This window comes from Perissodus microlepis, chromosome 1 (genome assembly GCF_051167445.1).
Source record: "Perissodus microlepis isolate ML-2025 ecotype Zambia chromosome 1, ASM5116744v1, whole genome shotgun sequence".
NCBI classification, from domain to species: Eukaryota; Metazoa; Chordata; class Actinopteri; order Cichliformes; family Cichlidae; genus Perissodus; species Perissodus microlepis.
In genome coordinates this window covers 22,634,535-22,763,341 of record NC_140461.1, presented here as the reverse complement: position 1 = coordinate 22,763,341, position 128,807 = coordinate 22,634,535, and the positions used below count along the sequence as shown (strand labels likewise).

Here is a 128,807-nt window from a genome sequence, read left to right as displayed (position 1 = left end):
ATGTTGACCATTTTACCACTGACTTGCTTTTTAAATCAGCCTCAAGTGGTCATTTGAAGAACTGCAGTTTTTGGCAATAAGCATTACCTTCATTATTAAGCCCCATATGTTGTCTCTTGGACTGGGTTTATACAAACATGATCAAATCTGCCTATAAACACATAGAAAGTTTCCTTACCTTTCTTTTTTTTAATGGAGTTTTTTTTTTTAAATGTGAGTTTCTGTGGTTCATGTCCAGGGTAAAAAATAAATCAACAAATAAACAGTTGCCAAGTAACCACTCTAGACGATTATTGGTGTCAACAAAGAAACAATTTAGTAACATCTTTGTGAGGTTTAGAGGTGCTGGTAGGCGGAGAGTTTTGTTTTTGTATCCAGTTTTTAGACCAAGCCATTTCCTGGTTTAAGCTAATTTGAGGTGTTTTCATCACCTAACACGTTTCCAAAAAAGCCGAGGCTCAAGAGTTCCCATAAGTGAAATGTAAATGCCATTCAAATGGAAACACATAAAACTTTAAATGAAAAAGTTCTGAAAAAGTTAAAAAACGCTTTCAGGTTTGTCCACATATTATGGATCGTGACTGAAAAGGCCATTAACTGCACAACAGCAAGTCCTTGCAGTGAGTCTACTGCCACAACAAATCCATATCCTCTCCCCGGGTGTCCTTGTTTCCTCTCTCCAAATCTAAACCTTGCTTTCAAAGGGCTTTAATGAGCCTTTCAAAAATTTCAGAGAAAAAAGTATGTCAAGGAGCCACAACGACCACAACTGCATAATGAGTAGTTTATTTGTAATGTTTTTTTAAAATCTTTTGTTTGTTTTTGTGTTGTTTTTTAATGACAGCAGTGTTTTTGTCACCTGTTAATTTATAATGGGGTTTGTTTGTAATTAGAAATCATGTTGCAGCCTCCTCATAGGAAACGGTTAAGGTTACTTTTAAAATCCATTAATTTAGTTTATTTTGATAACAGTCTGCCTCAAGTATCAGAAATGCACTTTATCAGTTGCTATGTGAGCCATTTCCATTGTGCCAGGTGTCGGACACAAATATTATTTTGGACAGATTTTTATTTTTAGCTTTGTATTTTGTCTGCATATTAAAGAATGATCTGTGTATTTATTAAATCAGTACTGACTAAATGAATGGGACTCCAGCCACAGAGATGTAGAATAAAAACATTATGATATATAGCGGACCCTCATGCTGTGTCGGCGTATCTTTTCAGGGTATAACATACAACGTATAACATGAAATAATGTGTTTCTTGTGTACTTATTTTAATTCTGTATTGTACGAATTAATTATATTTATAAATAATGAGAATTTTGAAGCATAAAATGTCATTAATTTATTTCTTGACAGAATAGCTTAATTTTAGCTATTCTGTCACAACTGACATCCCTTTGAATGCAGGGAGGAGGTTATTCTTGCCATTGCTGCTGTAAGCAGTTTACAGATTATTCTGTGAATCCATAAACAGCAATCCAACAGTTCAACTGACATAAGAGTGAAAACATTTTTTGTAACTTACCATGAAGGGATTGTTTGAGATTTGGAAAGTACATTTATTAGCTCACTGGTCACCTTTACCACAGCAATGAAATTTAAAAGAAATTGGTATGCCACACACAAGTACCTTGGTTTTTAATGTCAAATATGCTGACATATGGTACATGGAAGTTTGTTTTTGGGCAATATTAAGAAACATTTGATTGATGCTAATGTGTTTTAAATGGACAATCGCATTGTAATTGCTGATAGGCAAGTTAGATTTTAGGAAGTCTGAAAAGTCCTAAAATACACTACATAATAAATCAGCCTCCAAAATCAGGGAACAGGAGGAATCTGTGGAGCTTGTGATTGCATATTTGGATGAAAGATTTGAAACTGCAAAAAAGACAAAAAGATAAGCCAATCATGTAGCTGGGAAAATATTAGAAAACGACGATGTAAAATAAAATAAGAATTTACCTGCCAGCAAATATAAAGCTCACAATTAATATGTTTTATTTATTTAACCCTTTCACACATATTGGTCACTACAGTGAGCAGCTATTCAAAGACTGTTTTCTTGTATTTGTGTCAGTGTTGATGGTATACTTGCACATAGACCACTACATTGGACACTGATGTGTCACTCCATACCCTGCCACCCTCTGGTCGTTTAATGTTACTATAGATGTATGCCGTGTTTCATTGTAATTATTGTTATTTAACCCTGTCATGGATGAATTATGACAACCTCAATCAGGATTTTTTCTTACGTATTTTTATTCATCTTTTCATGCCTAAAGATGAATAAAAACACTTAAAAAAAAAGTCCTGATTGAGGTTGTCATAATTCATGCATGACAGGGTTAAACCATAAAAAATGAAATCAAAGACACTTTATTTTTATTTATTTACACCAAACACCATTAAACACCATAGACATGCAATTTTATATATTATAAAACATTTACAGTCGCACAAATTTTAAAAACTTGCACAAAATTTGTACATAATTTTTAGGATGAGCTTTATTGGGGCTGGAAGGATTGTGTTACCTTTGGACAGACCAGTTTAGCAGTTTGCCCCGCCGTCCAGTGTTTGTGTTAAACCAAATTGCGGGATTTTTACCTTTCTCAGTTCTCAGTAAGAAGATTAATAATGTACTTACCAAACTGTCAAACTATCCATCCATCCATCCATCCATCCATCCATCCGTCCATCCCTCTCACCCTAAGAGAGCTGGGATAGGCTCCAGCACCCCCCGCAACCCTGAAAAGGATAAGCGGAATGGATGGATGGATGCAAACTGTCAAACTACTCATTTAAATCAACTGACTGTATATATATATATATAGATCTCACAGAATGGATGAATGAATGAAAAACATTTTCCAGGAAAAACTATCATTATCTTCTAGTTTAAAAATCTGTCAGAGCCACAGCAAGGTTTAAAATCAAAAGCATTTCAATCATCTTGGGCTCAGTGTAAAGGTCAAATTGTCTACTACTACTGCACTACTGAGACTATAGACTTGTATGAGTACAGGGAGTGCAGAATTATTAGGCAAGTTGTATTTTTGAGGAATAATTTTATTATTGAACAACAACCATGTTCTCAATGAACCCACAAAACTCATTAATATCAAAGCTGAATGTTTTTGGAAGTAGTTTTTAGTTTGTTTTTAGTTTTAGCTATTTTAGGGGGATATCTGTGTGTGCAGGTGACTATTACTGTGCATAATTATTAGGCAACTTAACAAAAAACAAATATATACCCATTTCAATTATTTATTTTTACCAGTGAAACCAATATAACATCTCCACATTCACAAATATACATTTCTGACATTCAAAAACAAAACAAAAACAAATCAGCGACCAATATAGCCACCTTTCTTTGCAAGGACACTCAAAAGCCTGCCATCCATGGATTCTGTCAGTGTTTTGATCTGTTCACCATCAACATTGCGTGCAGCAGCAACCACAGCCTCCCAGACACTGTTCAGAGAGGTGTACTGTTTTCCCTCCTTGTAAATCTCACATTTGATGATGGACCACAGGTTCTCAATGGGGTTCAGATCAGGTGAACAAGGAGGCCATGTCATTAGTTTTTCTTCTTTTATACCCTTTCTTGCCAGCCACGCTGTGGAGTACTTGGACGCGTGTGATGGAGCATTGTCCTGCATGAAAATCATGTTTTTCTTGAAGGATGCAGACTTCTTCCTGTACCACTGCCTGAAGAAGGTGTCTTCCAGAAACTGGCAGTAGGACTGGGAGTTGAGCTTGACTCCATCCTCAACCCGAAAAGGCCCCACAAGCTCATCTTTGATGATACCAGCCCAAACCAGTACTCCACCTCCACCTTGCTGGCGTCTGAGTCGGACTGGAGCTCTCTGCCCTTTACCAACTCCAGTGATGTTGCAGCTCTGAAATATGGCCAAACTGGTGGCAAGTGGCATCTTGGCAGCTGCACGCTTGACTTTTCTCAGTTCATGGGCAGTTATTTTGCGCCTTGGTTTTTCCACACGCTTCTTGCGACCCTGTTGACTATTTTGAATGAAACGCTTGATTGTTCGATGATCACGCTTCAGAAGCTTTGCAATTTTGAGACTGCTGCATCCCTCTGCAAGATATCTCACTATTTTTGACTTTTCTGAGCCTGTCAAGTCCTTCTTTTGACCCATTTTGCCAAAGGAAAGGACGTTGCCTAATAATTATGCACACCTGATATAGGGTGTTGATGTCATTAGACCACACCCCTTCTCATTACAGAGATGCACATCACCTAATATGCTTAATTGGTAGTAGGCTTTCGAGCCTATACAGCTTGGAGTAAGACAACATGCATGCAGAGGATGGTGTGGACAAAATACTCATTTGCCTAATAATTCTGCACTCCCTGTAGTGCATAATTCCTCAGTGGTGACTGCGTCAGATTTGGTAACAATAAATGTGTTTGTGAACACATCATTTGTGATTTTAATAGGTTTCAGTGTGACAGTAATGCACTCAGCTTACTGTGGTGATATTCACAACCTCCACAATTACTCTCAAGTATTGAAGGGCTGTCACATTATGTATTGTGAAGAAGAAGGAGTGGCAGTGACACTATGGGACACCTGGATACTTAGCATGGAGGACTCTTTGACTGTGTACAGGAGAGAAAGCAGAATCAGGTAGACTGAGTTCGCATCTTTACATCTAGAGAAGAGAATCCTAAAACCGAGTGACCTAAATTGTATTTTGAGTGTTTGTGCATTTGGGTAGATGGAGACAGAGTTTATATTTTACATTTAAACGGTTAAAGCGCAATCTTGTAATGTGGGAAGACATTTGGATGGAGACGGAAGTGTAGAGCAGTAGACTTCTATCAGTAGTGACATGATAGAAGTCTACTCCACCACCAGTCCCACCACAAGATAAATGAGCTGACATTTGGTTGCTCATGTAATTGAGTTCAACGATGAACAACACAAAGCTGTCCAACAGATATCGGGAGAATGGGTAGAAACAATAAAGAGAGAGAACAAATCATGTACTCTGGAATGGCATCTAGCAGCCAGTAGCCTCATATGTCATTTATAATCAGTACAATAAATTAATCTGATCTGTATTTCTGCTGTGGACTCATTAATCAGTACATTGTAGCCTCACAACAGTCCTGTGAATCATGTTCATTGTGCAGAGCACTGACTCACTGCATCATTCATGCATGCTTTCATACTTGCTGCAGGTGGATTAATGGTGGGTTTGTTATTGTTGTTGTTTTTTATATTTTGTGAGTCACACTTTTGCAAAGCACGAGGCATGTTTAAAGCTGCATCTGGCATTTTGAGACATATTTGAACTATTGTAGCTTGTCAAGTCAATCTTACAGACATAAATCAGTGCCGTGGAGTATTTGCCTTCATGATTTTTTTTTTTTTTTTTGCATACTTCAGCTCCCTTTTTAAATGATGATTTCATTTACTGAGATGAAAAAGCTATCCAAAGTAATTGCTCTCCCAACCTTGGCAGCAATGAGCCTTTCACATCGCTGTGGAGGAATTTTGGCCCATTCTTCTGTGCAGCATTGTTTTAATTCAGTCACATTGGAGGATTTTTTCACTTTTAACTCATTCCCAGACAGAGTTTCTGGTAGAGAGCAGGATTCATGATTCCATCAGTCCACATCCTGAAGCGGCAAAGCAGCTGCAGACCATCACACTACCACCACCATGATTGACACATGATTGTTTGCGTGATGTTATTTTTATGAAATGCTGTTTTTAATTGCATGTCTGATTTAATGGGACTCAAACCTTCTAAATTGTTTACATTGCTTCCCAAAAGTCATAAATTTTCGGTGGGCCGGCCGGTTCCCCACAGTTCCAAGTTTTCACCTTTTGTGGACACAAGCTTTGTGTAGTCCAAAAGCCAGTCTGTAACCCTGTCCAGGTTGATAGATGTCAGTGACTTCATTTGCCACCTGTTTCTTCAGATTGTGATATGATGTGTTGCTCTGTGAGAACTGAAACCAGATGTGTGAAGCAGAAGTGTGCAGGAGGAAAAAGTCACGTTTCATGTTTTTTGTTTTTCTTTCTATTCACCTGTCGTTCAGAATCTTTGTAAGACAAGTAATCACACGATAGAACTGCAGTGTGAATTTATCTGGATCTGAATTTAGTACATTACTGTTAATTATAAGTTAACAAGGAGCGGGAGGTTGAGGGACGGTTATTTTTCAAACAGGGCTCGGTAGGTTTGGATAATTAAAATTTGTTTAATGATGTGAAATGTGTAAGTGTGACAAATATACAAAAAAAAACATAAGAACTCGAGAAGAGGGGTAAATACTTTTTTTTACAGTACCATAAGTTTATATCATTTTAATTTTCAACAGCAATGAAAAGACTTCCTACCTGAATATGTTTTCTATTTCTTTTCTTCATATAGTAAAATTGTCCCTGACAAAAGATTTTATCCTTTTTCCACTGTCTTTGCTGGACCTTCACAGTCCTGAGTGTTTGTGTGTTCATGCAAATAAAAAGGAAACTAGATCTTTCAAAACATCATGCTAGTAGGCTTAAAAGTCCACATGATGTCTTTAACACACTGTACACAGTAATTATGCTTCTTAAAAAACAAATAAAAGTACATTGGTCTTATTTCTACTTGATTACTTACAAAAGACTATGGAAGCCCTTCAAGACTCACTAGCTTGATAATCACCACTCATGGATATGCACACTTAATGATTACACGGGAACAGGAGGAATAGGTTTAAAGGTGTTTTGTGTTATAACAAGGATACGTCAAGGAGAAAAACAAATTCAGTTCCTTATTAAAAAAAAAAGCTATAGAGTGACAGTAAAGGCTAATTTGCAAGTAAAAGAAAAAAACATGAGGGAAATATTTGTTATTCAGAATCATTTAAATGTGTTCAAATGTCTGACGATAGTGTACTTGAGACATAATCCCCACCTTTGTTTTGATGGACTGAAGAAGAACTGAGAAACGAACTGCTTAAACACAGAAGAGACTTTAATCAACGGCTTGAAACAACAAAGTAGAAATTAAAGAAAATGTCCGTTTCCCCCGTGACTCTAAGGCAGCACTGGGGCAACCTTCTTTTTTGTTTTAGACAAGCGCTGTATCTCTATAGCTACACTACAACGAAACCACACAAAGATGTGCACAATAATACCGCCAGCGAGACATATTGTAAATGGTAGGTCAGCGATCTCTAGAGCCACAGCAAGGTTATATATTTTTGTTTGTCCCGTTTCTTTTATTTATTTATTTTTGCCCCCTCTCTCGTTTCAGTGTCCTAATGAATTTTTAATTGTCTCTCTAAGCTCTTAAGGCAAGAGATGTGTGTCAGAACCAATAAAGCACAGAGACCACCTGTGGCTGGTGTCTGTTTTTGGCTCAACAGAGGAAAGGGCAAAGGCAGAGATGGCTGAGAGGGGTGACAGGGAAAGGGGGTCGTGGGAGCGGTGCTTAATCCAGCAGGGGCAACAGCAAGCCACTGTCCACTCTGGGTTCACATGAATTAAACTAATCTGTAAGATGATACAAAACAACTGCGACTGCCCTCATCTCTGTATCCCTCTATGCTTTGCAGCAGTTAAAGTCATGTGAGAAAGTTTCCTGCAGCAAGGTGTCCAATGCACCACTGTCTGTCAGCGTGTCCCTGACCTGGTCTGTTAATATTCTGAAGACCTGACTGTACACTTATCGTGGGGACTGCTATAGTGACGTTTGGGAGTTCAACTATTCACTCAGCTGCAGAGAGATAATTGGTCCTTATCCCGATCTGATTGCCTGCCATCTCTCATATGTAATTTACATGCTCTGGAAAGTGAACAGCTTCCCTGTTTACTGGTTTATTGGCGATGTTTGTGAAGTGCTGCATACAGCTTGAAGGGAGAATTGGAGAAGTGTAAGGTTGGCATTATTAAAGTAATCATTCATGCAGGGTCAAAAAGAGCAAAATATCCTTTAAGAGCCCAAACAAAACCCCAGCGTCATCACCACCCATCCATGCTGCTCAGTCACACATCATGCTGATATGTCAGCTTGATTATTCATCCATAATCACGGTGTGGCCCCGGTGAGCTGACCTGCCAGCGGACGTATGCACAGACCTTTAGTCTTCCTGGACTCCCTGCTTATGTTGTCAGCTATAAATACACAAACCTGCACAGTTCATCCAGTCTCCTCAGTGAACTCACTAGTGCACTTAACTTGAGTGTTCCTGTCACTGCAGCCTGTCCTCGTGCAGAGAGGGTGCCCTGTAATATTTAACACAGAGGTTTTACCCTGTTTGAAGAAGGTGCGATGAAAAGACAACATCTGCTGCTCATGATGTGATCAGTTTTCAAGTGAAAAGTACACTATGAACTTCAAAAGTTTCATGCCTTTTAAATATTAATCATTGTTTGCATATGCTTAAAAATAGAAATTTTATTAGTTACACTGCAGTAAAACACTGCCGTTAGTTTCTCTACCTCTCACTTTGATTGATTCCAGTGCACCTAGTGTGCATATTTACTGAATGGCAGTTATCTCTGATGCCTTTCAGCCAACTTGTTTTATGCTGTCCTGGGCTAATGAGAACTGAAGTCCCATATGGCTATACAGCATGGCTGAGAGAGAGTGGCTGTTTACTTACTGTTTTGTAAGTGGGAGTTATGTAAAACAACTGTAGGACAAGATTAAAAATAGAAGCAGAAAAGTCACACAATCTAGGAAAAATTGGAACAGGGTCATTTGCTCTTTTGCCTCAATACTTTCAATATTCTGTGTGTATTGAACCAGTCATTAATAGGAAATGTAAACAAATTAACTCTATTTAGATTGCAGCAATATATGTACTGTATTGCAGCAGGATTATCTTAATTCACCTTTTGCAGCTATAACCATATCAAGGTTTAGGAGTGTGTTTCTGGGAATTTCTGACCATTCTTCCAGAAGCACATTCATGAGGTCAGTAATTTATGTTGAACGAGAAGGTCTGGCTCACAATTTCTGCTCTAATTCCTCCCAAAGGTGTTCTGTTTGGTTGAGTTGGGGACTCTGTGCAGTCAAGTTCATCCATGTCGTTGTGCACTGGTACGCTGTTGTGTGGGAACAGGAAGGAGCCGTCCACAAAATGTTCCCACAAAGTTGAAAGCATGAGATTTTCCAAAATGTTTTGGTATGCTGAAGCATTAAGAGTTTCAATGTAACTAAGAGGCCGAGCCCAGCTCCTGGAAAACACCCCAACACCATAATCTCCCCTCCACCAAACTTTACATCTGGCACAAGACAGTCAGACAAGTTCTCCTGGCATCTACCAAGCCCTGGGAGCTTGAGGGTGCTGCACAGTATCTTAGCTGTTCCTACGACTGCGCTCTTCTGGACAGAGATCTCCGATGTTGTTCATGGGATCTGCTGAAGCCACTCACCTAGCTTGGGAATCACCGCACCTAGTGCTCCGATTACCACAGGGACCACTGTTACCGGATTGCGGGGCAAGCTGTGTGTAAATTATTACAGGACCCAGGATGCAGACATTACTGAAGTGAGGGAGCTTTATTAAAGGAGGGTGAATATACAAAAAGGTGAGGGTGGCATAAACAGAACTGAGTAAAACCTAAACTAGGAAAAACTAAGCATGGAAAACAAACCAGAAGCCTAGAGACACACATGGAGATGCAGGGAGACGGCGACACAGACGAACCAGCAATGCACACGAGAAAACACAGGGCTTAAATACACACAGGGCAATCAGGGAATCGGAAACAGGAGGGAGGCACGGCTGGGAATAATTGGGCATAACTAGGGATGGGTATCGAAAACCGGTTCTTGTTGAGAACCGGTTCCCACTGTTTCAATTCCTTGGAATTGTTTGCCATTTTTGCAAACGATTCCCTTATCGATTCCAGTCGCCCCGAATGACGTCACCACATTGCAGAGCGTCGCTTACCTGGCAGGAAACATGGCGGCTCAAACGCTCAAAAGTTTGGTTATACTTTACGAGAACGGATGACAACAGGGCAACTTGCAATACTTGAAAAGTAGATATTTCATTTAAGGGAGGAAACACTACGAATATGCAAAAGCATTTGCTCACAAAACACGCGATGACCTGAAATGAATGTCGTAATTTTAATTCCGCTCCGGACTCGTGAATCTCAACCCAGCAGCAGCGGTAACATTTGCACGTCCTCTCCCGTTAATGCGGCAGGTAAATAATCAACTAACAGTGCATATTATGTTAGCGCGATCTGCCTTATCACAAAACCTGCCATTACTGTGCATTTAGGTGACCATGATGAGAGAGACAGAGTCTGGCTGGCTCAGATGCTGGCAGTTCTCGCTGCAGTTTACCGGTAGCGTCTCCTTTCAGGCCAGGATAGACGAATGTCACCGAGCAGTGACTAAGTTTGTGGTCAAAGGCTTGAACCCATTTGCCACAGCAGATGCCCCCGATTTTCGGTAAGTGAATGTGTTTAATTGTAGGCAGGGACATTACTGGATATTCTTGTGTAATTGCTACAGAATAATTTATGTTATACTTTGTTATTGCTACAGAAGAATATTTATTTTATTATTTTACATTTACAATTTTTTTTCCTGGGGATCCTGTGACACCCCATTGAAGAGCCGTAGGCTGTGGATCTCTTAAGATCTCACTGTTGGGTTTGTAAGGCCATGTTACTCCTAAATTTCTATCTTGTTCAAAGAGAAGATATAAAACAAAGTTCTAAGCTAATCGACCTTAGTGTTCTCCTTTTTTAAAAAAAGAATCGATAAGAGAATCGATAAAGAATCGAATCGTTAAACAGAATCGAAACTGGAATCGGAATCGTGAAAATCTTATCAATACCCATCCCTAGGCATAACGAGAGAAGGGGAGTGAAACTAGAAACACTGACGAGAGACACAGACCTACAAAATAAAACAGGAACTCACACATGCAAAGACAGACTAAGAAATGCGGACTTAGCACAGGAATACACAGGCAGAAAAGACTAAACACTAAACTGAGGAAGAACAGAACCAAAACCCAAAGAAATAGAAAACCAGAACCAAAATACATCACAATAATAGAAAACATAAAACGCTGGGTCAAAAGACCCAGGATCAGGACAATATACAGGGTGGGCCATTTATATGGATACACCGTAATAACATGGGAATGGTTGGTGATATTAAAGTCCTGTTTGTGGCACAGATATATATATATATATATATATATATATATATATATATATATATATATATATATATATATATATATATATATATATATATATATATATCAAACTACGGAATGGAGCAGCTGTCAGCCACCTCCTGTACATGGATGACATCAAGCTGTATGCCAAGAGGGAACAAGACATTGACTCACTAATCCACACCACCAGGATATACAGCAATGATATCGGAATGTCATTCGGACTGGAGAAGTGTAGTCGGATGGTAACAAAGAGAGGGAAGGTAGTCAGAACTGAGGGGATCGAACTACCAGAAGGCAACATTGCAGACATAGAGCACAGCTACAAGTACCTGGGGATCCCACAGGCAAATGGGAACCATGAAGAGGTTGCTAGAAAAGCTGCAACCACCAAGTACCTGCAGAGGGTCAGGCAAGTCCTGAGGAGTCAGCTGAACAGTAAGAACAAGATCCGGGCTATCAACACCTGCGCCCTGCCCGTGATCAGGTACCCTGCTGGGATAATAAGCTGGCCAAAGGAGGAGATAGAAGCCACTGACATCAAGCCAAGGAAACTCCTGACCATGCATGGAGGGTTTCATGTGCTCAGTGAATACCTCAGGCAGCAGACACCCAAGAATGAGGTGGAAGAGGAGGCACCATCATGGGAGGACAGGCCCCTACACGGTCTGTACCACCGGCAGATAGCAGAGGTGGCTGATATCCAGAAATCCTACCAGTGGGTGGACAAAGCCAGACTGAAAGACAGCACAGGAACAAGCTCTGAGCACAAGATCCATTGAGGCTGGGGTCTATCACACCAGGCAAGACCCCAGGTGCAGGCTGTGTAAAGATGCCCCTGAGACAATCCAGCACATAACAGCATGGTGCAAGATGCTAGCAGGCAGGGCATACATGGAACGCCATAACCAAGTGGCCGGCATAGTATACAGAAACATCTGTACTAAATATGGCCTGGAAGTCCCAAGGTCAAAATGGGAGACGCCCCAAAGGGTGGTTGAGAATGACCGAGCTAAGATCCTGTGGGACTTCCAGATACAGACGGACAAAATGGTGGTGGCTAACCATCCGGAAATAGTGGTGGTAGACAAACAGAAGAAGATGGCCATAGTGATCGATGTAGCGGTTCCCAGTGACAGCATCATCAGAAAGAAGGAACACGAGAAGCTTGAGAAAGACCAAAGGCTCAGAGAAGAGCTCAAAAAAATGTAGAGGGTGAAGGTAACAGTGGTCCCAGTGGTAATCGGAGCACTAGGTGCAGTGACTCCCAAACTAGGCGTGTGGCTCCAGCAGATCCCAGGAACAACATCTGAGATCTCTGTCCAGAAGAGCGCAGTCCTGGGAACAGCTAAGATACTGTGCAGCACCCTCAAGCTCCCAGGCCTCTGGTAAAGGACCCAAGCTTAAAGGACAGACCGCCCGCAGGGGCGAGTGGGGATTTTGGATTTTATATATATATATATATATATATATATATATATATATATATATATATATATATATATATATATATATATACACACAGTTGTTTCCTTATATTGCAAGTGTGCATCAGTCCTGAATTCTTCAAAGGTCTTAGAATTGTTCTCATCGGCTTTGGCATGATAACACTTTCAAGTCAAACTGCTGCTGATTGCAAGCTATTGTAAGGCATTTTCCAGGCTATAATATTTATATATACTAAACCTGTGTCAAAATAACTTTGGTAGTACAAGGCAAAGAGCACCCATATAACATACATTTCATGCAAATTAGATCATCTAACAGGGCTGTATCTCCCTCCTGCCTCTCTAGGGGTTCTTTTTTTTTTTTTTGTATTTGTATGTATAGACACCCTCCCATCAGCTGTAATCGGTTTGGGCAGGGTGGTGTGTGATTTATAGCTCTCTCTGCCTCCACCACACCTGTGACTTCCTGTAGCCAGAGGCTTCACCAGCTTTCATAACAGCCATCTGCAGAAGGACACTTGTCTTTATTCTTCAGTCACGCTGCAGTGCGAACGTGGAGCATTCAAGTTCAAAATGAACAAAGGTCTTAAAGTGCTCACGCCACCATCTTCCTTTTCCACCCTTCTTTTAATACAACATGTGTTTTGTATCCAATTACACTAAATTGGAGTTCTTATCTCCATCACCTTGCAGATGTTCCTCAGCAGTGTCTGATTGTTCATTTATTTGGTATTTATATGCATTTTCTCCTGTGGCACGCCATAAAAACAAAAAAAGTAAAAATCCTGGAAACACCCTTTCTACAAAGCTCTTGTTTGCATGAAATGCAATGAAGTATGAAAGATGAGGAGAGTGTGGTAATGCTGGTGCCCACTGTGGACATCAAAAAAGATGTCTCCTATACTGAGAACTGCGTAATGAATAAATACTGCGGATAACATAGGTCAGAGACTTTTCCTGAATCAAACACCATCCTACAACATACTAATACTCATTTTTAATATTTATATGAAGATTAAAGGCACTCATTTCAATTCAGTCGGTGGATGTGGATAAAATCAGCAATGATTTTAACTCTACTTTTTCTCTAAAACATAAATGACTGGTACTACAAGTGCTAATTTGATCTCTGTTCATTTGAAAGGTATATATTATAGAAAATACTCTTGTGACTGGGTTGACTACCAATGCAACAACACGCGCATGATTTAACAAGGTAATAAACTAACCAAAAGATAATAAACAACTAATATCTATAAAATGTGTAAACTTTCAGTGAATCTTTCTGCAAATGTAACTTTGATAAGTCATGCTCAGCTTAAAAATATCTCAATACAAATATCCAGCTGAGATTACATCGCCAGCAGGATTTGAGAAGAACATGTTCCTTATTTGTTTGACCTGACCTGACATGCTCTCACCTGTCATTCGTCCTGCTTGTTATGGAAAACAAACACCTCAGACAGCACGGCTGCAGGCTGGTTTACATCCACCTTACTGATAGCTTCACGTTTCTTTGTTTTTTGATATATATATTTTTGAGAGATAGATAGATAGATAGATAGATAGATAGATAGATAGATAGATAGATAGATAGATAGATAGATAGATAGATAGATAGATAGATAGATTAATTTATTTTAATATTAGTAGGTGCATGCTAGCCTCAAACCTTGCTAGCTGCAACAAGTTTGCATCTGTTAGGTTAGCAGGTTTACTTTGTTATTAGAAAGTGCTCCCGAAGATTTGGGGAACATGTTGTAACAAATAATGGCATTTTTTCCTACATGCCGTTAAACAACTAAATGAAAATCACAGTCAAGTGTAATGAGTTATTCTTGATGCTAGAAGTGCTCTCTTGCTCTTGCTTTCAGTTCTGTGTATCATTGAGATGTTGCACACCTTCACATTCCCACATGATGTTTACATACAGATTACACACACACTGAACTGTATATGGTCAATGAGAACACAAACGTTATGGTACCATGTAGTTACATAAGAAGCGCCTTCGGGTGCAAATCCTATTTGGACTTAAAATGCATACATCAACATGTAGACTCGCAGATGTGGCTTGGCTAAATCAGGATGCCTGAAAATCATCTGTGAAAAAGCTGTTTTCAAGCAATCTCAGTGGATTTCAGAGTGATTTAAGCCTGAGGTTAGGCGTGGGCCTCTGCAGGGCTTTGATGCTTTTGCTCTGAAGTGATTCCAGTGTTCATATTTCCTCTGTGTTAGCAGTCATGGCCCTTAAAAGAAGGCTGTTTCGATCTCCAGCGTTTGGCAGTCCAAGGCAGGGCTTCTCTTGAGACTTCTTCACAGTTCGTTCTTATGTTGACTCTTAGAAGCTTCAGACTGATGCTTCAGAGTGACACGCTTCACAGTTAAACATGATGTTATGTGGATCCTCGCCTTCCACCAACAATCTTTCTGTGCCTTGTTAAAGGAAATGTCATTTCATGTATTCCAGGCTACTATGCGGCTTTCTGGATGACGATGCTTACCTTTTGAATCATATAGGAATATGGGTTTAAAAAAAAAAAAAAAGAAAGAAAGAAAGAAACAAAAACGTGTTGCAATGGTTCACATAATTCCACTCTATTGGATTCCCAACAAATGTATTATATAAAATCTAAATACAGAGAGAGAGAGAAATGCTTTGGATAAAGATACTCAAATCAACCCACAACAGCATAAACAGGAAGGCGGCAAGAGCAACAGCTTCCAGCATTTATTCATATATTTAATTTATTTGGTTTGGGTAACTTTACCGTCTTTATTGTGTGTATTTATGGACAGTTGTGATATTTTAATGTTTTTCTATAACACACCTGTTCGAAATAAAAATGTTTAAATATAATAATTAATTAATCATTTAACCATATAAAGCTGTAATAATGCCAAACCGTTAAAGACCATTTGTCTTCATGTACATAGAAATGTCAGTTATAACATTTCTTTGAGTTCTTTTGAGGTTAAATTTTAAATTGTGTTCACATTGACATCGACATCATCTTTGTAACATTTGTGGATGGCCAGTGACCCAGAAGACACTGAATGCTTCAGTCCTTATATTTCCCCTCTCTGAGTCCCTCTAATTTAAACAGCGTTTCTTCTGCTTTGCCACATAACAATGAAATGCCTCACCTCCCCATTTACAGAATGTTATCTTTATGATTGCATCATCCTAAATGTAAAAATACATAAATGAATATTAATATTAATAATAATAAAATGTGTTCTGGTGACTTGGCCTGGCATTCACTGGACATAACATCACACTGCAACACCCCACAGTGGATCTTTGTACTATACACATTTAAAGCAGACCGGCTAAAGGAGCGGACGTGACCACACCAAGTGTCACGTCTGTCAGCTAAGAACAGGAAAATGAGGCTACAGTTCACACAGAATAGCAGTATGAGAATTTGGTGTAAACATCCCAAAAGTATGGATGCATCCACCCATATTAAGCAGTTCAGGCCAGTAGCGGTGTAATGATGTGGAGGATATTTTCTTGGCAAACTTTGAAACCCTGAATTTCACATTCTTCAAATGCCACAGCCCACCTGAGTATTGTTGTTGACCATGTTTATTCCTTTATGTGTATTCAACATCAGATGGCCACTTCCAGAAGGATAAAACACCATGTCACAAAGCTCAAATCACTTCAAACTGGTTTCTTTAACATGAATATGAGTTCACTTCACTCAAATGACCTCCAAAGTCACCAGATCTCACTCCAATAAAGCAAATTTGGGATGTTATGCCATGGCAGACTTGTATCACTGATATGCCGCTAACAGATCTGCAGCAACTGTGTGATCCAGTCACACCAGTGTGGAACAAAATCTCCGAGGGAGCTTGTTGAATCTATGTAACGAAGCATTACAGCAGATCTGAGCAACTCTGAGCACACAGAAGTTAATGACAATCAGCCCGATGTGTAGAAGTTGAATGTTTACTACACTTGAGATATTTACCAAAACTTCACAATGATGCTGGAGAAATAGTGATAAAAGCCGGCACCATCGTCTTTGGGGACCATTCAAATCTGTACAAATGTTTCAGGCAACTCGTTTAACAGTTCATAAAACATTTTTTGTAATGAATTTTTTTCTCGTGTGACATTTAGCCATTTTACACACAGCTAGCTGCTTTTGGGTTTGATCAAATCATGTAAAACAGCCAATTTGTGAAAACTACTTTGTGCTCTGGAGCATTTTTCATAATTATCTGACATTTAGGCACTTCATTTAAAAACAATGATTTGCTTTCTACACCAGTGAAAAAAAGCTGCAACCCTGAAATTTTACTAAATGGTAAACCTTGGAACTCTTCTTCCACGCTTCCTACCGCATTAGCAGAGCTTTAAACGTTTTTGCAGACAGATTTTAAGACGGAATGAGTGCTTTGTGCTAATTGACAGTTTTTTCATTCAGCAATTTTCTTTTTTCCCTCGCTGTCCTATTACAAGGACATGCCCTCCACGGAGAATAGTACGATCCATGCAGCATCGAGTAGAAGAAAAACTCTTCCGCTCTACATCCACATATTGGCCTTGTGAACAACACTATCTACAAAAGACAATATTTGGTTAATCCTTGCTGAAGATGATGTACCTGGTCTTTCCTATTAGTGTTCAGATTTTAAAAAACGCAGCACAAACACCATCTCAGGGACAGATAAGTGCTGCCTCCTGGCTACAATCAAAGTTATAAGAGTACATGTAAGTGGCCATCAGTTTTAGTTTTGCTTGTCTGGAGGCTAGGATTCGCCTCTCCTGCCCCTCTAACACCACATATGGGATAAAACCCAGTCTGGACCTAGAGTAGCCTCAGGAAAGGAAGGAGGCGGCGCTTGGCAGCTCACAGCTGATCCTCACAGATACTCTGGCTTCACTGGTTGTACCTAATGACCGCCGTCTATTCTGGGATTAACAGGCAGTACTGTGACGGGATAGAAAGGCGTCTCAAAGTGTCAATAAGTGAGAAAATCCAATAATAACTATAAAAGCAGCAGCCGACACCAATGGGAGGCCATGATGCAACACCGCTAATAGAACAGAGAGGAGTGGGAGTCCAGCTGAGAGGAGCATGACTTAAGGGCTTCATGCGTTGCTGTCAAGAACACAGAAAACTCAGAGTCCTTTCATGTCTGAAACTACTTCAATCATAAGAAATACTTCATGTATGGATCTATAATAGAACATATATGCACAGTTCGTCCTAGAGTGAACCCTTTATGTTGTTGCTGCATCTTCATTTTTTCTACTCCACATTAATTATTCCATTATTAAGACCTTTATATCTCCACATTTATATAAAACATGCCAAAACAATTTATTAAGTCAGTTCCAATCCCCATCATATGTACACACACACACACACACACACACACACACACACACACACACACACACACACACACACACACACACACACACACACACACACACACACACACTTTACAGCTATTGAGATCTTAAATTGACATAAAAATGAAATAAATAAGCACAGCAAGCACAGAATGTACTTTTGGGGAAAATCGTGTTTCTTTTATTTCCATTTCAACATCTTCTTTAGCACCAAGTGATCTGACCAAATGCAAAATGTAGTGGTGTATTTAATCTACTTGACGGCTAAAGGCAGGCTGTTAAAGGAAACTGAAAGATGTTTATCCTTTGAGGAGCATCACAGCACTGAAAACAGATTCTAAGATGAGGTAAAACTTCATTTTTGTTAGCATGAGAAGTCAACACATTCAGCTTATTGGATCCTCTGGATAGTGATAAACATGGGCTTTCAGTAGTGGTTACCTTTCAGAACACAAGTTGGGTTTTGATCTTTGAAGTGAAAAGGGTACGTTTTACACACTGAATCAGAAATAAGTCTAGAATCTTTCTAATGCGTCACCTGCAAACGTTTCAAAGCACTCTCATATTCAGAATACACCAGAACAAAACAAGCGCTCTGAAAATTTATCAGCCCAGCAATTCCTGAATACTGGCCTTTGTGGCTCATTTGTTACTGAATATTTTAGTTTTGCCCTTAGAAGTAAAATCACGACATTCTCTGAGCAGTGAAATGAATAACAAAACTATCCGTTTTACTTGGTGCATGTTGTCAGGTTCAGGGCATTCTTCTTTGTAACTTGAAGCTCCACCATGAAACAGTTCAAGTCCTTCAAGGATGCTCCTGTGATGTTTCACAGCAAAATAAATGACTTGATGGTATCTGAGCCTTTAAAGTCTTTGATTTTATTTTCACACAATACCATTACAAATATGTTTCAATGTCATATACTCTGCATCACAAACAATGATTTTCTTCACACTGAAGAAAAGTTTGCATCATTAAAAATCAGTTGGGGGGCTTGAAAGGTTTAGGTCTGCATGTGAGAAACACCAACTGCTGTTACACCGTAACAAAGTCTGAATGTCTGAAATCAAGGTACAGATCTCAGGTTCTTAATATTTACGACAACATAAAACACTGATCATTACTCACTTACTGGTTTTTACTGTGATTTCAGACCATAATGTGTACTCCACCCTGGAAATCAAGATGGACGGATAATAAATACTCCGGATTCACCCCAGTTCAGGAGCTACGGCTGGCTACGTTAGCAATCCCCCATCTCCCGATGTGGGCTCTGCTTAGGAGTCGACTCATCTGCTTTGCCTGTGATCAGCTCCAACTGCCTCGGACACACTGCTGAAACCCTGATCTCTGTGGAAGCAGACACAGCAGCGTAGGTTATAAGTATTTGTCCTGAGAAGCAAAAGGACCGGAATAAACTGATGGAAGCCTGTGCTCCAAATTTGTATCCTGTAATAACATAAGATTTTAGGCACAGCTGTTTCATGCCTTGCTGAGGTGTGCCAACAAAGGTACTGATTAAACTGAGGAGTGATACAGTCTGGTTAAAGGGTTGCTGTATGCATGTACAAAAGTTCTTCTGAAAATGCAATGAAAGGGAAGTTTTTGGGGGCTGGTGATTGCTGCTGTCTCAGACTTTAAACAATCATATATAAATAAGGATCCTCCGACCTAGCAGCTAAATATCAGTATATCACATCAGCCTGGCTGACCGATAGTAGAGTAGTTAGTGGGCAAAAAAAGATGTCATCTGCTGGCTGCTGTATGTCTGTTATCATGTTAACACACATTTACACTGGCTTTAAAAAAAAAGGGGGGGATGAAGAGGTTTTAAAACACACAGGGAGGAGTGAACGATAAAGTATCGCCAAACTCTTATTTCAACATGGATATTGGCTAAAGAGTTTAAACCTTCAGCAAAACTTATAGTATGAATACAATCTTCATTGGTGTTAATACAGAACACACAAGTTTGTGTTTCTTCATACTACAACCGTTCCTGGAGCTTTAACATCTTCAGATTTTTTATTTTTCCTTCTATGTTCACCTTCAAACTAAGTGAAGTTGTACTTGAAGCCTCTATTCTGTTTCTACAAGCTTGCATATCAGCCCAGAAAGTCACAATTCTTGTGTCCCTACACTAAAATTAAAATTTATAAACAGTAGGAACAACATCCAATAGCTCTAAGAAAAATGTGTCCTAAAGAAGAACAACTCTTAAAATAAACTATTAAAAGCACCAGAAAAATTCTTAAACCTTTTACTTGAGAACTCGGCCTTAATGGTTATTTTCATACTCACTTAAGAAGCTGTTCCAGTTCTCGCTTTATCTTTATCACTACAGGTGGACCCTGATAGGTCAAAGCAGTGTAGAGCTGAACCAATGATGCACCAGCACGGATCTTATCCATCGCATCCTGCCCACTAGCAACACCGCCAATCCCAATAATTGGTATTTTACCTACAATAATAACAACATACAGGAAATTGACTTTATATGCACAGTCGATACTGAGGGAGATGGAGATGGACATAACTCCGTACCTTTGGTGAGGTTGTACATCTCTCTGACAGTTGTAGTAGAGAGGTCTCTGAGAGGTTCTCCACTCAGCCCTCCAACCTCAGACTTATTTGGGTCCTGAAGTGTCTCTGGCCTTGACACAGTGGTGTTAGACACCATTAAACCATCCACTCCCAGCTGGAAACACAGAGCATAAGCGGAGATAGAAAGTAGGTGTCACAGGTGGCGGCACCTACAGCAGCAGAACTGATGTATGTATGCGAGTGACCTCTGATGTGAAATACTCGGTGACAAAGAAAGAGACAAAGTGTGATTCGCTTTCTGTTCCGTCCTCAATGTCACATTTACTAAAGTGCAACTCCTCACCGCTCCAATGAGCACAAAAACCTACTGAAGTAGTGACAAGGTTACCAGAGCACAGAGGAGGAAGGGAGCCATGTGAAGCTTTACGCAGGGTTAAGGCTGTTTTTTTTTTTTAGTTTTTAGATAAAGCATGTTTTACTTTAGACATAACAATGATTCCCACCTCAGTGACGACATCAGCAATGTCTTGTTTGTCTTGGGCGGTCAGGTCAGGAGCAATCTTCACCAGGACGGGAGGTTTACGCTGTTCCTGCAGGGCGTCACGTTCCTTCTGCACCTGAGCAGATAGTGCAAGTGTCAGGTGATGAGGTAGAGAGACTGGAGACTAGTTAGAAAGATGGTTTACTGTGGCATAAGATGTAAAGCCTTGGAAATAGGAAGGGCTAAAAATACCTCTGGTTCAAGAACTGATGCACAGAAAAGAGACTTTGGAGCTACAGATTTTATTACATTCAATACCTAACATATACCCATCAAATCCACTTGAATGCCTTTCTGATTGTTTTCAGTCAACCTAACGGGGAGTTTATAAAAATGCCTTTTTTAAAATTCCATTATTAGCCATCACTACCCAATCTGAACCAGTGAAGCCAATGAGTACTCAAATTTGGTGCTGATGGGGCATGAAGCTTTTATCACAGATGTTGCAGTTCTGTGACATTCATTAACCCTGTCCTTGACTTATTTTCCCCTTTTGCTGCAAGGGAAAACAACATTTGCTTCTCACTGGAGGGGTGGGGGGGGGAGGGTGGTGGTGGGTGTGGGGGGGGGGGGGAATACTACAGCTGGGGAAGCTGTAGAAGTTAAAGCAAAACCAACACGGGAGAAATACTATCAATTATACAAATATCAGCTAAACAAATCACTGTTGAAACCATTTTTCAGTACACAAAGGCAAAATTAGCACATGGCTACAGGTCAGATTCAAAGCATTGTGTTCAAGTTACAAAAAACTACAAACTGTTACGTTAAAAGAGCAGCACATATGACCTAGTGGCATCTAGCAGTGAGGTTGTGGATTATAACTTCAGCCTTGAATAGCATCCTCATCGTCACTTTTCAAGAGTGTAGTCTACAGGTTAGTAAAGATAGACAGGTTAGGTTGAAGAATAGAGGTGATCATACCAAATTATCAACTTCAGGCTTGTTAGAACTGCTTCTTAGAAATGTTATTGTCTTATAAACTGTATTACATGGCATGCTTCCATTAATCACTGCACCAATATGCCAGTGAGGATTTGTTTGTGCTTCTCAGTGTTTGCAATTAAATTATCATTTCTGTAGTCCTACTGTGTGCAGAAGCTGGCGAAGCTCAGCCTTGCCCTGTAGATCCCGGAGACCTGGTGTATTAGGGCTGCTAACGTTGACCACCAGGTAGTCGGCCAGCGGGCCCAGCACTTTCACGCCCTCCAGATAATCTGCCCCCGCATCCTGTGACAGCTTGTTCTTCCCCAGGTTGATGCCGAGGGGAAGGCCAGCTATAAACAAATATGCACACACACACAAACAGGAAAGTTCAGAAAACACAGACACAGGTTGCATCATCAGGCACATGACTCAACTGGGGCACACGCTGCTGACGTGCTAAATGAGATTTAAGTAAGTATGCAGGCGTGATTAAAGTACAAGATGAGGAAAGGTCAAGATCATTAAAAATATATTTAACCTTATACATAATTTAATGCTGACATCCCACATCACAAGCCACCAAAAAAACAAAAGTATGTAAGATCTAAATGAAAGTGAACTATGTAATCTCTGGTGCCACATTTACAGTACTTCAGAGAATACAAAGAGAATCTGCTAACCTTTCCTTCGACCTTGCTGTGTTTCTTCTCTGGCCTTCAGCCTCGTGTGTACTTCTGCCAAACCACAGCTGTTGAATCCATATCTACACACAGAGGGGGTAAAAAAAAAACCACTGGCTTAAACTCTATGCACGTACCAACAGACAAACTGAAGCTTAAAATCATGTCTGTCCACACACACACACCCTGTTTAGTAAAGAATGTAACTAACTGACCAAATGTCACATACAGTCAAAAAACTATAGGTTTGTTATGGCACGTAATTTTGTACAAGACATGATAATGTGACAGTCAAGCTGACCTTTGACATTTCGACATCATATTAAACATCTTTGTGAAATCATGAGTGCATGAAATCTCTACCTATGTAAGAAAAACCTATAATCATCTCAGAAACATGTAATTTAATGCAAAAAAATCCAGTGATGAATTACTAATGCTTGTTTGTTGTATATGCTCAGACCTGCAAACATCCAGTGCAAGTATCAGTATAACTAATATCTGGCTTACTTTTTGACATCATTCTACCTTTCTAGTATTTTCTACAAGCAAACATCCTCTGCTTCCGGATTAGGCTGGCAAATGCACTAAAGGATATGAGCAGCAGATGTGGCAAAAGTACAGACTTTCTTCACTTAATTCATTCAGTGAATTAATGTAAGTATCCTCATCGTAAATGCAATTTAATCTCTGCTATGTAACCTAAATGTGAGCATGAGCACCACTGTGGCCCAGTCCAACACAGACCTTTAATTCACCAAATTACTGCAAAACACATCAAATACAGATCCAATATGTGATTAAAATTACACATAAGCTGTAAGTTGTCTGAAAAATAAATACTCAAGTACAGTACAGGTACCTGAAAATTCTACTTAAGTATTTGCACTTTGTTACTTCCCACCTGTGATGTCAGTGTGATGTGCATTTACATAAGAGTTCGACAGGTTATTTACAAGCCAGTGATATTATTTATATTGGTGCTGAGTGTCCTATACTTGCTGCTGTATCGTCCTGAATGACAGGTGTCACTACACAGACAAAACCTCAGCATCAGCACTAATGTAAGTCAAAAAAGCAGAGAAAAGATTTTCTCTTTCCTAGCTGTTGCATCATTGCCCTCTGAATAATTTGGGAAACTCACTGACATGACGGTAAAAAGCAACATGAGCATACACTCGTGTCTTCGACATGGCTGTGGTGAGGTAAACGACTGGTAAACGACAATGATGACGACAACACCTGTTGTCGTCATCATTGTCGTAGGCGCACGCCAAAAGTGACGTCACACACCAACACTGATGCTGCGGTTTTGGACGACTGACGACACCTACCATTCAGGAGAATACTGCCCACAACCTCAGTGGCAGTGTTGTCTGTGTTTAAACAGTTGCAAATGATCTCTCATATCGCTCATGAACGACATGTTGTCATTTTGAACAACAAAGGACATTTCTGTCACAAGATAAAAGCTGCGATCAGTGTTCGGCAAAGAGATTTAATATATTCTTTATTTTTCTGGCAGAAAAGTCTCACTGAGATTTAAAATCTCTTTTTCAAGAGCAATCCAGCCAAAAGGGCATCAGGAATGACAACAAATAGAACTTAACGAACTTAACAGTTCTACAAAGATATTCATCCATCCGTTTTCTTCCACCTATCCAAATCCGCATTGTTGGGGGACTGGTGCCAATCCAAATTCCCATAGAGCAAAAGGCGGAGTGTACCCTGGACAGACTGGTAGTCTGTCAGAAGCCTAACACAAAGAGACAGACTACCATTTGCACTTAGGGGCGATTTAGAATAACCATCGTGCCACCTTGCTGGCCTTAACAATATTTTAAGGCCGCTTGCCCCTCCCTTTCTTCCCTCCCCATCCTCAGCTGCCTCCCTATTCCCGCTCTACCACACCCACCCACACACGCAGGGCTTGGGGTGCAGCTATGTCACCAGGGTGCAGGTGAGGCACTCCCCCTCTGTCCCCTTCTGGCCGCCTGTGCCTCAATTTTATTCTGCAACCTAGACATCCACATTACTCACACTCTCACATAACACATACATATAGGGCCTTGGGGGTGGGCACGTTTTACAGCATCCAGAGGATGGTCGTTGTACTCCAACCCACCTCTGGCGGTGGTGCCCTACCCTCAATTTTAAATGCATATAGACACTAAGGGTTTTCGGGAGGAGCCGTGCTGCTCTCTGAGAGGAAGCTAGTACCATGCTCTCCTGTGTTTTAAATGCACTTTAGAACAGCACACAGCAACACTACATATGAGCGGGCGGAGGGAGGTTTGGGGTCTTCACTCACCCCGGTTCTGTTAGCCGTCAGGGCGGATGGGCTGGGAGGAGGTGCTGGCCGTCAGATTGGGGTCTGGGATGCGGGGCCTCCCTGCTGCTGCAGATAAGGAGGTGGTCCGCTTGCCTCCACCCCAGAGAGAAGGGTTACATCTCCTGGGTTTAGGTGCAGCTTGCTTGGACCTGGGATATAGAGTATGTTTGGGGAGTGCGACTGTCTGTGCAGTGTCTATTTGTGTCTGTCTACACCTTGGGTGAGTGCCGAGTATTTGGTTGTGTATATGGGGTGGGAATGCACGTTTGTGTCTGCGTGTGCCTGTTCGTCTGTGTCTATATGTCAGGTTGGGTCTTAGACTCAACCTCTCTGGGAACATCTCAGGCCCTCCAAAGAACAGAGGCCTATCTCCCCTCACCACACTCCCTGCCGGTGGCTGATGCCCTCAGACGTTGGTGTGTTGGTGGTTCTTGTCGACTGGGGCTGGGCGCTCATGTATGCACCGGCTCACTCCTGGTGGCTGATTGGCGGGGCCTGGCGCCTGTGGCCCGGCTGGGCCCCTTCCGGGGGGTGGGATGCCCTCAGGCCTCTGGGCCTGAAGCTCGGTCCTCTCTGGCACAGCTGGCTGCTGGCAGAGCCTGCGGGCACGCCACTGCAGCCCCCTCTGACCTCTGCTCTGTAGCTGCTGGGTGACCTCTCGTTTGACCCAGGAGGGTGGCACAGTTCCCCCCCTTTTGGTGGTCCTCCTCGGGTCCTTGTACTCTGGGGCCTCTGGATGTCTGGGGCCTGGATCTCCTCCATACCTGCTTCATGCCCTGGGGGACGGGGCTATGGCTCCCCACACTCCCTAGCAGATCGTTACATGGAGAAACCTTTGGAATACAAGCATGCTGATCCACACAGGTGTACACACGGGTGTTCACAGACGCGGACTACACCTTTCTTGGCTGCTGCCTCAAAGCACATTGTGCGCTGTCTATCTTGCGTTCTGCACAATATCGTTTAATATTTAGTATCTACTGTTATCTACTGCTAGCTAGTTTATTGTGATGGTGCTGTTTTTATTATGTTGCTCTTTTTTTCTTTGCTTTTTCTTCTGTTTTTTTTTTCTCCATACAGGTGATCCAGGTGTTTTGTTTGTTTTTCTTTCTTTCTTCCCCCCTTTCTCACCGTCTCTTCACCCCTCTGTTTTTCTTTCTCTCCCTCTCTTTCTTTCATTCTTTCTCCCTGTCCTATCCCCCAGTCATGTCTGTCCCGTTTGTAGCAACCGAAAATAAAATAAATACATAATTATAATAAAGGTCAATCAAATGGACCAATATGGCAAGGCCATGATGATCCACTTGGTAAAATAAATCCGCTTGGCATCTTTCTTGGCCTTAAGACAACAATTCTGATGGCTAAAGATCCAAACGGGACACAAAAAAAAAACAAAAAAACCCCAAAAAACAATATTTTAAGGAGTGAAGTGATTATAGAGTACATACAACAATGCAGAGCCATGAGAAAATGTGAAAATTGTAAAACTCCTTCATAAATCCTGTCGATTACAGACTATTTACTAGTAAAGATAAGGTTATTAGACATAAAACACACACAGAACCATGAGCAATCACTTTTTACTTTCAGCTAAGTATGTCAACCTAAAGACATAAAACAGGCCTTTTAAAGCACCAACTGTGGTGCAGCACTTCCAACCTCACCTGTTGATTATTGCATTATCTGCAGTGAGGCGAAACACGCGTGGCTTCGGGTTCCCCTCCTGAGGTTTCGGAGTAACTGTCCCCACCTCAACAAAGCCAAAGCCCAGTTTGTACAAGCCATCAACGGCTTCTCCGTGCTTGTCGAAGCCGGCCGCAATCCCAATCGGGTTTTTGAACTTTAACCCAAGGACGTTGACTTCCTGCAGACAAACAGAACAAACCCTTAGAGAAGTCCAGAAGCGCATGCAACCCACTGAGGAGACAGCACTGTGACATGCTTACCAATGACGCAGGGTCCTGGTAACGGTTCAGAGGTACCAGACCCAAACCTATCATCTTCACTGCCAGCACATGGGCTGTCTCAGGCCCCACAATCCTCTGCAGCAGAGGCATCAGCTGGTTGGCATAGAAACGCTCATCTCCAGTCACAGTGAGGTAGGAAGCAAACAGGAGGCTACCTGAGCTGATGACCTTCACGGCTTCTTTTAACTTTTTCTGTTGAACAGAGGGTGATAAACATCATGTGACCAGACTGCTAAGAGTTCAATACGACTACTCACTCTGTTTACAATGACACAGTCTGGGGTTGAATAAAGAGACACAATACAAATAAAAGTATGTGTGGTATCAAACACATACCTCACTCATGTGTGTTTTAATACGAAAATGCATTTCAAATGGACAAAAAATAAAGTATTATTAGTAAAAAAAAAAAAATTAGTTTTACTTTTTGGTCTATGAGGCCAGGTTTGGTCCCTGTCAGTAGTAGATGCAAGATACGCATTAAAAAACTTAAACAGCAGACTTTGTTTAGCTTTCTTAAAGTACATGCAAATAAACCCAATAACAACTCATTCATTGCATGCCTGTGTTTAAGCAGTAAAACGAGAAGAGACGACCTGGAGTGTTTTACAGTAATATTACTTTCAGGCAGAGAAAACGAGCTAGCAAACAGGAGCACAAGTATCGCTGCGACGCTTTGAAACCCTGCCAGACAAACTCTGTTGTCCACGGTCTCTGACGTTACCTTCAATCCCGCCATAGACGCAGTTTTGCCTTCGCAATAAAGGGCATTGAATGTATTTCCTAACATGTTACACAAACCCACGCGGTATTAGCTTCCGGCACATCATCTCGCGATATTTCAATCGTGAGCGGGCGGACAGTGACATTCTCAGATACCACGGGTGATTAAAGTTGACATGCATTACATGCGTATGTGTGTATTAGATTTAATAAAGTTTTTTTTTTTGTAATTATTTTTTTAATAACTACTATTTTTTATTCAGTCTAGTGTCAGTTGGTTTCCAGAGTGGATTTTCTCATTTCAGTTTAGTTTTTATTGTTGTGAAAACGTTTAGTATTATTTTTTTAATCTTATTTAATTTGTATGCTTTATTATTGTATGGAGAGCATATGTTGGGGACAAGATTTAGGAAATGCAGTACAATAAAAACACAGAACTTCTTGAAAGTAGTTCAAGTCTGTTGTACACAAAGTCTTAATAAACATGTTCATCAAAGCCTCATTAGGTGTACTGTAATAAAATTGTTACCAGACTAACAAGAAATAAAACTCAGGATATTTCCTCATTTTAATTTAATTTAATTTAATTTTAGTTTTCCAAATTCACCAAACTCTTTCGATTTTATATATTTTTTTCAAAAGTCAAATTTTTATTTTTATTTAATTAAGTAATTTTTTAGTTTAGTATTAGTTAACTATAATGCCTTAGATAGGGAATAGGCAGGGAATTTAAGAAGAGAGACCTGATTAAGTATTAACCTCTTAACGCCTAGTGTATCATATTTGATACATACAGTTTTTGTCAGACTTCTACACCATCAGTGTGATTTTTTTTTCCACTGAAAAAAAAAACACTAAATAAATTGCACAAAGTCCTCAGGAACTTCTACAGACGTACACTGTTCAGGAAAGCATGTGGTAAAAAACTGCACAGTACATCACTTTACAGTAGCAGGGTTGTTAAGACAATACACACCCACAACACAGCCTGTTCACACATTTGCCCTCAGGTAAACTGTACAGAAGGCTGAAATGAATGATTAAAAGACTCTCAAATAGCTTCTATCCACAGGCCATCAGACTCCTGAATATGTCAGCACAACCCTCTCCCACCCCATCACTACTGTTCACTGCTACTGTAATTATTATATTCTGCTGTTGCACTAACTGGGACAGATATATTTCCAGACTTGCTCAAGGCATTTCTTTAAACTCATTAAATTTTTTTTGCATATTTATTACTTATGCTTTCCTTTGTAAATTTCTTGTATCTTTATTGTTATTTTATTAGAATGCTATAATTGTTTTGTGTGAAGGGAGACTGACAAAATAAGAATTTCACTGTACATTGTAAACCATTGTGTTTATCTCCACTGTGCATATGACAATGAAACTTCATAACTTCTGATAACAACAGGGTAATACTGAACAACAGTAGACTACAGGGATCATAACAATGGACAGCTAAAGCAAAAAGAAGACAAAGAAAGAAAAGAAAATGCAAACGACTAATAAGAAGATGCTTCTCACAAAAAGTCAACACGAAGACAGGCAAGCGTTGATTCAAGAATTATTTTTGGGGGAAAATGTCATTGTAATGGAATAAAGTGTTTTTACTGTTAACTGCAAATCAAACAATGGAATTGTCCTTGCTCTTAGAAGGTCAGCCTGACTGGCCTTTAATGACACCGAGTGATTCCTTCAGTTTGCATCTTGTTTGAGTGTCTCGGGTGATTTTCCTAATGTATTAAGAACATATGCAGGGTTTCTCTGGAGAAAGCTCTCTAATTTTCATGTGATGGATTGAAGTGACCTTGCTCAGTATCTGTTCCAGCCACAGTTCGAGCAGCACTAAGCGCCCGTGCTCTCCACAGAACAATAACAATGGATATGGTACTCCGGACAGCTGTCTTTGTGTGGATTTCAGCTGGATTTCTGTGTGTAGCTGAAAGAACCGAGAACTGTCCAAGAAACAACTTCATGGCAAAGTGTGAATTTGTTTTCAGAAATGTATGTTTAGAGTTTGTTGGAGAACCGAAAACCTATTCCCAGGCTAGGAGCAGCTGTGAAAAGCAAGGAGGAGAGCTCCTGAAGGTGATGAACAACCCAACCAAAATCTTCTTGGACAACATAACCCGAGACTGGAACACCAACTTCAATCACACATGGTGGCTTGAAAAGACAGTTGGAGAGGATAACTGGAAACCCACCGATAGTAAGTAAAATACACAAACACAACATGCATTTTGGTGCCGTAATTTTATTTTCTGTTGCACAGGTTATTGTGCTTTTGTGGCCTGTGAGTTTTCAAGTGAAGGCATGTCTGACAGATGTTGGGAAAAAAAGAAAAGAAAAAAGTAATAATTGGCTGTTTGAATTGATCAATCACCAATGTTTTGTTTTGTTTTGTTTTGTTTTATTGTTTTGTTTTTTTTTGGGGGGGGGGGGGGGGGTTGCTAATGGTTTAATCACAATAGTTTTGTTGGCAAGCAATAAGATACTGAATGTCGATTGCCAGTTTAGCCCACTGTGTGAGCAAGTAAGTCCTTCTCTCTCTCACTCAACTTCCCTGTCTGTCTGCATCTAAAAAATCAAAATGCCATAAAAATAATCTTAAAAAAGAGACTGAATGTCTTGTTTGCTTTAAACAACCCTCAAATCTCTTCACTAACTGTAGCAGTGTCATCATGAGTCTCTCACTGAAATACTGCCATTTTCAAATCAACCAAGACCTGAAAGTAAGTTCAGGTCACTATATCGTTAAGAAGAAATAATTATACATTACAATAAATTGACATAAACGTAAGAGAGGTTGATGACGTTTGTGTGCTGAGAAAAGGCTGGATTTCATTTGAATTTTTGTCATGTCACCAGCAGCAACTGAATTTAAATATTTTTGAATATGTTCCCTTGGGTGTGTAAATGCTTTGTTTTGTTTTGCTTTTTAAAGAAGATTCATGTCATAAAATAAGACAAACTTGCAGATCACAATAAATAAATTACCCAATAAGATTTCCAACACTATTTGCTTCCTGTGAGGGATTAAGATTTTTTTTACTTTGCGTCTTCATGCGAGGCCTGCTTTGGAGGGTGAGACGAGTCAGGCTTGGTAGAGTCTGAATAAAGCTCGATGAGCTAACCGCAGGTCTTCTGCAGAGGGTTCGAGGATAGCCTGGTTGCATATTGTCCAGCTGTGGGAGAGCGCATATTCTCTTGTCTAGAAGTGAAAGTAGATGTAGGGACAAGGAATGAAGGTATAAGGAAATCTCTGCAAAATGAAACCCTTCAAAACGAAATGAACACCTGTGCTGATAACTCTTCTCCTTGATTTTATATTTAATACTTTACACCCATGTCTCCAGAATATGGAAATTTGTTTCCACATCTGTAACAAAGAAAACTTTTTGTGTTTCTCAAGCGTTGAGAAAACAGCTTGAAATTTCAAGTTATTAGGTCAAAATGTTTAGATAATAATACAAAATTTTAACTTATGGTGGCAGAAATAAGTTTCCGTACCTGAAGGATTATCTCTACGATGAGATGTTTGCCTCACAAGATTCCCACAACACTACCAGGATCAAAAAGGAAAATCTGCTCCATCCACCTGTGTTACGATCATTCAAATGTGTGTTTTTAATTACATAAAGCAAGAAATGAGAAGACTTTACACATGGCTTTATGTGGCTTCTCATCTGTTTACATTTTACCTATAGATTACTGATTTGTAAATAATTGCCGTGTATTGACAGTTGCAGCCCTGTTAGTTGTTGTCTCGTTGTTAAACCTTTGTCTCAAAAACTAACCTTTCCTAATGCCATTTCTTTTCAACAGAAAACACCTCATGCACATACATGAAGCTGAATCCTCTCCAGCTCGTAACGTCTGACTGTAAAAAGAAAAGAGGCTTCCTCTGCACCCACAGTACGTGAAGCTTTCTGATCCGAGCTTTAACCTAACCAGATTTGTTTTCATTCTTCATTTGTGCTCTTTCATTCATAACATAACTTTGTGTTTTAAAGGTTTACAGTCTCCCTCAAACACAAAGGTAAGACAAATAAATTTCACAGGCAGTAATAAGCCATGCAAGCCTCCAAGACTCAGCTTTCATATTGTCCACCTTGTTCGTGTTTTCTTTGTAGTGTACCGAAATTTCCAGCCATGCAACCAAACTTCGTAAGTTAGAATGCACTTTATTTGTGTCTTCTTATTCAACACCCTAAATGACATAAATCTAGTGTTGTATCGCTTTTTCTTTTTCTTTTCTTTTCTTTTTTTTACTGGACCTTGTTAAACATCACATACTCTTTGATTCCAGGGCACAAAAGGGGTCTATTTTCAGATTTAATTCCAAAACTTAACGATAAAACAATCCTAACAATCCTTCAAAATGCTTTGAAAACCTCAAACATTAACATATTTCTCAAGGTGAGACAATTCATTTTACATATCAACATATTTTTTTTTATAAATTATGAGGAGCTTTGAATTGCAAATATTTTTTTTATAAAAAGCACCCCAGAGTTAAAAGCTGTCCCTTGTTTCTGAGACAGGATGCAGACAGAGTACTACATACGATGGACATGACACCAGGGGAACCGACAAATAGCAACAGGGTGGGTACCTTTATTTAGGAAAACAAGAACACTTTCATCATTACTGTTTTTAGTTTTGTACTGTTATTTTTTTTAATTGACATTTAGGAATCACTGTACAATACCATCAACTTTAGCAATTTGTCACTACATCCTCCTCCCCTTTTCTGTATTTAAACAACTAAAATATCCATACAAAAAGAATGAAAGAAGAAGAAAAAAAGAAAGAAAAAAGAAAAAGAAGCAAAACAGAAAAATAAATAAAAAATACAAAGGAAAAAAAAGGCATGTAGGGACTGTGTTTTTGTTTCCATTAATATAACTAATATTTCCTCTAGTCTTCAAAGGTAAATATCTTCCAAATGTCTCTTGTATTTCTGCGTGTATTCCCTTCCAGTAAGTTTTAATAACATGACAGTCCCAGAAAATATGATAGTGATTTGCATTTGTATTTCCACAATTTCTCCAGCAAGCGGGAGGGTTACCTTCATAGTGAGATTTTTGGTGAGGTGTAATAAAATATCTTATCAGGTTTTTCCACCCAAATTCCCTCCAGCTCTGTGAGCTGCTACATTTCCATTGATATGCCCATATTGTCATCATTACTGTTTTATTCTCATGTTTTTATATTCATGCTGTGCTAAATTCTCCCTCCTTTTTCTTCCAAAAGCAAGCATTCGTGAGTAAATTGTTGAAAAGTGTTGACTTACTGAACGTCTCATTTGCTTTGAACAACACCGAGACACTCAGTCACATCCTTAACTGCACCAGTGCCATCCTGAGTCTGTCACTGAACAACTGCGATCTTAAAAACAACCCAAACCCTAAAGTAAGTTCAAGTAACTACATCACCAGCAACATAAATGTCTCTGTTATTGTTTCAGCTCTCACACTGGAATGATGTTTTTTCTTCTCCAGGATTTGTTTGGAGATATCTTTAAGGTTTTTGCGAAAGTTGCTAACCTGCTATCAGGAGAGAACCAATTTGTCATGCAATACCCAATGGGCACCGTTTATCAGAAAAGGTGGGTATTTTGCTTTAAAATGTCACTTGCCTCTGCTTTAAAATCTTTTACATATGAAATTAATTTCCCACTCCATCAGACAAAAACCTGCTGACATTGGCAATTCAGTGCTGGGTTCAGGAAAAGTTGGCAATTCCGCTAAGCTCCCTTCAAATTCAGTGCTTGGACCACTGCTTAATAAGTACAGCAACGTCATCTCTCAGGTCTGAGTATGTGTGTGTGTTATCATCATTAGTGTTTTTATCTTTGCTGACATCCACAGCCTGTTTAACTGAGCATTTGTCACTATTAGATGATTACGTTCAATGAAAATCCCTATCCATCTGAAGACAACATAACAGGGAGTGTGTGCAGCCTTTCACTTAGTGATGGAACGCAGGACATTAAGGTGGCAAACCTGACAGAGATGGTGGAGGTACAGCCAACTTACTGCTTACTGTATGAGAACAGCTCAGTCGACATTATTCATTATACAGTGGACATTTTGACATTGCAGCGTCTTGCAGTTGTAGTAGAAAAAGACAGAAAAACAAAAATAAATACACAATTAGACAAAACATAATAAACATGCTGAGATGCTTACACAGACAATGAAGCCACAAAACAAAACAAACAACATAAAAACGGTTCAAAATAATCACATACAAAGTCCAAAAATTCATAATGTTTAGTCATTTAACTTACATACTGTTTTTCAAGCCTTCATGCTCAGTGTACTCCAAACATGCTGTCTTCCTGAACTCCTCTTTGCCAACACACCTGCCAATATCAAATTTCTCCGCACAGTCATCACACCCAACGCAATTACAAAAGTGACATCACAGCTATAGAAAAATTAAGAAAAAAAATCTAATCACAAATCTTGTTTTATTGTCTGTTTTGAAAATACCAGTACCGGGAGGTATGAAAGTGCACAATAACCTACTGGAAGCACAAAGGCACAATTACTTAGATGAGATCAATTATATGCGTATGTATCAATAACGTGACGTTAATAATTAACTGTTTAAACATCGTGATTAGTGTCAATTATCTTTACTAAAATAACACGATTTAAGGTCATAGTTTTACTTTTTTGTTTTATTGAATTTTTGCATAAGGAATACCAGCAGTTCCTTCATTTGCTAATTGTTTCAAATGTCAGTTGTCACAGGAGGTGACTTTTACATTCTTAGTGTAGCTACAGTTAGAAGAATGGAGGTGTAAGTACAGTAAAGCTTTCAGTGATGCCTGGTTTATAGTTTTAATAGTTTCTAATATGTAACTAGTAAATAACTGATTAAATATGAATCAAGATGGGTCGGTTAATACTAGGAAGCTTGCTTTAAAACAAAAACATCTGAATATTTAATTTTAAAACCTGTTTTTCAGCACACAGACTGAACTAAGATGTTTTTCTTCATGCCACTAATTCTTTCCTTCCTTTCACCAGATCTTTTTGGCTCGTCCAAATGCTGCAGCTCTGATCAACACTACTGTCGTGTTAGAGAAAAACTCAAAATCGGTGACTACACTCAATGTCTCAGACCCTAATGTGACGATCTTCTTCGGCGTGGAGCCCAATGTGAATGTGTCACTGGTTCTCCTCTTGTCTCATGGGTTGCCTCCTAATAACACATACTACAGCAACAGAACTGTACTGAACCGCACAGGTAGCTGTCAGCAAAGTCAAATTAGGTCACTAGAATGGCCACACCTCGCTCTGGTATTATTTATATGTACTGATCATAGCAAAAACACTTATTTATGCAGTATATTTAAGTTTTGTTTTGGGGGGGTTTTGCTTTTTTGCTTTAGAGGGATTTCGCTGGATGATAACACCAGAGATGTTACAAAAGACTCCTGGGATTTGGTATATTGATACAAGAGTTTCTGATTCTGAATGGCAGCCAGACATGAACCTGAAGATCACCACTTTTATGAGCAAGTGCCTGTACTGGAACACAGACGCAAAGAAATGGAGCACTGAAGGCTGTATGGTATGTTTTCCCCTGGATAAAATCTGATCATTTGGCTCTGCATGCACTATAATATTCTAGCATAGGTGAGTACCAGTCAGTCATGTGTTGTGTTTTTCCTCAGGTGGGGAAAGAAAGCACTCCGCGCCGAACGCAGTGTCTCTGTAATCACCTCACTGTCTTTGGGAGCTCCTTCTTTGTGATGCCAAACTACGTCGACATATCCCGCACTGCGGAGCTGTTTGCCACTGTGAATCAGAACTATGTGGTGCTGGCCCTGCTGTGTGCATTTTTCGGACTCTACCTGATGACACTGCTGTGGGCCTGCTATGCTGACCGGCGGGCACGCACAAGGGTCAGCCTGTCTCCCGCCAGTTTTCATAAATCCAGCCTTTTTTTGCGTGTATACCAGTCATATTTTCATGTTATGTAACATCACAATGTTGTACGTTTTTGAACCATCAGAGAAAGATGACACTCTTGGAGGACAATCACCCAGCTGCACAGTACAGCTACCTGATCGGCATCCAAACTGGACGCCGCAGAAATGCTGGGACCAGTGCCAATGTAAGTCTTTTTTCCACTGACAGCAGAGATGGGCAGATCAATCAAAATATCATTTCAGTTCAGTTTTATTTATATAGTGCCAAATCACAACAACAGTCATCTCAAGGCGCTTAGTATCAATAATACTAATACCAGCGCTGGTATTAGTATCATATTGATACTATCACAATAGGATTGATACTTTGCTTGTATCCTCTAAGTTCAGTATGTAGTCCACTGAACTGTGTTAAATATTCCTTTAATGAAAAATATACCTCAAACATGCTCTATTAAAAATCTCTGAAGCCTTTCGTGTTGATGGTCACGTCTTTATTTGTAGCTGATGGCACAATATAGCTTTAGAGACACATCAACATTCCAGGTCCCAGTTTCAAAATACACAAAAAGCTGAGAAGCGTTGCTTTGTTGCATTAACTAAGTTTTGTGAAAAGTATAAATCACAGTTTTTAGTGGTCATTAAAATGTGTTTAGAATTTGCAAATTGATGATGACTCATCTGATACATCATGACCCATTGCTTTCCCCTGCAAAGTGTCGATCTTCACAATACTGGCCCTGTATTTACACGGTATCAGATTGATACCAAAATTTGCAGTATCATGCAGCATTGACAGTCACTACCTTACAGACAGACAATGGATTCAGTTCAGTTTATAGTGGGAATTTAGTTGATAAAGAACATTTACATTTAAAACAAGTCAATATATTTGTTAAAAAGAAAAAAAAAAGTTCCATTTAGGCAAACAAGAAGCAAACACGGCCATCGGAAAAAGGACTATGTAAATATGGGCGCCTCCCTAAAGGATAGGCTCATTTAAATCTTGCTACATGTAGAAGACTATAAACCACAATCACTGTGGATAAGAGATGATTACAGAAAACAAACCCGATTCAACGCTCAGACAGGCATCTTAGTGTTGTTTTCAGACAGGATGACATACCTGTCTTTAATGAATAAGACTCTTTTACAGCCAACTCACAACTTCCCACTGACACTTGATTACTGGATAGGTTGACAGAGTCACTCACTATAACAACAATACTATAATAACTATAAATGAAGAAGTATGAAAGAAATTCCTAAGGACTACATGTCAAAGAATATTGTTAACTTGTGTTTTCCTAACATTATTTTGTCAAGCACTAATATTATATCTACAAGAAGAGGGAAGGTGCTTAAATGAATGGAAGCCGGTTTGAAATTACATATGAAATCACTCTAGAAACCCCGGTCACCGGTTATGTCAAGTCTTCACAGTTTGTTGCACAAGGCCAAAAATAGTGCGGTCCTTCAAGTATATACAGTCTGGGTCACTTCACCGGTACGCTGTGCTCTCCCGCAGGTCACAGTGAAGCTGATTGGCTCAGAAGCAGAGAGTAACGTACACACTCTCACAGACCCAGAGAAGCCAGTGTTTGAGAGAGGATCTGTCGATTATTTCGTGCTGACCACACCCTTCCCACTGGGTGAAGTGCAGACCATCAGGCTGCAGCACGACAACTCTGGAGGTCATCCATCGTGGTAAGGACATGAGCAGCAAAAAGTAGATCGTTTGGCGTTACGTCAGATCAGGATGAAGTGCTTTTCATCAGAAATGAGAATGTTTTCTCTCATACTTCTTGAAAAGCTGGCAACTATTTAAAGATTGCTATACTACACAGACAGCTGTGTGTTTTTTATACTTGGATTGATTTGGTATTATACAGGTAAGGGGCTAGTCAAAAGTGAGGGGTGCATTAAGGTACTTAAACATGCCTTTAAATACCTTCCTGATGGGTTTATGCTCTTATTTATTCGTTTCAAGTCTCCTTTAATGCAATATAATGCTCATTTTGTTAACTGTGACTCTATTTAGAGTAAAATAGATGATAAAGCAAGGTATGATTTACAGTGTGGCTATGAATATATAGATTTGGGTCCTACTAATGACGTCTGGTGTGTGTTTCTTTCACATAGTATGGCGAGTTAAATAACTGAATTCTTTTTTTTCTGTTTTGGTGCTCCTAGTTTGCAAAGTTGCTTTTTATTTCCATGATTTTAATTCCTTAGGTAAATGTTAAACGTGTCATCTTTCATTTCTGTATATTTTTTCTTTAAAGGTACATAAACAAAATGACTGTACAGGACCTCCAAACGCGACACATGTGGCACTTCTTTTGTGAATGCTGGCTGAGTTCTGAACGCGGAGACGGCATGACCAAGAAAACCTTCAATGCTGCAAAAGTCAACGAGGTTGCCAGCTTCAGGTTAGAGTCCCTTTACACTGCTGAAAATAAATTGCTCATCACATCACTCCAATTAAGTGATTATTTATTCTCCGCCCTCTCTCAGGAACATTTTCCAGACCAGGACATCGACTGGTTTTAGAGACGAACACATCTGGGTGTCCATCGTGGATCCTCCCTCACGCAGCCCGTTCACACGTGCCCAGAGGGTTTCTTGCTGCATGTGCCTTCTGCTCTGTACCATGGCCATCAACATCGCCTTCTGGAACATCCCTGTGGATCCAAACTCAACAATACTCTTTTCAATTGGTGATTACAAAGTCTTAGATTATTGTTTGATTACTGATTACATCTGTTTCTTAGCATCAAACAACAAAGTTTAATTCAGGAGGGGAACCTGCTCTTTGTGCTAATATTAGCAGTGTTTGGATAAGGATTACTGCTCACAAGCGATTGTATCTAGGACCAAGGCTGCATGCCAAAGGTGAACATGACTGGTTCTTAATAATTACCTACAACACATTTGCATCCAGATGTGCACCAAACTCAGAACCTTACTAACTCCGCCTGGCCAAACACTGTTAAAACTGCTGCTTTCTTAGCAGATCTACGTGTTATTGAGTTTTTACATTCTGCACTTGGATCTTCTGTTGATGTGACCTTTAGTCACACCTTTCTATTGTATGGATAGATATTCAATATTCAAATTGAAATAATGTAAAGTTGATTCCACGAGGTCAGAGAGCAAACAGTCGCACACAGCTTTCTGTTAAAATCAACTGAGAAAGAACCCTGCAGTAAAACATTGCATTACTGTTTGCAGCTGTTTATTTGGGTGTTATTAGCTGGAGCTGTATTAGTTGCTTCACATCATCATCACCGTGTCCTATGTTGTGTCTGTCCAGGTTCAATAAAGATGACCTGGCAGAACCTCATGGTGGGCGTGCAGTGCGGTCTCCTCATGTTCCCAATCAACATCCTCATCATCACAATCTTTCGAAGCATCAAACCTCGCATAGTTCCAAAATCTAAAAAAGCTGACCCTGAGGAGAACGTGAAACCCCCCATAGTCAACATACCGACTGTGCTGAGGGTGCGTTACATGTTTATATTTGTCAGATGACCCGTACTCATCACAGAACCTGCAAGCCTGAGATGTTTTTTGAATATAGTCCATGTCATAGTCCGTGTAGCTCTGGCTTCTCCTTTGCTATTACATACTTATCTATGCAGTGAAACAGTGCACCACTCATGTATAATTTAGTACTTGTTGTTCTTCCCTGCAACAGGATGTAGAGCAGATCATTTTTTTGGCGAGCAAGAGCCCAAGAAACAAGATGTTAGAGATGCACAGACTGGAGTCCGTTGTTGATCTCTTCTCGGCCATGGACAGGTTGAATGAATTAATTCAGCACATGCAAGGTAGTTTTATTTCATTCACTTTAATCTCAGCAAAGGAAAGAAAAAAGAGACAGATAAAATGTTTATAATATACTCAAATTAACATGAATACACATAAGCAACATACTATTAGTGATCTTAAACTAATAAAAGAGTACATAAGATGCATAAGCTTATGAATACAGCAGTTTGTTGCTACTTTAACTGAGAAGAACCAATAAGAAGGCTAGTGAACGCTTATTTCCTTGCTCTCACCCCATCAAAAGTTATTTCAAACAATCTAAAAACTAAACATTTTTAACCATTATACTCTTTTTCTTACTAAGGCAGCTGTGCGGTGCACATTTTACCTTTAACAAATGCTTGGCACAACTTTATGATTCAGACGTCAGTATTCACAGAGGGAGACCTATCTCAAAGAAACAACAGTGCTGAGAAACATGACGCTTGTATTTAAGGCTTATTTTCTTTTTTCTTTTTTATGTTGTCAGGAAAAAAAACATCAATACCATCAGACGTGTCTTTTAAAGATTTCCATGTAGCACACTGCTAGGACCTATTTCTTTTTATTCAAATTGAGTTTTAGGCAAATTAGTTCTCCTCTGTCTGATCAGTCCAAGCAGCAGCACTTTTCTGCCTTGTGTAGTGTGACAGTAGTGTTACCTTTCTTCTCAGAAAGAGGTAACTTCAAGGCCTGACATGCCCGGGTACGCACAGAGAAATGTAACTACCTTCTTATGTATATGTTTGAATATAAATCTTTCTCAGGAGAGAGTGAGAGCAACCATCACTTGGTGTACTGCAGCAAGTTTCTCCTAGCTAGTCTCTGTCATCTCCTGATGTGCCTGGAGAAACTGGATTTCAGATACTTTGCGACTCTAGACCAGTACCAGCAGGCCCTCAACTACACCAACGCACTGGTTCACAAGACTGAGATGGTCTTCAGCAGCCACTTGGCCTACTGGTCAGTACTCCAACTGCCAGTGAGACAAAAATATTTGCAGAGCTATTTGTGCTATTATACTGAACTGGTACGTCATGCGTGTGTTTTTTCTGTCCATCTCGTCCCGACCCAGCCCACCTCCTGCGAAGAAGCCAAAGAAGAAGGCAACGACCATCCTGGGCTGTTGGCTGCCATGGTGGTTTGTGTTTGTAGGCTGGTTCCTGTTGCTGTCCATCAGCGGCATTTCAACTTTCTTCACCTTGTTGTACGGCTTTCAGTACGGCAAGGAGAAGTCCATCAAGTGGGTCATGTCTCTGGGCCTCTCCCTTTTCGAAAGCATCTTTATTCTGCAGCCTCTAAAGGTGGGTAAAATAAATCTTCTTTTTTTTTTTTAGTCAAGTCGCTTAGCTGATAATCTGAAGTGTTTCCCTGCATGTCACGCTCTGAGATGATGTATGTATTTGAAGATACTTGGATTTCTACAGAATGTTATAGTTTGTTTCTGTTTTTGAAATTTCTGCAAACGTGTATGCAACACTACTCGTTTCTTGTGCGGTCTGCTTTTTCTCACAGGTGATAGGCATTGCTGTGATTTTCGCCCTGCTGCTCAAACCTGTAGCTGTAGACGAGAGTGAAGAAGTTGAGCAAGTCCTGTTAGGTAAGAAAAACTTGTTCTGTAGTCTCTGTGCAGCCAGAACAGGTCAGTGCAAAGCTTTAAGTATATTCTGTGATGTGATGTTTTTGTTGAATAATTTTTTTATATTTACAAAAAGTACCCATTTTTTTTCTCTTTTATAAATATTTTTTTATAATATTTTATAGATATTTAATATAGATATTAAAATTAAATAAACATTTTTTTCTTTGATAATAATCATTAGTAGTAGTAGTATAAACGAGTCACTTTTGTTACTCTCTTTAATGACATCTTTGTGCTACTTGCGACATTTTTCTCAGCAGCGTATAATCAGTATCTTTTCTTTTTGGAGTACTTTTTTTAAAATAAAAAAAATTAGAAAGCCTTATCGTCACCGTACTAAAATATAATGATGTTAGAAGAGCTGCTATTGTTTGGTGCATTAAAGTTCTTAACATATTATCCACTATAACACTATGCATCTGTGTATGTATCAGTCTTATACAACTGAATGTAAACAATTAGATTCATTAATATATATAAAAATTAGTAGATGCAACAAGGATGCATTTGTTGCAAAAAGCAAAATTGTGGTGGACTGATTTCATTTTACATGTTTACACTGACTTAGAGTCCAAATGGCCTTGGCATTATGATTCCTGTGGCCTGTAGCTCCTGTCAGAGGACAATGGGTCAGATAGGTGGTCACCAGGCTGTCCTGAAATCAAAAAATATGAAGTTTTCATTAATTCATAGAAAATGAAACAGGTTAGATGAACCTATTTTGCATGTACATGTAAAAATAATCATTCATATTTCAAATTAGAAGAATTTATTTACCAACATGCAAAAAATATATGGATTCATATTAACCTGAGATAGTGTCTAAATATTATTCAACACACAGGAAAGATTTACTGCAATCGTCTCATTCATATTTCACGAAGCAGACCAAGGAAGCCTTTTCCACTTTATTTCAGCTTGGCTGCCGAGAGCTCTGATGTAATCATGCAGATCACACACCCAAAATTTTGTTGACAGCGATAAAGGACTGATCCTTTTCTTTTCCTGTTACCTTTCTCTCGTGCATCTGTGTATCCATGTACCCTTTGCGGAGTTTGAGATAAGTGCTTTGAGTCTTACAGTTGTGTCTTCTCCATTTAACAGAGCAACAGGAAAAGTGCAGACAGTACAGCGGCAGGGACACGATGTGAGGTTACTGAATTTGACGACATGAGCTGCCTCCTCTGACATGCACAGCTGCGACACACGCCCCCCTCGCTTCTTAGACAATTTTTTGCACTCATTGTAAGTTTTACTTTCTGGATATAGAGTTGCATTACACATCATGGTGTTTTGTATGTGTACAGAGGTTCCAGTGCCTATGATAATCTTTTTGAAGTTGTGAGTCAGACTAATGGGCAAATAAATAACTGTTCTTGTATGTGAAATTCACCATGATTAAATATGAGAAAAAGAGATTTTTTTTTCCGTTTTAAAAAAACTGTTGATACATTCGTTTAATGCTAGTGAAAAACACATATACGGATTCAGACATATGTAAACACGTTAAGAACTATTATCATTGAGTGTGAAAAAAGCTGTCCTTTATCCAATAAAGTACAATAAAGTAGTGATCCAGGAGAAATAGGAGAAATTTCAACAGAAAAAAACCTGCAAAGAATTATTTTTCAGTAACTTTAACACAGCTTTCTGTTTAAATGCTTCCCTATGATTCTAACGGTTAATAGCGTTCACTGTTTCCTATCCGCTGACTGTAAATGAAGTTGTGTGAAATAGTGCGAAGGTGCTTTTATGTTGCTGCCCATCTGGGAGCTAATGATTAATTGATTACATTTTTCATTTCACTCCTGTCACTGTAATTGATTCTGAAAGTGCGTTTCATGCCTCTTTATCACTCTTGGCTGCATCTTTGAGATTCATTCAGTCCTCAGTTTAAAAGGCTTATGTAACAGATCTCATTCAAGTTTGTGCTTTTGGTTTGGGAATACAAGCTGTTCTTCAGACAGCTGATTGTCCTGTCTTAGATCTTCTGTGCTTAATCACAAATGATTTAAACTATTTATTCACTGGTGTCATACAGTAGTATTATATGTGTGAATTTCAATAAACAGCTCTGGTAAAATCTGCAGTTGCTTAGTTGATGTTTAATGTTTAAATGATTTATAAAATTGAACTCGGGTCAAAAAGAGATGTGCTGATCTGTGTATGCATCCCTAGTGAATCCCAGAGATGACCAGCAGCTTACATAACAATTAACAGTCATTGCATTAGTAAAATACATCAGTGCACAAAGACTATCACACCAGATCACCCTGGAAAGCTGAACCAAAAGGTGGTATTTGTGACCTTTGCATGATTACTGCTAAACCTCTTGCAAATTTTGTATGTATGATTTTATAAGTTCAATATAAAAAAAAGAAATTAACTACCTCCCAGCTTTGGTACTTCCCACACATGTTCATCCACATTTTCCCTGGCTGAGGCTCAGGAGGTGGAGCAGATTGTCCACTAAAGTTTGGGAGTTCAGTGACTGGCTGCTCCAGTCTACATGCCAAAGTATCGTGGGCCAAAACATTGACCCCCAGGTTGCTTCTGATGCGTTCGTCAGAGTGTGAATTGTGAAGTGCTATATAAGAAGCAGTCCACTTACTATTTACAAACACACTCCCGCATTTAGTTTGTTGGGATCTGCTCATCTCAACAGCATCCCAACCCTTGGAAACAGAACTCTCGAGTCTTTTTTGGACACCAGTTTAAAAAACAGTCGGCTCAATCACACAGAAAAACACAAATATTATCACAAGTGTGTAAAACGGTGTGACCACAGACTACAAGACTTAAGAAATTCATCTCATACCAATTCAAAACAACAGCAACCTCAAGGCATTTTATATTGTAAGGTAAAGATTCTACAATATTAGATAGAAAACCAACAACAAGCCTATAATTAGGACTAGGCAACAGTGGGGAGGAAGAACTCCCTTTCAACAGGAAGAAACCTCCAGGATAAGCAGGCTCAGGGAGGTAAAAGAGAAAAGGAAAAAAGGAGATGATAGGGAGACACAGATAAAACAAACTATGAAAGAGAAAACATGAGCTTTAGGAAAAAGTAAAATTTTAAGCCTAATCTCTCTCCCAAATCCAAACTGAGAGCTGGAGTGAGGCCTGATACCTGAAGGCTCTGCCTCTCATCCTACTTTTAGAAACTCAAAGAAAGAACAAAGGGGAGAGTCCACAAAGACTGTCCAAAGCCAAATGATCACTAAAACTTAACAGGATGAGTTTTCACATGATTGAGCCGCTCTTAACTCACACCTGTATTGATCACAAGTGTCAAACAGAAAATGGGTCAAGTATGACTTGATGCAAGACTATGTTGCGATAACTGAAAGGATCCATTATGTAAAGAGGTTAGTTTCACATTAACTTAAATCACAGTATGTTTTACATCATTGAAAAAATGATTTCCCTTTCAGAGCTTTCCCTTAACATTAGGGACCTCTGCTTGTTACCATTGAGCATTACAGGTTGTTTTTAAAAAGAAAAATTGATGGAAAATTATGTGCAGACCTTACAAGCTTTCCAGTTCCAAATAGTCTTTTATTAAATTCTTATTGTAGTATACATTGTTTGGGGGGGGGACTATTTTTTTGCAACAAGACACTATTTTGTGTCTTGAAGTTTAACATGAAAGAACAATCCAACATAGAAAAGACAGTGAGCAGATCACAGTTCTGTAGTGTTAATTATCTCTCCGTTTTTTTCCCCAGCTCATGTAAAACTATTAATTAACTGCACGTATAACCCAGTGGGGAAGCTTTTCAAAGCGCTGAGTCATATTATTCAAGGCCACCGACTATTTGCCATGCAAGCAGAGCCCGGTGTAGTCAGGTTACAGGAACAATAACAAAAACCTCTCACTACACTTATTACAATAATTAGAAACATCTGCCTCTAATGCCTGTACAGATTTTTTTTAATCTATCAAGCAAATTAAAACTCAGAATCTGTGGAGTGTAACGCAAATAAGGTCAACTAGAAACTGAAAAACGCATTATGTGTCCAGTCTTGGTGGATAACAGATGCTTAATCCTAAAACAGACTGGCAAGGCCTCGGATGAGAGGTGAAAGGTAAGGCAAATGGAGTGGTGAACATACAGTACAAGACCCATGCACAAGATCACAATGGCACGAACTTTTTCCTCTGCTCTCAAACTTTACATCTAATCAAATCAGTTTGTGGTCTGGCTGCTTTTGCCTGCCAGGATTTTAATTGCAAATTTGTTTGTTCAGTCATAAAAAAGTGCAGGTATTTTGTAAAACTGACATTCAAAAGGGCAAAAAGAAAACTTTATTTGGAGATAGTGTATATAAAACAGATTTGTCAAATATTGAACAACTCCCGGCTGCCAAACTCCTTTTCCTATACAGTTAAATCATTCATGTACATAAGTCTACCTATATTGCTGTAAGTGTTTTATATTACAGATTTCCATACATGTTGTCATTTTACATCTGTGTCCCATCGCCCTCAAACGGAAAAGGTTTGAAACCATACAATTTTTCTGATACAAATACACCTTGAAGTTTGAGAAGCTTGGTAATGATGAGTATTTAACAATCCCACAGTGAGAAAAACTGCGTAACACACTGAAAATATGGCTTCTATGTGTCCCTGTACAGCTGAGAAAAACCACACTGACTGTTGGAGCCTCACTTTGGAAACTAAATGGCGATTTTAATGCGTAAAAGCTTGTTCGCCACCGAGGTGGTGCAGCCCGCTATACCTGTCAAACTGGTCTGAGACGGGACTGAGCGACACAGTGGCAAAGATCACAGCGACAGTGTGTCCAAAGTAGAATAAAGGCATGTACTATAAATATCAATCAAACCCAAAACCTTCAGGAAAATCAACACTTAAGATCTAAATGTGAACATATTAATTACCACACAGACAAATGGAAAAGGTTAAAACTTCAGTGCGATTTTAAATAAGGAGCGAGAAGGGGTGAACACCCACATGATTGTTTAAGATTTTATCCAACGTTCCAAATAGAAGAAATGAAAACATGTGGCGCTTAAAAGTACTCTCTCTCATTAGCCGGTCACAGCTATATAAATGAGGTAATAGATTACATGTATGTTTAATATTTGTGTAAAATTACTTCACCAAGAAAGAGGGAGGAGAGCTACCCAAATCTGATTCAGAGCCTTGAACAATTCCTATTTCCTGTTCTGAGCTGTGTAGGTGACACAGGCCTGTTTATGTAGATCAGGTTAAAGCATTTAGGTCTTCTTCTTCAGCTCCTCAAAGCGCCGCGTCAAATCATCAAAGTCAATGTCATCCGAGGTGGTGTTGCTTCTGCCCAAGGAGGATGTTGGGAGTGTGTCAGGAACAGATGGGAGTTCTGGAAGAGCGTTGTTGTCATAAATCTGAGCCGAAGGAGCGGGACCTGGAGAGTAACAGGCATTAATTATTTAGGAAAATGTTTGGCAGGTGAGCATTTTAAGGATAACTTAAGTCCTACCCTACTTTATTTTCCCACCTTAAAATCTACTGCAAACAAGACAGATTAAAATAAATAAACAGACCTCCCCCACCTGTGAGCTGCACTCTGTAACCTTTGCTTTCATTAGTATGAGCCTCACCATCCTTCTGCAGCAAATACACATCAAAGCAGCAAATCTGCTTCCAACAAGCACACTGGCATGCTAATAATGCTTAATTTGCACAATAAATTACAAGATAATTTTGTCAAAGAGTTACGTATATATATAAAATGTTTTTAAAAATTATTTCATGTGGGTAGAGTTAAAAGATTTAAATACTATTCAAGACTAACTGGCACAATGTGGGTTATAGTTATTTCAGTTGATTCGCTGACAATAAGAAAACAAAATATTCCCCCCCTCATCATTTAACTGCTGCTGATTGTTGACAGAACTCACCTACACCCTGGGAAGGAACAGAAGGTTTTTCAGTTAGGTCGTCAATCTGAAACAAACAAATGTGTTCGTGATGAACTCATCCCCATATTTAAAAACAAAAACAAATATTTACATATATTTGTTAGTATTAATAAGATTTTGATTAATACTTCATTTCAAAAAGGCAGATGCAAAAACAAACCAAAAAAAAAAAAAGAAAAATGGAAACCATCACCTTTAGTGTGCAACACTAAACATGATTTTTGGTAAAGGGCCTCAGTTATCGCTTCTTTCAGTCCCGCTCAGAAAAGCTGATCAGGTCATAGTTAGTAGGTTAAAGTTGGCAAATTTCATGCTACCTACATCCGTGCAGATGAACCTGAATCTGGGCCTACTCTGAGAAATAATGTTAAAGTATGGAGGACAGGCAGAACTGTAAGCAAGCCGAATAAACAGTTCTTCCCTGAGTGGTTCCCTGCCCTGTCCGTCTGTCCATCTTTGGAAACATGAAGGGGGCATGGATGGAGGGGAAGGGTTCAGTCGTACAGACTTACAGACTCGTATGTAGGGGGAGAAGTGGGCAACTGAGGTGGCTGCCCTCCTCCCATGGGGGGCTGGAAGCTGTTGTAGGTTCCAATGGGTGCATGAAACGGTTCCTGGGGGTAAGCAAAAAAAAAAAAAAAAAAAAAAAGTCAAACAAGTTTGAGGAAGGTAGCTAACTGTTGTAAACATTACACTACAAGGTCAAAAGTATTGGGCCATACCCCTTTTGTGAACATTTGTGAATGAATGGGTCATTCACTGTCACTAAACTGGTACTGTAATACAATGTTACCAGTTTAACAAGTCAGGCTGTTAAATGAGTCACTAAGACTGCTGACTCAATAACTATAGAGTTCTAACATCTGGCATTAACATCAGCCCAAAAACTGCGTGCCAGGAGCTTCATGATATGGGTCTTCATTGATTCCCATAGGTGTAGGTAGCCCAGTACTTTTATCAATATACTGTATAGTTCTCATACAAAGTAAATACAACAAACTAGAATCTATTTCATCCTGGTGATCTTACTGCTATTAAATCGTCCTCAAAACAACATGCTTCAAAAGTCAGAAGCAGCTGTGAAGGACTTTTCATACTGTTAAAATGTAACAAAATATAAATTTTTCTTTAGAACAAGTGGTGTAAATGTTCTATGCCATCTATGCCTTTCAGAAATGGATGAAAAGCTGAGGGGTCACTGCCAGTAGTAACAAATTACTGCTTTGCTAATTTCTTTAGATGTTCTGAGAACCAAAAACAAAATTCCATCCAGATACACATGTAGCAATATCCTGAAAACGAGCATAACATTATCTGCATGTCATTACAAGGCAAAGTTAGAAAAGTGTTTTTGTTTTAATATCAGTGAAATGTTGTTCACGTTAAATCTGTAACAGAAAGTAAAAAGCAACACAATATTATTCAACTAAATCATCGTCTTTAAAAGGAAACTCTTACAGCTCCATTGGGAGGTGGATAGTTGAAAGCTGTTGGCATTGGCATAGCCATAGGCATGGGCATAGGCATAGGCATATGGATTCCAGGAGCTAGAGGAGCTGTGAATCCTCCACCACCTCCTCCTCCAAACTTCCTGTCATTGTCGACATCAATTAGGTCTGCCTCCTCCCCAGTACACACCTCGGGCTATCCGGAGAAGTAGCGGATGGTAAATAAACAAACAGAGGGCAAAATTTCCAACTTTCACATTGAGTAACAACAGATTCTTTGCTGCTTACCCGGACCATGGCGTCAGGTTCATAGGGGACATTGTAGTTCTTTGCGATCTCTATCAAGTAGCGCTCGACCAAGATCTTGGGAGGAGCCTCAACACTCAGTTTGTGCATCAGCTGAAATCAGATATTTGATTAGATGTCGCTAAGAGCACACTAGACAAAAGGTTCATACATTCCTATACAAGCTTGTGGACAGTCACTGGGGAAAAAAATTACCCTGTCGTTGACTGTGCCAATCTGGTTTGTCCTGCATAGCTTGCCGTACTCCTTGCTATATTTTGCACACAGCTGTTCAGACACCTGAAAGAAGATTTTAGAAACAAGATTGTCAATACTGACTTGAAAGGAATAGATGTAAATACCAAGTGTTTATTATCACTGGAGACAAATTTTTAGATAGAACTTACAATTTTTAGCTCAGACACCTCTGACTGCAGACGAGGAGCTGCCCAGATGAGAGTGGACACTGCTTCCTGTAAGCCTGGATCTAGTTCTCTAATAATGGGTAAACAGCAACCGTGTTAACGAGGACGGACACTGAAGGTAAGGAATTTACAATGCTCAGTACTCACTTCATGGACTGAATGAGGCCAAAGCGAGTCAACAGCAGGTCACAGTAAAGCTCTAAGATCTCCATGGCTTCAACCAGATAGTCCTCTCTGATGATGTGCTCCACACGGATCCGTGCCCGCTCATCCTTACCTGATGACAGGTAATCTGCAATCTCTTTCCTGGCCTTCTGAGCAAGCTCAGCTTTATGTTAAATTTGGCAATATGGGAAAAGGGAAAAAAAACATTATAACTACTTTACAAATAAAGAGCCACTTCAGCTATTGGAGAGCAGCACGGTGACTCACTTTTCTTTTTCTCAAGGAGTTTGAGTCTGTTGATGACCAGTCGGAGGTTGACTCTCAGCCTCTCTGATTTGAAACCTCCTCCCAGCATGATGACGGACAGCCTTTGGACAGGAGAAGGGAGAGGGGAAATAAGTGAAGACGACCTATGGAGCCCATCTAACTTACCATCTCTGATCCAGTGAGTCACTCAATCATGTGAGCATGACCAACCCATCGTAACACAATGACTCCGCACATTCACACACAACACAAACACACACGTAAACAAGGTCAGGAATAAACATTAAGTTAGTTACCAACACAAAGTATTAAACTACTAACGACTCAAAACATTAGCTTTAGCTTGACGCCGAGAACAGGTAACAAGAAGGCCAGCCATGCTACTTTAAACGATACCGTCTTATCGTGTCCAGTGCCGTTCTATCCATTAACCTTACAATCATTCATTTTTAAAAACCCGAGCCGGTGCTTGTGTGAACAAATCTGCTAGCTACAGCCTTTGCTTTGTTAGCAGTCTTCTGTTATCGTTTGTGCTAGCTACCGACCTAGCTCCGTCGTTTAACGTCAACAAAACCAAGTCAAATACACTGAAAGACTTTAAGAATTCAGATAGTTTCGAAATAGTTTAACAGGTTAAAAAAAATGCCAGAAGCTTACCTGTAAATACGAGTCGAGCGCACACACCAACTTATTTGAGTCTGTCTTGTTTCGTCGCTCACTTCACTTCCGTGATTATCTCCAGTGACGTCGTGGGGAATAACCCAGGGGCGGGGTTGGTGTCCGAATCAAAGGAGCGTCAATCACAGGTGCAGGTGTGACCCAGTTGTCAGCCGATGACGTTACCTTTTCCTTTTCTTTTCTTTTCTTTTTTTTTTTTTTTTAATGTGGCCCTAATACTTCTTCTTATAGATAAATATATAAATAAAACAGTTTGTATGCTATTTTAGAAATACCGCAGCTGTCCACAGTACAGGGTAAACCAATGAGTTTAAATGCTACCTAACACAGAAAACTCCAAAAGTTAATAGTTAACAGAGGTTAAGTTAGGTGGAGGCTAATTACAATGTTTTTTTTTTTTCCTTTGCTTGAAATAATTTAATTGTGGGATAACCCAGTTGATAAAATTAGGGGGGGGGGCAAAGGTGGGTTTGGGGACTAGGGGGTATGAATATATTATCGAGATGAAGCAGTCTGTTTCAAATCTGTGGTTTATCACAGCATAAATTAAATGAAATAAACCTCAAAATTATGTATCCAAGTAAACATTGTACCATAGATTTAAATGAAATAAATAACTGGGAAGCCGAAACAACTACAAACATGTTAAAAATACACAGACTAATCTACAGACATGATTGGTTAATAATTAAAATGATCAAAATAAGAATTCCACTTTTGAAAAAAACAAAAATAAAGAGCTGCTTTTCACTGTGAAATTGATCTTTTCCAGTCTGGGAAATTACATGTCTTTGATCTATAAATACAGTCTTTACAAAAAGATATCAATTAATATGCATTAGTGAGAGAAGTACCTACTTTATTCAAGGTTTAGAGGCTATTTTATATTATTTGCATAGTTCCCACACTACAGAGTGAGCACAATACCCAGTTGTTGTCTGCCCAGAATGATTCAGAGGATCACTAGCTTACATTTTATAAGAATGTCAAGAGATAAGACTCCCTTAGAAAATGGCTTAATATTCAGAGGACCGTCTAAAGCCATGTGGTGGGGTCTCTATTCATACAGAGGGATATGGGAAATGAGCAAAAATCAAACAGAACACCAGCACATCTGTAAACCTGATTATTTTTAATCAAAATGTTACAAGAATTTCAGACATAACATTTATTTTGCATTTTCATAAAAATATATACAATAAATCATTGCTAATCCCTAACAAACCATCACAGCTATTATAACTTGAGTTTGCTAACAGAAACCTCTTTGTTTTTCTTCTTCTTTGAAGGCTGATCCTTTGCGCTTTTGATCTGACTTTTGACCTGGTCCTGCAGCTGAGAGAAGAACGCTTGAGAGGACCGCAGAGCCTTGTCCTTGCCCTCGTCCTGAAACAGAGGAACACTTGGTTAGTAAAGTCACCTCAGGAACATCTGCAGCAAGTAGGAATTTGTGTAATGTTTACAACAAAAGCCTTCCTTAAATGTGTGGTGTGTCTGAGAAGTGGAAAAGGCTGACTAATTGTTTGCTAAAAATAGATTACCCAGTCTGTGATGGCACTACATAGTTAAAACATGAGTTAATCCATAGAGCACAACCTGCTGAAGTTCAAACTGTGCATCAGAATGAGGAACACCGGTGACTTTGAACGTGACACAGTCGTTGACTCTGAGAATATTCTGAAGCTGCTGATCTACTGGGATTTTCCCCAAACAATGTCTAGTGTTACAGAGAATGGTCCGAATAAGATCAAAATATCCAGTCAGCAGTAGTTCCATGTGTGAAAATGGCATATTGATGTAAGAGGATACCGAACTGGTAGGAAGGCAACAGTAACTCAGAACTGCTCGCTACCACTAAAGCCCAGTTTCCACTGGTACCTATCAGATCGACTCGCAAGAGTTCGCCACAGTTTACCAGTGATACAAGCAGGTACTAAAGTGTGACGTCGTCAGACTACATGCCACCGATTGGCCTGTCAGGGGGTCACTTCATGAGTCATTAGATTATCTCATTCATGAAAATCAAAACTGCCATTTTTTAAACCCAGCTAGGAGGGAAATGGCTACAAATAATGCCGGTGCCTCCTGAGTCTGACGAAAAGCCACAGACCGAGTAGCAGGTATATTCTTGCCTCGACATCCACCTTTGTTGTAGGGTTCACGTCTCAAACAAATCACGGGACGCTTGGCCATGTTGCTATGACAATGACCACACACATTAGGTGGTACTCGATTGTATTGGAAAACCAGTCGATCCCAGTCAAGTCGTGGCGAACAGTGGCAAGTTGATCCATGTAGATACTAATGGAAAAAGGGGCTTAAGTTATGCAGAAGAGCATCTCTGAACGCACAACTCGTTGAACTTTGAAGCAGCAGAAGATCACACTGGGTGCTGCTCCGGTACGGACATGAAACTGAGGCTGCAGTTTTCAGAGGCTCAGGAAAATTGAACCACAGAACATTGTAAAAATGTTGTCTCGTCTGATGAGTCTTGATTTCTGCTGCAACACACAGATGGTTGCGTGGCTGGTTATAAACAACATGAAACAGGGCTCTAGAGTGTGACCAATTTGGTCGCAAATGTGACCTAATTTCTCAATGGTGTGACTAAAAAAACATCCTAGGTCGCACCGGTGCGACCAGGCGTTTGAGTTTAAAAAAAAAAAAAAAAAAAAAAAAGTCTCCACAACTCTGAAAGTCTCTGTGTGGCCAACAGCAGACAACATTATGCCCAAATCATGGTCTAAACCAATCTGAGGTAGTCAAGGGCAGAACCTCTCAGATGATGTCAGCGAGGCACCTTAAGCACAATAACTTTTTCAGTACCGTATTTTTCTGACTATAAGGTAGGGCTGCTCAATTAATCGAATTTTAATCACGATTACGATCTGGGCTTTCAACGATCATTAAAAATGACTGAGCCGATTATTAGCCCCTCCCTCGTGCTTTACTCTCGCGCTGCTCCGTGTGGCAAATCGAGCGCACCTCTCTGCATTTCGAACACGTGTCACAATAATTAAGAGCAGCGGTCCCCAACCTTTTTTGTGCCACGGACCGGTTTATGCCTGACAATATTTTCATGGACCGGCCTTTAAGGTGTCGCGGATAAATACAACAAAATAAAACTAGTACCGGTACCGAAAAAAAGAAAATTTATTCATAACACACGTGAAAAGACCCAGGAAAACCAAGTAAACGATAAAAGCGATAACAAAATAACGCTGAAAACCGATAAAAACCCTGAAAACTATACATTTCACACCTGAGCCTCAACTCTCGCGGCCCGGTACCAAACGACTCACAGACCGGTACCGGTCCGAGGCCCGGGGGTTGGGGACCGCTGATTAAGAGGACCCGAGGGAAGCTCGGAAAGCTAAGCAGAAGTTATTTGGAGAGGAGAGTGACTGCCGTTGGTTGAAAAGAGAGGTAAAAAAAAACTTCAGTGGTGTGGAAACATTATGGGTTCGCGGAGTCAGACGTGGATCAAGTAGACATAGTGTGTAAACTTTGCTACAGTGTCGTAGCTGCACCACAGAGCAACACTGCAAAGTTCACTAAACATAGATGTTTACATTTTTCATTTATTTTTTATATTGCAAACATTTGCACTGTTATCAGTATTTGCACACTATTTTATATTATTTTTTGACGAACTTTAAAGTCATTATTCAATACATTGTTATTGTTAAATAAATATCGTCAAATAATCGTGATTATCATTTTTGCCATAATCGAGCAGCCCTACTATAAGGCACACTTAAAATCCTTTAATTTCCTCAAAAGTGTGCCTTATGTATGAATTCTGGTTGTGCTTCCTGACCGCAAACTGATTTTATGTGGTACACGGCACTCAAAAACTTTTAAAATGCTTTAGTACGACTTTGGTAAGCTACAAAGCCGCACCGCTTGATAAGATTGGTGGAGCATTACGGCTACCGTAGTCTGGAGCAGTAATACATACCGTACTTAAACATAATATTACTGTATTGTGTGTCTATATGGACCCTATAAGGACCCCAAAATGGCACCTGTTAAGAGACATGATTATGATACGGATTTCAAACTCTATCAGTCACGCAGTAGAACATGGGAATAGAGCAGCTGCAAGAGAATTCAACATTAATGAATCAATGGTACGGAAGTGGAGGAAGCAAGAAGAATGAGTTGAGTAAAGTTTGACTTATCAGACTGTTTGGTTTCGCTTAATGTGCCTTATGGTCCAAAAAATACAGTAACTTATCTTTCTTGTAGAAATGTTCTCCAAATAAAGAACTTTGTGTTGACAACCAACAAATCTGCAGAAAATGTGTCACGCTGTCATGTCAATATGGACCAAAATCTGTTGTTGTTGTATGTTGTACGTTTCCAGCACTTCGTTGAATTTGTGCCACAAAGACTAGGTACTAGAAATCTGTACCTAATAAAGTAGCCAGTGAGTGTAATGAAATTATTATTATTCATGCTTTAAAAAGTAATTGTTTTTTTTTTTTTAAATCAACTTCATTTTGTATACTTTGTTTAAAAAAAAAAAAAAAGCATCACATTGGTTTTTAGTGATATTTAGACTTAGTCGTATCATATGAATAATGATTACTTTCTCCTGTGTGCATCTTTAAAGCACTTCCAAACTTCTTCTTCCAAACAAATTTCTAACGATGATCTGACAGAACTCTGAGCAGGTTGATGACGACTTCCTACCGAGAGCAGCAGAGTGAAGCGAGATCAGGCACTCACCTTGAGTATCGACGCTTTGCCTCCTTTTGTGACTTTCTTGAGGGTTTCTGTCACTTGAGCCTTCGATGGCTTTTTGTTCTCCTCGGTTTTATTGGCCTCTTTAAGTTTCTGTTTCTTTTCCTTCTCTTTGATCTTCAGTCGCTTAACCTTCTTTTTGTTGCGCCTCTCACGTTTCTTGTCTGTTGATGTCTTCTCTGTCGCTCCCAGCAAATCTCCCGCTTTGTTCTTCTCCTTTGGTTGGAGGAGAGGATTGTTAGACAAAATCCTCATATGAAAATAATGGACATCTGTACATGGATTGAAGACTAACCTTGATTTCTTCTGGTGCGAGTAGCGTAGCATCACTAGTGCTGACAGGAGCCACCTCCTCCATTGTAATGGATGGCAAATTAGACACCACTTTGACCTCAGGAACGGGCTATGGACAAAAGCAAACATGAATACAAAATGAATCAGAAACCTTTTACCCTTCACAGTACAGCACTGTGTAAATATACATTCAGTTTATCAGCTGTTTATCCAACGATAATTACAGCTTAAATTAAAGACTACAATCACGTTGGGACAGGTTTTTAAAGAACCATGCACCTGAGAAACTGCAGACTATCTAGTTTTAGTCACTGCTAGCAGGAAAAACTCACCGGCTTAGGTGTGAAGTGGAAGTTGGAAAGAGCATCCAACTTTAGGAAGAGTGTGTCCATAAGCTTCTGAATTTCTACATGGGCTGGGTTCTCCTCCTCCTCCGTTTTTTGCTGAAATTACAAAAGAAAATAATAACAATACAATGAATATTTGAGGCAATGCTTCATATGTGTCAAAGTTCTAATGAAAACAAGAAAAAAAGTCAAACCTGATTCTGCTTGAGATATTCTTGCTCATAGATTTCTGCTAAACTCTGCTTGCTCTTCTCATGGTCCAACGTGAGCCTCTTCTTGTACTCAAACACCTCCTCCTTAGGCTTCTCTTTGCGAACCACGTCATCGAAAGCCTTCCAGAAACACAAGTATAAGTAACTAGGTTATTCATTATAATAATATAAAAAATTAATAATAAAAAAATACTGGTTACTGTTACTAACTTGGTCTTTAATTCTCTGTTTGATGATGTCTTCCAGCTGTAGTGTAGTTTCTTCTGTGATTGCAGGGGCTGAAAAAACAAAAGATAAATTTTACTCTATGATTTGACATAATAAGGCTGGTATTAATTATTCAAACTAAAGCATAGCCATTGCAGCAAACAGAATGGGAGTTTGGGAGGTGCTGGGTGGTCACTAACCCGTCCTGGACGTCTGCTCAAACGCCACGTCTTCCTCCAGCATGCTATTTTCAGGACGGGTCTGTGCAGTTACTTCTCCGGACAGCTGCCAGGGTTTCTCTGCTAAAGCTGCTTTCTCTAGCTCTTCAATCTTCTGGGACATCTGCAGGTTACAGCAAATGCAGGATTGCACAGTCACCAACAGTGAACTAAAAATCAGCCCTGTTGGGTCAATGTTGGGTACCCATGATCTGTGCTCCTTCAGGTACAGGTGAGACATTAAATCGAAGGAGGCAGGTAAGGAGTTAAACTAATCTCCACTCTGAAGCAACTACCAACGAGAGCGAAGGACGCCGTTCACTAATGTGATACGTTGGGAAATTTACACTAAAGGATCACCTATAGTGCAAGAATCTGAAATGTATGATTTCAAAACAAATAAATAAACAAACAAACAAAAAGTGGTATTAGCACTCCAGCAGATTTAAAGAGTGTACTCACACAAAGCAATCAGTATCGTGCCTGAACCCCCAAATTCTAGTTCATTCGTCAAGTGTGATCGCTGCTCGCCACTGTTTAGTTCAACTCAGGCCTGATACAGATGGATGCAACTACAACATCATCATTCACTGGTTTCTGAACTCCTGATACCTCGAAAGGAGAGTTTTCACCCTTGCCATCTCGGTGTTTTAAAACCAGATGAGATGAGGGGTGGATCTGACTGTGAAACCACAAGTAAATCGCCTAATAAGCTGTCAATCACAAGCCAATGAGCATAACCTGGATAATTCTCCTTTCTGACAAACACAACGACCAAAATTAATCAGCAAAGTGTTTACAGAGGTTCATTTACTTGTAGACTTGAATAGGATTTTAAGTCTTTCTGCAACCACAACTATGCCACCTGGGGGCCATTCAAAAGAATGCAAGTTTAATGGGGCCTTTTAAATACATCTATAACACATGTGAGAAGACACATGCATCCTAGAATCATGAACTGTGCTCTACAAGAGCACTTTTAAGAGTTTTAAGTGCATGAAAGAGCAAGCACGGTACAAGACAACCACACTTAGTGTGAGCACACCCTCGGTCCTCTTGTGATTTAACACTTTATTTTGTTTTTTATTATTCTGGAGGGCTTACAGCTGCATCCTCTTAAGTCAAACAGGGATAAATTGGAATTAAATTAAAAAACTTGCTCCAACTTGCTGTGTTGGATATGTTAATCAAACCAGTGACATCTAAAACCTCGTTTCAGTTGCATTTCATTTACCTTTTCTTGCCGTTTCTCAAATGATGACTTTGCTTCAGACTTGGCTGAGCCTTTGGCTTTTCCTCCCAAAATGTCCTCCACATCCTCTCCCTCGCTGTCTTCATCATCCGAGAGATTAAAGGTCACTTTCTTATGAGACGACCTAGACTGACCCCTCTCCTCTTTCCTGCCAAAGTGCAAACGCGAACATGGTGAAATTGACGTCTCCCACACATAACTACACGTTTTATAATTTTTGATTGCACTTACTCATCATCACCCTCCTCTTCGCCATCATAGTCGTCATCTATTACTTCTTCACCTTCCTCCTGGCTTTCATCCACGCTGTCATCCTCTCCATCTGACGGGTCGTCTGTTTTAGCTGGTTCGCTGTCCACGGCGTCAAAGAAGTCCTTGTACTTGAGATTCCTGGAGCTCTTCACCTGTCGGTATAAACAACAATCAACATATTTGCTGTAGTTTGAACTATTGAGAGGCAAAAAAAATGAGTGGAAAATGTGTGATAAGATACATACAGTGTTTTTCTTTTGCTTTTTGGTGGAAATGATTTGCTCTAGGTCAAGATCATCATCCTCATCTGAGGGCAGATCCTGAAAATAGTCTACGTCATCTTCATCCTCCTTGCCCTCGCGCTTGTCCATATCATCCAGAAATGCCTCCATCTCTGACAGTTTAAAGAACTTATCATCAACCTCAGATGGCACCACTTTTGCTTTGGATGCCTTCCTTCCTGTATCCTTCTTCTGTTTCTCTTTTTTCTCCAGAACGTCCACATCAAAATCCAAATCAGAGTCATCTTCTGTGTTATCGTCTTCCTCCACAGCCATTTTCTTTGTCCGTCTCGGTGGTTCCAATTCTTGTTCCTCCTCCTCTTCTTCTTCATCGTCATGATCATCATCATCATCTGCTGATGCTCCTTCTTCTTCTTGACCACTCTCTTCCTGCTCCTCTTCCTCCAGCACAGTTAACGTCTCATCTGCTAAAGCCTCGTCTATGGCGTTTTTAAAGTGTTTCAGTACGGCTTTGTTCTGCAGCTCTAGCTCCTGCCAAATCTGTTCTTCATCAAAATTTTCCACAACCAGCTGAGCTAGCGGGCTTCCTGTATAATGTCCAGGTTCCTGAGCTTTGTGGAGGTCATACAGAGTCTTAGTGATGGAGGTAAAGTCTGTTGCCACTTCATCTTGAAGGCTGCAAAGATGAAAAGACACAGAATTAGTCAGGTATGTCTTATGATGCGATATTGGGGGGAAGATTTGTTGTTGTTGTTTTTATTAAATAACTGAATTGGATGAAAGTCTGTGGTTTATTTATTAATGTGTTGGTACAAAAACAAAACCACTACGTTTCATCCATACATCTTCTACCGCTTATCTGGGTTCAAGTCGCAGGGGCAGCAGTCTAATCAGAGAAGACTTCCCTCACCACGGCCACCTCTTGCAGCTTATCCAGATGGGAGCAATCACATCCGCGACCTCGTTCTTTCGGTCACTGCCCAGAGCTCGTGACCATAAGTGAGGGCAGGAATGTAAATCGATCGGTAATCCAAAAGCTTCATTTTTAGGCTCAGCTCTCTCTTCACCACAACAAACCGACAGAGTATACGCATCACTGCTGATGCCGCTTCAATCCATCTGCCAGTCTCCTCCTCCCCTCATTCATGCTTAAACTCTTCCACTTGGGGCAGCAACTTGCCCCATGGGACTGTTTCATCCTTCAAATTATTGATTTAGTTGCCATGGGATGATGTGGCCTGTGTTTTTGGGCTGGCTCTAAGATCACTACTATACAACATACAGTCTAGAAGTGCACGTTTCGCCACTTTTCAGCAATTTTCTTCTCTTGTTTTAGTAGCTCAGAATGAAGTGAAAATTTGATACAGAAAATCATATTTTTATGACTGCAGCAGTAGCATTCGGCATAAATTACTACAGTTGCCACTCCAAAAAGCAATGAAATGCCACAATTTGGGATTGATTAACAATTTTCCTGTATTACGCCGACTTTTGGGCTCCTCAAGAAAAAGCTGTGCTCTATCTCTCTCTCTCTCTGTGTGTGTGTGTGTGTGTGTGTGTGTGTGTGTGTGTGTGTGTGTGCGTGCGTGCTCCAGGCCTCCCACACCCAAACAGAATTGTGCTTATTTGTTAAACTGCTTAAGCAGCTCCAGCACCAAGAGCTCAGGCCTTTTTTGACTACTGGGCTTTGAGATGTGCCGTCTGTGGCAAACCTGTGGAATCAGTCCTGTTCTGTTGGGAAAAACTTGCCTGTCTGATTGTGGAAATTCAGTAGGGCTTCTCCACCATTTTATTCATAAGTTTTCTCCTGTTTGGTGAGGTGAGGGGTCTTAACCCCCATTTGAAATACGGCAACACAGACTTGTGTGCACAAATGCATATACTAGATATTTACTTCATTCAAGATATTTGAAGTTTTACATTTTCTAACAGGTGTGGACTTTCTGAGTCTAAATCAGGATTGACAAACATGATATGCAATGAATAAACATCTGGTGTCTAACACGTCAGTTATTACAAGCACATCATCTTTGTTTTCTTTTCTTTTCTTTTTTTACGTAGCTCTACAGACAGCTTACAGTAATGAGCTAACTTTTATTTTATGAGCATAAATGTTACTGCAGTTGGATACGCTCATACCATGAAGATCTGTTTAAAGGTGCAGCAATCCCCAAATGCAGACGTGAGCCAGCTGATTTTAGGAACATAAAGCGACTAAAGGTTTCTACGTGAAACAAAAAGGAGAAACTCGCCTAATCATTTATATCTTACCAAAACCTCGACGTATAAACGTGTTGTCAGGTAAATGTATTAATGCTGTGCTAACGCTACAGTTAGCTTCAGCTAGCTGGAGCGAATTTATAAAAATATTTAACAGCTTCTTCAAAAGATTAAAAAAATTACTCAACGCAAACAACAAACACTTACCTGAGGAAGTTTTCTGGCTGTGCTGTGTTGGCATTTATTTTCTTTACACACTCTTCCAGAACACCGAACACATCTCCACTAGCCATGATTGTCCCCACATGTGTGGCTGTCTGTGTCGCACGTAAACAGGCTCACCGAGAAACCGCTCTGTACCTGCCACTTGGTTCCGGGGAACGAACATGGCGTCCGCCGTGCTGAAGGTTGCAGGTCTGTGTCAACAATTATTCAGCTACGAAAAATTCGCTATTAAGTTCACTGTTCTGCAAACGATAAACGATGATGCTAAGCTTCGTTATAATGAGCTGTAATTTTTTTCGGAAGCTCAAACGAGCCCGCAAAGTTGACGAACATAAACAATGTTTACGTTACATCATGAACCAGAAGCACTCAAAAAGCGCAAACCTCCGCCAAGGCAGCTCACGCTGTATACAGTATTTACTTTTAAGGGAGTAGTACTGTATTTTCTCTATATTCATTTATTTTCTTTGTTCTTTTCAAATATACTTTAGGAAGTTTGTAGTGCAGCAAAAAGGCTTTTGTTATTTGCCGCGTTGAAACCCATTTGAATATAGTTGACATAATTTTGAGTATCATTTTTTTATGTGGATATAGTACATGTGTAGCATTCATTTCAGTGGTTCCTAAAATGTTTAGTAATGCATGTCAGGTGAAAAAAGTCTTTGATCAAACTAGTTTTTACTTTTGTTTTCCAATAAAATAGCTCCATATAGCGTTGTTATCACCTCTCAATCAATTCAGGCTATCAATTGATCAATCAATTGACCTTGAAGGAGAGGTCAGAGGTCAAATGTGACACATTTTGAAATCTTTACAATCTGCTTTCTCCATGTTTACAATACACAGGACAATCATAAGAATTATAGTTTCCAAGTTACAAAGCTTTTTGTGAATTTGTGACCAATAAATCATTACGCTGACCTTGGTGGATGTAAGCCAAGTTAACATGACCCCACGCTACACCGCTACAAAGTTTTATCATTCACTTCAAGCTGTCGCGTTTACAGACAGAGATACTTGGCCAAGGTACCTATTAACTTCCTAACTACTAACTTGAGCCAAAGCCATACCATGAAGTAACTTCACACTGGAGCATTTTATTCCAAGATTTTTGTATGGTAAGGAGATGTGTGTAAAATTATATGGGTACTGTTATTTACTCTCTGAAACACAGGGTTGACCTAATAACCTAATTATATGTATATGTTCAGTACATAAACAGCAGGTTTCCCAGACAGGGATTAAGCCTTGTCTGAGACTAGGAGAAGAATTCAAAGATGACCTCCAATGAAGGCAAAAACAAGATTATGGCCTGGGAAACAAAAGATTGCTCTTATAGTAATAAAACAAAGATTATTGATATGTACTCCTGACACTTCAGCTTTAAAATAAAAAACTAAGTATCATCAGTAAAAAACTATGTCTTCATAAGGAGACGGTAGGTTTATTTTACAACATAACTCAATAAAGTCATTTGAAAGTATGAAACACTTTATTGAGTTGAATGAATGGTAAGGTGCAGAAAAGCCAAAATGAGGGTATTGTTTTATGTTCAGTATGAGCACTTTACTTTAAAAAGTCGTCTTTAAGGAATTGCCCTGTCGATTGGTCGTAGGAGGAAGGGAAGCCTAATCATTTTAATTTGAAAAGTCTTTCTTTCACAAATTAGTGTTATTCATGTTTACATTAAGTCAGCATGCATCAAACAGAACACCAGACACTAAAGATTGGTCTATTTATTATTTATATGATCTAAAACCAACAGTCAGTCACACAAAGAAGAACAGATTTGGGAGTGCAGGAAGCATAGGCTTTAAACATCATTAATGTAACTCGGGACTTGGTCCAGAATATACAGCATACATCAAAGCTACTCGAGTAGAAACAACAAACACAGCTGATCTCTTTGTTTTTTAATTTCATATTTAGCGGCAGGTGTTTCCAGATGCTCTCGCGTCGCGCTCCGGAGGGCACATTCAACAACGGTGCCCCTCCATCAGGGTGTTCCCGCGTCTCTGTGGAAGCTGGGCAGGCTTAACCACATCGCCATCGCTGTCCCCGACATGGAGAAGGCCACGGCGCTGTATCGGGACGTGCTGGGGGCCACGGTGAGTGAGAAGGTGCCCCTGCCCGATCATGGTGTCTACACTGTGTTCGTGGAGCTCGGCAACACCAAGCTGGAGCTGCTCCATCCTCTCAGAGAGAAGAGCCCCATCTCGGGCTTCTTGCAGAAAAACAAGTCAGGAGGAATGCATCACATTTGTATCGAGGTGAGACGGCAATGACAGGGGAGAGCTTTTATTACATTTTTGCATGACTCTGCTTCATTTATCTGTTCACGTGACCCCAAGTTCACGAGACTGAATTCAGAATTTGTTCATTTTCGTACTTCCTCTTGTCTACGTCTACTGTGACGTGTATATAATGAATGAGTGTACTGGTATAAAGCATTAGTTGCACGAGTGTTTTATGCGCCAATCCTTGCCTTCTGGTTCATATTCATTTTCCTTTTGCTCTGAGGATGTGCTGCAGCAAAATCTTTCTCTCGTGTTTTATGAGGATTGTGAGTCAGAATGGCCCAAAGAAAACATGCTTTCCTTCAGACTGTGACGTGGTGTTTATAAGAAACTGTTGTGTTGCATTTGTTGTGTGAATCGGTGTAGTAGTATGGCTATTTGGTACATATAAATACATATGATATGACCTGGGATGGCCACACGATTATCTTTGCTTGTGTTTTTATTTTAAGATCTACTCTGAATTTACAAATACCCATCATAAGGTAATAACTTAAAAGACGGAAACTAACAAATTAATCTAAAAATTAACATTTTCAAACACTAAAAATTGAAAAATAATTGTCATCACTGACCATGAGAATGGCCTAATGTAATATTATGAATTTTCTAAATTGCATAACGTAAAATAACTTTTAAAAAAAGCAGTTCAGCTTTTGCAGAAATCATAATTACTACGTGTATCGAAGCTAAAAAGTATTTAGGAATAATTATCTAGGGCCTGTGTGAGTGTAGTAGAGTTTGTTGTTAGTGTTATGTGTTCATGTCAGACAACAAATGTCAGTGTTGTTGTTGGTCCTATAAATCCAGTAACAGCTTGTCCCAAATTATGTGACTCAGCACGGGGGGCCTGTGCGTTAGTTTGCAGTGTTATGAGAGTTGACACTCAGTTGTGATCATTTTTAACCCTAATGATAACAAGTGAATTGAACAATAATGTTTTGTTCCCCCTATGACTGCAGGTAGACGACATTAGTGCTGCGATAGCCGACCTAAAAACCAAGAACATCAGAATGCTTTCGGCGGAGCCGCGGATAGGTGCTCACGGCAAACCGGTCATGTTTCTCCATCCTAAAGACTGTGACGGTGTGCTGGTGGAGCTTGAAGAAGCGTGAAGCATCACATCCTGCTGTTGACTGAGAGGAGCCATTAACGTGTTTTCCAGGCAGTTTGATGATCAGAGAGATAACGGGGATTGTTCCTTATAGCACTTCTGCTTTTGGAAAAACAGTTCTTCTTTGTATGGAATAAAGTTTTATGTGGTACATAACATGTGATGTATTAGTATGCGGTGTGTTGTTCTAACAGCTTCCCCTAAAGTGTTTGTGTTTGTGATAGAAATTTGATATTTCCCATATCTGCTAATTTGTGACATACAGTAAATGGTGGCTTTCTTAGATACAGCACTGGGTTGGACTTCCTTTTGGGTTCAGAGCATGAATTCAACAAGGTGCTGGAATCATTCGTCACAGAATTTGGTCCATATTGACATGATAGCATTTTTTGTCAGCTCATCCACAACGTCAGTCTCTCATTCCACCACATCCAAAAGGTGCTCTATTGGACTGAGATCTGGATGGTGACTCTGGAGGCCATTTGAGTACAGTCAGCTCACTGTCATGTTCAAGAAAACAATTTGCGATAATTTGAGCTTCGCGACATGTAAGATATCCTGCTGTAAGCAGCCATCAGACGATGGCACACTGGTGTTTAAAAGATGCTCAATTGGTAAAAAGAGTCTCAAAGTGTCCCAATAAAATCTCTCCATCACTGTTACAAAACCAGCAGTCTGAACAACTAATACTGACCCTACCATCTGAACACTGAAGCAGAAATTGAAAGGCAGTGTTTTTCCAGTTTTGGTGAGCCTGTGAATTGCAGCCTTAGCACTCTGGTCATTCTCCTTTGAACTCTTGCATTACGACTTTTTTCACCCACAGAAAATTCCTAAAGCATTCATAGTTAAAGGATTTGTTGTAATGTAAATATCCAGACTTTACTTAACTTCACTAGTAGACAGAAGTGCATTTACAAAGTATGTGAGAGGAAAACGCCAAGATAAAATTAGCACCTAAATAAATACAGAACACAGACTATCAATGTCAACGTCTATGAAGACAATTATGCTTTTAAAGAAAAGAGAGCTTGAGAGTATATTGAGTAGATCAACTCCTGAAAATCTCAGACCACCACGTATAACACCAACAACCATATTATGTTCAAAGTCACTGACGCTCAGTTTGAACCTCAGGTCATCTTGACCATGTCTACATAAGTTGCTGCCACGTGATTGGCTGATAAGATTTACAGTAGGAAGCAGCTGAACAGGTTTCCCTGATAAATTGCACAGTGGGTGCATATGAAGTAGGATAGCTTCAGGTGGGAGTAAGTTTGATTTTCTCACTAACATGAATTCACTTTTGCATTTTGACTGACATGGTTTAAATTGGACTACTCTGATGCATTGATTACTGTTTAATCCCTTTAAATTTTGAACAAGGTCTGAATAAAATATGTTGATAATTTAAATGTTGATAATATATTTTTAAATGCAAATCAAGCCATAAAAAAATAAATCTTAAGTTTATTTTAGGTGAAGCCCGAATACTTTCATTTCATGTAGGCTAATTAACACATTTCCTTGGCATACATTATCCTGCATTTAGTAACTTGCAGTTTTTTCCATTATGGCGGCTTGCTGACACCTTTACTCTTGCCATCAGCGCTGTTGTTAGTCTTGCTGGCTGTAACTCACCACTGGAGGGAGTCACAATTAATACCAACCAGAGGGCACAGTCTGTATCCTTGGAAGAAAACATGTACGCGACTGCAAAACAGAGGGAACTGCTGATGACGAAGATAGACTCTCGGACATTTCATCTTGATTTCCTGTACAAGCTTTGCTCAAGCTGGAAATCCCCAGATTAGTTTCGTAAACTTTGTTGAGGAGGAAAAAATACTGAGGGAGCTTGAGAACGTAAACTTGAAAAACTGCCAATTAGTCTAACATCAAGGTGCTTATTTGGGATTTCTGGTGGGTACGTTTTAGGAGAATTGAGGCTCTCCGAAAACTGTTTACGTTCAGCTAAACTGACCATTTTGCTTGTTTATGCTAAAACAAGAAGAATTGCTGCCAGACTTTAAACCACCAGTTGCTGACAATTTAAAACAGACCTGACATTTGTGCCATTTAGCTCCAACATATGTGAATTTTTATCTGAAGGCAATCAGCTGCAGTTTATTTTCTCTGGAGAAGGAACTGAAACAGATTGATGTTTGGTGTGAGCAGGTTTTTTGCACTTTTACCATCACAGAAACATTCAGAGACATGAAAGACAAAAAAAAAAAAAAAAAAAAAAAAAAAAAAAACTGTTCAGAATCCAGAGGGTTGGTTTATTTGGTCTGAGTAACACCTCCAGGCTTTAAAATACAGCAAATATGTAGCAATGACGAGCGTTTCTAATTGTAGAGAGACATGCAAGATATAGGGAAGGTTTGAACACAAACTCACTCACAGGGGCTTCTAATAATAACATGAGTAATAACTTTAAAGGTCTAACCAGCAACATGCAGATGGCTTTTCATTTTGAAGCAAGATACAAATACACATAAGCTGTAGTAAATGTGGTGTGAGAGATTTAGCTGCTCTCTTTGCCAAGAGTGTGTTTGTCAAACAGGTACTCCGCCATGCCGTTCTGGGGAGCGCCCATGCGGCGCAGATTGGTCACCCAGTCAGCCAGCTCTTTGATGGACTTCACCTGCTCATCCAGGTAGTGATTCTCAATGAAGTCGCACATCTGAAAGAGACAGTTTCGTTTAATAAGACGAGACCAAAACAAAAACAAAAAAAACAAGTAAGGCCAGACATCTCCTGCATTATACGTACACTTTAAAAATAAATGTCATACAGGCCACATCAGAGTCACCTATGTTTTTATATTACACAAAAAAGAAAATAGAGTTCCAGATTTGCAGGTGTACAACCAATCAGCATGCCTTACGTGTGTTCACAATTTAATTTTGGTGTTCCTTCTCACTGCACTTTGCTGTGTAACATACACACCATATTTTAGTACTCACATGTGGGTCATTGTGTTCAGAGCAGAGTTTGTGCAAATCCAGCAGTGACTGGTTCACGCTCTTCTCGAGCTGCAGGGCACATTCAAGAGCCTCGACACCGCTGCCCCACTCATCCCTGTCTGGCTTCTGCAATTAAAGCATCATAAAAAAACAAAAACGAGTGAGACATTTATTAATGAAAGAAACGTTCACCAACCTGACCTAGGAAACAAGCTTCCTGAATACGTAAAGCAGATTTGCGGTTTAATGTTTCACTCGAGTTCTGGCGGTCATGTTTGCGTGCCCGAAAGCGATAAGAGACTCTGCACGCCCACGCCCTTGGTATCTCTCTGTCCTTATAAAACCCTCCCTATGTGAAGCTTAAGATAGAACATATGTTACAGTCCATTTGTTTTCACAAATCTCATACCTTGACGTCTTGGAGGAAGATCCTGCCGCCCCTCTGGTTCTGCAGTTTCATTAGCTTCTCAGCGTGCTCACGCTCCTCATGCGACTGATGATGGAAAAACTTGGCAAAGTTGTGCAATGCCTGGTCATCACGATCAAAGTAGTAGGACTGTAAGGAAGAAAGTTTGTAAACTTTAGGTAAGGTTTTTAAAATCTACCTGCCAAAACCATTACAAACAAAAAGGACTTGTCATACAGAGGACAGAAACCATAGTTGCCTGCCTGTTCTTTATACATACTCAAAGGAACTTCAACCTTTTTTTTTTTTTTTAAATTCAATACCTAAACATTAATATCCCCTCAGTTTAAAAACCTCCCTTATATTTGACTAATCCTGTTTAAAAAGCAGCTTGCTCTGATAGTGGGTTATTTATTTATCCATTTTAAATGGCATTAGGCTGCTTCAACACCTCCGAAACAACTTCCCCTGCCTTTTTCTCAGCTCAATGGCTGTACCTGGACTGAAACCAAGCACAGCACTTATACCACATAGCAGCCTAGTTAAAAGGAATTAAAATCAATTCTTGATTATAAATAAAATCTACTCACACTTCCCTTTTCTCTGACCACTATTACCCGAATGTCACCAGATGTTACAGACTGGTACTTTCCACTGAGCTGTCCTTCAATAACCCTTTTTAATCTGACTGCACCATGGATTGCTCTTACCATAGACAAGTAGACGTAGGAGGCATACAGCTCCAGGTTGATCTGCCTGTTCACTGCAGCCTCGCAGTCCTGGTGGAAGTTCTGTCTGACCTGGGAACTCATGGTTCTGAAACATAAAAATCACAATTATATCAGTAACTATTTGCAAATGTGATTAGAGTAGGACGAGTTCAAGAGCAGTGAAAAGGTTCTGATTAATTTTTTTTTTTTTTTTTAATTAGGCTCCTTTTACTGTGTTTAAATACATTTTTAGGGTTTGGCCCACGAACCTCAGACAATAGCTCGACTTATTATAAGTGTCACACCTCATAACAGCTGCGTAATACTGATTGTGTTGCTCAGTATTTTTGATGTTTGACGAACGCGATTCGTTGATCAAACTGTATCACTGGGCTAGGCCATGTAAGGCAAAAATCAGGAAAAAAAAAAGTTTCATGAAAACATCTGCTAAACTTTGCACTCTTTACCATTAAAACAGGCCTTAACAATTACATAAGTCACAACGCAAAGTATGAATCTGGTTAAAGCTCGACTTGTTTAAATAAAGTAAATATTTATTTAGTACGATGTGTTTGAAGGAAGCCACACATGGCGCTGAAAACACTGAGCAAAGCTTGGGCAGCCAAATGCGCACAGGCCCACACCGACTGCGACCTGAAGCTGATAAATCGAACCAGTATTATCAAACTACAAAGCCAATGTCAGCCTGGAATCTATAATCAAACATAACGATAAGAAAAGAAAACATAGGGAACGTTTCCTTACCAAATTTCAGTGGCAGGTCTTGTTGAGAGGAGGTCGAAGCAGTGCGTTGTTAGCAAAACAAAGAGTTAGCTTCCGAGCTAGGTGGTTTTCAAGGCTGACTAAGCTAGCTAATGTTTCAAGTTTAAATTCACTCGATGTATCGGAGCGACTGGTCCCGTGCTGTGCTGTATAAAGACAGTTGAAAGGTTGCCGTTCAAGCACTGTTGAAGCAGGTAACCTTCACTGTCCGATAACGAGAGACACGACTGAATGTTTCGACTCAGGCGCCTGTAGATTAGCACTTAGTGACGTCACCTGGCGGGGAGGTGGGAGGGGCCAAGAGGCAGAACATCAGAGAACGTACCCCAGTGTTAGTGAGCCTATTTGACTTTAATTAGTTTCATTTCAAAACATCCTTTTCATCATTTTCATTCACATGTGAACAAAGTCAACTTAGAAGTGATAATACTAACTAGTTCATACGTCTTTGGTCCTGTTTGTGGTTTGTAACAAGATCTGCTGACTCACCTTTGATCACGTGGAATGATTCATCTATTTTTTTTTTTTTTTTACTATGTCATTAAAACATTCCAGAAAATTGGAGGTTAAGAAACAGTCTCATGATCACTTACCAGAACATGACTAACAAGTTCATTATGACACCCTGCACAGGAGTTGCCTTGGTAAAAATCCATAGCGTAGGCTTGTTGTGTCATTACCAAGGCAAGGTTTCCCAAAGCGGCAACCAGCTCTCCCTAGGGTTGTTTTTGTTTGTTTCTTCCCTTATTGTTTTTAATGAGAGAAAAAAAATAAACACTACTTGCACATACTAAGTACTGTATTTGTTGGAGCATTGTGTGTAGTTTTCCTCACAAAAACCCCACAAACTGGGATCTAGAGTACACTCACAATTTCTAGTACAAGTGGACCAGCTTAACTCTTCATCGCCTAGATTTAACAAGGTGCTATAAACACTCCTCAGAGATTTTGGTTCATATTGATGTGACAGCATCACACACTCGCTCCATGATGTACATTTCCTGACCCACCACACCCCAAAGGTGCTCTACTGGATTGAGATCTGGTGTCCATGGAGATCATTTGTGTAGTGAACTTATTGCCATGTTCAAAAAAACAGTTTGAGATGATTCAAGCTTTGTGACATGGCACATTATTCTGCTGGAAGTAGCTATCCAAAATAAGTGCATTGTAGTCATAAATGGATGGACATGGTCAATAACAGTACTCAGGTGGGCTGTGGTGTTTAAATAATGCCCAGTTGATGCTAAGGGGCTCAAAGCATGGTGAAAAAATATCCCCACATCTTTTCACCACTACCGCTAGTCTGAACCACTGATCCAAGACAGTATGGATCAGGATTTTCATCTTGTTTACACCAAATTCTGATCAGGATTCTGAATGTGGGAGCAGAAATTTAGACTCATGAGATCAACATTTATCCAGTCTTTTGTTGTACAATTTTGGTGAGTTTGCGTGAATTGTAGCCTCCGTTTCCCGTTCTTTGCAGACAAGAGTAGCACACAGTGTGGTCTTCTGCTGCGTATCTGCTTCAGGTTTTGTGTATCCAGTTATGCTCTTCTGCACACCTTTGTTGTAATGAGTGGTTATTTCGGTAACTGTTGTTTTCCAGAGTTTGAAGCAAGTCTGGCAATTCTCCTCTGACATCAACAAGGCTTTTCATCCAGAGAAACTGCATAATTTCTCTTTTTCATACTCCGTAAACCCTAGAAATGTTTGTGTGGGAAAATCCCAATAGATCAGCAGTTTCTGAAACACTCAGACCAGCCCATCTGACACCAGCAACCACGTTCAGAGTCACTTGAATCACCTTTCTTCCCCCATTGTGATGCTAGCTTGGTTTGAACTGGTTTGAACTAGCAAGTCATTGTGACCATCCTTAAAAACCTACTTGCACTGAGCCACTGCGGTGTGATTGGCTGATTTTAGGTATTTACATTATCAAGCTGTTGAACAGGTGCACCCAACAAATTGTCCACTGAGTGTATGTTTGCTTGGAACCCATTTCTAAAGTTTGGAGGTTGTCATAAAAAAGAACAAATGTGCTGTAACTGTTTTTAAATTAAAAATTTAAAGCTTTTTACAAGGAAGCAAATATTTCAGCATTTGATCTTTAGTTTTCAGTAGGAACGAATCCATATTTGAGCCAAATCTTTCTAGGGAGCTATCTATCTGACTGTCTCTTTTAAACAAGAGCAAATATAGGGCAATGTCCTAATATGTGGGGCAAGGGTTCAAGGTATAAAAATGCTGTTAAGCTCCACGTGAAGCAGGACACCTTGTCACCCTAGATACTTGGAAGAGGCATTCAGTATAACTCCCAGTCAATAAAAACAACATGTGATGTTTGGTCCCATATAATGAGAGAAAATTGCTCTTGATACTGGACGCCTGCGCGGTTTATACTGTGGTGAATAATTTACATTCTGGGTGTTGACCTTTACACGCTGATAATATATGCTTTCAGGAGAGTGTTTGTTTTAATTTTATTATTGCTTCCAACACGTTACTTATTACACCTGAGCCGTTTTGTAAAACCGTTTGTTCCCTGCTAAAATCTAATGAATTAACCATAAAAGTATCATTTCTAGACCAATGTTCGAATTTTACATACATGTAGTTTTACGTTTTAATCACATCAAGCACTGCAAAACAGTCTTCTCTTACTTGTTAAATATGTATTTTATAAAACAAGATGATATTTACTAATGTGTAAAGTTGTCATAGCGACAGGCTGCCGACACTCTATCGGCGAAGCGTTTATCCTTTACACAACTGTCTTATTTACCTTTACGCTATGCAATTGAAGCAGCAGCATCCTTTCTTTTCCTCAAAACTAATACTTCTGTTTTGCAACTTTGCTTTTTCCCCTCGGAGGCTCACTGCTGCTGACGCACAGAGGACTACGTGCAGCTTCAGCCGTGCCGGCAGCAGTTCGCCGTCACGTGACACTTTGTCCCTAGCTGTTAATAATTTAAGTGTTAGCCTCACAGGTGTCAAGTGTGGATATCTGCGTCTAAGCTCGTGGATAACTCAAACCGCTGAACAAAAGCCCAAAAATGAAGGATCTGGTGTCGTCTGCTTTAGCGCTCAAAGGCTCCACAGCGCCATCTACTGAGCACTGGGCTCAATTTCATCAGCCAGAGCCTTTACAGGTTTTTTTTCTCCATTAAACTGAATAAGATCACGTACTCTAACAAAGAATAGGCCCGATCAGGTCAAATTACACAAACCCCCCCACACACAAGTTTTAAAGTAAAGAGAAAAGCTGCATAAGAGGGATTTTGTAAAAACTTTATTGAGTTCAAGGAGTTTAATCGAAAAGGCCGAATCCCATGTCGTCATCGGACTCCTCAGACTCTTCCTTCTTCTCCTCTTTCTTCTCCTCAGCTGAAAAACAAAAAGCACTTGACATCACTTCCTGCTGTCATCACCATGACACAGCAACCTGCTCACGTGGTTGCCTAATATAACGGTTGTTTTAAAATATATTTAAATGCAACCGATTTTTATTTTGGAATTTCCCAGTTTTTGTTGAGCGTTTCTTACATGCTGCTGTATTAATATGAAAACAAAAAAAGCCTCTTTTCTAAAAACCATTCAACTTAAAACCGTACAATAAATTAAAATGCCTGCACTGTATTTGCCCAGTATAGTGCGGATTAACTTGTGTAGATGCATCATGTCAACAGATCATTATTTGGCTCCATGTAGTCGTACAAACATACAAGGTGAAGGCAAAATCACAAAGTGGCAAATATGATTGATGGTGCCAAACAAGGTGCTAAGCTGCAATGCTCACCTGCAGCAGGAGCTGCGGCTCCGCCCGAGCCAGCAGCTGCAGAGCTGGCAACGGCTACGGCACCACCTGCTGGCATGCTGGCCAGCTTACCGTAACCTGAGGAGACACGAGTTGGCAGACATGAAGCACAAGTGATAACATCGACACTCAGCAGTCAGAAACAAGACAGAGGTCAGAAACGGTCCGTTACATGTGGTCTGACTTTACACATCTGATTAAATACAACTTTTTTCTTATCTTATATTCAAATCGATTCACTTTGTCCAATGGGATATCATGCCCTGCGGGTTTATAGAAACTATGGCAAGAAAACTCTTGACATTATCACAGCAAATGACACACTCAAATATTTATTTCAGCCCACATATAGGGTGCAAGATCAGCTATCACGAAGACCCAAATAAGAAAATGAAATATTGATGTTTTGCAACTTGCACTCACATGATCCCAACTGTATTTTAGGACTGTTTTTGCATTACAAGTATCACTTGCTGCATGCACCAGTAGCACTGATATTAACCTTTAATACTGTGCCACTTTTCTGCCCATCTGCAGTACTCTACATTATGACGTTTATATTTCATTCCGTTGTTCTTAGCTGTATCTTTTTTAGTAGTAGTTTAGTAATGAGTTCTTTTTTTAGTCTTTTAAACTTGATACTGGGTTTCTGTTTTTTACTCCTATTGCACTGAGTGTGTAAGATGACTAATAAAAATTAACTAAGAAGTATAATTTGTACATACAATAAGTAATTTGTCTATACACAATACCCTTATGAACCATTTTCAATGAACAAATTCTCCAGTATAACTGTGGTCCATACACAGTGCGCCATCCTCCATTACGGAGGAATCCAGCATTGAGAGCTTAGTTCACTCATATTTTTAATAACTCTTTTTTTTTTTTTACCCTTAAATCTGTTTTCCCTGTGCGTCAAAGGAGTTTATCACTAGTCACAGTATCCAACATCATAAACTAGTTCAGACCCCTGCAGGGAGTCCATGTCAGTATTAAAATACTGCCTGAAGCCATTTAATTCTAAACTTTCAGACCTAACAACATTTCAGCCAAACAAAATTGTAAACCAAAATTAATCATGGTCTCACACACACATAAATGAAACTGTGGGAAACTCACCTGTGGTAATAACGTCATTCACGTTCTTGCCCTTCAGCTCACTGATAACCTGTTGAGAGAGAAAGATAGACGAAATTATAAACACAACCTAAAGGTAGGAACCAGCTGCCGGGAAAAACTGAAGCCACAACAGTAATAAAACACAAAGAGGAGCAGGTGGCTGTGTACCTTGTCGAGGCGTGTGTCATCGGTTTCAATGCCAACGCTCTCCAGGATCTTCTTGATGTCCTTGGCATCAGGGTTTTCATTGCCACCGAGGGCAGCCAGCAGGTAAGCAGCAACGTAACGCATCCTGAAACACCAAGTTTACTGGAAACATTAGTAACCATGCAGGACGTTTTTATGGGCATGGGAAAATGAGTTATGTCTAAAGTTCAGACAATCTGTTTTTGCATTAACAAAAGTGGAAACACAACAACTCATACAAACATGTTAATTTTTCTTCATTATCAGCATATGCTAATTTTTTATATAAAAATCAAAGCCTGGAGAAAGTCATGGTATGCCTCAAAAGCTCAATCTCTGATTTTTATGTGAAAATGTTACAGTTTATAAGAAATATATAGCTTCGTCACAGCAGGGGAATATTAAATGTTGTCCCTGTTAGTGCATCATTTAACAAAAAAACAAAAACAAACAAAAAACATCAAAAGACGTAGGGTCGACACCTTCAGGGGTCCGTTTTTTCCTGGGTTTAGACAGTTACAGGACTGTGATCCCAACGCATTTCTGAGTTATTACGGCGATTTTCAGTAAAACAGAAGTTCGCTGCTTTACTTTACAGCCGATACCCATCGTCCACTCATCTAAAAACTACATATTTTCGAATATTGAATATGCTTCTACTAAAATACTGTTTTCTCTACCTCTATAAATCCTCAAAAATGCGACAATGTGGGAAAACACAGCATAATTTTAACACCCATGCGGCTCTCCGCTACCATTAGCCAAGCTAGCGTAAGCTCCGGGAGCCAAAGAAAGGAATTAATGTCGGCTAAACGCTCTTTAATATTCTTAAAATGCCTGGGCTGAAAGTCTACATGCTTATCTGGGTGGCTCAGTTATTTTCTCAGTGTTTAATACATTATTTACGTTTTAAAACCAAACTTACTTGAGCTAGATAGGAGAGCGCGTGTTCACTCTGAGGTTAGCACGGACAGAAAGGAAGTTACGTCACCGGAAAAAAGCAAAGTAGCCTTTCTTCTTCGTAAGAGCATTAAAAGTAAGCAGGAACCGAGGCGAGGCCTGCTGCTCAGGAGTGTGTTTGCAACCTCGGTGTAAAAACTTTACCTAACGCGAAATATTACACAAAAAATACATTCTTCTTCTTCTTCTTGTACCCCCTAGGAGTTGCCACCGTGGATTGAATATCTGCCTTAATTTTACCTTATGTCTTGCATCCTCCTCTGGTATACCAATCCTCTCCATGTCCTCCATCTCTCACTCTATGAATCAGTTTTGTGCTCTTACTCTGGCATCTCCATATTCAACATCCTTTGTCTCTCTAACTTTGCTTTCAAACCGTTCAAACTAAGCTGTCCCTCTGATGTACTCATATCCTGTATAAAAGATTTGGAGCTTGTAACTACATGCTTTATTGATATGAAGCGCTGGATGAAATGTCACTTTTACAAGAATCAAGGTTACTTTAATGTCGCTGTGTAAAAAAAAAAAAAAAAAGTGACACTGTACACTTCCTTGAAAATTAAGTTCTCAGGAGTTCTCGGGAAACAGTCTATGTTGTACTTTTTGTGACAAGGCAGTGTGTGTTGTGTGTCTGTGTGAGGCCCCTGAAACTTGACACTCTCTCCAACCCTTTTCCATATACAGTGTTGTGAACAAATATGAAAAAAAGACAGAAATCACAAAGAGGCCAAATACTTTTTCACAGCACTGTATACATAAGGGAGCTTGAGAGAGTCTCCGGTTTCAGGGACCTCACATGGACACACAACACACACTGCCTCATTAAAAAAGCATAACACAGACTGTTTCCTGAGAACAGCACTGTATGTTCAGTGGTAAGTGGCCATTCTGACTTCTCCTGAAATCAATTATCAGCTCTCTGGTCCTGTTGGTATTTAGAACCAACTTGTTTTTAGCACATCAGCCTGTCAGCTTCTGAACCACTGCAGGCAGAGTCACCTCCTCCACTGTCTGTGGACCTCCACTGAGTCCACAGACAATGCCATGGCATTGTCTGTGGACTCAGTGATGGGTTTTGTGTTACAACGTGGTGTGCAGTCATATGCATACAGGGTATGTAGAGTAAAGAGAAGGGCTCCAGCCGCAACCCTGAGAGGCTCCTGTACTGAGTATGTGAGTGGATTGGCTGTGGACACTTGGAGGCCTACACTGGACATCCTGTGGACATTTTTCTTTGATTATAAATTATTTATGAAACTTGACCAACTGTGAATAAATGTAAAAGTTTACAAGTTGTGGGCCGAGTTTCTTTGGAACTAACTTCCAGTGAGCCAGGGTTATAATATGGACAAATCAATGTCGCAAAACACAGCTGTTTTTTGTTAACATAGTGCCTAATATAATGCATAATAGTAATCAATTGCAAATTAACTAATAATACAGTATTAGAGACGTTTGTAAAGCCTAATCATAACCCTGTTAGAGAGTGAGGAACTAAACAAGAAGAAAAGCAGTAAAGACATTTATGTAGATGTATTATTTTAATCTTGTGATCTTTCAAGATGGGTGGGAACGAACCTCTGAGATTTATTTCAGCATAGTGCAACATTAAATTATAGTTCACTTGTTTTTTAATTTGAACTCTGTCCAGTTAAACAGGAAAAGTAAATAAAATCTTAAATGATCCACAAAGGTTACTGGGAATCCATATTTGTATCTAATCCAGGAGACTTTTATCAGCCTTCTTCTGGTGCTGTTTGCAGAAGTCCATCCCCACCTCATTATTTGGGTCAATACTACAAGATAAGATAATAATCAGATAATATCTATAAATCATCTGCATCTTTTTGCACATGAAGCTTTGTGCTTTCGTGACTCTGCAGCAGCTCTTCTCTAACCATTTCAGTGTGTGTTACACTGTATATGAACATGAATCAGCTTCTTCCTCCTTGTCTGCTGCTACTGCTCACTTGGCTCCTGGTCCGGTTTGGCCTCCTGCCTCTTCTTCTGTCCCTGCTGCTGCTGCGTTTGGTCCTGGGTGTGATTGATTTCAGTTGCCAGAAGAGACGAAGTGAACCATCCACACATGAGAGCCTGCGACGGATGGCGTCAATGCCATGAGAAGGCAGCAGCTGTGCTGTGCTCTCAAGCTGTAGTGTGAACAACCAGCTCTAATGAATCGCTGTCACGTGCGCTGCTTGGTTCCAGGAGAACAGGCCCGAGCTCTTGTTACAGACCTCCTTCCTCTCAGACATATACAGTCTGGATGGGGTGCAAAGACTACTTAATACTGACAAGAGCAGCAAACTTGCAGGAGTTACCTGAGAGGGATACTTGTCAGATAGGCAGACTGTTGTCTTAAACGAACTTGGATGTATAACATTTAGTGAGTAAGCATTTATTTCTGGATTTATTTCTGGATTTCATCATTCATGGCGATTCGTACCTCAATGCTACCTGTGCACAGTCTTAATGTTGATGTTAATGCCAGAGGAGGTTTGGAGCGCTGCAGTTTCTGAGTCTGCAGAGTGTTGGTGGCTTAAGTGCTTTTTACTACAAGCCCCAATAGAACCTTTTAATGTTTACTTTTAAAATTGAAAAGATTAAGAAGTGTGGCCCAATACCTTTGTCTGTATAGTGTATTATTAGCCTTGATATTTGTGAATGTTAACAATTTATCTTTGCATTGAAAAAACCTTAGGAAAAAAACTAACAAAGTATCATATTAAATACTTGTTTTTATGGATTTGTACTTTATCTTTCCTTTTTTGTGGAAGGAGCCAACAGAAAATATATCTGGATATCAATGAGTGTCAGCTCCTCCGCCCTCTGGAGCAATCAGCCCACAGAGATGACTCATATTGAATATATTTTGAATATAAAGGAAAACGATGGACACAAAAGAACTGCTGACCTTCACGCAGTCATGTCATTCGTTCCTTTGTTCCCCTCTGTTATCCTATGCATTTCGCTCTACCCCTGATGGCCGTGTCTGTCTTTGTGTGATTGTGTGACGTCAGTTATGAAATTAATTTCAACCTGCCACATAGTATGTCTATATGTTTGTGGCATAGAGCCATAGTTGGTTATATTAGAGAAGTCAAAATAGCTGCTGTGAAAAAGGCTTATGAATCACATTCACACGAAGGCAGTGTTTATTCAGACAACAAATTTGCAGTTTCTGTGCTACTTGATTTTTCTATATGCATGTAATGATTAATACAGTTTTCAATGGAATTCTGAACTTACTCATGATTGTCCTTGTTGTGATTTTATTTTTATGTTCTACTTTCACATCCATTTGGGTATTTCCATAATGCTCCGACCACGTTTCCTTACCTTTTAGTTTTGGTGACGATCTTGTGTCTGGAAGTTTGTGAAAGCAAATATTTGACCATTTCCTCTATGCCATAACAAGTAGTGCTACATGTTTCAAAAATTAATTAAACATCCTGGAGTGAAAGAAAAGAGAGAAACAACAACAACTATGCAATAAAAAAAACATAAATATTGCCAGGGTCCATAAAGATCACCAGGAATATATTTGTTTTGTTGAGCTGGGAAATCACAGCTGCTTCCTCCACTGATAGTTCAGTTCTCCACACTGACTCATGCTGGTTGATTAGTGTCTCTTCTTTTTAGCTGATAGAAAGGCCAGTGCTTTTCTATTTACAGTTTTTTTTGCTTATGCAATGGACATTTTTCCATCTAGTGAACAAGTAAGAAGATGAGGTTTAATTTCCAAATTAAAAATACCTCAAATACTTAGTTTTATCAACTAAAAATGCTTAATGAGACCAGTGTAACTGCATTAGTTCAGTTGAGTTTGAAAACCTGGGGGCCCATCCGAAGCAACGGACAGGGGCTCTTTTCCACAGTGTGTTTTTTGTCCTGTCTTCCTCCCCTCACCCTCCACTGGAGACTGTAGATGGCCGTCCTTATGTTAGCCTGGTTCTGCCGGAGGTTTCTTATTGTTAAAAGGGAGTTTTTCCTTCCCACTGTCACCAAAGTGCCTGCTCATAGGGGGGTTATGATTATTGTGGTTTTCTCTCTAGCTATCATTGTAGAATCTTTACTTCACAGCGCCTCAAGGCAACTGTTGTTGGGATTTGGTGCTATATAAATAAAATTTAATTAAATTGATTTTAATTGCACAAGAGATGTGAAGAGGAGAGTGCAGGCAGGGTGTAGAAAAGGGGTGAGGGGTGAGTGTGAGAGAAGGACAGCAGAAAAAGTGAAAGTTTATAAGATCGGACCTGCTGTGATGTATGGTTTGGTTTGGAGATGGTGGCACTGACAATAAAACAGCAGGGCAAGCTGGAGGTGGCAGAGTTAAAAAGATGGGAGTGACCATAATGGAAAGGATAAGAAATGACAGAGGATGTTTAAGATGGAGCTACCAGGAAAGGAGGATTGTTCATGGATGTAGTGAAGAAGGACACACAGAGGACTGGAGGATGTTTGATAGGGTGAGATGGAGGCGGACCCCTGAAGAGAGCAACGGAAAGAAGATGATGTTATTTTTGCTTCATTATTTTTGTACTATTTTGCATGCAGGGTTAGCAGAACACAAGCAGCTAAAACCTGCTGAGACTGCACCTCTTCTGGCAGCAGGAACCTTCAGTTCATCTTCCCGAGTTTTCCTTATTCCCTGTGTCTTTGCTCTTAGAAAGTATCCGCATAGCAGAAATCATTTGCAGATGAGATGAACAGATTTCTACGTGGAGCTTACACATTCTCTTTGTGCCTTCCAGCTCCAAAGACATGCATGTTAGGTTAACTGATGACTAAATTGGCCCAAAGTTTAAATGGGAGTGTGAATGGCTGTCTTTCTCTCTCTGCTAGGCCTGCAATAGACTAGCAACTGGCTCCAGCACCCTCAGCAACACTTTCAAATTTGCCTTGTGAATTCACTGAAGGGTCCATGTTACCATTTCTGATCACACGACCCACCTTTTTCATGCTGCGCTGCTGCCATACTACTCTTTTCTTTACAGATTTACCTTTTTGACATCTACCTTGTACCACAAGAGTGACAGAGATGTGTCTTTCTTTCTAAAAATGAATGTAACGTGTAACAGATAGTGGAAAAACACGTTTAAAAGTCATAAACTTAAGCACGGTTTATTGAGCCTCCTGTCCAACTATTATGTTCTACATCACAACATTTTACATTCCACATCAATGTAACACAGTAAATTAGATAAACAGACTAGAGAACATAAAATAACACAACACTATCTACAGGCAATCATAAATAAGCACTGACTAAAACAGTATCAACATTTTAAGTTTGGTCTCGGTCCTAGAAAGAAAGGAGAGATCAGTGCAGAGCTCAGAAAAGAGGAGCTGATCTGTGACAGTTAATCTGTCCCACATCTGCCCCGCTTTTCAGAGACGCTGCGCTGATATGGCCCTGGTACACAGTCAAAATGGAAGTACCAATCATTCCTGGTATCTGATTTTTTTTTTTAGGAAAATCACTTATAAAAATTGAGAAAAATATCAAAAAAAGAAAACCATTATAAAAAAATACTCTATTGACCAATACACAATGAAAACGGGTAGAAAGTTGAAGGTTTACCTCACCAAAGGTTTGTAACTAAAATCAGACTATAGTCAGTGACATTCAGTGGAGAGTGTGCAATATCAATACCAAGTCTCATTACATTTTTTTCCTGATTTACTATACATGTTTGTATGTGCGTGAGAAGTGAATCTAGCTAGCTAATGTTAGTTAAAACACAATCAAGGGACAAACTATACATTATATTAAGTCTTTTATGTACACCCCGACTGCTGTGCTAAATGTTCTGCCTCCAAACAAAAGCATAATCAATGTAGTTTAAATAAACTGTTACGTGAAACTATTCAGGAACGCTTATTTAAATCCCACTATTTAGCATTTTAGTGTGTACAGCAGTGTACAAGTAACCAACAAAACCACACTATATTGTAGTTGTAAGGACACGTAAGAACATTTCTAATGTTTTTAAATATTTTTATTCTATTGCCTGTCACAATTTGAGAATACATCACATTGATGACAACTTTTAGCTTACAACTACATTATAGCCTGTTAACTACTGCTTATGAATGTTTAATAGAGAGCCATCTCCCAAAGTTTTGCCAATTGCCTTCTTTGACTCCTTCATGGTAATCAGTATGTTACATCAAAAAAACAAACAAAAAACCTCCCAAAATTTGTAAAGATCTCATAGGATCATCCAACTACATGCAACTCTTCTCAAAATCCTGCTGAATGTCATATTTCATTAGACATTCGTCTACACAGCCTTATTGTTGTAAGTTTAATAACATTCTGGAGGAAAATGACAACTATTTTGCACCAATAAAGGTTTTTTTTTTAAAGACCTTGCATAGATAATTGATGTGCATTCCATATTTGCAGCGCGTTTTACTTGAGACTTTGACCTTCAACTCAGCTGTCTTCATAAAGAGAAATGTATTACAGGGGATTCACCCTCCAAATTTTACCTGTATTTGTCATGTGTCGTCATTTCTTGTGATATTTAAAGCATTATTTAAGTACCATACAATCAGATGAGAGTCGACGACCCCTTTCACTGACTTACAAAAACCTGCTAATCAAAGCAACAGCTGAGCAAGTTGATGTGAGGGAAACGTGCAGAGACATTCAAATCATCAACACTAGCACGCAACTTTCAACTAATAAAAGGTACTGCTTTTTAACCAGTGATTCATTTCAATGGATTTAATCTACAGTAATCTTTTTACGAGTCTTTTCCCACTTAAAGGATCGATTACCAAAAGCTCAGAAGCCGGATTTTAGATTTTATCCTCCCAAAAACAGCACTGATGGACCTCTGAACATCCCATTTACGATTTGTTAGTAACTTGGGGAACATCAGAGTACGCCAGGAGACGGTGGATAAAGTAATAAAAAAGAAACAGATGGAAATACAAACAGCTGTGGAGCAGCTAACCAGGCAAACAGAAACTCAAAGTGACCTCATTTCAGATGACACGGTCACAAGAACCAGACAGCACACATCTATCGTGCCCACACACGCCAATCAGCGGCATGCTCATAAGACTCCCTCTCGATAAAACGGTTCGCTTCTGAAGAACAGTTTGGCATCGCATGGTTAATCTACACCGATAGGAATCACTACCTTTACGTTACTACCTTCCTGTCTCAATAATGCCAGGTGTTGATCCTGAGACTGGACAATAGTATGGCTTAGTCAGCAAAAGCCTGGTTTCCATAATTCTGTACACATATTATTAGAACTACCCTGCAAACAAAAAACCTCTAGGAATAAATCTTTGAAGTTAAATCTGTCCTGTAGACATTTTGCCAAAAAAGGTGAGTTGATTTTTTAATGAAACAATACATTTTATTTTTAAGAGAAAACCAAGATTTGTGGACTTGTTTGACTGAGATGCTGAATGAAGATTTCCCTATGATGACTATCAACACAGTAGCTAAACATGCAGCCACTTCATAACTATAAAATGTGGAACATGAATAAGTGTAACTGTGGCAGCCTACACATTAAAATATACAGTAGACAATTAAGACTGTTTTGTGATTTGCCTGCTTAACAATTCACATCAGAACAAACTTGATTGTTTGGCAGTATTTGGTAATAAAGTGTTTCTCATTTTTATGATATGCATTTTGTATATTATATATGAGTACATTTGTGCCCAACCCACCTAAAAAAGAAAAAAGAAAAAGAAAAAACTTATTTGCGCAAAGATGAATGGAAAATAAATTGGTAATGACATGCAGGCAAGACCAAGTTTGAAATTATTGCTGTAAATTATTGAAATATGGGCTTTACTAACATTTTATTAACATTTTACGAGCATCAAAAAATGTTTTTTTTTAAAGTAGCTGTCGATAGATCTTACCCAAGCACCTGTATCGTCTTTTGTCCTTTAACATGAATGTGATATGTGAATAAAAAAACGTCAGGTTAAGCGAATGTTTGATTTACGACTCCCTTGCTAGATGTTAAGTTACAAAATGTAATAAAAAAAACTGATGAAAGATCACAAATAGATATATGTCACTGCAGCACATTTACAGCATAACACACCAAACACTGTAGAGGTTATATACAGTATGTGTACTAACATTTCATTCATTGAACAAGTGATCAAAACTCACATGCTGCATTAATGTGACTGAAGTTTTGGTCACACGGGCTTAGAGGCTGGTTGGCAACCTCTTGGGGTCCTCTGGTTGCTAGGGGGAAAACGTGTATTCCTTGACTAGTTGGTGATTGCTTGCAAGCAGGGGGAAATGAGCTCCGAAGAGGGCGCTGCACCAAAAATCGCAGACACTCGCCAATTACTCGCTGAGCGATAGTGAGACTTGAGGGAGTGCAAGTTTGGAGAACTTTCACCTTCAAAGTAAAAGTTGTGTCTTACTATTGCTGTCAACATGATTTAAAAGGCGCAAATGGATCAGCTTCTGGTTTGTGTCACAGTTTTTGAAATTTCACTCAGTGAACAGTTGGCGAGTATTTGGAGGTAAGTTGGTATTATCCATGCAAACTGTAAGTAACCACAGCAATAAGCTAGCAACCAAACCTCTTTGTTAATCATTTCACGTAGTCGCTGGCAGCAACTACTTGCCAGCCGGTTGGGGAGCACACTTATTTTCCCTGGCAACCAGAGGTTTCCAGGGATTTGCTAACAAGCCTCTAAGCCTTTGTGACTGAGGCTGTAGCAGTCGATTTCACAGATAGCCAGCAATTTCCAGCAAACACTCTCCAATCGGCTGGATAATACACATTTTTCCCTAATGATCGGTGGTTGCCAGGGGTCACAGCTTGGTTTCTAGGCTTACATGACCAGGGCCTTACAGAGACTGTAGGCATCTGACTAGCTGAATTTTACAAATGCCTAATTTTATCTTATTCTGATGGTCACTGGATAACTGACTTCTTATCAAGTTCTGTCACTGGCAGAGTAAAAATGTGACACAGTACATTCCTCATTTATGTCAAAACAAAATAACTGACTTTCATCTCATGTCATACTGACTCCAGAGTTTCGAGGGTTTATTTTTTTTTGATAAATGTGCGAGTCTTTGTGGTGTCAGCTATTTAGTTCACGAGTTGCTGAGACCCCATTACATCACTTACTGGAGCTTTTTATAGCGTGGCATGATGTTAAAGTCTTGCAGGGTAAGCCTAGAGAGAACGCTCAAACATAATCCAGCACTTTTGCTACTTTTTGTAGGGTAGCCATAATACCAATCTAACAACTTATCACTTTTTAACTAATTTAGACTGTCGTCAGCACCTCTAAAGCTACGGTCTCTGAGAAAACAGGTGAAAGCATGAATTAATTCCTGACACAATAGTTTAATTTCCAGAAATTTAAGCGGCTAAAGAAAGAAGAGAAACGAAAAAACAGTACATAAGATAAATGTGTTTGCCCTGAGGCACTTGGTAGTGGCTCTGATAAATCACTGAAAAACACTACCTTTTCAGTCAAAGCAGTTGTATAGTTTGTCTCAGAAGTTGCATTCAAATTGTCAATTCAAAAATAATGCACATGGTGTGACACACACTGACAATCGTGATCTTCCTAGTGTTCGTCTAGAGTTGTAGTGTCTAGCACAATACACGATGGTGAATATCAAAATGCTAAAGAAAAGGGCAGAAGCGCAATATACAGTATGTATGAGCTAAAACTAAACATGAGCGTGTTCTTTTTTTGTTCTTTTTTCAGGGGCAGGGAGATGAGAAAGGGATCGGAACAGATGGCCAGAAGGCTAAAGAAGGAGAGACACGGGAGCTGGGCATCAACATGGGAAAATCCTACTTGGGAAAGTTGTTCTGTTGCCGGCGCTTCGCCGACCTCATTTTCTCAAAGCGTGACTCCATTTCCTCTAGGACTTTGGGGGTGTACCTTACTACCAGCTTCACTGTGCCCTGAGCTGCTTTGAGGAGTTCCACAGCTTTCTCATGGTGCTCTCCTTCCACACTCTGAAGGCAAAAGAAACAGAAATTGAGTTTAAGATTTCACCAGGAACAGATAAAAGTCCATGATCTCTACAGATTAACCTACTGGGTCCAATTATTAAATACAAGAGCAACGAGGCATGTGGCCACAAGAGTTTTATATGTACTGGAGTGAATGTAGTTCCAACATAAGCTCTAGCAGCTGTTCACATAAAACAGCCTGCAATTTGGAAATTTTAATGAGGGAACAAGCTGAGCAATAAACAAAGTCAACTGGATGATTGCTATTGGCTGATCTTTGAGATTTACACTTCCAGACAATAGCATGGCACGTTTACATTCAGTGTTCCATCAGTACTCACTGTGTCCATCTTTAAGCCATAATAAACATGTTGAACACATTAACATTTCCAGAGCTTTACAAGAGGAACCTGACACCTTCATTATTTACATCAATGTACTATTACTACCATTATTATTATTATTATTATTATTATTATTATTATTATTATTATTTCGAAACGTACAAAATTGACAGCTTCCTGTCACTGACATAAGGAAATGCTTTTCCATTGCGCCAAGAAGACACCAAAGACTCCACAGGGTTTCTGAGGTTTTTTTCTGACAGCTGCTTCATGCCAGCTCACTGGTAATATGGATTACTGAAGAAGGTTTAGCTGGTAAATGGCCATCATTGTCAGACTCTGTGGCTAACAATGAACCAACATGATGATGATAGTCTGAAAATAAAAAAAGCACAGGTGAGCACAGGGGATTTTATTGATTTTTTTTTTTGGTTTTCTTTGGTTTTTTTGTTGATGCAAATTCCACTGATTGAATCCTCTCAGTCCCCCTATGATGGACAAACTGTTGCCAACAACTCCAAGCTACAAGCTGATATCTTCTTATAGCACTCCCCTGTTTATTAGGCTTTAATAAGCTTAATTTTAAGGCACTACTAGAAGAGTTTGACGAGCGGGAGAGTTGTTGACCTGCCTTACAAGTTCTCATTAATAAATTATGCTGTAACAAGTTAATAAACAACGATTTTACAAGTAGATGGGTCCCCAGATTTTTGCACGGTGATTGCAGTTCCTTTTTTTTAAATCCTGAAACAAAATCTAGCTGTGCATTAGTTTTTTTTGAAGAATGTATTATTTCTAATATCTGTCTGTTTAAAAAAAAAATCTGACAATAGAGAATTTGCTCAGGCTCAGTCTAAAATGTAAACCATGCTGTGAATTACACACGCACCACTCCATTCACTGAGAGAAGCTGGTCCCCTCTTTTCAGGCCTCCATGTCGGTCAGCGATGCCTCCTGGGATGATCCGTGAGATGTAAATTGGTGAGTTTTGCTCCTTTCCGCCCATTATATTGAAACCCAACCCTTCTTCTGTCTTGGGCAGTTCCACAACTCGTGGATGTGAGTGTCCCTCACTTGCTGCAAAAGCTGCCACTGTAGCCTACAAATAGGAAAGTGGTGTTTAGATATCTCGTCTGTATGTACTGCAATCAAAGCACAAAATTACCCATTTTAAGAAATTAAATGTCTGAAATTAAGATTACAAAAACACCAAATCTTGTGTTCAGACAGTAACTGACAACTGTCTACCTTTGCTGTGGCATTGGCCCTGACCTCGGGGCTGCTGTTGATGTCCACTGTTTCATACACATGCTCATAGACCTGAGGAGATATTAGTGGACAGTATTTCAACAGGCGAACACAAAGAATTCAAACCAAACCAAAGGGTTAACCTTCTATAACCCATAAAAGCTGTGGGCAGCCAGCATATTTCTACTACTGTCACAAACACTTTTGGACACAGTATACTTTAAAAATTTGAGTTAAGTCAATACTTAACAATAAATCAGGGGAAAAAAAGAAATGGCTGTGCAATTTAAGTATTTTGCAATATTTTACATTTTATTTCACACTATGGCTGACGTACATCTATAAACAGTGTCGGTTGTCAGTCCACTATTTACAGCATTCGATCACATCAATTTCGAGGAGGCTGCAAAACTTTGTAAAAGGGGACTTATATGATGTGAAAATGTTTATCAAAGGGAAATGTGATTTTTCAGACTCTCTAGCTTAACGTTATCTGGTATAACACTAGCTGTTGTTCTTATAGCCATCTGGCTATCAGCTGTCCCAAAGCGGCAGTACACAATTGTTATATTATCGGGAACGAATAAGTATGTTTATGCATGTTTTATTATGTTAGAGTCTCGATTTCAGTTGAGGGGATGAGGCGTGAGGTGAGGAAAACGAGAATGAGTTGGAGGTTAGGGAGCAGAGAGGAGGGGTGGATGTGCCAGATGAAGAAGAGGAGGACAAAGAAGTAATGATAAAGAGATGTTGAAAACATAAATGTACAAATCTTAAATGGTCATATATAGCTGGACATTAAATTTAAACTAACTTTTAACCAGACTTCCACTCTCTTTCTTAATTCTGGAGCATTCTATTGGGAATCCTATTGGGATGCAGAGGGTTAAGCTCCAAACTGTGAACTAATGTCTCTTAATTAAGTGTTTGATAAGTGAATGATACAAGACGAAAGAGACTCACTTCTCTGACAGCATTACAGAATTCACTCTGTAGGACCCTCTGCAGTGCCTGCAGCTTCTGGGGAGGCACTTCCCCTGTCCTCTGGAGTTTATCAAGCAATTCAATAGCACGGTTGATATCTGTCAACAAGAACATGTACATAACCATTACTGAGGCCTGCAAATGTAGATTTTAACATTGGCAGTGAGAGTTTCTCACATCAGTGTCAGAGCACATTTACTTGCACTACATTTGTTCTGATTATAGATATGCTCCGGACAAGCTTGACTCCCACGGTCACCAGAACATACTACAATTAGTACAAATCGCTATAATGCAATAATAAAGCAACTCTCAGAGTAACATGAAGTAAATTCAAGGCACCAGGCATCACGTTTTTGTTTTGTTTATTTTGTTTTTGTGAATGTACAGCTTACTTTAATAGCAATGAATTCATAAGCATTTGTAAGTTTATTAAATATTTCTAATCGTGAAGTTTTACGTGTGTACTTGTGTAACCCGTAAGTTTAAACTATCACACAAATCTGGGCTTCCTCTGCACATTTCAGCAACACACACCCAGAACTTATGTTATTTACAGACAGGTCGCAAAAATTAATATAATGATACAACCAGCGTAACTGTAAAATCTTCTTTCTTTTATGGTAAGATACAGTAAACAAACCAGCCAGATTGACTAATCACTGTCTGTTGTCATTAATATTAGCTAGGTGGCTAATGTACTAAGTACAAAAATGTAGCCGTAATAGCTGTGGCTGCTTTAGCTGGGTGACTATATATACATAATCATACAAGAATTAACCGCAAGATGTCTATTCTACCGTTATCCCACCATAAAACAGAGTACACAGACAAAAAATAAACCGCCTGCTTTAATGAGCTAATGCTAGCTAGGCTAGGTTTATGTCGCCCGCATATCACAACAAATATTTTTAAGCTAAAGCTAGCTAGCTAATTAACTTCACCTCTTTCCAATCGCACGGGCTCCCCAAGCGATGCCATTATTAAAATGGGAGGATGTTTGGCGTTAGGGAGATAGTTAGCTAAAAGGAAAAATACTGAAAACTAAATTTGGTAATCCTGGCTGGCGTTGTGTGCGCTTAACTGAGACGATAAATCAGATTAGCCAAGTTAGCCGGCTAGGCTAGCTGCCAGTGTCGTGATGCATTCAGGGAAACCTCGTAAAACTGTGAACTCGGAATGTTCAGTCACATTCTAAAGTCACTGTGTGTGTATTTGTTACCCTATCCTTTTACTAGACGACTACTCGTGTAAAACTATGATATATCATACATACATAAGACACATAGATTTAACAATATTCCACCTCGCTTTAGTGTACAAATGTCCTTTCTTTAATTCGTCCAAACGTACACCATAGATAGCAGCTTCAAATGTTGGATATTAGTAATGCCATATTTAGTTTTAAGCACAGAGGTTTGATTTTATTATGTTTACTGCTGATGCTGACAATGAGAGTAGGGATATTTTTGTGCCATGCATATAGCCCACTGAAGGTCTCGTTGGCTAGAATCCAAACCTAGATTCCATATTACCATTTAACAACCCGAGGGGCGGAGAACTCTCCATTTAACAGCTTCGCTCAGCCTCCACAGACATAGCTCAAAGGACGATTACATTAATATGTACAGCCACAACAAGGGACAGCCAGAGGAAACTTTATTTGGCTTTTTGTTGACGTCTGATATGAGCGCTCTCTCTGCCACCCCCTACTGGTGAGCTGCATCACATTTTGAGCCTCCATGAATGCAGAAAACTGCAGCTGCACTGCTTCTCTGTATCCTGAAAGTTTCGAGCATGATTCACTCCTGACCACACCCCAGTGGGTGATGAAACGCAAATCTTTTGACAGGTGATGAAAAATGCCTAACGTGACATCACAAATGTGGGCGTGGCATAAAGCAGACACACGGAAAGACTTGGTGAGCAGCAGCTTTTGTTCTTTTCTTAACACAGTAGACCCATTGTTTTCCTAAAATATTTTTTCTTCTTGTTTTTATTTCCTCAGCAACAGCAAAGTAATACCACATTATACTTTAGGATTCACTCATATGCCTGATTTATGGTCACACCGAAAAACACCATGGGCTTCACTCTGCCTCCCTTTATGCACTCTTTTATTAAATGTATAATTGGCAGATTACTTTTTTGATCTTTGTAAAAAATAATAGCCTAAGGCTCATGCTCATGATAAACAAAGCACATCCTCATCATCTTATCTAAAATGTTGAATGGCTGATTCATTGTCCTATGTGCTGAGGACGGGATAGTGTTTGAATTTTACTAAATCATTCCCATTTATACCTTCAGGTGGATTTTTCTGTAAGACCAGATCATTTATGATATTGTTCGTCTTCCCACTGTTTGTGTTGCAGAAGCCTCTGTATTTTTTTTTTTATTATGATATTAACTCACAGCATCATCATCAGGCTTCTGTGAAGGGTCCAAGCAGGGCAGTGAAGAAGCTGGCCCATCCTTCCTTCAACATCTTCAGATCTGGCTGTCTTCGCACTTACCTTCAGGCTGATGGAGGCGTGGTAAAATGAGGTGATTGTGTTCATTCATAAGGGATTGCTGGTGTTTTGAAGAAATTTTGTATATTCATTTTCTTGTTGTTGTTTTTAATCTTTTTGCAGTATGTTCTGGAAATGTTTCATGTAATGAAGATGAGACGCTGAACATATTTTATTGTATTCCCACTAAAACCTTAAGCTATGGAATCCAGACTTGGCAGGCATGCATTGCAATGAGTTATTAGCTGCCTAGGTGCCAAACCAGTTATGGAGATCGGCTTCTCCTTCTGATCACAGTGACTTTAGAGCTAGAAAAAATCAGTGGTGATTGTCCTATTGTGGAGGAGTTAAAGCTGGGATTACAGCACACTAATAACAAAACGCTGGGTGTACATTTTTAATGTACACAAATGTATGGGTGGTTGAATCCATCACTGTCAAGCTCAGGTAGTGTACCCACTTGTACTAGTCTGCACTTGAACGTGTAGGCGCTTTTCTTGTGTTAATAGGGTCTCGTAATTGTGCGACATCACACATGCCGCTGGAGCAAAAGCTCTGAACACCTGTGTATGAACACTAAAGATCCAAAGCACATAAACTTGTTTGGAAAAAATGTGCTGGTGGAGAGCAGGAAGCGGTTTAGGGTCACCTCCTCTCTCCTTCTCCAGTTTCTTTTCCTTCCTGAAGTAGCTGAATGACACCAGGAGCTGCTTTCTGTACTCTAACACTCGTTATCTTTGAGTGACCCAAAGCAAGGATTTGTTTTCTTCTCTTAAAACATCACTTCTTGTTGCTCAGGATTTGAATTTCTGCTCTTTCATGCTTCGGACGTGTGGCGGTTTGTGCGCATGCATGTGTGCATATGTGCCTCCTCCCTCCTTGCCTGCAGACTGTCCGTATAATAAAGTTTACTCTGCCTAAAAATGCACCGTTGAAACTTTATCGACATTGATTTTGTTTTTCAGTTGCCTATAGTCATTTTTATTTCTTCAAATATTTCAGTTTAATATTGCAAACAACTTCACAACATACAAAATGAATAATATTAACCCAGAAACATGTCAATGAATAAATTTTATATATATATATATATATATATTTATATAATTTTTTATATATATATCTTGTCCTCTGGTGGGGATAAAAAAATAAACAGCAAAGCTTTGACAACAGCACCTTGACATAGTATGTAATTCCAACATTACCTTGAGAAGTTTAGAACAGTAAACAGATAAATTACTTGAGAGGAAATAGTTTTCTGCTGAATATGTAAACGGAATGTTTTTTTTAATAATTTTTTTTTGGTCAGCATCATATCCTTTTTTTCTGTAAGTGGAGAATTTATCGATTTACAATTGAAGCAGCATGCAAGCTTTTGAAGATGGAACTGTCCTCGCTCTCTCTCTCTCTCCCTCTTTGTCTCTCTCTCGCTCATTTCTTGCCTGTTAATTTTTTTTCCCTTCCTTTTCTAATTCTTGGCAACGTAAACAAATCACAATGTCTTGAGGAATGTGATATAGTAATTTAAACTGGGCGCAAATGACTGATCAGATTTTTTTTAATTGTTTACAAGGTCATGAATATGTTCAATAAATAGACTGTAGTATCACTTTTACTGTATAAACTTCATCTTTTTTTACATGCAGTCCATAAAATTTTCATTTGACGGAATAATTTACCCTGTTATGTATATATACAAATAGATATTTTCTCTTTATTCTCTTTTTTAAACTCTTCAATAAAATCTATACATTTTATACACTATCTCCCTCTTTTAATGGTCAATGTGCATACACATGAAGTGTCTATCCTTATAAACCGCCAGCCAATCTTCTTTTTGCTATCCATGGTAAGCGCTCGCACGTAGGACTGGGTTGTCCTGCATTGGGAATTATAATGCCGCTTGTCTATTCCTCTGCAGCCCTCCTTTGTGTACCCCATGGGGTTGCATTTGGTCTCATAAAAGTATTGCTTCAGTTGGCCATTGGGGACAGGGACCTTTTCCATGACGGTAACTTGCTGCCCGGACATGTCTATTGCCGTCTTTTTATCCACAGCTGTCACCCACTGGCTAATACTGTCACACACACTGAGCTCTCCACGTCGTGAGGGATCGGAGTGTCGCCGCACCCTCATGGACATATTAGCGGCATCCAGATAGTTTTTGTATTCCTCCAGGAGAAAGAGCAACGGCGGCTCCAAAGGCACTTGGTTGCTGATCATCACCCGTGAGTTGTACAGATCGACATCCTTGGCCTCCGTGGTGACCACAGAGGATGGGCCACCACCTCCCTGGCTCTTATCGGCCCCCTGTCCCAGCTGCGCCGCCTCGCCCTCCACCTCCAGCAACTCCTCTATCACTTGCTCAAACGTGTCTGTGAGCGAGGGCAGTTCCCCACGCTGGCCTGGGCCTCCACCGCTCTGGGGAGTCCCGTGGCCTCTTTCAGCCGTTGCAGCAGCGCCCAAGTAGCCTTCCGTCCGATGGCCCCGCATGCCCGGGGCATCTCTCAGGGGCGCAGCTCTCATGCAACTGAAGTATGAAATAACCATAGTAAGGAACAGGATGGTCATCACTCTTCTAACCTGGTGGAACTGGAGGGACGGGAGAGAGACACAGAAAGAAAACAAGAGGAGAGAGGAGGGTTGGGGGAGGGCGAGAGAACGAGATGGTCAGTCAAAGAGCATCTTCAACAAAGTTAGCTTATTTTTGATCCATAATGCACCACGTAAGCCTCTCCTCCTATTTCCACCCTCCACTCTTTGTTTGCAAGCCAAAAAACTGGAGCCAGTAGCTTCGGAATAATCACAACATGTTTTTATTAAACTGATATTGGCACTGTGTCATCGGTGTTTTCAAATTGTTTGCAAACTGTAATCATTCTGTTCCTATGTGAGGTCTGGCTTAGATCTCTATTTGTTGGCAGCAATGCACAAAAGCTGTGCTGAGCATCAAAGCGGCTGCTTATTACAAAAGATAAGATTACACAAATAGATGTCGAAACATCCTAACAGCTTTTTGACTGGTCTGTTAAAAGGCACGGTGCCGTGTATATTTACAATGGCCACACCTGCCAATCATGGCTTTCTGTTGGAATAATTGGCTCTTTTTCTTTCTTTCTTTCTTTTTTGGCTGTACTGAAAGCTCACAGGTGCCCCCTGCTTTTGGGTAAGGAAATTGAGGATTTTCATTCTTAAACTTCATCCTGTAGTTGTTGAATTCTTGTGGATGGATTTATGCCTGCCCCCCCAACCCGCGTTACGAATACGCGACCGTGACGTTACCGTACAAACAAATCACCGGTATTAACACTTCGGGAACCTCCGGTGTGGACAGCACTTCCTAACAGAGTCAGTGTGTTTGTGTCAGTGCTGGCAAACACTGATGCTCCAGTATTACTTTATTAAAAAGAGAAAACAAAAAAAAAAACTGGTCAGTACTACACCTTGTAGTCATGAATGGGAACTATGGGTTTGTTGAGGGACACTGTTTGTTTTCGGCAGGTGGAAGGCGAGAGCACTGCGGGATGAATTAACAGGAAATTGAATGACAGAATGATTTGACATCCTGCCGTGCAAAGCACTGCTATCGAGGCTCTGGAGAACAACTCAAAACATATGCAAAACCAAACTGAAACACTGTACATATATATTGTAAAATTACCTGAGCATGTGTGCGTCCCTTACCTCTGAGAAGCTCTAAGATTCACAGCAAATCAATGAATCCAAAGGACATAGATCTAAAAACACCCATAATTTTTTAAAAAAAGAAAAAAAAAATCTAGATCTTGCTTTCCACAGGGGCTAATTTAAAAATAGCCCGGCCGAGGCTTTGACTGCACTCTGCATGTCCGAGCCTGACACAGGAAAACACGGCGAGAGCGAGCCCCTGCTCCAGCCTCCACTCACAGAATGGACACAAGGACCTTTACAGTATAAGGAGGAGCGAAACCCCACCTTAAAAGCATTTGTTTCATTCTTAATTGGTATCTGGGGCTGTGGCTGCAATTAACCGACACCACGGTGACTGCCATAGAGATATCTCGTCTAAAAATAGACGTGCTGGGAGTCTCACAGTCTCTATTCAGAATATCACATCCTTCTTCTTAATGAGCCACTCATTCCCTGAGCTCAGTGACGTGCTCCTCCGGAGTGTGTGAGTGTGCGTGTTAGAGGGAGGGCATGGGGAGGGGCTGGCTTGTATGTGTTTTGCAGTGAGGTGGTGATGGTGGTGCTGGTGGTGGGGTGGGTATTTTTCCTTTTACCAACTACAATGGGGACAAAGCCAAGAATAAAGAGCTAATTGTCAACTCGGATATTGTTAACAAAATTCCATTTATGGCTCATTAACCCTTCGGTTTTGTGAAGGTTGTGGTTAATGATATCTGAAATGATATCTGCGAGGCTTCCCAGCACTGAGAATCGTGTAGGTTTTTACGGGATCGAGGCCAGTCACGAGCTTTATGTGTAGGATGCATTTAGGCTGATATTATTATCAGCATCGCGCTCAAATGGTTCCACTTCCACATGAGGGAAATGAAGGCAGAGGGCTGATTACTGTTAGGCGTCAAACTTCATGCTGGAAATGGTGCAGACGAAGAGTGCTGCATCTTCCGTAACAGACCACAGGGGTAATATTGCAGTAGCAGGGGGTGGAGAGAGTGCCAGCGTCATTTCGCAGCATAACAACCACAGATGACGTCTCTTCCAGGTCTCCATAGGGGAGAGAATGGAGAGAAGGGGTGGGGTGGAGGAGAGGGGGGGAGAGGTTGCTGGGGGTAATGCCACTCAACAGTGTGCAATTGCAGAGCCATTCCCCCGTGTATCGTCACACCGGGAACAACAGATGATTTTATTTCTATCTCGCTGATTTCCTGTTTCCATCAGTACAATCAATATGGCTTATGCTCTCAATCAACATCCTGTTAAAATGCGATAAAGCCAATGAATCATTTAATTGCTGTGGGACTGGCGGAGGATCTCTGGCTTATATCTGTGAGAGGCTAAATGTGACAACATCCAGTGTCTGAAGATTTTATGCGGATTTCACAGTTAATAAAAAAGCGGCCTGAGCATTAACAGAATGAGCAATGAATAATAAAGCAAGGGATGGATTACATATGGAAGAATAAGACCCCCCCCCACACACACACACACACACACTCCTTTGGAGCTTCTAGTTCTCAGCTTTGTGGCAACTTGTGCTTGAGAAAGGTGCAGTTTCCTCTGAGCTGACTGTTTAAAGAATACACGGCCATCTAAACATGACATGCTGAGAACTGAGCTAATAACATGAACGGGGGAAAATAAAGCCCACAATAACTGCTGCTCAAACATGCCTTTATTCATGACAGCACGCCTAGAGCGTGAAACACCCCGAACAATAGCAGCAGGTGAGTGTACGGACTCTGTCTTCTGTTTAGCTCCAGATGACCACCTGTTCATCTGCTTTGAGAGCACGGCTGTATGGCAGGGATATGTAACTTACCCTTGCAGTTATTCTTTGTGCCAGGTGGGGATTAAAGTGATAAATGCCTCCTCTGACAGACGCTGAAAAGTTTCCCTAAAGCATGAAAGGACTAGCGTCGCTAGTGTTATTACACACTACAGTAACGTTCCCAGCCTCCACGCACATGTCTGCACACTTTATGGGTTCATCTTTACTAACGGCAGGCATGATATCTTATAAACCACTGCATGGGGGAAAAAAACACATCAAGAGAGGAGATCTGAAGTGTGGTTACCACATTTGAATGGAAATGTGCGACCCCATGGCAACATTTGTTCTCTGCCTCTGTCTCTGCTCCCTCGTAGGCACCCATCTTTGTTAAATTCCTCAAGAATACGGTTTACCTGGCAACATGTTTTATCACGCTCAATAAGTATAACACACAAAGCCAAATGTTCAGTTTGAGAGCAGGAAAAGTACAGCAAATATTATCAAAATGGCTACCCTAGGACCCCTTGTGCACTACAATGCAGCACTTAAAGAAAAAAAACAAACAGGCATTTAGACTTAATTGTGTTGTCTGCAGTAATGGCTGACACATGTGGAAGCTTGGTTCCTGAGATCTGTTTTCAATCTGATGCAGCTTCAGAGCACGTTTTACTAATACATGAGCATCACTGAGGATTATACCTGGCCGCCAGGCCAACCCCAGCCACTGCCACAGAAAGCCCAGCATTCAAATACCTGCTGAGTGATTTATGCTACCCAAAAGAGCTGTTAACTCCCTCCCACACTGCATGCAGCAGTGGGCACTTTAGAGGATACAACAGCAACATACAGCATGATAAAATCCTTACTGATGTGCTTAGGTTCTTGTAAGCTTAGCGAAGAAATCCTCATTTTAACCCATGAATGACCAACAGACCTGCGGCTGCACACTGACAGCGCTGCTGTGCCCAGCTTTGTACACTAGATGGCATATGAGACCGTCAAATAGTCTGAGCTCGTTTTCTTCCACCCTTTCTCCACCTTTCTCTCCTGTTTTTCCTTCCTCCCCATGAAATAGATAGATAGATAGATAGATAGATAGATAGATAGATAGATAGATAGATAGATAGATAGATAGATAGGACAGACATTGTCTTTTCCAGGGCATAGTCATACAAGACATCTATAAAGTTAAGTTGGATGTTGTTTAGTTACAAGAATGGTTCATCAAAAAAAATTGTCATTAAGCCATCTATTAATCTGAGATTACTTCTTGAACCACATATTTTCACACCGCAAATGAGCCAGTTTCCTCCCACTTTGTTTGAATCCATAATTATTGTGAGGTTTTGGGTTTTTTCAACACGAGCACACACCGCCAAAAAAAACCCCAACAGTGTGTGTTGGCCGACCGAGCTAGGCGTTTAGGTCTCGAGTTTCCTATAAAGTCTTAATGAGTTCATCAAAGTTTTTTCCCTCCAACAAAACAACAATACAACAAAAACTGTCTGGAGTGTTTCTGTCTCTTTTCTCACAGAGGAGGAGGTGGAGAAGGAGGAGGGTCCAAGCTTGGACGAACAAATGCAGACAAACAGCCGGAGGAGAGAGTTTATTGAGCAATTTATGTGCGTAAAGTTTCCTTAAAAAACACCCACACAGATGCACACTGGACGGCTTCCACTTTGCTAGCTATGGAGAAATGCCTACCTATATGTACCACTGGCTGCTCCAATAATGTAACCACAGACTTTTTTCCCCCCCTTCTTCTTCTTCTTCTTCTTCTTCTCGAGATTACATCTGCTGAGCTCGTGCTCCCCACTGGAAACCCAATCAACATAATAACTCCGTTTTTTATTAATGAACACGAGGATAAGGTTACACATATCCCCTCTCGGGCTGCTGCGCTGTCTGTTCGCAGGATAACCGGGCTTGATCGAGCTACTTTTAGCCCCCCCCCCCCACCCTACCCAGTCCACCCCCCCTAAACACCACACACACACACACAGACACACACCAGCTGTCTTTTCCACTAGCAGCATCAAACACGGCGAAAGTGCTTAAAACAAGTTATCAGAAAGAAGCAGACACATACCTTTTAGTGCCCAGTCGTAAAACAGACCATTCAACAGGACGGTAGTGTCATCTGGGATGTTTTGGACAACTCCCCGAGTAATTTACTTAAGCGGTATTTCTGACCCCCCTTCCCCCCCCCCCCCCCAAAAAAAAAAACACTCCTCTCTCCCGACAAGCTTCAGGATATCTCTTCAGCTTTGGAGCAAATAGATTAAATTATTGATAGTGGAAATTGCATGGCTGAGGTAATGCACTCCCATGGCTGCACGGCTCCTTTGGAGATCGCCTGAAACTGAAGTTGTCGCATGCCGAGACGCCGCCGCCGCAGCACCACCACAGAGATGAGAGACCTCTGGAGCTGAAATGAGGAGCCTCTTTGCAACTACAGTAACTTTACTACAGAATGACGCTGCAACATGTGACCTGCCGCTGGCTGACTGCCTGGTCGCATCCAAACTCCTGTTTAAAAAGCCCCGAGGCGGAACTATTAATGCGCGTTCAGTGTGCATTATGTATTATTATTGTTTATCTGCATATGCCGTAGCCTGCAAAGGAAGCCTCCTTCTTCCGTATTTTTTTTTTTTTTTTGTACTCAGCCTAAAAGAGGTGGCATTCTTTTTAGAAGGTTTTGCGTAACAGCGCGTCTCCACCAAGTCGTGATACACTGCGTGCCATTTACAGATGGCCTATTTGTGTAAAATTAGACATCGGGAAAATTAAAAATAAGCATTTTCTGTTACGGGTCTCGAAATAGTGTCGAGACTGGGTAAGTTATATCAAAGAAAGCTTAAGTATTTGTGTGAAGGAGCCATTTGCGTGCCCCTTTCACATCATTTAATCCATCTTGTGTTAGTATCCCTGATATAACACATGAAGAACCCTCTCATTTTCTTATATAAACTAGATTTTGGTTGTAATTCTGATGCTATATACACAGAACAAACCCAAATCCAGTATAGGATTATCATCTTATAATTTAGCTGCTGTAAAATGGCAGTGTTGGATGCTAACAGGCACAGGAGGGAGGTAAAGATGAGAACTTATTGAAAGCAGTTCTCCTCCTTGCTTTTAAAGTGAGCCATCTCTACAACAGATGGATGGCTCCCCTGCAAGGTGCTCTGCAGTGTAGTAACCAGCTTTCATGGGTTATTATTCCCAAAATGTTAACCTAAGCAAACCACATCATATTTACAGGGAAATCTTGGACCACGAGGCTGATTTTGATATTGTTTCTCCCCTTGGCTCACTTTCTTTAATGAGGCAGAATTCAAGTGAAGATGTCAGCTGAGGCACAACCTTTCAATGGGTGATGAATGTTTGGAAATTCCACCTCTGATGAATATGAGAGCGAGCATAATGGAGAAACAGAAGCTCATTATCCTTGTGACTTGGCCTCAGTCCAGTGCAAAGATTTATTGTGATGTGTTGGCTATATTGCCATCATGATTCTTCCCTGCACAAGCTTATGAACTGGAGAGCTCATGTTTGGCATGTAGCTGTATGGGAGTGGATGCTCACACCTGCTTAATGAGTCACTCCCACCTCCAACACCCAGGGAAATGCCAAGATAGATATAGCCCTCCCCGAAGGCTCACAGGAGGTGAGGGCAAACTCTAGATGACAAAGAGTTGCATCAGCAATCACTGAGCGACATGACTCCAAAGAGGATAAAAAAAAATGCACACTGCACAAGGGGGCTGTTCCAAACAAGTAATTCATAAATAAATCACCTGGCATCTCATTAGAGGAGCAAAAAACAACAACATGGTCTCTCTCATTTCTGCAAATACAGCACAACTGAAGGTGGTTTATCAAGAGAAGTCGTATGGCTTGCACGTGTTTGAGGCTGGATTTCTGAATGAAATCCACACAATGCCTAATATCTGCAAGGAAATAAGGGGTAGTGGGGAGTATTAGAAGCCCTTTGACTCCTCCAGTTGAGGACCAGACTGAAGCATGACATTGTTGACCTAATACAAGTCACCCATGAGGTCGATTTGAAAACCACTAAACCATCATTGGATCTTGTTGAGGTTTGAGATCTCTGAAGATGAAATCTTCTTTTGATGTCGAATGGCAACTTTTCACATGCTTTAGTGATCAGAATGACAGGCGAACACATGTAATTTGAAGTAGCAGTTGGGTAGTTCTCTCCTTATATCTTCCCAGCTCACGACCCTTTTTGCTGTTTGTGCTGCAGGAAGAAGAAGAAGAAGAAACAACCACAAGACCTGACAACACGACCCACTTGTATAACCTTTCAAAGCTTCTCTCGCCAAATGCAACACGAACGCTGACAGGTCCACACTGCCGAAAGCTTCACTTAACAAGTAGAATTATGCCTCCTTGCATGAGAGAAGGGGACCATGTAACACAGGCGAAATGACTTTTGCGAAATGTCATTTTCACCAGGGATAAAGCGAGGCGATGAGGGTATTTTGATCAAAGGGAAATTGCATTGCTCCTCAAGGAGGCAACTGAGAAAACATTTCTTTGGATGGAGGTTGTGTGACGTCAAAGGAGACGAGGAGTGAGCTGAGTGAAAACTCTAAATTGATAAAGTCACTGCAGGGCCTTTTTTGAAAAAGAAATAATCAGATGCTGGTGTGAAGAGTTAATGTCATCCCTCCTGTGATGACAATAACCTTTAATGTGATCATGAAGCAGACAGCAGACTGGGCTTCTAAGCATCATATATGGCCTATAGACTCCTCCTTCCCACACCCTCATTCAGCTGATACATTATTTCTATAGCGGCAGACTGCAAGTCACTCCATAGCCTGTGAAGCCTCTGTCTGTTTTCTTGCCTTCTGCCCCCCCAACACCACCCTCCCCCATCACTAATGTTTGCTTCACTGCTTATAATAAAATATTTTCTATTTTAAAATAGAAAGCAGAATTTAAAAAAAATGCTAAGAAAGAGAGGATGCACAAAATTAAAGCCCTGCCTTGATTTGCTATAGAGCTATTTCCTGCCACCATATGGAAGCAAAAACGCAATTTTCAGAATAAAGGCCTGAAATTAGATACTTTAAATCAACCTTACGGGCCAAAGCCGGCTCACTTTCCGTCTAACTGGCACTCAGGAAACAGCATTAAAAAAAGCTGTTTTGATGGCTTCTGGAAGCTGTCTGAAATCACTGATGTGCTGCATGTTCACATACTGCTGGGAGACACACGTGAATGGTTTGCCGGAATCGTCGAGCATTTCCTGTCACGCCGCGTCATGCATCCTTGTTGTCCCGCAGTGGTCCGTCATATAAGATGTCTTTACAGTAAGAATATTCCAACTGTGTATTAATAACTCATCGTGGGCTTCATCGCTGCGAAACCACAGTCACGCCGCTGAATGACGAATAACTGGTAATTAAATGTTCGGAATAAAGGTTCAAGGCTTCGCCTCCTGCCAGAACTTGTTTAAACAAGCCTCTTAATTGGATGAAGGTGCCAGTGATGAAGATGATGATGATGTGGTGACTAAAGCAGGAGCAGCAGCGGGGACAGCGACGGTGGCGGCGGGCGATGTAGCCTACATTTTCATAATGATTAAGATGATTAATTTTCAATCTAAATATATCGTGACGTCCGCCTCTCTGCGGAGCCCAGATTTCCGAGATCTATACACCCCCCGCCCCCAATAAAAGAAAAATAATAATCAATAGCCTATTTATAATTTATATCAGACATCAAGCGATTGCATTTCATGAATGAAAGCGGGGGGTGGAAAAAAAATCCGAAATCCGAGTTTTACTGGGGGACAAACGTCGCCCATGTCTATATAGGGAAAATGGCATTTAAATCCGGATTTTTCCACAAAGTGCAGAATTAATGGCGTCGGGGTAAAAAAAAAAAAAGAAAGAAAGAAAGAAAGAAAGAAAGAAAGAAAAAGAAAAAGAAAAAGAAAAAAACCCGACACACAAAGACCAACAATTACATGATGGAGAAAAAAATAGTAGCTGCACGAGACAATCTAACACATTAATAATGCTATCTTTATTTCCACCCAGGGCGTTTCTTTTTCTTTTTCCCCGTTTAATTTAAAAAAGGCCCATCCGAAAGAATTTCATCGGATTTTTTTTAATTTTTTTTTTGCAAAGAAACCTACCATCAGGTTTGTTTTTGACGCCCACCCCAACTCTGCAGAGCTGAGAGTGCAGAGAGAGAGGGGAGATTCTCGGTAAAGATAACACACGCGGAGACGCACGCACACAGGCGCGAGCGCACGCAGGCGCACGCCCGCACACAAACACGCGCAGCCCCATTTATGGACTGATCCGCTGACGTACATTGCAGAAAAGTGCTATAAAAAAACCTTCATACATACAAAGTGTGTCGTGCCACCCCACAGACCCCTCCTAACCCGCCTCCGCTCATCCCTCCTCCTCCACCCAACACGCCCACGCCCACACCATCTAATCCCACGTCTCGATGGAAAAAAGAAAAAAAAAACAAAACATAAATAAATTAGAAAATAAAAATAAAGCCACGGCCAGAAAATAGAAATGGAAAAAAATGCTTACGTTTATAAACAGTGCAGTCGGAGGGGAAAAAGATGGTGCAGTAGAAAAGAAGAGAAAAAAGGTGAGACAATGATAGCATCTGTGAATTAAAAAAAAAAACATAAGGCCAAAAATTTCTTTAAACTGTCACAATTCCCCCGATCTGTCATCCAATGAACCCTTCCTTTCGTTTCGTTCGGCAAATTAATGATTAGTCGTAATTTGTGCAATCAGCGGGTTTTGTGGCACTGATGCCTGGAATGTGGCTATTAAAGTCGCGTCGCTGCCTTTATTAAAGGAGCATTTTTATGAATGTCGGGTTAGCCTAATAAGTAATGTGATCTATTTGGGTTTCAGCGTCTCATAAAATGAGGAGTAATAGGTCATAATATGCGGAAACCGATCTGGGCGCATTACATTGCTGGGTTAAAATTACGGAAAACGCCAGCAGAAGAAGAAGAAAAAAAGGAGGGGGGTGTCCCATAATTCAAATGTAATTAGGGATTTACTGGATACTTTCATATTGGAAGTATTTATTTGAAATCGCAGCCCCCTGCACGAGGAGTCTTGATTAAAACAGGACTGCCAGTGGGCGTTGGGGCTTTTCTCTTCCCATGCTGTTGTTTTGCCATGCAATTGCTTCGACTTGGATCAGAAATCTTAAATCTTTGACCAAAGGGGGGGTGAGTGAGAGAGCCGTGGGGGGGGGGGGGGGGTAGACAATATCCACTGCTTCTGCATTGGTGCGAGACGAATTTTTTAAGGCTACAAGTCCTTCAGGAGGGCACAGAAATAAAATCCCAGGGCAGTTTTGGGTGATGATCATCTAAATCGAATAGACGAGATGAGTGATGCTGATTGCTTTAATTTTAAATTAAAAGAAGAAGAAGAAGAAAAGAAAGCAAGCGAGAAAGAAAGAACGAAAGAAAGAAGCGATGCTTCACGAACAATTTCCTCTCAAGCCATCTTATCTCTCACCATAACGTTCAGCCATAACATCTGTCAGAGGATGGACTTTGACCACGCCCATCTTTATTGTAATTTCACACAAAAATAAAGCGAACAATTTGTACACAGTAAATGAGCCTCGCTTTGGCAGCAAATCACACGAGTCTAAAAGGGGCGAGGAATTATTTATTCTACCCCCACCGCCCTTCGCTTTTTTTCTTAAATTTAAGGCTTTATTTATCTTTTATTATCACTAATATTTTTATTCATTCGTAGCCTGCAGTCTGACAGGTCGACACAGAGCCGTGTACGGACAAAGAGGAGGAGGAGGGGAGGAGGAGGGGGGTAGGGTAGCAGGTGAAGTGAAAAGCACCTTATGAATGAAACCGTGGAGCGGTCGTAGTAAAAACACAAGTGATTTGATGGCGATGACGGGAGGGGGGGCTATGGAGGGAAAAAGGGGGGGGTGCTTGCGCGGGAGGGGGGTGGGGGGTGGGGGAGTAGGGCTATTTTTGGTCGATAACAAAATCCGGAGGGTTTGACATCAAGACAAAACATGAATGCAGCAGACCAAACAAGAAAAATAAGCACAGATAGACAGATAGGTAGATATTTTATGATGTGCACGAGCATCAGTATTCCAGTTCGTGCTGAAAGTATCACTGCAGCGTCTTAAGTCCCATATTGGGAGCATGATTAGGCACAACGCAACGATTACGCAAATTGTGTTGCAGCAGTGTTCGGAAACTCCAAATAACGCTTCACAAAGCTCCCCGCCTGAACGTGCACGCACCTATATTTTATTTAAAAAAGAAAAAAAGCTTAAAAATAACAATAAGTTCAGGATTGTTTTTTAAGAAAGAAAGAAAGAAAGATATGCTCCGCGGGGTCTTGGTCACCTGGATCGTGCTTCATTTCGGAGTTATTTCGGTCATTCATGTCCACAATGAACACACTGCAAAAGACGAAGGGCTGCATGCTGTAGTTTTAAGTTCATTTCGGAAAAAAAGCCAGCCGAAGCCTCGTGAAAAAAGCCGACAGGAAGAAAGGATTCACACAAAAAACAATGGATTGTGCTCTTACCTTTATAAGGGCTGACAACCACTGTGTGCGTGGTTAGATCTCCGCGACCAAGACTTGCATGTCCCAAAGTTTAACGCAGTGTGGGGGGGCTTATAGGTACCGAGAATGTGATGTGCAAAAGACCAGACGCCCTAACATTTCAACTTTCACAGTGCTCTACAAAAAAAAGGGGAAAAAAAGAAAAAAAATCACATCTGAAGCACGAGCTCTTTTAATGGCAAGCGCTTTTCTTTTACCCCCTTTTTTAAAATGTTTTTTCTCTCTCTCTTGCTCTCTCCCTCTCTTTCTTTTTAGAATCCGGTTTATTTTCCGTTTACAGACCACAGGCTCCTTCAGAATAAGCTTACCAAAAGTTGAAAAAACAATCCCAGGTTTGGCAAAGGGGGGCTGGGAAAAGAGAGAAAGAGAGTTGGCGTCCACTCGGCGTTTTAGTCCATGCACGACTCCGGTGCCTCTGTCCAACGTGCTGAAAGCATAACACAGCCAGGGTAACTATGAGGGGCCAAGAAAATAGCTATATACTTTTTTTTTTGAGCGCCCACTTTAAACAGCTCTTTTTTCACCCCCCTACTCAGCTTGCTTCCTCGCGTCTTGTCACGTGTATTTTCCCACCCCTTGCCAAACCAGTCCTCTTAATATTTGATCACATTTTGGTCGGACATTTCCTCCCAGATAAACAGCACCTATACACCACAAACGCCGGCTCAGTTCGCTCGCCACAGAAAGGCTACACTCTTACGCCAAATTGTAACCGGCAGCGCTGATACTGTGCCCCATTGTTCTTAATGTCATGCTTATGACAAGTGTGACAGCCAAGTGGCACATGTTGCTTATGTTATTTAAACAAGCATGGCCACCGCTCGCAAAAGGCAACATAAATGCATGCATAAAATATAAACCCTTCTCTGCCAGCACTCAGCCCTCCAAGGCAGCCTGTACAGCCCACATCACATCCACACACAGCGCGCAGACACAATGTAATATTTCCTTACCCCTCTCACTGTACCGGCATATCCTGAGCAGAGAAATGCCACACAATCCTTTCTCACACAGGCTTTGTCAACATCAGCCTCATCAGACATGGGTCTCGATACTGAGTTTCTCAAGTAGAGTCCAACCCTTCCAGCAATGCGTTGCCAGACTAAACAGCAAGCACGACTATTTGCTGGTAATCATCCCTTATATGCTGTGTGTTTCCATTGCTACTTACCATTTTCCCCTACGCTGTCCTGGAGATAGAAGTGTCTTAATATCCACTCACTCCAACAGATGCTGGTAGGTAATGTGTCTTGTTTGAAGTCATCATATGAGAACTTCTGCTGTGCTCAGTAGATCGCCCACCACTTCGCTGACTTATGAATCTAATAACCCTTTGCAATATCGGCGTGCTTAAACTCTGTTAGGCAACACCTTGGTGGCTCTACAGTAAAGACAAATATCAACAAGGCTGGCTTGTCAGAAAAGCTTGTACAGATATACGTAACACCCTCGCCAGGACAACGCCATTAGGGGGTCTTACGTGATTGAAATAAGCGACGGCAATACAAGTTTATGGGGGGCACTCGCTCCTGACTGATCGCCTCGTTCACCGCCTCAAATCTTTAAATCCGCATCGAGGAACAACGAAATAGGCATAAAACTTCTGAGACATTTCTCGATTCACGTGTTTGTGTAATAGACTGTTAACTCCCTCTTTGGCGAAGGGCCATGGGCCTATTACGCATACGCACAACTGGTCATTTAGATTGTTCTTACGGGCGATGCGCAGCGGGCTTTTTGTCTTTCTTTCTTTTTTTTCCCCTCACAAAACAAATAGACATTTACAGCGCCCCGGTGTCTGCTTGTCAAGTTCTAGAGGAACTTGTTGCTGCTCAAAACGAAACCCCCCTCCGCCCTTTTCTTCCTCCCTTTCCTTCTTTTTTCCCCCTTTTTTGCTGGACCACACTCCGTCTCTCTCATATATATATTTACATATATATACATATATATATACATATATACTCACACTGTCAAACTCTGCTGAAGTGCTGCGTTTCCCCCCTTCAGGACAGAAATAAATGTGAAAAAAGTTAATCCACGTCCTCCGGAAGCGTTATTACACCGAGAGAAGCGACCACAGTGCGTGAAGTCACGGATGATACTTTTCGATCAGGAATATCTGGAAGTTCAAAGGCGAAATCTGTTTTCAGTAAAATTCCATCAGTTACACTGCCAACACTCAGCCATCTGATTGTTATGCAGTGACGAAGCGCCGTACTTGCAAGTGAAGCCCCAAATGTACTAAGTAACATGAGTAATAGGTGATGCCTGACTCTTTGCCAACATCCCAAACTTTTTGAGTGCGTATGTAAGAAAAGTGTCATTCTGTGCTATGATCTTTTTTTTTCGTCTTTTTTTTGGGTCATAGCTTATGGAAATAACGCTGCATGGGTGGCGCGCTATTGGAACCTGTAGGCGTGCTTCTTCAAAAAAAAAAGAAAAAAAAAGAGACAATAGCACCAATCTAACAAATCTTTGGACTTTTCTCTGGAAACAAACAACAAAAACATTAAATCCCCCCCCAAAAAAAGGAAAAAAAAGCTGCTCATCAAAGTGTTTCAGGTACCTGGATGCCATCCCACCCACACCTGCTGCTCTGATACTGCTGTTCGCCTTCACGTAGGGGAGCACATGTGCCAAAATACGCACTGATTTGAATATTGAACCTGAAGTCACATTTCTCTGTTGTCAGTGGCACTTGTCAATATTGTACCAAAACTTCTGACACATTCAAAAAGTCTTTTCTTGGCAAGCGCAGCTGATTCTAATCTGGTCTGACTACGCATGTAGCTACTGTGTCAGCCTGCTTGTAGAGGCAGTGGCCAAAAACAAACAAACAAACAAACAAACAAAACAAAAAAGAGAAGTTTTTTTTTGTGGTTTGTGTCAATACATTTCTGCCTCAAAGACACAAGATGGCATAATCAGATAAAAATAAAAAACATATACGTGTGTTTAATCATAATTATTACTGGGCAAGAAAGATGTGGTTCTCCGTGTACCAAACAGGCAAGCAGTGCTGGACTTAAGAGCCACACATAGCTTATTATCCTTGAACTCGGTCCTCGCAGGCTTTTCACACAGGGGGCTACTCATTACAGGTGACTAATAAAAGGCAGTGACATGAAGAGAGAGGTAACACATATCAGCCCGGGTGAGGACAGCACGAACAATTCCCCCTCTTTTTTTTTCACCTTACATGATTAAATGATTAGAATGTATGTGTCCCCATCACCTCGCAGGCTCCTACCATCATCCTACTCTCAGGCCTTTTTGCTTCCTGACGTGGTAACTTGACTTGCTCCTACTTGTGATGTTGTTAACACTTCCTCTGCTCCCACAGCTTTTCGCAGACTCTGTTACTGACTCATGCTCGTCCCTTTTCCACTATCCGTGTCCTCCCCCGCACTCTTCAGCACAATATCTTATCCGAGTCCGAGGTCATAGATCAATCACTTCATCCCCTGGGCTGCATATGACTGCATGGCATTTTGCTCTATGGTCTGCCAAGATACTTCACCTCTTTTGAGCTTACTCTTGGAACTTATAAGAGTTTGAGTGAAATATATTTTGGCACAGGGAGTGTTATTAAAATGTGTGGCCAACGGGCTGCACCTCGGGATAAACATGGGGGAAGAATGTGCACTGTTCCGGCCTTTTCGAGGTCTGTTAGGAGGTACAGGTGTTGGTGTTAATCGGATACAGGCAATGCAGCAAAGAAGATGTAGGACGTCACAATAATAGCAGAAGCAGTCGCGGTATCTCTTTTGTGATTGGCTCATTACCACTTGTTGTTGTCGTTGTTGCTCTGTATTTTTGTAAACCTGTCTTTAACCTCCCGAGCTGCATGCAGACTTTAAGATGTAACTGTGTGTAAGATTTTGTCCAACCTTTTTCCCAAGGAGCTTCCAACAATCTGCCCGTGAATGCCTGAAAATGACTCTCAGCTCCACCTCCTCAAATGACAACTGTAGAAAAATTAATCACCAAAAAGAAAGAAGGGGGGGGGGAGTATTGTTAAAGCCATTTTAACACTGCAGTCATCATACACCCCTGTTGACATCTGCTAATCACATTTGGGGCCCATTGTGGTCTCTGGAATCATTACTAAAATGCAGAGTGCCAGCCTAAAAATTTTGAGTCTATAAGCACTTTCCTCCTCCCCCTCACCGTAATGACAACTATTAAGCGAGGATGGATCCAGTCAGGGCTGTGTGTATCATTACTCTGTCTTAATCTTTGTCCCATAAATATTGATAACAAGAGCCCCACGTCATGCGTTACTAGTACCTGCTGTTAAAAATAGACGGCTCGCTGATGGCAGGTTATCTCTTACTGTCAGATCCCAGTGTATCTCTACCTCTTGTATCTACAGGAAGTTGAGCTCTGGGACAAACAAAGAGCAGACAGAAAACAACAAATAGTCTGATTACACATGAGTACATCAAACCGCCGGATCTCCTGTCTCCTCTGTTTACCGAAAACAAAATGCAACTTGTGGAAAATAAAGTGCCAAGTATTAAAAATGAAAACTACGGATTTGTTTTACAGGAACGCACAATCTCATAACGAAGCAGTCAAAATAGCTTAATACAGTCACCCTGTTGACAATGTGCTTCATGCTGTACATCTGTCATTCTGTAGTGCAGCTTCATAATATTTCTGTAGCGCGTGGAATTAATTATCAGGCTCGGTCGATGACTCAGAGCTCAGGTCTTCAGAAAGTAATGCAGCCCGTAAATAATCGCCCCTACTGCCACCATACTTCACACTGATAGCAAGCATTGCGTTTGTGCTAATTTCGCTGGTCTATGTATAGTGTGATGGACAGTGTCAGAATGAATGATATCTGGGTTGCCCCAGTGGCTAAGCAGGGGCCGAAATTGAACCGAATGAGCTGCTGTGACATTGAGGGGGTTTCTATCTAGCTTTGCTGCCTACACTGTCATCCATCTTCTTGTGACCAGTTAAACACCAGGTGACTGTGTAAACTCTGCCTTTAGGGCTTCGGGGAGGAGGAGGCGGAGGGGGAATCTGGAGCACCGAGTGTGACATAGAAGTACACTGATGTCTTAACTCTGACTAACTTCCGTCTGCTCAACAGCCTGGAGTGGAGGGTGCTGCCTGTCTGCTGTTATCTTTATCCCTGCCCTGGGTGAGACGTGTAATCCGTGCCTGCCACTGGACTAAGAGGCTGCTGAACTACAGTGAGCACAATGAAAATGACTAAAATAATCTAGAAGGTGTAAGCTCAGTCTCCTTTCTTGGTCAACAAGAAAAGTGAACACAGAAATATGGATCTGAAGCCGTCTCAGATCAAATATTGCCCCAGGACTGTGACTTATTCATGGATCAAACGAGGGCTCGTTGCACTGAGATGAGATTGTGTGTGTGTGCGTCTGTGTTTGTGTAAGCCCTGAATGTGTATGGAGTGGTGCGAATTTGAATAGATATATTTGCATCTTGTTGCTTAGCCAAAGGCATTATTGGCTCCCAGTGGTCGTGACCTGAAATTTTGCATGCAAGGCAACCCTGCAAATGGTAGCCCCTTTATGATCAGCCAGATATTGCACAGTGGAAGTATGAGCCACTGACCTTCAATGCAGCGCATACATGTAACACTTGTCGACACAGATGTTCACATTTCATGACTGCCTTGGCTTCTTTGGTTTCTCTTCTGAACTCTATGAGAAAAAGGAGACACAGTAAAATAAGTGCGGCTGCATTAAAAGTATTGTGAATGTTCAGGCGGATTTGGCAGGTTCAGTCATTAATATTTAACCCTGATGGCCGATATGTAGTCAGACATGCTGGAATGTAACAAAAAAGGAAGGAAACGATGGTAGTGACAAAAAAAGAATAAAATAAAAATATCAAGTGTGTGGTTATTTTTATAGGTTACAGATGTACAGAAGTCATTCCACAGTAATATTACACACATACTCAGGAAGTAGGAGGTAGATTGTCTTCTCAGATATTCACTTTGTGTGATTCAACCGGACACCGGTGAGGTGGACTGAAGCAGCACAGGCTGTTGACCTTGTAATGGATTTCTGAGTCTGACTTTGAGTTCACAGGCATCCTCTTCTACTTGCAAGAAAAGAAAACCTTTTTTTTTTTCATTGTTTAGGTTTCCAGTATAACCACCAGTTCCTTACAGTACAGTTGAGCGTAAGCCAACATAAGCAATACCACCAGTCTAAACTCACATCGGCATTATTCGTTCTGTAAAACAATCTGTTTTTATGTAAAAGCCCTCTTCTGACCCCCGTACTAAAATGTCTATGCAATGAATATAATCTTTATCTGCTTAAGCACTTGTGGACGCCCCCAGGAATGGAAGGGTCAAGAGTTTTTAGCTCTTTTACTGGTCGTCTGCTATAAAAGACAGCAGCAGCCTGCAGAGGAGGTGGATGCTCGTGACTTGGACGGCTGGCAGTTCAAATCCCCGGACTGACTGACAAAAGCTGTGTAGGAAAGCAATGCTGCACTCTGCTTCAAAAGTGACTCGTCAAAGGGCGGCTGTGTGGAGTTACTTAAGTCCCAGCTGTTTGGTAACAACAGTGTAAAAGCTGCGGCTGCAGATGTGAGCGCGTGAGCTTTCTCTTCACCTTGTCTGGACTCATTTTCAGATTTGAATCAAGCTCAAATTAAGGCCAATGGCTCGCTGATTAAGCATCAAGCAACATGTGCAGCAGCTACTTAAACAGGTTGTTATTCTAAAGGTAGAGCCTCAGAACATTTGAGATTTATAGCTCACCCTTGAGCACAACACCTTTTGCTCCACAAAGCCCATACACTACCTGATCTGGAGCTTTCCGTGATATCGCTTCATCAGTGGATCTGTCTACTTGTCATGCAATTAAAGATCTTGCCTGTTGTTTGCTTTCTTAGTACTTGGATGACTTGCCAGAATAGGCTTATACTGAATAAATGTCTGTCTATGTTTATGAAGAATACTGAATATCTAGAGATTTTATTTTTTTTTAATGTGCGATGTCTGCAATAAGCACAACATCATATTATATTTGTAAAGTTTAAAATGGTGACAAAGCGGACAAAATAGCACCAACCTGCTCCAGTTTGTTTTACTAAGCTAAACTGACGCCCTGACCTGACAGCACAGCAACTAAGCATATATGCCCAAAGTCCCACTCCCCACCATCCATCCCCCAAAGCCAGACAAGATACCCCATTACAGTTGACAGACAGACAGTAGGCACAAAGTTTAAAATAATGGTCTTAAAGGGAATAAAAGCCTTGCAGTGACTGGTGAGGGAATTGTTAAGGATAATACAAAGGAGTGGGATTTCTTGTGCATTTGTCTGAGAGGGATATCCCAGCCAAAGTTTCTCTATACATCAAAGGGCCGACACAAATAAAAGCACACTTGTCAGGGGCGAACAAACTGCCTCCTTTGTGTCTTCTACCAACCAAATTCAGGCGCACAAAGCCTTTGGATGTACAACACCGCAAAGAAGACATACTATTCAGATGACATGCTTTGCTCTCTGGTGGTTTGCTGTGTGCTTTTGTGTGCCCTTGACCAGGACAGATATATAATATCACTGGATCAAAATCCTTTCAGTCCCTTTTACTCTCGTTACACTCCCTCCCCCATACACTCTACTATTCTTTCTTTCCTTAAACAAAGTAAACTTGATGCAGCCAGATAACACTTGCAGCCCTCAGGCCTCATGTCCAAAAATGAGTCTCAGGTTCATTCTGGCTTTTTTTTTTTTTTTTTACAAACTATGGTCAGACTGCGTGGCCACGTCAAATCTTTGTTTGATTTCTTCTAACATCTGCCAGATATTAAATTCCTGCAGAATAAATTCTTATCGCTCACAAAATATTTCCATGCTATTAACAAATAAGAAGAAGGAAGTGAGATGAGTGCGTGTGTATCATTTATACCTTTTGTGTTCACTTTCTTGCTTTCATCAGTCTTTCATGAACTAAATGTTATTTTTTCCTTACAGTGCTTCAATTAAATGGGATTAAAACCCACGTCTTACACCACCCTGTATCATCCAGGTAATCCAGATAATTAACTGGACAGAAGAAGCTGCACTGTTAACCTAAAGTTATGTTTATAAAACCTTTGTATGTAACCTTTGTATTTCAAAATACTGATCAAATGAGTGTTGCCTCTTCCTGCCTTGATGATAGTTTAAAAAGAACACAAACAAACAAACAAACAAAAACAGTAAAGGGAAAAATCACTTTTTGGTAGAAATGTTACTGATATATCTTGATTGAACCTAAAAAAACGTTGCTTTATTTTAAGATCTAACAACAAAGATTTACAGTACTGTGCAAAAGTTTTGAGTCACCCCTTATTTCTTTATACTAATTCATTTTTACAAGTGTTTTTGCACTAGTTCTTCAGGCTTTCTCAAGGTCTTCTTTGGACTGGTTGCTTTTTCACTCATTTTCAGTCCAGTTCTTGTACCTGGCCATTTTCAGAGGAATTTATTTTGTGTGTTTTTTGTTTGTTGCTTTGTTAACACTGACCTATAAATCATTCAACCATAAAAAGACACCTAACTCAAGGGATGAACCAGCGTTGTGTATACACATAAGAGACTTAGCAAAGAACCAATTTTAAATGATATCTTTAGGCACTTTGTTACATTCAGTCTATCACAAAACACATATTTTATTCCATTTTCTTCAGCTGAATCCATAAAAAATGCAAAAGATAGCACAGTTTGACAGTCACAATATAGTATTTTTGCCCAACAAGATGATTCCCAAAGAGCCATTTGTCATTAGAAAAATGGACAAATGGAGGTTTAAAGAAGAGGTGGCAAGCCTAAAAAACTACTATCTACAGCTGATGAACAGTATCTGAAAAAAAAAAATCTATCTAGGGCATGAGAGATTCATCAGGCCCTTCAGTTGATCCTGATGCTGTTTACTGAAGCCTCATCAGAAATGGTCTCAGTGGAAGGGTGGCTGTCAAGAAGCCATTCTTGAGGAAGGGAAACCGGGAGAAAAGGCCACACAAAATCTGGAATTTTTCAGCATGACAGTGATCCCAAACAGACTGCCAATGCAGTAGAAGCTAGATAGATAGATTTGAAAAGCACACAATGGAGCACTACCAGTCGTGGATTGGCCTCCTCAGTGCAGAGATTACAACATTATTGAAACTGTGTGGGATCATCTTGATATACAGAACAAAATGCAGCCAACATCCAAAGAAGAGATTTGAATGTTTGAGAGAGAGAATTCAGGCTGGGTTCAAGAATAAAGGTGGTCATACCAAATATTGACTTTAAAGCTTGTTAGAATTACACGTATTATACAGTATTGTCATGTACATTTGTACATTTTCACTCCAACTATTTCCAATTTTCCTAGGAAAACATAAAGAAATGAGGAGTGACTTGAGATCTTTGCACAGAACTGAATTTACTAAAAAAAATGTGATTTTTAAATCTTTAATTGAATCTAATAGTACATTTGCTTTAATTATCGAGAGTTCCTAGCAAAGCCTTTGCAGTTTTCTTTTTATTGTACATGCATGAAAAGAACTAATTCCTGATTCCTTTCAGTACAAAGACAGGAAAATCATTTTAGAGGAACACTGATTAATGATTTTACAAAGATAAGATGTGTGTGTGTGTGTGTGTGTGTGTGTGTATGGGTGGAAAAAGTGGACTGAAATTTAAAGATTTTATGTACTATTTCTAGTTGACCTTTACTCATGTAAATATATTTGAGAAAAACACAAAAGTACAGCTGAGTTCACTCGGAGAAATAATGGCAAGGACCAGTGTTTAACTCTGCCTTAAGAGATTTCACTTCAGTGTGTTGAATAAAAAAAAAATCTGAGTGAATGCAATGACTCATCATCAGGGTCATTTGCCTTTCACTGCAAATGAGTGTGGGTGTCTGCCTAACTTGCAGTTATAAGCTGGATATTGTTTTCTAATCAGCAAAGAGAGAGAAAGAAAGGGTAAGAAAGAGAGACCTAGTGCTTTTGTGTACAGTATGCATGAAAGAGTGCAGAAGCATGAGTGTGTGTGTGGCTTTGTGCAATATGTGTGTCAGAGAGACAAAGACTGAGGGCCACATTTAGAGTCTTTGAGATACATTGTGCGCCCGGAGACACGCGTGTTATTTATCAAACAGGCGCTTTGGCCTGGAAGTGCAGCTTCCTGTCAACTGACAGAGAAGCCCTGTGTGTGTCAGTAGTGAAGTACACCTCTCAGACCTCACATGCACACGTGCAGAAAGTGGGAGGAGATATGGCGGGGTGGTTTTAAGTAAGAATTTTTCATCTCTACAAAGCAGATGCAATTTTTTTTTTTAAATTAAAGGCGAAGGTAGACAGGAGAAAATTTAATTAACCTCTGTCTGCAAAAATCCAGCCCACATACAGCTAGAATTATATCCATGGTAACACTTCATTTGAAAGGGTGTGGATATGGCTGGCATTACACTTTCATGGAAACCTGATCATGAATTTAACTTTATGATTGCTGCTAGTGCCATTTAATTCAGAAATGTCGCCTTAATTGGCCAAATGCTAAGTCCAACGATAACATTTTTCTAAAACTTTGGGTCAGTTGGAGAACAGTTTTTGACAGTGAAGAAGCCTATAAAACATGAGTGACACTTCACCCATTGTGCTATTAAATCTAGGGTCTGATATACTACATAGTGCTGATCAATTCAGTATAATTAACTATTACTCTGGGAAGCTTCAGGTCTTGGCATTCATGTGGCCATGTCCACATGTAACAATTACAAAAACAATCCAGACAGAGCTTGAGAAACACCACAAACACCCCAAAGCCTTCAAATATCTGGAAAATAGCTAACTAAAGCAAGCGGACAACAACATTTCCATATACATAAATACCACATCACACCAACATTAAGGTGAACAGGGTAAAGCTGATCCACTTGGAGCAACCATAGCAGTAACAAGGTATGCAAAGGCCGTAAGTTATGGTACACAATAACTCCTGTCATAAATTTCATGCTGAAGTCCCATTTTATGCACAACCGGTGCATAGACAACCGTCCTTTGGATGTAGGACTGCACTTACAGACTTTAATAGTAATGAAGTTCATTTACTGCAGACAGCAATCACATGCATGCACACAAACAGCATCTCTATTTATATATTATTTTCATTTAGAAGAGGAGGGTAGTTTCTGATGAGCAGTTCATTTTTTTCATCCACTGCCATAACGGCCGTTAGAAAAGTTTAATGCAGGAGGTGAGGACTAAGGTTTTTGTGATCTGCAGGCAACTGTAAAGAAAAATCTGATTGTTAAATTTTTACTTTTCTTCACAATAAACTCATGCTTCCAAATAAATAAAAATATAAACAGCATGGTCTTATAAGCTTTCACTGATTTCCAGAATGCTGGTCTGTCATTGTTGTCATTTATGCTTGCTTGGTTAAGTTTATGCAATAAAACATTTTGGTTAGGTTTACGAAGAGGTCATGATATTGGTTAAATTTAACATTTTTTTCATTGTTAACCACAACAGTCTTCCATTTACCCAAATGGGGTTAAAATGTGATGCCATGGCTCTTGCCAAAGCATTATCAAGGTTTAGTAGTGAGAACAGGTTAGTAAAAGCCACTCAGTAAGTGCACATTTGCTTGGATTAATATAGTTTGCTTAATAGGTTCAATAGGTTTTGGGTTACATGTGTATTGTGTGGCAATATTCTGGATCAGCTCCCAGACTTTGTGTTAAAGTAATGCTATGTAAACAAACAAAGGGAAAAACAATGTGAAAATTTTGGAGCCTCTGACAACACAAAATCTCCACAATGCAACATCAACACCACATCACACTGTAATATTAAAAATATTAGCTAGCATTGGTATAAATGACTACATATCATTCTACTCTCTGAACCTTAAGATATGAGAGTGAGTGCAGCCTGGACAGGTGTACACGGACAAACAGGTCTCTGAATTAATTTAACATTTAACTCTGTAACATAGCAGTCTATGGGGACTGACAAAGATTGATCAAGAAGTTACCTTCAGACCTCAAAAATGAAACCAAAAGTCCCCAAAACTGCTTTTCCTCTACCTCCCACTAGGCTGGTTCTAAGAGGACTAATGTGTTCAAATGCCCAACCTAACGGGATTAAAAAAGAAATTTTTACAGAAATTGTACATTTTGCACAAAATAAAAAAAATCGATCAATAAAAATGGCAGCCCCTATCTCATAAAAACTCAGAGTGGATTAAATTATTTTATACCTCATGTATGTGAATGTGCTTTTGGTTCACTTTAAAGATTTGCCTAACTTATATTATCGCTTTCTATGTGGTACAGGCATCCAAGAAATCTGTGCTTCATTTGTGGTGAGTCAAAGTTCCTCTATTTTACAAACCTGTTACCTGAGCACCAATTAGCAGGTGGATCACATCTGTGCAGTGTATGCATGCAGCTGCCAACCAAGCCAGCTAGTTAGCTGATCACTTAGCAATCCACCTTCTCATCCAAACATGGTAACTTATGGCTTTAGAAAATACACAAAACATGAAAAAGCTTGCACTGAAGCTTCAAAACCAATATTGATCTTGTTTCTTGCATGAAGATAACCTCAGGAAGATAGGAATCATCAGCAGGAGGTACTGTTTTAAAACATATATTTATAGATTTGTTATTAGCTGTTTACATAACAACTTTAAATTTCAATAAGGAAGCGCCTATGATTTTGTTGCAGCCCTCCAGCCAAAGATAAACCTGACAAAACCTTCATCAGTTTACTCCAAATAACAATCAGATTGTCATTTGGGATTGGACTGGTGAGATATTATGTTCCCAATAATAATGTGTCTCGTATTTCTAGGAAATGCAGATGAAATATAATTAAAACATTGCAACAATCATGTGCACCCTAATACTGAAGGAGAAACAAGTGTGAGAGTAATAAGGATGTTAAAGGCTTTAAGTTGTACTAACATAACAAGTGCAAGGAAACCAACAGTAGAGTGATACGAATGTGAATCGAGCAGTTTGTACACACCCACACAGTCCTGAGAGGAGTTCTAATCAGGCAAAGAAAGTGAAAACACCTGTGTGGGTGTAACATGGATGTGGCTCTAACTTTATTTGAAACAAAACCAATTAAACCCAAATAAAAAGTTGCTCCGTTGTTCGATAAAAAGGATGTCAGGAAGTGTAAATGGCCCGTGGTGTTGTGTTGAGACTATATGCTACTGGCTTTCCCCCTGCAAGAACCACCTGCAGGGGGAAGGCCAGTGTAATCTTAACACAAGCTTGTTTTAACCAGCCTGTGTGAGCACATACATTTTTTACTAAATGGGCAGTGTGGCTGTTTACTGGTGATACTCAGACGGGGGATTCTCGGTTAAGATTAAAGTTGTCTGGTCTATACAGGCTTTCCCAGCTCCAGGTTGGGAGTGCATTAAAAATGGCTAGCAGGACTTTTTCTTCAAATATTTACTTTACATTGTAGATTACAGGATAATTTATGAGAATATAAAAGTGCTGCATTAGCTCAGTCACACTAGAGTGAAAATAAGATGGCAGCCTGCTTAGAAAAATTGGTGGCTGTCCTGTGATTGCTTTCAATTTTTTCACATTTGGTGAGCACTTTTGATCACATTTTGATTGCATGGGTCATTCCTAGTCACACAATCATGACAGATGGGTGAATTTTTGGAAATAATTGCAGTCAGATTTATAAATACAAACAGATTGTCAACACGTTACAGTCAGTCTCCGCGAATGAGCACAAATTGTCTGCAATGCGTCTCTTTGCAGCAGGGAAGTCAATTCGGTTGCAAACTGGTTTTGTCCTGGTTATATTCCTATATAAACCAGGTTTCTGAGCGCCTATGACAATTTGCGGTTAAATTGCTGTCCTGCAGCAACTACATCAGTATTTCTGGAGGAATATAAAGTCCTGGCTAGACTCTATATACGTATGTAGATGACAACAGATGGCAACACCTTTTCATTGATTTCTTACAGCTAATATTATCACAAACAGACAATTTGATCCCAGTCAACTGGAAACTGATAGCAGACTAACTCCATCTTATTGTTCTGTTTTATTGCCATCAGACATGGCAAACCTGGTCTTGGCTTTAGAATCAACATTTCAAACATGCTCATACAAATAAACATGACAGGTCCAAAACATTAAAAGTGAATGCTGTCTAGCTGTTGGGTAGCGCATTCTTACTCTTTGACGGCGCAGCCTAATATTAATTGTACCTAATCTGGAAGAAGCCTAAAGCAGTCAACGATGTTTGAATGCCCTTTGCCCAGGTTATAACCCCTTTACATACTCATTTGGTGACAAACATCTTAAAGTGGATATAGTGTCAATTTTGTTGACCAAGAATGTTAGAAAACACAGTTCTTCTCATTTTACCCCCAAGAAGAGGCCACGTGCCATCCATTTTCTTGACTGGGAGCTATCCCAGCTAACACTGCGTACTCTTTGAATAGCGTGCCAGCTTATCACAGGAAAAAATACACACATGCAAGCAAAACTACAGCCAGTTTAGCATCACCAATTAATCTAACCTGAATGGTTGACCTGTAGCAGGGAGGTGGAAAAACCCACAGAAACACACAGAAAGACTCCAGGTGAACCCAGAACTTTCCCCCTAACCACTTCAATCCAGTTTCACCACAGGTGAATTATAAAGTACAATTAAATCACAGCAAAGTGGCTCCCGTTGCTTGGTCATCAGTGATAAACTTTATGGTACGAACCGTATCCGCTAATATGACAGAAAAACAGGATGCTGCAAAGTAAACGATAAACAAGGGAGAATTTTACATGTTTTAGGGGAACAGTGCGTGTGTGAAAGGCTGCCGGGAATCGAAGATGATTTGAATGGACGCATGTTTCACAACCATCCAAAAGAGGTGGAGTCACCCATCCACCCAGCGTGCAGTCTTCCTGGAAGTTGTGGTAAACGGTAATGAGCATACACTCATGCAGTGTATAATACCACTAGGTTTGGGATTTAAACCCTGTCTCCATGGCAATTGCTGCAATGATGACAAATTTTCTGTTTCAATAAACAAAATGGCAAAAAAAAAGAAAAAATCCACAACTCTGTGCGTGTTTGTGTCAGGATTTCACTAATGCACACATCACATGTGTTACACTGAAGGGGCACATCAACACCACAGGACATTTTACACGGTGTGCCTCACAGACAGAATGAAGCAGAATTGGTTTGTCAGAGTTTATATTTGCAGTCTGCAGGATCACACTTTAAGTCAGCAAAGTACTTCAGAAGACGCTGCAAATCGTGAAATGTTTATTTGCAAGGCTACCTGCACCTTGCAGCTCATTCTCCCGAGGATGAGTCATCCACAGGCTACATACAGTACATTTGAGGTGAGCTTTGGATAAGCTCCTGGAGGAGAATGTAGAGGGGCAAAGAACACTGCTGAGCCATCACAGATGTACTGATTTTCTGTCACATTGTTTCACAACAGGAGACATTACCTGGTAAAGGAAACTGTAAATCTCACCCATCCTCCCCCTCCCCTTCCCTCACGATTACCACCGCACAAGGTCCTGTCAACAGTCAGATGTGTATTGATAAAGAGAGCCAGATATTTGCTGCCACATCTTTTTTCTCTCTCTTTTCCTCGCAAAATACGCTGGCTGAATCAAATGCAGTCAGAAATGAAACGGTTCTGCAACTGCTGTGTGATCAGCGAGGATGACAAACACATAACCATATATAAATAAAATCAGATAAATCTCTGCTGCACTTATCACCATCACCATCATCCTCTCTGTGCTCCAACATGATCAATCGACAGGCTTTACAAAGTCAACAAAATCAGCAGCTCTCAAACCCCAGCACTTTGTAATGTGTCCAGCGCAATGTTCCGTTTATGAACTTGCTTAGTCACTTAAATGTTTTAAAATAGTGCAATAGTGCCTACAATTAAACCAAGAGGACCCATTCAAATGAAAGAGAGAAGAGCACTAAATGCTCACACTGGAGTAGCCAGAGTGCAGTCTTGGATAAACAACCTAAACAAATGATCAAACTCACAATTTTCAGAGCACCTGATGAATACATTTATAAACTCTTACCTTGTCTAGAGTACTACACCAAACCACCTTTTGAACCGAAGCACGTCTCCAAATGTGCTACACTTCAACAAACAATACAGGCGAGTTTATTGTGTTGTTAAATCTCTGTTCCTTTGCTTCCCACAGTGGGATTTACTGGACACAAATGTGCACGGTGTAAACAACCACGTTCACATCCCTGTTTTACATGCCAAACCTGGGTGCATCCCAGGAATTTCCATAAACCCCATTTAAATATTTGCATTAGGCATCACGGGACGGGCCAACGAGCAAACGCAAACCTTTGGTGCTTTTCTTATGCTATGTTTTTGTCTCAAAAAAAGAAATGAAAAAAATTGAATGAATGAAAGTTTCTTTTATGCTATATATGACTAAGAGGTCACAAATTTTTCTTGTGCCCCCCCCCACCCCGGTGTCACAGCCATGTGATTCAAGGCCAACAGAGGAAAAACAAAAGCCAAAAACAAAGATTAGTGGTAAAAAAAAACAAAAACAAAACAAAAACAAAACAAAAAAGGACAGACAGTACTGGTGGTCAGCGCTCCACTCTGACATATTGCTTTAAGATATCAGGTCATCTAATTAGACAGGGGGCGAAAAGTTCACAGCTGTGACGTGCGGCCTTGTGGGAGTCAGGAACATTGCAGCAGAGATCATACGGTTTGCTTTTATACTGAGCGGTCTGCATCTCTCTCTGCTGCTCATATAATGGCAGCCAAAACAAAACAGAAGGTTTCCAATCAGAAATGTATTAAGGATCATATTAAATGCATCTGTGATTTGTGTGTGTGAGATGGTGTCAGGGGGGTTGCAGGTTAAATGTGGCAAATGCTTCACAGGCAAATGTTTCATGGACAGCCAGCATCTTTGATTTGAGCAGCCCTGTCTGTTGTCTGCTTTTAATCACTCACCTCTGACTCTGCATGAGGTTCACTGAAGGTTATTATGCCTGTAATGAGGAGCAATGAATAAAGGAGTAAAATCTAAATTCCTCTGTATGTGCTCCAGTCAGTCTGGTGATGAGACTAAGACAGGTACTGGTGGTAACATGATGGCAATCAATCAAAAAAAAAAAGAAAGAAAGAAAAGAAACGAAAGCACTCCTTCTCGAGGGCAAAATGCTATTAAAGTCCCTGCCATCTTTGTTTAACAGTAACAAAAATAGAGTTAGCAACTTTGTGACGCATTTGCACAGGGGTGTCTTTTACTAACAAATGACAACACATAGCATGTAATGTCTCTCAGGGAGGCGAGATAAAACAATGGGTCCGACATGATCTGAGATTCTACCTGCAGTTGCTAAGCAACACCCACCTCCAACCTCTCAATCTGTCCCATTGGTCAGCAGGAAAAACGCACAAGGCGTCCCATTGGCTAAGAGAAAGTTAATAAACTTTAGCCAGAACCTGCCTCCCTGTGTGCGCACGCTCTCTCTCTCTCTCTCTCTCACACACACACACACACACACACAATGAAGAGATTCTTGTGAATGAGAGCATGAGAGGGTGTCAGTGCTTGCGCAGTACAGTGCTGATATATGCATTGAGCTCCTGAGCTAAAAATAAAGATCACACCGAATGCTGTGCCACTGAAAGTTGCAAGACTGAATTCAAAGTGACAAGTCTAGTTCTCTCCAGACAGAGCAATGAGGTCCCACCCTCATAATAGATCCAGCAGTTTTTTTTGTCTTTGGTTTTTAGTATAGATTTCAAACAGAAGCCTGTTCCCAGTGATTCACCACATTTCATCAGTCTAAAAATGTAACACAGGGAAGCCCAAAATATCTTCAAGGCACAACTTTAAAGTGGCGTTTAGCAGTACTTTCCAAAAAAAAAAAAAAAAAAAAAAGTAGCTTCTTATAAGACCATGCTCAAGTATATTATAATGTATGCCTCTTAGTTAAAAAAAAAAAAAATATATATATATACATATATATCTATATATATCTGTGCTGTATTTAGCTTAAAAAAAAAACCTGGTGTGGCAAACGTTGGATACTTATTTCGTTTTTACTTTAATCCTGAGTCTCTCTGTTACATATCTATTTCAGCCATTTGTTTTTTATGACTTCAAGCTCATTTATCTATTATTCTTAGCTAAACAATTTATTCATTAGTTGTAGCTGTTTAAAAGAGCTGTGCCCCAGAAAGCTCGACACAAATAAAGAAAACACAAGCAATTTAGGAAACGATTTCACAGGTTTCACAAAACATGTGCATCATTTTAAAAAGTGAGAAAATAACCAAGTACAGAACCAAGCTGAAAATAGCCTACAGTGCATTGGCGCTGCACAGCGCTAACGCATTGACGCCGTGCAGCCCCACGCACGAGGCAATCCGCGTTAACTCGCTAACGGAAATCTGCCATGTTAATGCAGTTATGGCGTTAACGTCATTTTAACGAGATTAATGCTGATAGCACTAACATAGTGAGTCAAGAAGAAACCTATTGAATTTTCAATTACAGTGTAACTAAGGGAGAATTCAGGGTCACCTTATCTATAAGCATTATCAAAAAAGTAGTTTTAAGTCTTATCCTAAAAGTAGAGAGGGTGTCTGTCCTGAATTCAAACTGGGAGCTGGTTTCACAAAAGAGAGGCCTACAATGAATTAGTGCATGACAGTAAACTGATAAGTGGTTTTCTTTTCAATGCAGTCCACCATGATTCCTTTATTGACCACTATCACTCTAACATACCTTCTGTATAAGAAAAAGACTTTTTTTTTATGTATGAGGCAACACCAAAGTGATTTGTATCTCCTCCTGGGGATCTTTTGCTCAGTATAAAGAAAATCAGCAGCTATATTGACATAAACAGAAAGCTTGATGGCCCAAATATGAAAGAAAAAAGTAGTCATATATCAACATTTACAGACAGCTTTGCTTTACATGCCTATTTGCAGCTGTTAGATTTATTTATTTATTTATAAATGCTCCAGAGAGACCTCTTCGGTAAGGAAACTTAATTCTCTGATCCTGTGATTTAACCCTAACCCTTACAGCACAAAGGTTCCTTGTTCAAATCCATGCTAGGGCCGTTCTGTGCTCTCTGTGCATATGGTTGAATGCCTTATCTTGCTGCGAGTGGTCCTTAAACCCCATATGAAAGGCACTTTGACATATTTGCCTTACTTGTATGAAGCCTGAATTAAGTTGCCTACATTGGTGTTGGAGTGCAGCCTAACTTTGTGCATTGTTCCTTCTTACAGCCAATACTCCAAAACGGTAACAATGTGACAATTGTGTTACGCTTTGAAGGACAATTTACTTGTAAATGGTCTGGCAGTCTCCCCCTTTTCCATGTGTTCTTTTTAAACATATTTTTGGCAATTGAACAAAAATAAAAATAAAAAACAAAAACAAAAAAAACCCAAACAGAGCAAAAAACACTCAAACACAACACCAAAGTACTTTCATCTGTAAAGATAGCATCGCTGGAATCACGATCTCTTTCCTAAAAGCATATGAATGTTATAGGAAGACAATAAGAGTTATGTGTGACTCACTCCTAGCTCAGTTCAATTTTGCCTGCCATTGTATTTTTCACCTTCTCTGAGGCCGTCTGATGTCACTTACTTAGTGTTGGAACATCTCGTAACTGAAACGTCATTGAGAACCACATTCACGCGCAGCATCAATGGCACAAAAAGCAGATATTACTTTCTTTTTTACTTTTTTTTGGTGAAAAGGATCTTTTTATTGAAAAACCACAGATTCTCTTACAAGCACTTTTATTATGAAATATCTATAAACCCATGTTATTACCTGTACAGGATAAAAATAAGAAACACAAACAGCTCAGAGTCGAGCAGTTTCGATGTTATTAGCTGCCCTGGTTAATGTGGTCACCTAAGAGGTGAAAATAGATCAAAGTACATAATGTACAAAAATATCTACAGGACACACAGTGATTTATCCATTTTTTTCTTTTTGCTGTTAGTGTGTACATAACTTTAATAATACAGGTTAAAATCCAAAGGAAGGCTCCAAACTAATACAAATCAAGAATAATCTGAATATTCTACAACTGCCCATATAATGCTTATGTACAAGTGAAAGTTCACTTCAGTGCAAGGCTGAAAGGAAATAAAACGCAACTCAGTAGAACTTTTATCCAATTACATTTAGCATTTCTGCACGATTGAGCACTTTCTTCTAAGCTTTGGAGAAAAAAAGATCTTCTAAAAACACCAATGAGGATGGAAAAGGTGCAGGGTCGAAAGTGTTTTTAATAGGCGATATGACTTGAGCTCAGTGCTGCCTCACATGCGTTTAGCCACTCGTTTCAGCTGCTGAGATGTTTTATAGAAAATGGACTTGGGTTTCTGCGGTTCAATGAGGTTAAGATATCCTTCAGAAACGCTCCTCACAACTCTCCGAGGCTTGTTCTCTGAACCTGAGGAAGAAACACCAAACAGAGGATATGGTCAAGAATAAATAAAACTGTACTCCTCTATTCCCGATGGATCTCAGTAGCATTCGGTTACTGATCACTAAATTCATATGTAATGTGATGAAATCAAAGCATCCTTCTGGTTCACATGTAGAGCAGAATTGATTCTGGAGTTATGAGAAAGATGCACAAGTCAATAAATGCGTTTGGTCTTTCAAAGCAATATCTGGTGTCAATATACACTGTGACCGTTTGCTGGGTCAGGCATTCAATGTTCTGGCTTTACAGTGTGTGTTTGTGGATGTCCTGTTTTGACACTTACCAACAAAACGATGCACTCTGAGTGGCCTCTGGGCCACCAAGGAGTCTTTCTTTACGCGCTTTGCTGCATGTGTTAACTCTTCTCTGAAGCTGCTACAGCACAAAAAAACAAAAAAAGAGAGAAAAATACAAAAGAAAAACAGAAAACGTAATCAGGGCCAGAAACTCAGAACTGTCCTGTCAGAAATGTCTGTTAAGTTGTCACTTTTGTGGCCATTTTAAACAGCTTTAAGAGCTTAATTGGCCAAAAACACAGAGAGGTACATTACCAGTTAAACTTTCGCTTCCCTTGTGCAGCAGACGTCATACTCATGTAGGTCGGGTTGGTGCGTCTCCCTTCTTGGAGCGGTGCGATCTGTTGTCTGTACAGCAAAGGTTCATGTTACATGACAAGTCTGCTGTTTGGACTTCACTGTTTGGCACATTTCCCTTCAAATCCACCTCACCTATCTTAATTTTTGTTGTGTATTTCTCAGCTTGATATCTGGTGTGCATGCAATCAGAATTTGGATATACCAACTTTGCTGTCAAAAAGTTGGCTTATGCAAAATGAGCATCCTACCTCATTTTCAACAGTAAATCAATGATTTTTGGTTGGGTGTGGCTCATTTTTTAAACAGGACTCTGTAATCTTGTGGCAAACTGATCTTTCTTTTTCTTTACGACATCACTTCAGTTCATTGAGGTTTGCAGATTTTCATTTATGCACAGCTCTCTTAAGGTCTTTCTGCATCATTTCAGGTTGAGGTCTGGACTTTGACTGGGCCGTTGCGACACTGTGATTTTTCCTTTTCAGTCATTCTGCTGGAGATTTGCTGTTGTGCTTGAGATCATTGTCCCGTTGCTTAACCCAGTTTAGGCCAAGCTTTAGCTGACAGATAGATGTCCTTACATTTGACTCAAGAATACTTCGAAGTTCATGGTTGACTCAGTGACTGCAAGGTGAACAGGTCGTGTGGCTTTAAAACAAACCCAAATCATCACCCCTCCATGCTTGCCAGCTGGTACGAGGTGTCTGTGCCAATATGCTGTGTTTGTTTTTCACCAAATATAGCTTTCTGCATAATGGTCAGAGTTCGCCACTTTGGTCTCAGCTGTTCTAAGGACATTGTTCCAAGCCTTGTGGTTTGTTCTGGTCAAACAAGTAATATTTGTTCAGTCTTTTTCTAATTGTACTGTTATAATCTTTAACATCTAACATGCTAACTGAGGCCTGTAGAGTCTGACATGTAGCAGTTTTACTAAAAACTGCACAGTCTGACGTTGGGGTGAATTTACGACGAGGTCTGCAGCTGGGAAGATTGTGATGTTGTGTTAATGCATACCAGAATGCACTGCTTTTATTAAGGTGTTCATACATGGCAAATTAATTGTGGATGTTGCATTAACCATACGTAAAGCACTGGTCTTTTTTCCTCCATCTAGTTTGCCTGTTTTTCTTGCTGTCATTTTCCTTTGAGGTTTCTGGACAAGCAGCAGCTGGAGGGTAAGTGCTCTCTTAAAGGCTGGATTAGCAATGATATTTATTATTTGAGGAAAAAACAGCTTGTCATGATGCAGTGTATTTGTGCTGTAGTGAAGATGTTTTGAAACCAGGCAGATTGTTTGTGGAGCCATTTCATTGTTTGAGGTGATGCGTTTTGCTTTTGAGGTTGGTCAGGAACAAATTTATCCAACAAATAAGAACGATTCTCATTTTGTTTGGCACTTCCAGCCGAAGACACAAGGTCACTGCTCAGCTCAGTTGACTTAAGCCTCTTTGCCCAATGTTCCACTCTGAAGACTTGGTGCTGGTGAGAATAACTTTACTCTCCATCTTGTTTTGATTAAAGTTTGAAGGATTTACCAGTTGTGGGTGGTTTAGTTACCGTGTGCTTTGAAACATTTAGTGGATGATTTTAAAGATCTTGTGGAAAGAATTAAAAAGCTGCATTAGTACTTCTAAACCAGCTTTTAAAAATGTAATTTGTTTAACTAATTCTGTTAAGAGTCTGACTCAAACAGTTTAACCCACTGTGCTTCTGCTTCTGTTTTTGTAACATTACCAGCTCGTGTTGAGAAAACCTGTTTGGTGGATGAATAAAGGGGTTATAGATCAAGTATTTTTTCCGACAGCTCTCTCTCAAGACTAGCAAGAGAAATCGTGTGCAAACTGTGCAAAAACCTAATGTGGAAATGTGCCTGAATGTTGCACCAGGGAGTTGCCATAGCACGAATGCTGAAGTTGTTTTGCTGTCTTATACAATAAAAAATTAAGCTCTACTGTAAGATACACTCACTGAAAGCATAGATAACAGCTGAAACAAACATCTGCAGTTAATTTGTTTTTTTATTTTACCGTTTGGTGGTCATCTGATTCCCCTCCATGGCTTTGTTAGGTTGACCCGAGACGTCTGTGGACGTTGATGCTTGACACGGACTACTGCTGCTTATTATGATGGTTGCGTTACTTGCAGCTTGGTCTTCATTGTCTAGAACTTCAAAGGTCATGTTTGGATCCATGGCACTGGAGGAGCTTGGCAGCTGGGCCTGGGTGGTTTTTTGACATGGTTCTGGCGTGCACTGGAGAGGAAACATGTCCTCCTCAAATTCTTGGCTAGCAGCAACTGTGCGGGGGCTTTGCGGTGGGAGTAACACAGATAAATTTCTCCTGATGGGCATTCTGGGAAGTGATTCCTGTGCCACATCTGTTTGATTTCCTTTGCCTGGAAAACCAAACAACAGCAGTAAAATCAGTCCAAATCAGAAGACACAATAATAAACAACCTTTTTAACACCAACAGGAAAGATAATGGCTGCTCTTATTTTTATCAGGGGTCTAACATTTTCTTAAAACAAATCTAATTATTTATATATTTGTTTTTTCTGTTTTACTGATATCTTTTTTGATATCTTTAAAAGCGCCCAGACTCAGTAAAGAAAACAAAAAGGCGTGTCGCATCAATCTATAAACTCAGCAAATATCTGATCAGATTCTGATGAAAAATGCGGGTTGGTTGCTTATGCATGGCACTGTCAGTGCTAATCAAAACACACCCACACAGCCCTTTGAAAGCAGATTGATTTTTTTTTTTTAAACTGTTGGAACTCTTAATGAAAATAATTAAAATAAACTTTAACTTTGTTGCTTATTTGGTCAATTTTTTTACAAAGCATTTCTCAAAATTGTTGAGACCAACACATTTCAATGACTGTTAGGACCAACCCATTTCATATACGGATTCTTATCAAAAAAACTAATATTTGAACAGTTACAGATGGTCAAACCTGGACTGAGAAAGTGGAAAAAATTAAAGTGGAATGCCCCTGTATACTGCTTCCTGTTTCCTGAATTCATTTCCTATGCACACACTGTGTTTATTGCTCCAGATGCCGTATGTGTTGTCAGCAGGTCACATGATGGAAGAGGATGTATGTCAGTAATGTCCCCATTTTATTCCGTGACTACAATGTTTGCTAACAGTATTAAAACCACCTCTGCAATAGGTTATTTATATTTTAGAACAGAACATTTTAGGGCGTCATTCGACCATTTTCCACACGTGGAAGCGCACGGAAAGGTTATCCCCCCGTATGGACTTGATCGACACTTAGCAACTGAGTGTACCTTTGACAATTACTGTGTTTGTTGACTGTTTTGTCAATAGACCTTTGTATCACTTCTTAGACAATAATTCAAGCCTGTGGCCTGCCCCACATTTGGTCCTTGAGAAATGATTGGCAACAACTAATAAGCTGACATTATTTCGACCTTTCTTATCAATGTGTTCCTCACAACTGCGGGCCTTGGAAGTGAAAGCAAATTAAACCACTTTAACGGTAAACACATTTCTTCCAAAATGATGCAGTCCCCAATACTCTATCAGTTATACGCGCTTAAGCGTAAGCCCTGAGCTAAAGAGTGCAATTTA

General features: G+C 40.1%; 11 protein-coding genes across 22 annotated transcripts in view; 3 read left to right on the top strand and 8 right to left on the bottom strand.

The window, feature by feature from the left end:
* LOC146393833 (trace amine-associated receptor 13c) overlaps positions 1-1,215 on the top strand; it is a 15,961-nt gene extending 14,746 nt beyond the window's left edge. Inside the window, exon 3 of the mRNA XM_084935951.1 lies at positions 1-1,215. This exon is cut by the window's left edge and continues 2,014 nt beyond it. The gene's annotated coding sequence lies outside the window, so the exon portion shown is untranslated.
* Positions 1,216-18,882: 17,667 nt separating this feature from the next.
* On the bottom strand, positions 18,883-27,848 carry dhodh (dihydroorotate dehydrogenase). Its single transcript, XM_084936047.1, has 9 exons — positions 27,744-27,848; positions 26,999-27,211; positions 26,717-26,916; positions 22,721-22,803; positions 22,203-22,390; positions 21,076-21,189; positions 20,573-20,726; positions 20,330-20,489; positions 18,883-19,378 (listed from the first exon to the last, which is right to left on the bottom strand). Exons 1-9 carry the CDS (start codon positions 27,807-27,809, stop codon positions 19,318-19,320), a joined length of 1,239 nt encoding a protein of 412 aa, XP_084792173.1. The 5' UTR covers positions 27,810-27,848; the 3' UTR covers positions 18,883-19,317.
* A 1,748-nt stretch (positions 27,849-29,596) lies between these two features.
* Positions 29,597-43,237, top strand: pkd1l3 (polycystic kidney disease 1-like 3). The gene is made up of 23 exons (XM_084936035.1): positions 29,597-29,957; positions 31,574-31,663; positions 31,762-31,787; positions 31,882-31,915; positions 32,058-32,167; positions 32,293-32,355; positions 33,005-33,163; positions 33,253-33,359; positions 33,439-33,562; positions 33,652-33,774; positions 34,792-35,011; positions 35,157-35,338; positions 35,442-35,672; positions 35,783-35,884; positions 37,228-37,406; positions 37,985-38,131; positions 38,217-38,419; positions 39,016-39,203; positions 39,400-39,532; positions 40,280-40,475; positions 40,588-40,816; positions 41,028-41,112; positions 42,259-43,237. The coding sequence occupies exons 1-23, from the start codon at positions 29,627-29,629 to the stop codon at positions 42,303-42,305; spliced, it is 3,309 nt and encodes a 1,102-aa protein (XP_084792161.1). The 5' UTR covers positions 29,597-29,626; the 3' UTR covers positions 42,306-43,237.
* Positions 43,238-45,443: 2,206 nt separating this feature from the next.
* Positions 45,444-50,457, bottom strand: ist1 (IST1 factor associated with ESCRT-III). Its single transcript, XM_084936059.1, has 10 exons — positions 50,333-50,457; positions 49,676-49,776; positions 49,391-49,571; positions 49,226-49,313; positions 49,035-49,118; positions 48,822-48,932; positions 48,544-48,729; positions 47,598-47,699; positions 47,065-47,110; positions 45,444-46,568 (listed from the first exon to the last, which is right to left on the bottom strand). The coding sequence occupies exons 2-10, from the start codon at positions 49,761-49,763 to the stop codon at positions 46,402-46,404; spliced, it is 1,053 nt and encodes a 350-aa protein (XP_084792185.1). The 5' UTR covers positions 49,764-49,776; positions 50,333-50,457; the 3' UTR covers positions 45,444-46,401.
* Positions 50,458-51,466: 1,009 nt separating this feature from the next.
* Positions 51,467-60,690, bottom strand: mphosph10 (M-phase phosphoprotein 10 (U3 small nucleolar ribonucleoprotein)). The gene is made up of 11 exons (XM_084935912.1): positions 60,554-60,690; positions 58,130-58,802; positions 57,864-58,036; positions 57,615-57,780; positions 56,363-56,504; positions 56,166-56,233; positions 55,938-56,075; positions 55,729-55,839; positions 55,398-55,505; positions 55,088-55,318; positions 51,467-51,739 (listed from the first exon to the last, which is right to left on the bottom strand). Exons 1-11 carry the CDS (start codon positions 60,637-60,639, stop codon positions 51,590-51,592), a joined length of 2,046 nt encoding a protein of 681 aa, XP_084792038.1. The 5' UTR covers positions 60,640-60,690; the 3' UTR covers positions 51,467-51,589.
* mcee (methylmalonyl CoA epimerase) lies at positions 60,653-64,271 on the top strand. Its single transcript, XM_084935938.1, has 3 exons — positions 60,653-60,760; positions 62,501-62,841; positions 63,831-64,271. The coding sequence occupies exons 1-3, from the start codon at positions 60,733-60,735 to the stop codon at positions 63,981-63,983; spliced, it is 522 nt and encodes a 173-aa protein (XP_084792064.1). The 5' UTR covers positions 60,653-60,732; the 3' UTR covers positions 63,984-64,271.
* A 1,969-nt stretch (positions 64,272-66,240) lies between these two features.
* fth1a (ferritin, heavy polypeptide 1a) lies at positions 66,241-69,131 on the bottom strand. Its single transcript, XM_084935925.1, has 5 exons — positions 68,830-69,131; positions 68,065-68,170; positions 67,358-67,504; positions 66,949-67,074; positions 66,241-66,665 (listed from the first exon to the last, which is right to left on the bottom strand). The coding sequence occupies exons 2-5, from the start codon at positions 68,164-68,166 to the stop codon at positions 66,507-66,509; spliced, it is 534 nt and encodes a 177-aa protein (XP_084792051.1). The 5' UTR covers positions 68,167-68,170; positions 68,830-69,131; the 3' UTR covers positions 66,241-66,506.
* Positions 69,132-72,127: 2,996 nt separating this feature from the next.
* Positions 72,128-74,972, bottom strand: rplp2b (ribosomal protein, large P2b). Of its 2 annotated transcripts, none has more exons than XM_084935889.1 (5): positions 74,898-74,972; positions 73,955-74,078; positions 73,787-73,835; positions 72,650-72,745; positions 72,128-72,237 (listed from the first exon to the last, which is right to left on the bottom strand). In XM_084935889.1, exons 2-5 carry the CDS (start codon positions 74,075-74,077, stop codon positions 72,161-72,163), a joined length of 345 nt encoding a protein of 114 aa, XP_084792015.1. In that variant the 5' UTR covers position 74,078; positions 74,898-74,972; the 3' UTR covers positions 72,128-72,160. The 2 variants fall into 2 exon arrangements, with proteins under 2 accessions (XP_084792015.1, XP_084792023.1); XM_084935897.1 differs by having other exon boundaries at positions 73,955-74,095; positions 74,898-74,958.
* A 5,068-nt stretch (positions 74,973-80,040) lies between these two features.
* Positions 80,041-88,653, bottom strand: lin7c (lin-7 homolog C (C. elegans)). Its single transcript, XM_084935878.1, has 5 exons — positions 88,442-88,653; positions 87,477-87,595; positions 86,514-86,585; positions 86,155-86,364; positions 80,041-84,924 (listed from the first exon to the last, which is right to left on the bottom strand). Exons 1-5 carry the CDS (start codon positions 88,476-88,478, stop codon positions 84,757-84,759), a joined length of 606 nt encoding a protein of 201 aa, XP_084792004.1. The 5' UTR covers positions 88,479-88,653; the 3' UTR covers positions 80,041-84,756.
* A 2,897-nt stretch (positions 88,654-91,550) lies between these two features.
* bdnf (brain-derived neurotrophic factor) lies at positions 91,551-106,309 on the bottom strand. 9 transcript variants are annotated; one of them, XM_084935814.1, is made up of 3 exons: positions 106,053-106,308; positions 104,048-104,513; positions 91,551-92,602 (listed from the first exon to the last, which is right to left on the bottom strand). In XM_084935814.1, exon 3 carries the CDS (start codon positions 92,579-92,581, stop codon positions 91,772-91,774), a length of 810 nt encoding a protein of 269 aa, XP_084791940.1. In that variant the 5' UTR covers positions 92,582-92,602; positions 104,048-104,513; positions 106,053-106,308; the 3' UTR covers positions 91,551-91,771. The 9 variants fall into 9 exon arrangements, with proteins under 9 accessions (XP_084791940.1, XP_084791948.1, XP_084791957.1 ...); XM_084935822.1 differs by lacking the exon at positions 106,053-106,308 and adding an exon at positions 105,258-105,689; XM_084935831.1 differs by lacking the exon at positions 106,053-106,308 and adding an exon at positions 105,040-105,132.
* Positions 106,310-123,869: 17,560 nt separating this feature from the next.
* The window catches only part of kif18a (kinesin family member 18A), a 45,322-nt gene continuing 40,384 nt past the window's right edge, over positions 123,870-128,807 (bottom strand). For 2 of the 3 annotated variants that reach the window (XM_084935757.1, XM_084935740.1), the window contains exons 15-18: positions 127,235-127,601; positions 125,166-125,258; positions 124,898-124,989; positions 123,870-124,578 (exon numbers count right to left, since the gene is read on the bottom strand). In XM_084935757.1, coding sequence (XP_084791883.1) covers positions 124,445-124,578; positions 124,898-124,989; positions 125,166-125,258; positions 127,235-127,601 — 686 coding nt within the window. In that variant the 3' untranslated portion in view covers positions 123,870-124,444. The remainder of the gene's footprint in view (positions 124,579-124,897; positions 124,990-125,165; positions 125,259-127,234; positions 127,602-128,807) is intronic. The other variant, XM_084935749.1, reaches the window with a different exon arrangement.

What these genes read in the sequence shown, in the direction of transcription:
- dhodh (XM_084936047.1), bottom strand. Translation starts at nt 27,809, where the DNA reads ATGTTAGGAAATACATTCAATGCCCTTTATTGCGAAGGCAAAACTGCG. An exon ending in ACAGCAAGGTCGAAGGAAAG is followed by an intron (nt 22,391 to 22,720) that starts GTTAGCAGATTC and finishes ATTTGTTTATAG; the next exon opens with CTGGCCTTCCCCTCGGCATC. An exon ending in GAACTGGAACAGCTTCTTAA is followed by an intron (nt 19,379 to 20,329) that starts GTGAGTATGAAA and finishes CTGCTTCCACAG; the next exon opens with AGATCAGGGTTTCAGCAGTG.
- pkd1l3 (XM_084936035.1), top strand. Translation starts at nt 29,627, where the DNA reads ATGGATATGGTACTCCGGACAGCTGTCTTTGTGTGGATTTCAGCTGGA. An exon ending in ACCGGCGGGCACGCACAAGG is followed by an intron (nt 35,673 to 35,782) that starts GTCAGCCTGTCT and finishes TTGAACCATCAG; the next exon opens with AGAAAGATGACACTCTTGGA. An exon ending in TTATTCTGCAGCCTCTAAAG is followed by an intron (nt 40,817 to 41,027) that starts GTGGGTAAAATA and finishes TTTTTCTCACAG; the next exon opens with GTGATAGGCATTGCTGTGAT.
- ist1 (XM_084936059.1), bottom strand. Translation starts at nt 49,763, where the DNA reads ATGCTGGGAGGAGGTTTCAAATCAGAGAGGCTGAGAGTCAACCTCCGA. An exon ending in ACTCCTTGAGAAAAAGAAAA is followed by an intron (nt 49,572 to 49,675) that starts GTGAGTCACCGT and finishes TTTAACATAAAG; the next exon opens with CTGAGCTTGCTCAGAAGGCC. An exon ending in TTGGCACAGTCAACGACAGG is followed by an intron (nt 48,933 to 49,034) that starts GTAATTTTTTTC and finishes ATCTGATTTCAG; the next exon opens with CTGATGCACAAACTGAGTGT.
- mcee (XM_084935938.1), top strand. Translation starts at nt 60,733, where the DNA reads ATGGCGTCCGCCGTGCTGAAGGTTGCAG. An exon ending in CGCCGTGCTGAAGGTTGCAG is followed by an intron (nt 60,761 to 62,500) that starts GTCTGTGTCAAC and finishes TTTCATATTTAG; the next exon opens with CGGCAGGTGTTTCCAGATGC. An exon ending in TGCATCACATTTGTATCGAG is followed by an intron (nt 62,842 to 63,830) that starts GTGAGACGGCAA and finishes CTATGACTGCAG; the next exon opens with GTAGACGACATTAGTGCTGC.
- mphosph10 (XM_084935912.1), bottom strand. Translation starts at nt 60,639, where the DNA reads ATGGCTAGTGGAGATGTGTTCGGTGTTCTGGAAGAGTGTGTAAAGAAA. An exon ending in AAAAGCAAAAGAAAAACACT is followed by an intron (nt 58,037 to 58,129) that starts GTATGTATCTTA and finishes TTATACCGACAG; the next exon opens with GTGAAGAGCTCCAGGAATCT. An exon ending in TCCACTTCACACCTAAGCCG is followed by an intron (nt 55,506 to 55,728) that starts GTGAGTTTTTCC and finishes TTTTGTCCATAG; the next exon opens with CCCGTTCCTGAGGTCAAAGT.
- bdnf (XM_084935863.1), bottom strand. Translation starts at nt 101,805, where the DNA reads ATGTACGTCAGCGGATCAGTCCATAAATGGGGCTGCGCGTGTTTGTGT. An exon ending in CGTCAAAAACAAACCTGATG is followed by an intron (nt 92,603 to 101,622) that starts GTAGGTTTCTTT and finishes CCGTCCCTCCAG; the next exon opens with TTCCACCAGGTTAGAAGAGT.
- rplp2b (XM_084935889.1), bottom strand. Translation starts at nt 74,077, where the DNA reads ATGCGTTACGTTGCTGCTTACCTGCTGGCTGCCCTCGGTGGCAATGAA. An exon ending in ATGACACACGCCTCGACAAG is followed by an intron (nt 73,836 to 73,954) that starts GTACACAGCCAC and finishes CTCTCTCAACAG; the next exon opens with GTTATCAGTGAGCTGAAGGG. An exon ending in GAATGACGTTATTACCACAG is followed by an intron (nt 72,746 to 73,786) that starts GTGAGTTTCCCA and finishes GTGTCTCCTCAG; the next exon opens with GTTACGGTAAGCTGGCCAGC.
- fth1a (XM_084935925.1), bottom strand. Translation starts at nt 68,166, where the DNA reads ATGAGTTCCCAGGTCAGACAGAACTTCCACCAGGACTGCGAGGCTGCA. An exon ending in CCTACGTCTACTTGTCTATG is followed by an intron (nt 67,505 to 68,064) that starts GTAAGAGCAATC and finishes TCTTCCTTACAG; the next exon opens with TCCTACTACTTTGATCGTGA. An exon ending in CTGAACACAATGACCCACAT is followed by an intron (nt 66,666 to 66,948) that starts GTGAGTACTAAA and finishes TGTCTCTTTCAG; the next exon opens with ATGTGCGACTTCATTGAGAA.
- lin7c (XM_084935878.1), bottom strand. Translation starts at nt 88,478, where the DNA reads ATGGCATCGCTTGGGGAGCCCGTGCGATTGGAAAGAG. An exon ending in TCTGTAATGCTGTCAGAGAA is followed by an intron (nt 86,586 to 87,476) that starts GTGAGTCTCTTT and finishes ATATCTCCTCAG; the next exon opens with GTCTATGAGCATGTGTATGA. An exon ending in GGGCCAATGCCACAGCAAAG is followed by an intron (nt 86,365 to 86,513) that starts GTAGACAGTTGT and finishes TCCTATTTGTAG; the next exon opens with GCTACAGTGGCAGCTTTTGC.